The sequence below is a fragment of the Porites lutea genome, chromosome 2 (assembly GCF_958299795.1).
Source record: "Porites lutea chromosome 2, jaPorLute2.1, whole genome shotgun sequence".
In the NCBI taxonomy this organism is placed as follows: domain Eukaryota; kingdom Metazoa; phylum Cnidaria; class Anthozoa; order Scleractinia; family Poritidae; genus Porites; species Porites lutea.
Genome location: NC_133202.1, coordinates 7,275,731 through 7,401,606, shown reverse-complemented (window position 1 = coordinate 7,401,606; position 125,876 = coordinate 7,275,731). Strand labels below are relative to the sequence as shown.

Here is a 125,876-nt window from a genome sequence, read left to right as displayed (position 1 = left end):
CAACCATTTGCAATCATGCACAACATAACAATAAAAAATTATCTTGCACCAAAGAGAATAACAACAAAATACTTACGCTTAAGCTCCCTTTGCAGGCTTGCTTCCATCTGAGCTGCACAAGATCATGTTCCAAATCCCATTATCACAGGCGACTGTAAGATTGGCATGATCGGTTGCCTTTTATTTACCTTTTTGACAACAGCATTAAGCCGTGTATGAATCTATTTTCACGTCAATTTTGAATCTTGTAAACAGCAAAAAACGATGAAAAAGAAGAACTCCTTCGAAAATGGCGGGTGAATGGCGCCCTTGTATTTTGTACCCAGATCCCCATTGCCGGCTGAGCCTCGTTTCAGTGCATTTTAGGAACCGCTGAGTTTTCGTGGGCGCGTCAATCATCCCACAAGTCAATGCGATCCTATATAGTTTATTGTTGTTTGACGAAAGGGTTGTGGGTCTGTACAATCAGAGCATATCAAATGTGTTTGGATATTTTCCCTCAAGTTGATTTAAATGCCGCTACAGAAATCAATTGGAATTTACCCGGCGAGTGACCTGTAGTTTACAGCTTCTTTTTTTATCTCAAGTACAGTTTTCCAGGAGGAGCGCAAGGGTATATTATATAACTCTCTTTCTCCTTCTGCGTGTTGCTGTTTCTGTTTCTTTCGTCTCATCGTTTTCAAAATGGCGTCCGTTTTCCGTAAGCTCGTCAGACGCGACACACGCAATGGAGATGGGTCCGACAAGAATGGATGTAAGGCTAAGGGAGACTCAGATCACAAGAATGAAAGGAAAGACGAGGACTTCAGCAATCAAGCAAACCAGAGTAATGATGAAACCAGACACTTGAATAATTCAAATCCGGCTAAATCTCAAGGGAGCAATGGCTTGAAAGGCAATACTGACGTTAGCGAAATGACTTCTTCTCACGCTCAAAGGGTCCGTTCAAAACGTTTAATGAAAGAGTTTCACGACGTGACCATGAGATGTGATAACAAACTGTTTTCAGCCGAACTTGTTGAGGATAATTTGTTCGAATGGAACGTGAAATTATACAAAATTGATACGGATAGTTTACTTTACAGAGACATGGTCGAGACCGGAACCAAGTTTATTTTGTTGAATATTACGTTTCCTGATAATTTTCCCTTCGCACCTCCTTTTATGAGAGTCTCAGCGCCGCGAATTGAAGGGGGTTTTGTTCTTGACGGTGGAGCTATCTGCATGGAACTTTTAACTCCTAAGGGATGGAGCAGCGCATACACTGTAGAAGCCATTGTGTTACAATTTTCTGCTGCCGTGGTGAAGGGACAAGGACGAATCGACAGATCAACAAAAAAGGCCTTTTCCAAAAAGGAAGCCGAATCCGCTTATAAACGATTGGTTAAAACGCATGAGAAATACGGCTGGGTTACACCGCCAAAATCTGAAGGCTAGTTAGATTAAAAGGAACTGTGGTCATGTATTAATATTTCTTTGTAGATACAATCCAGTGGCGATTCACAAATTCTAGTTGACAAAAAATGTATTTTATTGTTCACATTCGCAATTTTTCCATGCTTTAAGATCATTCTTTAAAGCTGTTGTTTTAAAAGTGACCCAGAAAAATTGATTGCCATTTGGAATATTTAGGGATTTTTCATATTTATGTTTCTGAATGTTGTTTTTAATACTCAGCTTTCACTGGAAAATTTTGAGGGTCTATGTAAATTTTACACCACCTGTTAAATCATTATTACTCTAAAAGCCACAAGAAAAAAGGTACAGTCAATGTGTAACGTTAACAACTTTCCAAGGCTTATTCACTCACTGTAAACAATATTAGAGTGGGCTCCTACAGTTTCCTGGCCATCTAGAAAACATGAAAGGAAGTCACTGTACAGTACATAGTATCAGATATGCTATTCCCATGCTAATGTTTATGACTGAAATATGTCAGATTTACGTATACTAGAAATATTGTAAATTGGCAACCCAAAGAAAAAAGAACAAGTATATTGCTTTTTTTGTATGAGAGAGATATCAATGTGTTTTGTGGTTACATTGACTGTGTCTTTTACTGTGAGACAAAAAAAAATTGTAAATTCCACCTCTGTTGAAAGTCACAGAAAAAAAATTTTACACTGATAGTGCCAAATTTTATAACTTTGGTTTCAGCTGTATTTTTGAGAGTAGGGATGCATTAATTAGGGAATGTAAATTGTCTTGTTCCATTCTGCCGTGTTGGCAAAGCCATAAGTGTAGTTTCTTCTTTAGAGTAAACTTGCTTGTGGGTTTTGAGATTTAAATTTCAAGAAGAAAATCATAGGGACCTGATTTTATTGTGTTTTTAGCTTACAAGTGATGTAAGTTTTATTCTTATATGGAAGAAGACAGAAATTTCCCTGCACCAGTAAGGTTTACAAATAATATTATAATTTTCAGTTGTGGTTTGAAAACTGTTACTGTTAATGAGTATTTTGATAGAGTCCTCATGTGAACTGACTAATTACATCATTAATTATTAACAATCAAAAATCAGAAGCCTAGTTCGAAGAATACTGTTTGTCTGGGTCAATGCAAGCATTTTCTCAAATTACTTCTCAGTGATTTGATATACTTGAATAATAACAATTTATTCCTTCACACCTGTTTACTAAAAGAGCACATTTTTTTGTTCCAAGAGAAAAAGAAAGAAAAGCAAACTCTATTGGACTTTCATGTATTCACGCTTCTTTTGTACATGCTCATTAGAGGGATAACAGAATTAGTTTGACCAGATAATGTTAATGAAAATTTTACTAGGAGCTCTTATTGTCTACAGTAACACAATACATGTCACAATAGAGTCTGAACAAAAGTATTGTTTAAAGCTTTCATGAGTGTTTTTTTTACTTACAGAATCTTTTCACTCCCAAGAGTTCTAAATGACAAAATTAAATAACCCTGAAATTTCTGGTTATAAAATAAGTGAGACCGCACTGCATTAAGTGCTGCCAAAGTCATTTTATTTGAATGTTAACACTATTGTTTTTTTTTTGTCCACGGCTTCAAAAACCACACACTCAATACACATACCACAATTATTCGATTAACCGCACTGGGCGCTTATTAAATTTTTAATTTTGGACCTTGTAACGGATTATTTGTCAGTGGAACTTGGATTCTGGATTTTACTTGTTAGTGTGATTCACATTCCTTGAACTGTATTCTGGACTCCAATTACTAGGATTCTGGATTCCACAAGAAGAATTTTTCCCTTATCCCAGAGGCCCACACTTAAGGCAATTCTGTTTCATAAGTTACGTCTCTTTGATATTTAGATACTTACTGATGCTTGAAATATTGCGATCAGGTAACATTTTTGTTCCTTTTATTTATCCAGGTCATCTTTAACCTTATAATGAGGTACTGCTACAGCATCTTCATTCTCCTTTGTCCCTGACTCAACATTATCTCTTTCTTTACTAAATTTATTGATTTTCTGTGGAAAGACATTAAAACAATCTGGATCACCCTGCCTCTTTTGGAAAAATGACACCACAAAGCTGCTTGGTGAAATTTTGGCTGGGAGTTAGAACAAAGCTTTGATGTAACTATCAATGGCTGGTTTTCGTCCCTCTGCAAGGGCTAAATCGTTTTACTAAAATCCAACTAGTGGTCTATTATCAATGCTATGTTCTGATTGGTTGAGCTACTACTACTAGGCTATATGTTTATAGCCCGCTAGTAGCGAAAAGCGCGGCTTTTTCACGGCAAAAAGGATTAAAGTCTAGCTTTAATTAGCTTAAAGTTTTTTATTCTCGATATTTTTTACCAACTAGTTGGATTTTACTAAAACAATATGGCCTCTGAGTCAATAGCCCATTCGGCCTTCGGCCTCATGAGCTATTGACTCGGTGCCCTTTCGGGCTCGAGGAATACAAATTATTATTAGTTAAATCACTCCCAAATAAATACAATAGTCTACTGAATTTTGCACTTTTCAAGCCACACCCACAAAATGAGATTCTGAGGGTGTTTTCCAGATTTTCTTACTAGCAAACCAATAGGCTATTTCAGAGTTCCAAAAACTCTCACTTTCGAGACAAGGCTAAGTGAAAAATCTTTCTTGTGAAAATAAGTTTTATTCGCATCGTTTTTTCAAGGCTGAGCCTCGATGGAAGCCACACCCCCTCTCCCCAGAAAGCTTGCACACGCCTGCTATGTTCGCGCGCGTTTAATATCTCGCGAAAATGTGAAATTTTGATGATACCAGGCAAATAAGGTATAATCCTATCAAATCCCCTTACGGATCCGGCTTCCTTGGGGTAAGAGTCCAAAAGGTGACATTGAAATTCAAAGAAGTCTGTGGAACTTCACCACACGACACTCGAGAGTCGTCCGACCACCGGACGTTCAAAACAAACACGTATCGGTTTCTTTCTGTTTTTTTTTTGTGCTGACTCAGCGTTCCCTAATTGAGTTCTCTCCCGCAGCAGCTACATAAATCAAAACAATTCTGTCTTCCTGTATCTCGGAAAGCTATTCATTAACGTTAAAATGACTTCTCTTAAGCCTCAGCTGAGTGTCATCGGTCGTCATCGCTTGCGTAATTTTGCGCTGTTTATTTGATAAATGCCACTCGCGTAACGCAAGTCATGGCAGTCACGCCCCATTGGTCACGCAGAAAGTGGAAATCGTACTTCCGGTATAGAGCTAACTTTCACCTTTCACCCCCAACTTCCCTTGCGTAATCCGTTTTTGTTAATTGAATGATATTCACATCTGTTTTATTGGATTATCATAAAGAGATATTCACATATAGCAATTATCAGGAGGACTCTGGTTTGACGTAGCTGCCGGCGTTGAAAGCATGTGAAAGGCAACTAAAGCTAACTGACTGTGAAAATGACGGTAGCTTCTGGGAATCATTTATACTTTTGAATGACATTTTAAATCCTTTTTGTCTATAGAAAAATAAAGCGTTATTAAATTACTTTGATATTCACATCGGAGCAGGTTTCGATAAAAATTCGATAGATTTTGTAGTCAGACGTCCAGGAGCCTGCAATTTCTAGAGATCCCGAATTTTCAGTTAAATAATTTTCTTGAAATACTTACGGAATTAGAAATCCATTGTTGCCTGAACATTAAAAGAATTCCGTGAAGAGGCAAGGCCCACTTTCCTTAGAATTTCTAGCTTCCAATCAAACCGGAAGTCAGGAATCGGTCTCGCCTTCGTCCCACGCTCCATATATGGTATACGATAATGAATTTTCCTTGGCTCGCCTCTAAAATACAAAATTTGCATAAACTTAATTTGCCAGACAACAAACTCTTTGGGTCGAGTTGTTTCGTTGTCAGATTCATCCTAGCCAGGCTGATTGACGAGAAAAATGGTTGGTTGATTGAAACACCACTGTAAATCTACCTCCAAGAGGAGGTTAGCTTGTTCTCGCACGCGCTTAAACATGGCGGATCACTTGGAACTTGTTGCTGAAATTCCGAAGGTGGAGAAGTTGTCAGTTCAAGATCGCCTAGAACTCGCAAGAAAGCGCCGATCTCAGCAACTTAAACGATGGGATAGAGATAAAGATAAAGAAATTGGTCCTCCACCGCCGAAAAAGAAACCTATGCGAGCAAGGCCAGTGAAATTCGAACCAAGGATAATTCTCCTCGAGGCAGCTTCGCGAGGAGACGTCGACGAAGGTTAGTTCGACTTAGTTTAAAGTTGTATTCCGTGGAGTTTTAATTGTTTGAAGGTAGTTATGTGTGGAGATTTTTTATTAATTTCCAAAGTTTAAATTATTGATGTTTCTTATACAGTAAAAACCATGCTCGATTATGGAGTAGACCCAAACTTGGCCAACGACGATGGACTAACCGCTCTTCACCAAGTAAGACTAAGATTTATTTAGTTGTTTATGGTACGTATTTTATTTTTACTCAGGGAGAACGCATTAAGATGTGATATTTGTGAACTATTTTCCAAACTGCTCTATGTTTATTTAGGCTTATTAATCAAAGCAAATTTTGTTTGTTTTACTTTTGAGACAAATCGCTTTATCAAGTAAAATTTCATCGCAAAAAATTAATTAATACTTGGAATTTTCTTTTGTTTATAAGCCCATATCCTTTTTTCACAATATTGTACTATTCAAACAAAGTCTAAATCTCTGTGTAGTGAGAATATGGTTAGATTAGATAAATATGATGCTTAAATAATTTGGTAGAGCTAAGAAAAAGATAAAGTGCGTCCTTCGAGCACAGTTCACTCTGTAAAGACCGAATCAACTTTCCGTGATTTGAAGATATGAAACCGTTTTCTGGCTGCTAACTTATATATGTGGTGGTTTTTCCGCTCGAACGCCTTTCTGTCTTATTGTAAATTTATTTCTTTGTGTTTGACAGTTTAGGTTAGATGTAACCACAGACTTCTTGAACTATGATTGTTCAGACTAAAACGCGACCTTTGGTCATTAAAACACACAATTAACGAAAAAAGTTGATTTATTTATGGCAAATGCTGATTGATGCGAAATTGTTCAGCTGAGCACTCACTATACCCTGGATGCAACTTTTTACATGGCTTATTTTGGTGTAGTGATGGTGGCTTTTAAAGAGTAATTTGAGACTTTTTCATCACGTTTTGTGACTCTCTCTGTCCGTTACGTAAACGAAAAGTATGGGGTTCGTTTACTCCGTGCTAAATTTGTGGCAATGTCATTGTTTTTATTATTAATAGTAGTATTATCAGCAGAAATATAGGGTTTTCCCTTGGGAAACAATGTCAAGTCTCGACCCAACCACCTAACTTTCCCAACATGATTCTCACAATCCCTCCGAGTTTTAAGAGCCATCAGATATGAAACAGTTGCAGCGGCCCTGTTAGGGGGTTACCTGTGTCACCAGTCTGAATTTCAAAACCTGTCATTTCCCACATTTAGGAGGAAGCTATGTCTCTGTTGGTATTTTACTATTGTATTTTTGCTTAATTTTCTCTGGCCCTTTCGCCTGACTTTGTGTCGTTTGTCACCAATTTTGGATTTTACCCTTACAGCGCCTTGTTACATTTCTGTAAGTGCTCAGCTAGATAAGTATCTTTTTGTTTTGTAGTAGAATAGGCCATTTTACAGTTATGGATAGAAGCGAGGCTGAGGGTGACCTTGTTTTGATACAAACCTTCTTTGCTTTGTTATGGAAATTGTTCTTGAAAAATAATAGTTAGCATAAGAATAACTTGATTTACATAATAAAGCAGAAAGGTTTGTATCAAAACAAGGTCACCCTCAGTCTCGCTTCCATACACAACTGTAAAATGGCCTATTCATTTCTTTAGTATCCAGCAACATTATAGAATGGCTCCTCAAAGAGCTGTCCTGTGACTTACTTGAAGGTATTTTTGCTATCTGAAAAAGTCCATAGATATGCCTAATACTCGAATGTCGAGATTGCTTTTACTCACATGGTTAGGAGCTATGGTGTTTTTTTTATGCTGGAATGCATCGTCTTCTATAACATTTACGAGAATGTGGGTATTTTTCATCGCTCTCTTGTCAACAGTCAGTGATCTGACCAATCAGACAGATCATGATACCAGAATCTGGTATCATGGATGGGCGACATCAAAACAAAGACTATAGGCTGCCCCATCTATTTTTCTCCCCAGGCCACACTCTTCTTGCTTTCCTCGCCAATGTTTTTTCACTCTGCTCCACTTGGCTATCTTAAAACAAAAGAAAGTTTTCTCTTGAAAGAAGAGTTCAATTCCCGTGGGATTGTTTTGGTACATCGAAATCAACACTGTTTCATTTTTTTAGTATACCAATGAGGCCACCTTGACTGAAAATAGCCAAGTGGCTTACAGTAAATTTACATATATCATAATTTTTTCTGTTAATTATTCATTGCTCAGAGACCATTTAGTTCACCGCTTGTGTGTTCATATGACATAATGTGACTGCACGATGCGGTGGTTATGTCAGCCCACAAATGACCTGCTCATCACTAGAGTTCTTAGTAGCTCAGTTGGTAGAGCATCCAACCAGAGTCTGGAAGGTTGTGGGTTCAACTCCTACCTCGAACTCAGAAATTTTTTCTGCGTTCTTTTCTCCACACATATCACTTTGTCTGTAACTTATCATAATTTAATTTTTGTAATTTCAAAAGGCCTGTATTGATGAGTGTGACGACATTGCTGAACTTCTGGTGGATTACGGTGCTAACATTGATGCTGAAGACAGAGAGTTGTGGACACCCCTGCATGCCTCTGCGGCATGTGGAAATGCTCCAATGGTTGAATACTTGGTGGAACGTGGGGCCAATGTTGTTGCTCTCAATTTGGATGGAAACTTGCCTGTTGATTTAGTGGAAGATGATGAGGATCTTAAGAACTACTTGTTCAAAGAAATGGATAAGCATGGTAAGGTGATTTGTCATATTCCGAAAGTAATGCCTCTTCTGGAGGATAAACCTTGGTTTCCCTTATTGGATTACTGCAAATGGGCAGGATGAAGCAAACCCTTTGTTTTTGCTGGCTACTTGAGCAACAAATAGTAGACTTATCTTCAGGGCTCGAAAAAAACTTGAATTCAAACTTGTCCTCTGGGCCATTAGCTCTTTGTTTGCCTGTGGCAACTTCTTACTTGTCTTAGGTTATGATTTTATTAGAGGATGACTTGCACGGGGCAAGTAACGTTTAAAAGCCAGAAAATCTTCTCATCCCAGACTATCGGACAGGTCTTTTTTCCAGCCCTGTACATGCCGCCTGTTCAGGATTGCTTGATTTTTCAACCCTCCACAGGCAACCACCTCCCTAACATGTCAGCAACCACCTTCCATAATTATTAAGTGACCACCTCTTCAAAACACAGGGATCGAAATTGTGGCTGATACAGTCACCAATGTCACAGCCATTTTTTTCCTTGGTGACTAAAATTCTGGCTTAGTTTACATTATACAAACTTGTGTCTAAAAAATTCGACTCTGGCGACTATGTTTCTCCAGTCAGTCGCCAAAAGGCGACCTGAGGAGTTTTTTTAATTTTGAGCCCTGAAAACACCAAAATTTTTCCAAGTCAATGCCTTCATTGAAGACTCTCTTGTAAACAACTACCAGCACCTCCAGGGTGCAAAGAAAGTCATTTTTAAAGCTTACATTTGGGCAAGCTTAAGCTAGCATATACTAGCCCAAACATAATTTCAACTAGCCCCAAATACATCTTGATGAGCAGAATTGATTTCACAGTTCTTCTGTAATTTGAATTCCTAAAAAAACTTCACTTGCCCGTCGGGCAAGTTAATAACAGAATTCACTAGCTTAATACCAAAATCCACTAGCCCCGGGCTATCGGACACTACTTTCTAGCCTGCATGTGGGCTATTTATTTTTTAATTTCATCCCTCTTGAGGTGTCAAGATACTATCCAACAGGAGCAAAGCATTATTAATGTAAGCAAAAAATCTGACAGGAAGTTTCAGGTGGAGTTTTTGTGTGAAACTGCATCAGAGGTCAAATCCAGTCAGAAAAAAAAACCTTAGAAACTAATATGCGTGAAACAGACCACCATCATCTCAACAAGCTGCAAAAATAACATTTGCTAAAAGTCAAAATTAAAAATTCTCCATAACATTATCTGCCTGTTAGAAACAAGCAGCTTTTAGACATGATTTAAAAGTCATGCTAGCGTACTGACACTTTTATGACTATGGAGATGTTGATGTACAAGCTCAGCCAGACAGAACTGCATTTGCTTATTCCAATTTAAGAATCCTTCATAGCATAATAATTGTGCCTGCTGGAAAGAAAATTATTGGACCAAGTAACAATTTCACCATTTTCATATGAGGCAAAAGTCATGCAGGCCTACCGATGCTTTTTATCATTAAGTTTGAGATGTGAACGTTTATGCCCGGTGTCCTGCTTCTGTCATGATATAACCTGTTGAAGCCTGTCACTTTTAACAATTAAATCACTGCATTCATCAGTGAATGTAGAGAATTCAAAAATTAGTAGCCCATCTGCAGACTTACTTTATCTGAAGTGCTGACAGCTCTGCCACCAAATTTTTTCCTAAACTCACACATGTGAGCTTGCTGGCAGGCTATGTCAGGACCTCACCTTGGAAGAGACACCCTGTGGTTCGATACTTGTAATGACCACCTCCTGTAATATTATTGTTACTGATATTGTCCAATCCTTCAGGCTTTGATGAAAGCAAAGTTGATGAGCTAGCTTTATTGAGAGAAAAACAGATGCTTGAAGACATAAAAGATGCAATTGAAAAGAAGAGGGATTTAGAAGTTAAAGATATGGAGGGTGCAACAGCAGTAAGTTTTCTTGATATGAAGTGTTTAGACAGCCGTTTACCTGTATGTCAATAACCTTTTTCTGAGTTTTGAATTGTGGAAGGACGTAATGTTGTTTATAACCTACATAGCCATGTTGAGGTTCAATCAAGCTCTGGTTCATCTGATATCGATAGTTTAGTTTCCTTTGTCAAAATACAGTAACACTGAAAAACTAGCTCAAAATAAGATTTTAAGCAGGTATAAAATTGAACCACAATGAACAATGCCATAGACATTTTACATTTTGGGACAGCTTTTCCAACGTCAACATTTGCCATGTTAGATTATGGAATGCAGGAATAGATTTAACTATTTATGTTTTTCATTGTAAGCTGCATATTGCTGCTGCCAATGCATATGAGGAAGTGCTGGAGTTCTTGCTGGAGAATGAAGCTGATGTTGATGTTGAGGACAAGGATGGATGGAAGCCTATCCATGCTGCTGCTTGTTGGGGAAATGTGAGATTTATTAATTCTGTTATGCTTGTTGCTTAATCTCTGTTCCTTGTCAAAACTCTTTTATTTGGATATCAATGTAGTAAATATTTGAAAATAACAGTCACTCCAGGTCAACTAAACTCCTATAAAGTCATCAAATTGAAATCTGTGTTCCTGCATACATGCGTAATGAGCAGTGAACTTTTGGCTACAACTTCTCAGTGTTCAGTCAGGTGAAAACATTTTTGAATGGATTAAATTACCATGGATACGTTTATTTCAAATTCAAGAAAACTAAGCTCTCAGAAATTCCAGAACTACCTCACGTGTGAATTTGTTACCAATGCAGAAATACAGAGATGAATCTGAAATCAATCAAGCCTAGCTTCCACATTATGCAAGTTGAAAATGTGTCTGTGTTGCCCTCAGGCATAGTTTTTAACCTTTTTGACCTAATATCTGGAATCTTGGACAAAATAGACAGAACAATAATATTATTATTGAGACTCCCTTCAAATCAAGAAAAGGGAAGTGGTGCATTTTGTCCTTCGCCCAACTTCATCTTTTTTCTTGGCAAAGCAGGGTTTCCTCTTCTTTTTTGTTTTGTCTAAAATTGTGGGTAATGGTTTGTGCTGTCACCTTATTTAACTTCGTATTGAGCATGTTTTGTTGTCTTTTTATGTCAAACAGGAGAAAGCAATTGAGTTACTTGTGCAGCATGGAGCTGATCTGGACAGTCGAACACCTTATGGTGAATCTCCACTAGGTATGGGATGACTGTGCTACCTTATGACACCTTGAAAACCATGTGGCTAGTTTAGGAAAATGGTGACAAACTGTTTGGTTTCAAATTATGTCCATCCATTTATTGAGTAAAATGCTTCAAAAATTGATTTTAACAAAAGGGTAATTTTAAATTCTACTATCAAATTACAAAAACCATGAACTCCTTAAATGTGTCTGGATGTGTTTTTTGTCATTTGGCAAAGGTAATGTAAATCAGGTGTTTGCTGGTCACATGATCTGCCAATACCATTTGCCCCATAATATGGCATTGTTCATGAGGTCTTTTTGAGTTGCTGTACTAAATGAGTTTCCCCATGTTCAAGTTTCCTTAGTTTTATTTAAAATACACAACATTAATTATAATTAGTGTGCAATGTGTTTGTGTGTATTTATCTCCATTATGATTGGTCATAATATACTCAGGACTGTCTAAGTCGTGGGGCTAAATGTTTAACTCTTTAAGCCCCAATAGTGACCAATATCAATCTCTCCTAACAATACCAATACATACTCAAGAGAAAAGGTTATGAGAAATAATAAATGATCACAAAAGGGAGAATGCTTTGATCTTTTAACAAGTTCTCTCAACTCATTCCACAAGAAATCTACAGAGGGCAGTCTGGAGAATTTGCAAGTGGATATGCTGGGGCTTAAAGGGGCAAGCAGTCCCTCTATTGTTGTATGAAAAGGATTAAACTGTATTACATTTTGAGTTAATGTTTTTTACTCTTTTCTTTTATGTTAGACTTATGTGAAGATGCTGATACAAGACAATTTATCATGGACTTAAGAAGTAAAGTGAAGACAAACAAATTTAAAGTAAAGAACATTCGGCGAAAGAGGAACAGTTCAAGATCGTAAGTTATTATTTCTTTTTCTTCCCTTTGTTATCTACATAATTTTAACTCACTTTTAAAAGATAATTCTGAAACTCAACTATTCAGGCAACAATATTTTCACAATGTTTGGAAAAATATGAAATAAAATTATGTTCATAATCGATTCACCAGCACACCACTAAAATAAAGAAGCACAATTAAACCTTGAACTTAACTGTTTAAAATTTTTTTGTAAGCGCTCTAAAAACTGTCTATGCTCAAGGAAAAGTCATCAAGAAAAATAGGTGATACATTATAAATTTCTGTGATGCTGAACTTGGTTCAAATGACAGATTGTGTGGGGTCGTAGTGCATTATATTGTCATTAATAACTTGCGTGTCAGTCTTAGCCATTTCAACAGAGAGCTTAAGTAACCACGATGGCAATGGCAGCAAAAGTTTTACTTTGAAAGTGAATTTGTGCTGTTTCATACTACATTACTCTCATCCCATTTCATTCCATTTGTCAAATGGTGAGGAATTTTTCTGGAGTTCATCCTAAAGGGTTGTATCTAAGTTCAGAAAAAGAAAAAGAAAATTGTTGTCTTGTGTTCATGTCCTCCAGAAAACAAAACTAGGAAGTCTCAAGTTGTAGTCGTGTAACAACGGTAAAGCAATATACAAAAAAGCATGATGCACGTGCAGAGTTGTTGTTTTGCCATTCTAACCCTATTGCTTTTTCGCTGCTTTCATTGCCATTGCCATCATTTTTGCTTAAGCCCTGTTGTTGCTCTTGAGACTGGATTGGTGTACTGTGGTGTCAAGAAGGCCAGTTTCTAGGTATTAAAATTCATGGTCAGAGGGGTACAAAACAAATGAAAGCATGTTGAGTTTCAGCGAGGAATAGTGAATTTGTTTTGGTTTATTCCCCTCAGCCCCAGAGACGAGTGAATTTTGAAAATTGCAAACTGACCTATCGAACTTAGGGACTGTTCTGGGGGCCCAATTTTGACCTACTTTTTTTTGCGACTTACCCAATGACAGCCTCAAAACAGTCCCATTGTCCAATTCAACACAACACTGGCCCAGTCTTGCGCTTAAAATCAAAATCGCCCATGTGTTGAAATTTTTTTGACATGTTTACCTGACACTACTTTTCTTTTCATTTATGTTTAGGCTGTCTGTCAAGCGTTCAAGCCTCAAGGACAAGATATCAATTTCTCAGAATGAAGCCAAGGCAGAGGCAATCCTGCGACAGCATCCCGAGCTGGCCTTCCTGATCAAGGTAATGCAGCTTAGTCTGGTGTCAAACTGCATCTGCCTCTCCAAACGAGTCAGTTATGCTGTATCATGTCTGTTGCTCACCATTTGCACCCTTGCTCAACCTGTATATGAGTCGTACAAGCCTGGTCTTACCAGTAAATAGACTCCCTTACTACAATTTCACTCACATTCTGAGTGACAAAGCAATAATGAACACTTGAGGATGACCCTAAAGGAAACAGCAAGTTTTGTTTGGGTGACAAAGCTCACTGTTTCTCATGGGACCTCTCGTGAAGTGTTTTGTTATAACCTCCCAAATTTAAAACGGCAAATAAATAATTACTGGTTGCGGCTGTCCCAAATTTTAAGTTACATGACCTGGTCATGAGCGGGTTTAGAGTTCCCTAGGGACATGATTGTTGGCTTTTGTTCGCCTTGCTTTGATGCATGGCATGTGATACGTTCTCTTCCAGTCGAGAAAAGCGCTTGAGTTTGGAGGTATGACAATTTGTCTCGTTGCCCTCAAACGATGTAAGTTTACTGCTTAAACCAATCGTACAATTGATTATTATTCTTTCAATATTCGTATGATTTAAACCACTTAAATCTAACTTTCACGTCTGGTAATAAAAGGAAGTAAGATAGTGTTTTCTTCATTTCATGTAGAAGGAAAAGAAAGTAGCCAACGAGGAACCAAGGGCAATGGACGTGAGTGAAGAAGACAACAAAAGAAAATCTATAGACGAGTCAAGAATAAAACCTAAAGAACAGTCACCTGTACCAGGGAGAAGACAAGGAGAGGAGAAACGACCACTAGCGGGTAACGATACAACGATGGTAGAAATTTCTATGACAAGAAAATATGAAAGAACATTGAATGGTGAAACCAAAGTAGTCGGTATTACAGGTCATGAAAAGGAGACTAACACAGTGGCTGATGTAACAAACAATTTATCAAAAGATGCAAAACCTAGTGAAACTGTAACAAAAGGAAAGGATGTTGCGGGAAGAAAGGAAGAAGGTTTAACAGAAAATGTTCAATACAAAAGCAGGACTGTTACGACAGCGCAGGTTGTACAAGAGAAAACTACATCTAAAATATCTTGTCCGCCTCCTCGCTCTCCAGCGCAAGGTCGCCGTCAGCTGCCAGCTGATCCCTCCCTTAGGTTTCCACAAACAACGAAAGAAAATATCGTGATTAAAAGTAGTCACAGCAAACAAGAAGTTGTGGAAAGAAATGAACAAAGAACTCCGTCAGCTAAACCTTTATCGGAGCTTAATGTCCACTCTAACACAGCGCAACAGTCTGTTACAGGAATACCTAAATTAACAAAAACACATGCTACACCGCCAGTACCAATGCCTCGATCTTCTGGAAGCAGTAGTGCACCAAATCAGCGGTTATCTGGTACTGCAGGCGCACCTGTAGCCATGCCACGATCGTCTGGAAGCACGGGGGGAAGGCATCAGTCTCAGCAACCTGACACTTCAGGCTACCCTGATGCTTTCAATAAGAGAAAGTCTAGAGAGTCACGGGAAATTTCGGATGCTGCATTGCATCAGTTAGGTAAGTTTCTTGTAGTCCGTGTATCTCCAGCTTCGAGTCCTTGTCAGTTTGGCGAGAATCTTAGCACCTATAAACCACCCCTTTTGTAAGATGACTTTTGCGCTCTATTGCAGGTTTTTTCGGTATTTACACACTGAAATTTTAGATCGTTGATTCAACTGGTATGTTTATCGTTGGGGAACTAATGTTAAATCCGTTTTGTGCTTCAATTGTGCATTGAATCTTAGGGCAGCCACAGAATACAGGGCCTCAGAGGTCCACCTTGTCGGAAGGCTTTGAAGAACAAGTCGTGCAACGTTATAAGTTTGTATTATTTAATGATGTGTTATTACTGGCCCTGTGAAAATAGGTAGTTTCATGCAGAATAATTATTTTGGACAGTTTCTGTCTGCTTGAGAGATTGTGATTTTGAATCGGCCGTTTGACGTTTACCGTGACCGTGATTCTAAATCCCTTCTGTAACGAAATGTCCAATGTAAACTCACAAGCTTGTTATCGTAAAACCTTAGCCAAAGACATCAAGAGTTCGAAGGCAGTATCACCAGAAGATGTAAAGCTCTCTTCGCAAGCTGTGACAGCAAAATACGAACCCAAACCCACCACACCTCCATCTGCAATCAAGCACGACAGTGCACCTGCGACTATTGACGTCACATCTGAGGCAAGTCAAGCAAAACAAACATCAGAAGCTAACAATAAAAACAGCAATGTGAATGACACGTGGGAAGAGCCAAAGAAAACTTTTAGGCAGCCAAATGATGTCACAGTGGAACGAGAAAAGAAAACGTGTTGTGTTCTGATGTGATAAAGAGACAATGACATCAGTAATTCAGAGAGACTGCAAGATGGACATGTTCGTTTGGTTTTCATTGACAGGAAATGATAGGCCGGCAAAATGGTGGAAAGTCTTATACGTGAAGCAATCAGAGGCTGGGTGTGATTGAACAGATCACAGTTAAGATAAAGATTCAGATAGAAGCATTTCAGCATTTGAAAGCTTCAAAACTGATTTAGCAAGGTTAAGCAAAGTTGTTCTTGAATTAAGATGGTTTTTAGTGATCCCGATTCACTTGTAAACAAATGTCCTCGCTGAAACGTATATGGAAATAAATTCGAGACCAAGAAGAGGTTTACACTTGATGGGATTTAAAGTTTCCCGAACTATAAAACCCTGGGATTTTATTCGTTAATCCTGACTACAAAGGTCACGAGGAATGTTGTTGGAGTACTGGTTAGGCCAAAGGGAAATTTTAAGTTGACATTTTGAGACTCGTTGGGTGCTGTTCGCAGTAAAAGTGAATAATTCTGGACTAGAATTTTCTTAACTTGTAAATATATATTTTTTTTAGTTTTTAAATATTAAACGGTTAAGTTTGTAGTCTCTTAACTTCTGGATGACGTAGAACAGAGAAATTGTAAAAAGTTAAAAACTTTTATGGAAACTTCGCGCTGGAACAAATTATTAAATTAGCTACTATATTTAGGACCAATGGTATCCCAAAAATCGTTTTATTTTTCTGATTTATTTTATAATTATTACGAAACCAAGACCTTAAACGTTAATTCAAGATAAGTTGAATAAAGAGCGTTTTCACTGATTCAAGGCATGGCTTAAGAAAGCAGATCAAGCTTTTCCCAGCGTTGGAAATATGCAGGTTTTCAAAACAGACTGCTTTTGATTTTATCAGTGTAACGCTAGGAAAACCAACGAAATGTGGAATTAAAACACGAGGTATCATCAAGTTTTCTGTAACCGACCGTGGAACCTCGATATAACGAACCTCCATATAAGGAAGTCCTCGGTATAACGAACGTATTTGCCAGTGCCTTTGGCCTTTTTTATATCGATATCGAGGTTCCACTGGAGGTTTTCAATAAATGTTGGAAGGTTTTGACAAACCGTAAAATTCCGAAAATAAGCCCCTCCATATATACAGCCTCCGAAACCTCGTAACGCAAAAAACCCTCCGTTAAATCGCCTGTCCAAATATAAGCCCCCGGGGACTTGTACTTGGAAATTGCCCTCAAATTCAAAATAAAACAAAGCAAAAATTGTACAGTAACACACAAGTTTTTGCATTGGCCAAAGAACTATGACGTGTGCCAAATGATTGCAGTCAAAAATGTCACAGTATATTGCTGTCTGAGAAGTTCCCCCTTAACTCTTGGCTTGGTTTTCCTCGTTCCATACAGAGAAAGTACTTGTATGGCTGTGTGGCTGAGTTTAGTAAGATCTACGTCCTCAAGGCGAGTTTTAAGGGAAACTTTCTGCAAATGGCTGACATAAATTTCCTTGCAACTATAAGCTAGCCCAGTCGATTTTGAGACGTAAATTCCCTCGGAGTATAAGCCTAGCCGATTTTCCTCCGTACTCAGGCCCCTCCAAAAATAAGTCCCTCAAAAAGGGCCTTTGGAAAATATAAGCCCCGGGACTAATTTTAAGAATTTTACGGTATTTTTGTAATACTTTAATCATTCCTTGAGGAACATCGCCACTCAATTTTCAGTAATTTGGATCTGATATCCACACTTCTTGTCGAGATGATTCTTTCTCTTTTTTAGAAAGAAATGTCTTGGAATTAATTATTGCTCTTTAATGGCCCGTCAATCGCTGAAATACATATTTTGAGCCCGTAGATAAAATCTCTTACTATGAACAATCAAATGACATCTACTGAGCTGGTTTTTCAGTAAGTCTGATTGAATACTTCGTTTGTTTGTATATTGCTTTCTTAACTCGTGAGCTCCGGCAACTCTAGAATGTTGGGAGTCGGTTCTCCACAGCACCAAGACTATGGCGGAGTCAATCGATTTTTCACTTGTTTCTTTGTCCAAATAAAGAGAAAATATGATTATTAATTGCCTCAATTCTTTTTTTTCCAATGAAATGTCACGTTAGTTGTATTTTGAGAGCCCACAAGGATACGGATGCGGGTCCAAAGGAAAGCCCAACCTCGTTCCCAGGTTCTCTCTCGCTCCGTAGGGACGGGTAGGAGAGAACCCTGGGAACGAGTTTGAGGAAAGCCACCTAGCTGAACTTCCGGTTATGACGATCTTACCATGTTATGGCGCCTAGCTAGAACCTCATGGCTTACGTTTTACCGTGTTCTGCTTGTTTTTGAGAGATTTAAGCCCAGTTCAGACGTGGAACTTTCCATGTACCGAACCTAATTCCTTCAATTAATTCAGTACATGAAAACATCGACGTTTTATTCAGTTAAGGGGCTTTCCACACTTGGTGCTCGGGAACCAGTCCCTGGGTACTGGCATAAAATGGTGTTGTGTTCACACTTTGAGTACCCGATATGTGTCTGCGTACATAGTTACTCCATTTCGCCCACTCAGTAGTCTGCTACACAGCCGTTTTAAGTGTTGTCACGCAACCCTCCTGTGGGGTGGAACGTTGCGTGACGACACTAAAAACAGCTATGTAGCAGACTACCCAGTCAGACACCATACGGAACTTACAATAAGTGTGACATATCTAATATGGCTCGACCCATGAATTAAGTTCAAGTGGCCTATATGGGAAATTTGACTGTGGGTTGTCTTTGTTTCAAACGTCGAACTTTTCATGTTCCGAATATAACCCATCAATCACTATAATTTATTTTGACTGGTAAGAAAATAGGTGCGTGAAAAGTTCGACGCTTGAACCGGTCGTTAGAACCACGTTAACAGCAAATGGCAAACTTTGGTTAGTGCAGACTTATTTTCTTATTTTGATCAAGCCGCAAGTTGAAAATTTCTCAGCCTAGGGAATGAGCAGACCAACTGTCCAAAAAAATTCTTTTGCACGAACTTGGTATGATGATATAATGAAAAGCAAATGGTATTTACAGGGCAAACTTCGTCACGTATAAATTTTCGTTTGCCGTACTGAACTTTATTCTAAAGCGCTCTAATATCAGAGCAAAATCTTGATTTATTTTCAGCTAAGCAATGAAGTTTCACAATTGATAACTTATTGTTTTTTTACGGATATATTTCGCACGAGGAATATAGATCCAGGTACACAGACTCGTGCCACTTTGAAAATACTTGAAGTTTTTTCAATAGCTCATCACTATACTCCCGGTAGCTCAATTTACGTTGTACAAATGGCTTATTTTATGTGTGAAAATTTTACGTAGATCTGTGGCTTGGGAAAATTAGATTCGTTTCAGAGGTGAATGACACGTATGTCTGTGTAAGGCTGGTTATCACGTACGCGGAAGCATAAGCGTACAACTGAGCGTAGGGTCGAGAGAAGGAAAACATTCCTTATCCTTGCGTCGCACGTAGTTTCCTAAAGGCCTATTTAGACGGTATATACGATTTTTCCTTACGACCATCGTGCGCGACTAGCATACATCATGACTTCACGACAGATCGAGTCGTGTAAATTAACACACGACATTTGTACGACACATGTGGATGTCGTTAGTGAAAATTGTGCGCGTGTGGATGATCGAAAGTCATGCTTGACGTCAGGGCCGTAGCCAGGAAGAAACTACAACCGAGGCGAACACACGGTCCGTTGTACGAAATCAGCCGTATGAAATCTTCTAATATTATCAGTCTGATAAAAAAAATAAAAATCGACAGTATTTGGTAAAATTTTACCGAGGCGAGTGCCCCGGTTCGCCTCATACTGGCTACGGCGGTGGACGTATGCTAGTCGCGCACGATAGTCGTAAGCAAAAATCGTATGTCAAGTAAACCAACAACGTGGTTTCCAGGGTCTCTCCTCTATCCGTACCCTCTGGGGTGGGAAACTGGGATACCAGCCTTTAATCCTTTTACCCTTAAAGTTGGGTCTAAAATGCGCGCAGATGGCCTCATTAACTGATCAAAGCTACAAGCAATGAGACCTTGCAGAAAAGCATTGCAAACGTTGTTTCCTCAATTGCGCGGTGGCGTTTATTTTAAACTTCGTTTGGAAGACTGAAATTGCAGTTTATGTATGTAAGAATTATGTTCACACTAGTCTGTTCAGTTTTATAAGAGCACAAAGGGCTTGCGGTCAACACGAGAGTATTCTGCAACTGCCTACAGAAGTGTTAAGTACGTCACATAACAAACAGTAGCCTGTGCCAGGATCTCGGTCAGTGTGGACGAGCGAACAAAGCGAGAGAGCAGGCAGCGAAAAAGCGAAAGAGCTCTCACGCGCCTTTTTTGCACTTATTTCTCGATCCGTTCTCCCCACCACCTTAGAGCAGGGAACAGGCTAAACAAACGGCGTTCTGCTAAGTTAGCATTTTAATTGATCCTAGGCTCTTGGTCTAAGAGTTCAGCACAGTGATACTTTACAGGCTCGAAAGCGTTTGCGTGTTCAACTGCTTGGCTGAATTTACATTGTGATGAGTAACTCCTACAATAAAAAAAATGTATAAACATATCTAAATAGAATATGAGATTAATCTTATTAAGTTTTTTTTTACACCGCTTTTTGGTGTCGGGCGTCATTATCTTATTTTGCCCTTCCAGATACCAACTTAGGGCCTGTTTACATGGAGTGGGGGACCCCGGTCTAGTGGGGTTGGTTTCTTTTGTTTTCACGCTCTGGGGGACACAAAACAAAAGAAACCTACCCCACTGGACCGGGGTCCCCCCCTCCATGTAAACAGGGTCTTAGTGAATCTTCGCGAATAAGAGAATGAGACAATATTCATTTATTATTCAAGCATAACCTCAACGACACAAAAATTCTACCTGACCGTCAGTGTTGTACTTTCGTTTCTTACTGGCTCCTATCTTTCAGTGCAAGAGAAATAAACGATAATAGAATAGGGAGTTTAACCAACGACGACCCAATGGCAATGAAAACAGCTAAAAACATATTGGCAAAACAACAACTTTGCACGTGCACGTGCAGCACACTTTTTTGTACATTTCTTCACCGTCGTTGCACGACTACGACGTGAAACATCCTAATTATGGAGGACGTTTTGCTAAACTTAGATATGGTCCTTTAGAATTCAACTCCAAAAAGTTTGAAACAGCGCGATTTCACTATTGAAGTGACTTTTTAGCTGCCTTCAACGTCGTTGGTTACATCAGCTCCCAAATGAATATATAAGTGACCACTGGCAAACGACTTCACTAGTTTCTATTCTCTATTGAAGGGTCAACTGTCGCTTCTCCAAGTTACTTCAACTTCATCCGTTCTAAACCTGCGGGAAAAAATTATTTTCACAACGTTCAACAAAAAGGAGCCTCTATAACCGCTATCAAAGCTCTTACATTAAACAACTGTTCGATCAGGACAGGCAAAAATCAATAACGTGATTTATCACCGAGTGGCAAACATATAGTGGAGGCTGGGGCAAATTATTGATCGCTTTTTAGGTATGCACTTACAAGTATGACAGTGATTTCAGGGCGGAAAAACGTACTGAGCATGCGTGAACTTTTTTGCCCAGATCCCCTGGTCGGGTTTGAAAAAATGGCGGGATTTCAAATATTTTATTGCCTAAAAATCAAATGTTTTCACTCATAATCTGGAAAGACCAGGCAATTTGTCTTCAAAAGTTGCAAGCTGTGGTTATAACCTTGTCGTTACTTAATTTTCTCGAAGAATACCTCATGGTTAAACGGACTTTAACGACATTAACTTCTTTGCGTTGTACTGGAAATGTGCGTGAGTAGGTCCGATTTTTTTCAAGATGCATTCACAAAATGTGTTCATATAAGGAAGTTCCTGGATATATAAGATCCGGAGCTCCACTGTGGACACAAAAACAACATATCTTTGGACAGTGATTTGCCCAAAAAAAATAACGCTTGCCCATAGTGTATTTGAAGTCACTGAACTTTGTCGCACTCGAGCTGATATTTTAAAACCCTCGCTCGATCGGACACTCGTAGTTTCACAGATCACTAAAATATAAACAAAATCCTCAATGTAGAAGTTATTGCGTTGATATGTGGGCAGAAAAAAGGTCAACCTTTATTTAGTAAAATCTTCCCAAAAATCGGTTTAAAAGCAACTATAGTTTTTTAAACTTGCTCGTTTCGCGCAGATATATAAATTTTGCTTTGTGTTGTCAAGTTGAACACGCATAACATCTATCAAAAACCTACGCGTAAATAGGATTTCCTTCAAACAAAGTTAAAGTTACACTATTTCAAAAACTTTTTGCTGACAATGAAGAAATGAATTTTCTGTACGAAAAGAACCTACCTTAAGATCTTGAAAGCAAAAGATCAGTTGCAACTTGGCAGCCAAGCCATGATTCACCATGTAGCTATTTTCAATAAGCTTGACTGGTCCATGCGAGGGTCTTCGTTTAAGCAAATTAAACTCAGCCGATCATTAGAAAATAAAGAAAATTGCACATACGGGTTTGTTTTGCTCGCCTTAGTCAAATCAAGCTGCAGCAATTGTTTACGGGAAAAGAGTCAATTGTTTTGAAGTCACTGCCCGCAGTTGTCGTTCTCTACTTCACAGCGAGTGAAAAGGACAAATTGCGTACAGAAAGTTATACTTATAAAGAACAGACTGTGACTTTCACAGTGCACTGGAAGACAAAACTATGTAATGAAAAATGAAAAAAATTCTGACTATTATTACTTAAGCAACAGAAAAATGATCTTGAGTAAGCTTCCTGGCCTTCTATTTCCGAGAAAGTTTAATAAGCGCACAAGTTTGTTTAGTCTGATGCGTTATAACAGCAATCTGATTCTTTGACTGAAGACAAAGATAAAGCTGGTTCTGCAAAGGTAAAAAATCTGGGCATGTAAAAAAAGTAACCGTGACTACTAATAACAGAATTCAAACGGGTTTTAATTGAACCCGGCGAAATCAACTCACAAATTAATCAGATGCACAATCAGAAAAATACTCGCCTCTTAAGATTAGTTCAAAACCTTTTATTCCACCTCAGACTGACGGAATGATCCGTTTTTCCTTTAACACTGGTTGTTCTGAATCCAAAGTAATTTTCATGCGACGAATAAAAAGCAAACATGTCAAACAAAAATGCTTTACAGGGAGCAAACGTTCGCACCTCGTACATTTCACTCAGAACTCCAGCAACAAACAAACACAGTCAACACACAGAAAAGCCCGCCTTGAGCCTGCGATAAGGGATGCGCAGAAGCTTGCGCAGAACGTTTTTCCGCCCTGAAGACAGTGATGTGGTTGATAATAATAGAGTATTTTCACATGACGTCACGGCGGCCATATTGGTGTCCCAACAATGAAACGGCGGCCATGTTGTCGTCCCAAACCAGTCCCCTGGGAGTTGAACTCTTTTCTTATGCAAACGCTTTCTTTTGTTACAATAAATTTGCAGATATGCTGGCCACGTGAGTGAAAACGCCCTATAAACAGAAACACTTATAAACTACACGACTATCACGCTTGTAAGTAAATACCTAAAGAGCAACAAAAAACCCAGATCATCGTGCAGTGTCACAAAACATTTTACAGCAATATCAATTACAGCTGTTTGAAGCTCGACTAAGTACAACTAGTAGAAGCAGAACTTTGCTTGCCGTGCTCTGAATGATATTGACGCATGCTGCTATAATCACACAGTCCGAGTTGCTTGAGAAAAGATCAGCTAAGCTAACTCAATGATTTATAAACATTTCTTCTGAACATACCTCTGTGTACATGTAGATTCCTCTAGTGGAGTTACATGTCCTGCTCGGAACATTTCCCAGCCTGCTTGAGCTATCATTGCGCCATTGTCTATGCAAAACCTGAGAATGATCGACAGGAAGGTAAGCTACAGACCAATTTTGTTTATTGTCAAAATAAATCGCGCCAAGTAAGGTGATCGTCATTCAGGAATCTTACAAATTCTTGCATGATGAACTTGGAATCTGTAATCTGGGAAATTTTCCCTTGTGAAATACGGGACACCAGGCCTTGAAATCTGGAATCCAGCTCAAGGAATCTGGAATTCCGGAATTAAAGTTCTATTGACAAAGAATCTTGAATCCAATAACTGGAATCTAAAATCCAGAATCCAAAACTGTTTTTGGATTACATTACATGGCGCAAAAGTGTCAGAATCACACAAGGCGATTATTAGTCATTGGAAACATTATGGTGCTGGTAAGGATTTTTTTTACAAATTAAAAAAAAAAAACGTTTCACCTTTCATCTGTAGCGTAAAGTTTGGCTCCTCTCTCCTTAGCCATGATACCTGAGGCAACAAGAAAAAAGGCCATGAAAGGTTAATGCCACTGAAGAAAAGTTTCGATAACAAATAAATCCTCATCTGAAAGTGGATCATTCAATGTCTAGTATTGACTAGTTTGTCTCTAAAGGAAAGAAAAAGAAAAATCAAACCTCCAACTGCAGATCTGGTTATAGAAAAAAACATTCTGAGAATATGCTTACTTCTCACTTAGAGCAAAATGTTGGCTTAGGGGAGGGGTAGGTGGGCAGTTTCCCAGAAACGTATAATGATTTAAGCAGAGCTGGATCCAGACCATAATGTGAGTGGTTTGCAAAATATCAAGGCTGTACTCTAAAAAAATGAAGGGAGTTTAGTGCTTCAGGGTGTCCAGTGTATAATTTACAAGATTTCCTAGGGCACTCTCCACTCAACAAAAATTTGGGTTTGAAATTTTGGAAATTCCACGCGCCAGATGGAACGGTACATTCTGATTGGTTATTGTTCTTGTAAGCGGGACAAAAAAGAGCGGCACTGGGGACAACAATTTTCTCAAATGGAAAGGGACATTTCGGTGTGGCCGACCGAAAAGACCAGAGTGGTCAAAGTGGACCACTTTCAAAGCTGGTCCCGAATATTCTGGTCGGACTAAACTGAAGTGGTCTGTCCATTTGACGTACCAACCAAAATTTCCGGACTTTTGGGTTGAATGGAAAGTGGCCCTAGTTAGTGGCCCTGATAGAGCACAGCTCTTAATATCTGGGCCCTACTGGCCTTGCTTTTGATTAAAATAACGCCCCCCCCCCCCCCCCCCGCCCTCTCACTTAGATCTGCTACTGCAAAGAGCAAGGTCATGACAGTGTGCTACAACTGTTAAAAGTCAAGTGATGCATCGCGCGTCGTGATCTAATGTGCTATAACAGGTATAAAAATAAATGAATCCAGCCTTAACTTAGCTTACCCATCATTTCTTGTAATCTCTTGTTGCCTATCAGTAACAGAATATAAATACATAAATGCCACATGTTGACCCTGACTTGAAGGATAATTTTCTGGGTTCATGTTTGGGAACGAAATGGATAATTTCACGAATATACTCTAAATGAATTTATGATGCGACATTAAGGAATGTGGTAAGGTCATCGCAGGTCTAAAATGGCAGTAACGATGTTACAGAAAAGCAGGCACAACACTAAGAACATCACAAAAGTTCAATTATGCCCTTTTCACAAAACAAGATAGTGAGCCTATTATTGCTCGCCTTCAATCGGAAGAAGAATTTAAAAATATATTTTTGCAAGTAGTGGAAAGAAATTCGTAGTAAATGTAGTATATAAACCAAATAAAAAATCTTTGTAAAAGGCTTTTACACCTTCAAATTAAAATTTGAATGGGACGCACTATGGAAATTTATCCACAGGAATCAATTATTACATGTCTCTCTTTTGGACTTTTGTAGTAAAAGTGATAGTAAAAGTAGTCTAGCCTACAAAATAACTTAAAAATTACTCACATCCCACTCCACCAACAATAAGGACCTCACTGGATCCACAATGAGCCATTGCTCTTTCTGAAAATGAGGCAAACAGAAGTAAACAAAGCAAAAAGTAATTCCAGGGATCTGACTTGGAGTTTAGAGTCTCCTTTTCCCACCACCAACCTCACTCACCCTGGTCAAGAGCTGGATCACATGCTATTAAGCCTCAGCTACAGAAAAACTAGCTTAAACAGTAGAGCACTTTTCTGTGGGGAACCTCACACTGTTAAAGGACAAACATACATGTACATACAAATATGGTATGTTACCTGTGGTTTCCACCAACATGGCAAAAACTGTTTCCTGAAAAAAAGGAAACAAACCTTTCAACTTCAAAACAAACACTTTTGTCTTGTAATAACACAAATTTTTCTAACCTTGTTTAATCTATGTCCAGTATTTTAGTAGCCTGATTTGTTATTTTAATTTCTGATTGCTGACTACGTACCTTACGTTGCTCAAACTTTTAAGTCGGTGAAGCAAATCCTTTGTACAACCACACAATTTTAAAATTCTACATTCTGATTCTTGAAACTAACTATGTATTTAAATATTTCTCCATCTCTGATTAGCTTTAATAATGCAGCTTATTCCTCATAATATGCTGAAGCTGACCAAAGTTTTCTTTGGAAGAGGTTTCTTTTTATTCCCTCACTTACATCAGTCACTGAACTCAAAGAGGGAATAACAGCAAATTGTGCACAATTGACATCATGTAATAATGGCAAACGTATTCCTGAGTCTTCTATCTTCCTCCCTTTTGAGGCACATGAGAAGATCCAGAGAGCAGAAATAGATGAAAATTTTGAATATGCTTTTTGAATTTAGTAACTCAAGTTGTTATGACAGCGCATTGTATCACAGAACTCAAAATTAAGCACATTTTGTCAACTTTAGACCTCTGAAAGTATTATTTTTGAATTTGGCTTTTTTGCAAGACATGAACAATTTTGTTATATGAGATTTGAAGTTGTTATCCACCTTGGTCTACAGCCTTGATAACACTGCCTTCATCATAATAATTCTTCATAATTATCATACTCAGCCTCAACCAATAATATTGTTAACCCTTCATGTCCCAATAGTGACCAACAGCAATTTTCTCCTAATGATAGCCATACGTTGTCACGAGATGCGGTTATGTGAATTAATAAAATGATCACCAAAGAGAAAATACTTTGATCTTTTATCAAATTCTCTCAACTAACTCTTAAAGGAAATGTATAGAGATCAGTTTGGAGAATTTGTATGTGGATATTGGGGCTTAAAGGGCTAAATATTCTTGTTACCTGAAGGGAAAAACATAAGTCTTCTGGTGTACAATCACCTGATTCAAGCAGTTTAGGTGCCATACTCTGATATAATAAATAATATTAAAATAACATCAATATCAATAATGATAAGAAACTGCAAAAACAGATCTTGTTTTGGACCAGTTGCCCGAGTATATGTTGTGGTTCAATTTTATCCTTGGTTTAAATTTTATTTTCTTTGTTTGCGGGCATGGTAATGTATGGTAGTGCTTTTGAAACAAAAGAAAATAAACGTTAAACCAAGAATAAAACTGAACCACAACATATATATTCAACGTTTGTACAACAATAGATCTTACTTCAATGTAAGACAGAATTCCTGAAAATGACACATCCATTCCTTTTACAGTGTACGGCAAATCTATAAGTTTCTTTCCTCTGAAAAATGGAAAACACAAATAAAACAAAATTTCCATTCAAAACTTATGATAATCTCTTTTGAGCACAACATACTGGCAAAAGAAAAAACATTCAAAGAATGCATGTATGGGTACCTTTTTGCCATCTGCTCTATGTTGTAACCAGGACTTGGATCATTTGATAACTATTGAATATCAAGATGACATTATTAATGTTTTGCACATTATTGCTGTTTATGTAAATCAATATGATTGTCCAGAAAGTCGTCTAATCTATTGAAATAATTATGTTTTGGTAAGAAACTCTCAGTCTCAATTAAAGATATTTATGTATCAGCGAGTCGGTGCAGTCAAGTTCCTCCTGCAAGACTCTAAAATCAAGGTTTAACCATCTTCAGGACAATACATTAATTTACGGGTAAAATCAAAACTTCACATCCCACCTTCAACACCCTAGCGAATCTATCCAGGCAGTTGCCAACAGCAATGTCAATAGTCTCTCCAAATATTCGATAGCGTCGCTCCAAGTAAGCTATGACTTGAGTGTTACCACCACTGACATACAGAACAGCGGGATTAACAGCACCTGTCACAAGTCGCCCCATCTCTATGTGTCCTATGCAATGATTGACAGCTACCAGTGGTTTCTTCCATAGCTGGGCAACTGTCCTGGCAACTATTGCAACTGACATCAGAGGAGCTCCCATACCAGGGCCTAAAATTTAGATTTAATGGTTTAATATTGATAATGCAAACCCTGATAATAACATTAATACTGGTAACAAGAATCACTTCGTGAATTTTACCGGGGCCACTTTTGTCTTGGCAACCCACATGGAAGGGTCGTTTTCATCAACAAGTTTGTCGGGCGACATGAAAATCTTTTTTATTGCAAATATTCTTTAGAGATGAAAACAAGGTGTAATGAATAATGTGAAAAGACAAAATGTTAGGGAATCCCGCATTTTGAACAGTTGAGAATTTGTGCATCTCGCTAACGTAAATATTGCGTGACAAAGGTTATTTGAAAATATTTTGTTTTGTTGCTTCATAAGTCAAAGCAGCGATAGACTTCCTCCTAATGAGTTTTAATTGTTTTTCGGAAAATATTTGACGAAGTTTCCTGCAGGGAGTGCGAATTGTAAGGTATTGAGACGCATAAATAAAGCTTGGCGCATGCAAGTTCAATAAGTTAAGATTTTTGCTTTGTCGTAGTGTACACAGTTCTTCGTCGACCAAGCTTTGTCATCGCTAGGATGAATACTGTAACAATATTTTGCAATAGACAGGGATCTCATTTATTGATAAGTGGTAAATATAGTCGCATTAAACGATTCCGTGTGCAAACTAATCGAATTAATATTTACATGGTTACAGTTGTTGCTCCCTACTTCAAATTTCTCAACCAGCGATACATCTCAGCGAACACTCCCAAAAGTAACGAGCCAGCGATATATCTCAGTCAGCGATATATCCCTAACAATGTAACTTTGAAAACACAGAAACGCGTTGCATTTTATGACCGGTGCCAGCCTTCGGCTAGGCCCCGGTAATAATAAACTGATTTCATTATATTAGTACTCAAACTGTGTCCATATACTTTGTATGGTACTATCGAAGAAAGCTTGCTTAAAACCTAAAACATTTATTATTATCTTTGGCAAACCACTTCTTAACCTATCTGCCTACTTCACCTCTTCGTGTTCTGTTACATTAATATTTTAAGGCCTCCACACTTCTCCTGCTATTTTGAAAAGTGTGTCTGGTTTCAGTAATGATATTTTTTTAGGCGGATGGGACATTAACTCATCACCCAATCTGCAGCCTGGAGGGCCAGGCATTGCAGTTCATCCGGCATCGCACCCAAAAACCTGCCCAGCAGGTTTGAACCCACCAGAGACAAAGGTCACAACTGAAGGTCATCTAGGCACACAAACCTACTCTATGTTAAACCGCAACACTTGGGGAGGCATTTCATTTACCAGTAATTAGTTATGCTTGCATCTTGTAATGCTTATATTTGATTTATATCAGAACTGCTAAGGCTTAAAACCAGACATGACTGTCTACTTGTTATAACATATTTCCATAAAAATTTTAAACTTGTATGAACCAACTGCCTTCCTTAAGTGGAAGGACGGTGCCTGGGATACCCAGGGGCTTCACTGTGGTCAGCCAACCCCTAGATAGAATACTGCCACCATGGCTGGCAAATCCCCGCAACCCAGCCATGAGTCCCCATTCCATGCACCCATCACACTGATGAATTAGTGGAAGGAAGAAAAATGAGGGATGGGAGGGGGGAGGAAGACGTTCAAGCAACTGCTCCACAGACCACTGCACAAAGATCCAGCAGAGTACAAAGCTACCATGCATCATGTGAGCCTGCACTTATGGCATTGACCGCTGGATGCCCGCTACGCTCGTAGACCGCTTGACCACTAAGCTCGTGGACCGCTTAACCACTAAGCTCGTGAACTGCTGGACTGCTATGCTTGTGAATGGCTTGACCGCTAAGCTCATGAGCCGCTTGACCACTAAGCCCATGAACTGCTTGACTGCTAAGCTTGTGGTGGTTAACTTAGTTAAATTACACTTAATCAAATTTGCTGCCTTCCTAAATTATCTTCTGACTGTCACTGACTCTGTCTCAATCTCTTCTTTTTACCTTTAGTGTAGCAGATGCAGTCAATCTCTTGAGGTGTGACATTTGCCTCTTTTAAAGATCTGAAAGGAAAATGTACAGTTATGCCTTAAAGCAAAAATTGTTTAAATATATAAGAAGCTACAATCAGATCTTAAGCAAAGAGCTGAGGCAAATAATTGATCTGTGAGACAGTGACAAATCACAATGTTTTGTGATAACTGAGTTCAACAACTGTTTTATCAATTATCACTGAGTTTATTTATTAATAATTAATATCCCTGGGAAGCGAAGTGATTTGCCATTTTCACGCAAGAGTGATTGCTAGAAGGAAAAAAGTGTGGTTTCTTTTATGCATGAACAGAATATTATTTGTACCCAAACACGTTAAGACGACATTGCAAGTGAGCAGGCCATTATTTTTTGTAGGCAGTTATTTGCAGGCCCGGGGGGGGGGGGGGGGAGGGTACTCCCATACATTACCTATACGGGTATGTGCCGCCCAACGGGGTCTTCATTTTGAAGCTCCCATTTCAGAGGCATTTCCTAGAACGGGGTATAATACTTCGAATGCACGAAAGCTCCAGTTTTGTAAGCAGCCATTTGAAACTATTCAAGGACAGATTACTTTTAAAAATACGGTTCAATGCATTAACAAGCAAACTGTTATACTCTTGTTGCACCCTAGAACGGAGTATAAAAAATTGGCCCATTTCTAGAACGGGGCATCAGTTTTAGGGCGAATTCTAGAACGGGGTATAAAAAATTGGCCCATTTCTAGAACGGGATATCAATTTTAGGGAAAATCTTTTTTAGAACAGGGTGCCAATTTGGAGTCCCGGGCGGCACATACCCACCCAAAAAATACCTAAGTGCCCCCCCCCCCCCCCAGGTTTGCAGGTCACATGGTGGACTCTTGGCCAACGAAAAGAAAGAAAAATTTACTTCAAATGATAAAGTTTGTTAATGTCTAGACAATGATAAGGAAATCTAAAATCTTCTTTCATACACCCCCCCCCCCCAAAAAAAATATCCTCAGGGAAGGGGTATTTGACACCAGTGTATTCCCCCTGGGAAATTATAAAGCATTTTCACACGATGTCACGTCTGCCATGTTGGTGTCCAAAAACAATAAAACAGCGGCCATGTTGGTGTTCCAAACCGGTCCCGTGGAGATTGAACTCTTTTCTTATTTAAAAACGTTCTTTTGTTCCAATAATTTTACACAGCTGCTGGCCACGTGTAACGGCAATCCCCCTGGGTATGCCCAGCCCCCCTATCCTGGGGCTTAACATTGACTGGTGCATTATTGTTTTGAGCTCCCCTACACCAGTTCCACCCAGACACAACTCACCTTTTTAAGATATCAATAATATTTTCACGGTGGTGTTTCGCAGTATCCCTCGGTAAGAACCCTAAAGCAAAAATATTTGTATAGTTATCCTTTACACACCTGTAACTTACATTAATATAGCACTTTCGGTGAGATTTCCGTACACCCCCTATGCATACAAAAAGCTCATACTATTTACACAAATAGTTTATATGAACAGAGTCGAAACATGTATGCGTAATACATGTATGGGGCTGTAAGGAAATCTATTTCTTTAACTCAAGTCTCGCCATAATGGAATGATATATGCTTAAAGCGAAGCTTGTTTTGTTCACGTGCTGCATCAGATACCTTCTCCTGGAGGAGTGATGTATGTTGTACGGGCATTGGAAAGAACGACTCCATCTTTGATGATACCAATACCCAGCTTATTTGCACTGCCTTCAAATCCAATGGCAATTGTCATGCTGAACGAACTTAAGTAAAAGACACCACAGTATTAAAAACTTCACAGGGGATTAACCTATCGACAGATCGCCATTTTGTATTCTAACTAGAGCCCAGTCTTTGTTCAGCCAATGCGCAGGGCTATATGGGTAATGTGTTATGAGGCGTGGCTTTGGGCACAGTGCTACAGTGCAAGCCAGGGCGGGTGCAAGCCTCCTGTGACCCGTGCACCACATGGTCACCAGGATCTGGAGCCAATTTTGTCATAACTAACCGCACTACCAAAAACATATCAGATTTCTAATAACCCCTCACCCTCAACCCCACCCAAATCCCCACAAAATGCCTTTTTTCATCAATCCCTATTCACTCTTTCGGAAGACCGTCTTCAAGACTGCTTCCTTTTTTGGCAGTCAACTGACACCTACATTCAGAGTTAAAGAGAAGGGGCTATTGGCAAAACCTGGATCAGATCAACTGGCTGTGACTTGCTTAATGTTAGGGAAAGTATTACAGGGATTGATCCGATCCAGTCTGTTTCTATCTACTATGTAGAGGTGTGCAACCGAGGCCCAGCACCCACCCTTCACAACCTGATCCTGATGAAGACAAAAATAATTTTGCAACCTCGTTTAAGAGATGAGACCTTATTTCATGACCCTGATTCATTTCATTTGGCGCACACTCTTTTTTTCTATAAGAATATATTTTATAAGAATATTGAGACTAAAATTAATGAAATTTTAAGAATATTTTAAGAATAAACCCAAGGCTGAGAAGTTGAAAAGGACCCAATTTTGTGTTTGAAAATCTGTAAATATAGTACAATTTATTTATACCACATTTGCGCATAAGCTAAAATTCATGATTAAAAATACTTTAAGAATATTTTCATACTAAAATCAACAAAAAAAAATAAGAATATTCAGCCTGCCGTGGGCCGCAAAAACAAAATTCTTATATAAAAAGAAGAGAGTACAAAATTAAAACTAACATCATGGAATAACTTTGAAAAAAAAAAACCGTTGGTACCCTTATCACCAACCTTCACACTTCCAGTCGACCTCCAGTCCTTAAAGCCCCCTTTTCCATGATGCTAAAATGGTGAGTCTTTTTGCCCTGTTTAAAAATCAAAACCCTTAAAACCATACCCTATTCAGCAGAACATACCTGTTTAGGTTAAATAAGGGGGTACCCCCTCCAGACACCAAGGCTTATGGTGTGCCTTCTTTATAGCTGCGGAAGACCAGTTAAAGATAATTCTTTGGAAATTACTAAAATTTTAGGCAAAAATAGAGGGCCTGGTGGAGGCTGTCCCCAAACGGGGTGATGGGGGGGAGGGGGGGGAGTACTTCCTTATACATGTATAAGCCATAAGGGTACGTGCCGCTCCAAAGGGTAGGGTTTTTGCGCCATTTTGATCTGAAAACGGGTATAGATTTTGCCCATTTTGGTGTGGAATTGAGTATGGTTTACAAAGGAACTAAGGTTGTGTATCAATGTGTTTGTCATTTCAATTCCAAATGAATCAGAAAGAACGTGTAATACGCAAATTTGAAATGGATTTTAACAAACCTCTTTGTTGCGTTTTTAACTTCAGCAATGATTACATAATTTTTGTTTTATGTAAACATGTAATGTTGAGTTTTGCGACCACCTCCTGGTCTGAAAACGGGTGTGGAAAATGACATTTTTTGGTCTGAAATAGGGTCAGGATTTGGATAGCCTGCGTAGCTGGTGGTATTGTGTAGTAGTCAAGTGAGATTTGGCGGCGGAGCCGTTATAACATAGTCAAGTGAGATTTGACAACTGCCTCGTCCCTACTCCCTTTTTTTGGAACACAGCTCCGCCGCCAAAACTTCAATCTTGCACCCACACAATACCGCCAGCTACGCAGTCTAGGATTTGGAGAACTGGGTGGCACACCCCACCAAGAATTCCCAGGAGTATCCCCCAGGGCTGCCCCATCAGCCCTGGTAAATCCAATAGTGAAATTATGGCAGAAAACTTAATACTTGCAACTTTGGATGAAGGAAGGGTATATAAGGAAGAATCATTGACAACAAAACAAAGAGACCGGCCACCAAGATCCTACAGTTTGCTTCTTCCCACCAAAGTGAAAATGTTTGTTTGAAATGTTTGTTTTGTTTCAAACCACCAATTATCAAGCATTCTTTCTGTACAAATCTTTAATAGGACTGTCACCATTAAAAAATAAACAATCATTTTTTTCCCATATTATTCAATATGTCCATACAGTTCTAGTTGTTGTTATACACATAATCTTTCACTGTGCAACCGCTTGTGGCGCTACAAAGTAATGTACATTATGTCTATACTAAAGCCAACAAAAAAGTTGTTTGATTGAGAGGAAGGACATACTGCAAATCTCCTCCATTTCACTTTTTTTTCACTTCTCCCTTCACAGTAACAATGCCCACTGTTGTCTAGACTGAGATGGTTTACTATCCTTTCACATTGTACAAAAATGGTCCTGAATGATCCAGGATGCAGCTCAAAGATGGATCAATGAATGCTTATGTTCGCAAAATAAATGCACGCACAAGATGGCTCGATATGATGATGATGGCGGCTTCACCTTACTGGTGGTTCATATAGGTTCTTTCCAATGATGGCCCCATGATAGCTCTATGATGGCCTATGCTGGTGTGATGTTGCTGGAGAGACATTGGCAGTCACCAAAGAATCTGAGTTCTTCAGCTAACTTGCGTATAGCTTAGAATTTTTCTGCTACAAGAGAAAACCAATTTTCTCTTTGTTTAAACTTGACTTAGACTCCTCTTTCTTGAGAACTTTTAAGAGCTCTTTGTTCAGCTTTTTTCCAACCGAATCAGCGGTCTAAAAACAAGAGGAAATCCCAAAATTGTGAAACATCCAGAAAAAGAAAAAACCGTGTGAAGTGAATGCTTAAAAGGTATCATTAAAATTAATGAACATGACAAGGAATTTAAGCTGCAAACAAACTACATAAAGGACAAAACAGTTCACTCTAGATCTTTTTCTCAACAGTATAGAACTTCCTTAAAGGCAATTCTAGAAATTGTTAATAAATGATGTTGATGAGTTGCAAGATATACAGTGTGATAAGTAAATACATCAGCATGTTTAATACAACCATCAACTTAATATCCCTCACGTCTGACCGCCACCAAGACATGTAAAGTCTTGTTGGTTTGAAAAATGAGGTTAACACCCTAAATAATTCCTTGCATGTGCAGGGTTAATAATTTTTTCAGACTTTGCACATGGCATGGTTTACACAAGGTCTTTCAAAACATGTACTTTCAGGTTCACAACTGTGTGCAAAAGAGCATGCCAGCCATCTAAGGACATTGAAGGTCAACCTATACACGCAGGGCTCCTTAGCTGGGCAAAGCAAAAGAAAAACAACAACAACATTTTGCTAAGCGCCAATAGGCCATAAACCAGATGTTATAATTTAATCAAAAGTACTTTCTTGCCTCAATCATCTCAAATATAGAGTCAGCATCCAGAGCTCCTTGGCCAACCTTCTGCATGGCACAGATGTTGTTTTCTCCATTTACTGACACCAGGAGCTGAACAAGACTACAGGCTTCCTCTTCAAGACTAGCGTCCACAACATGACGATGACCAATCTAAACAAAAATTGATGCTACAGTGAAAAATCCCAAAACCTTTCAACTACAGATACTGAAAATCATAAGGTCCAAGATTAGGGCTTGTTTTCCAGAGACTACATAATCTCTACAAGAAGAAGTGTTACTTAAACAATGTGGATGAGCTGCAGAATACACATTGTGATAAGTAAAATACAGTAATATTAGCTTGTTTACTAAATGAAGCCATCATGTTAATATCCCTCACGTCTGACCGCCAACAAGACAAGTAAATACTTGCTGGTTTGAAAAATGAGGTTAACACTCAAAATAAATACAGCTGACTATTGTAAATTAACTCCTAACAGTTAAGATCACAATTGCCAAAATAATAATAGACTGCCAGCAGTCTCTTTTTTTCTTTTGATTCACAGTAGACTGAGAGCACACATATAGGGTGATCGGGAGAAAAGAGGGTGGAAGCCCAAGCAAAGTAAAGCCCAATTTCCACCCCACTATCTTCTCCTTTTTACGATTAATTTGCATAATTTTACTTTTTTGCTTGCTGCACATGGCTCTGAGGAAAGAAGGACAAGTGCTTGTGATCAAAACAGTTATCATCATTCGAAGCAAATTTTTCTTTCTTTTCATGGCCGAGAGCCCACCACGTGACCTGCGAATAACTGTCTACAAATAATGGTCTGCCCATGCGTAATGCCGTCCAGCTGTGTTTGGCTGCAAAATAATAATATTCTGCACATGTGTAAAGGAAACCGTACTTTTCGCCTTCTTGTAATTGCTCTTGCATGAAAAGGGCAGATTGCTTCGCTTCCTGAGGATATTGATTAAAAAAACAAACTCGGTGATCGAATGATAAAACAATAATTATTGAACTCAGTTATCACAAAATATCGTGATTTTTCAGCACCTCGCAGATCAATTATTTGCCTCAGCCTTCACCTTCGGCAAACAATTGATCTGCTTGCCACAGACAAATCACGATATTTTGCTCAACCTAGTCCAATAATATTATTTTTAATTATTGATCACTTGAACAGATATAACAAACACTTCAAGAAGAGTTTCATGTGATGTTCAAACACCTCAAGTTCATGGTTCAACTATTTGAGTTGTAAACCATGTTATGGGGGCCAGATTATTTGTCTCTCCTGCTTCAAAATCCCGTGGTGTTGCCATTCAAATGAATTGAGGACTATCTTTTGCACAGAGATTATTAAACTACATGTATAACAGATTTGACCATAACAGATGGTTTTATTCAAATCAATTACCTTGCTCATTGTCACTGTTAAAGGAATTGAAGAAACATCCAACCTTGTACAGTCATGTGGATCATCTGATATTTCAAGTTCCACCTCTCCTTCTTCTGTCGACACAGCCACATTTGGAATTCTATGTAAAATAATAACAAAATATTGTAGTGAATTCAAGATAGTTTGCTAACAAATGTCTAAATGTCACCATGATGCAACAAACAAAATGCCAATAACAAATAATTATATTTTATTTATAAATTTAAAGGATAACATCATTTTTATACCTGGTATTATAAAGGGCTGCTTTCACTGCCATGGACAGGGAATCAAACAAGTTTCCTCCGCATTCCAACACCTAGAACATATAAAAACACTTGAATAAGCAAGCCATACATGAAGACGACAAGTCTTGCAATTTGTGAGAAAAATCTTAATTTACTTTAGTGTCAGTAAGTAAACAAAAAAATTATTTACTTGGTTTAATTGTCAATGTGGTGGAATAACTTAAAAGTACAATGTGATAACATAGTTCTTCAAAAGACGGAGAATTCCTAAAATAAGGAGTGAGCGAGACAGGCCATGTGCAGTGGAACGAGGTGGATGTGAGTGCCATGCAATGACAATCAAATCCCACTGAACGTAGATCATTCTGAGGCAAAATTGGTGTGTTTAGACACTTAAGAAGACAGCCGGCATTTTGTGATGCCACCACTGGTTTTCCTGCGAAATGGCATCAGAGAAAAGAGTGCAGAAATTCCATACTGATGATGCCAGATCTGGGTAGTGACACATCATAAGTATGGAATTTCTGTGCTCGTTTCTCACACGTCATTTTGCGAGGAAATCAGTGGTGGCTTTGTGAAAAGTTGGCTGTTTCCTCACGCTTGGCACTTCGAAGGTCAATTAACTTGCATGTATAGGACTGTGTTACCATGGAAACAGTAAAGAAATAATTATACTTTTAAACAAGTGGCATCTATTTACTAACATTTCTTAATCACGGCATTAATCATAACATATTATACAATTATTGTCAATTAACAGGCTTGTTTACCAAAGCATCGATATACAAAACCCAACACTGTTTTCCAGGAAGAATACACAGTGAATGCAGATCAATGGCTGATTTATGATTGTATGCTCTCTCTAAAGTTTTTGCGAGCATTGCTCCAAGCTCATCACCTCCTCTTCCTTCAAATTCAGGGGAAGCATTTGCAGAACTTAAGGAGAAAAAGCAACAAGTCAGTACGGAAGCAGAAGCACAGAAGAATGTAAGATCAGTGGGTGGGCTTTACTTTGAAAAGATGAAACTTTTTAAAAACATTATTCTGCATGTAAATCTGACCGATTTTTTGAAAACCAACCTACCAAAATTTGCAGTCATTTAAGTGAAAAGGCGTCGAAAGGCAGGTTTCTTAAGCCCAAGAACGGCTCCAAAATCACGGTAACAAAGGAAAAGGAAAGGAGAAAAAGAATGAGCGAGGAGAAGAAAAAAAAAGCAATGGTTGCACTCTTAGTTTTTATAATGGCTACTTTGGAAATAGTTTGGCCGAAAAAACTGTTGAACGCAAATTTAGGGTCATTTGGTAGTAATGTTATCAAAAATCCAGCTAGAAATATATTCTACATTAATTTTACCTAATAATATTAGAGAATGTTTCATGATTTTAGAGTCTTTATGGGCAGGAATTTTCTCAGCTATAGGTCAGTTTAACATGGTAACAACCACTTCTCATAACCACTCTCTGAAAATCTTAATGGGACTAGAAAAAAGAACTTGTATCCAAATGACGATAAACATAGAAATAAAAAACACCTCACCAATCAACAAAAAACTCAACATAGCCCTGGTCAGGTTTCTGTATGCGAGGTTCTCCAATTTCTGCTTTAACTCCAACCAAAACATCAGTTTTAGACTATAACAAAGCAAAGTATTGGACTCCAGACAGACTGCATGTGTGACTTCAATGAAACAAAATTAAAGAGAACTAAGAAAATGTGTGTCTTTTTTTTTAAAGAAAACAAGGCCCCAAGGGTATGTTATGGCTCAGTCAATTCCAAGCGTGCCCATCGTCCCCGGCAGTTGTCATCTTGCAGGTCCTAGTGGAGGGGATATGTCAGAAAACCTCCGCCCTTGGGTGGGGCATTTGTCAATTCTTTTAAAAGCGGTTAAGATTGTTCCTTTTTCAAAATTTCACTTTAAAAAAATATACCTATTTAGATAGCTTTATAAAGAATATTTTTAATACCTATGCTTTAAAAAGATAGGCGTGGTTTTCGCTCCATCACTTCCCTATCCCACAGTATTTTTGCATCCGTCTACGAAATTGGTGGGGGTGGGGGGTACATTGAATCCTGCATTTGTTTTTAATGTACCTGTTTGCTGTAAGTGCTACCTGCATCCACCCTTCTTTTTTAAGGATTTGGACGAACCTAAGTGTCCATAAATCCATAAGTATATACCATAGAGAAAGGGGTTAAATGACTTTTGGTCTCTCTGGGGTCAAGAGATTGCCCACAACAAAGAGATGTCTGGTATCGTAATTGACTATGCTGTGTAAATCCTTAAAGTTATGCATGAAATTAAGCTTAAGTTTGGAACGGGCACCATACGCATTTTTGCCTGTCGAACTCCCGGGTCGAACTTAGCAAGGTAAAAAAAAACAGTTACCAATCGAAGTCTCGCAGATCCACTTGTGTTGGAAACAATGCCAGTTTCTACCTCAAAATGTCTGTAATCCTGACAAGACCTTCCATCTGAACGGAAATCTTGTTCAATTCCACAAACAATGTAAGCCCGTTCAAACGTGGACACCGTGGTATCCGCCATGTTGAAGATGCAACCTACATGACGTGGTAACCGGGCACTCTATGTAGCCGCTGTTCACTATTTTTAAGAGAATGTAAACTGACAGAAACGATGTGAAGACAGAAACTTACAAGGAAGTTTGTGAAAAAGACTGAAGAAAGGTTTGATCTTCTGCAAGCTTGCAATCTGGAAACCTAAGCTTTCCGCTCCTTTAGAGACGAGTATGGCAACAGGCGGTTATGGTTCCCGTTCAGACGGTACAGACGAAGATTTCTCCTGCCCTGTTTGTCTGGAAATTCTGGAAAACCCTATCTCGATACCCTGCGGTCACACGTAAGTGTCAGCCATCGAAATCTTGTTGTTTTAACGAAATGAACATAGTTTAACTTAAAATTTAGCATTCGTTCTTTACTGTTATTGAAAAAGTAGCAACTTTGACCCAAGGCAACAAACGGCCCAATGTTGAACTTCCGTCATGCATCGATGTCGAAAGAAACCGGAAGTAACGATCGCCATCATTGTTTAACCTTAGAATAATTTGGAAAACAAAACCCCGAATAAAACTAAAGAAAAAAACAATCATTCGACATGAAAATAACATGAACTTTAAAAACTGCAGTTCCTAAATGCCCAAAATGAAATTAGCTAGTGTATTTGGAAGTAATTTCCTTTTTTCTGTTGAAACTGATATATTTTCTCTCTTTCAAATTCAGATTCTGCCGTGACTGTTTGTCCTCTTGTGAAAGTGCGTCTGGACCATCCACCTGTCCTGTATGTCGAACTAGCTTCAATGCCCGTCAGAAGTTTAATGCTAGAGATATTGAACAGCAGATATATCAAAGCCGTGGTTACTGTTCTGGATGCAACAGACGGGTAACACTGTGTTATGCACCTATCAATGTTAATCTGGATGGGGCTTGGAAGGCCAGGCAAAGGACGGGGATTTGAACGCGAAGCAATTTTTGGCGTCAAATGCCTTACCCTGGGCCATCATACTTGGTCAAAAGAGAACAAATTCGCTACCCCTCCAACTAAAACTAGAGGCCAAATCGGTCAGTGTAAAACGCAGACTGGGGACTGCAGACTGCAGACTGCGGACCAGGGGTAAAATGCAGACTGCGTGTAAAATGCAGACTGCAGACTCAGAGTAAAACGCAGGTTGGGGTAAAATGCAGACCGAGCATAAACTGTCGTCGCGGAAGGGTTTAAGGGAAAAACAATCCCTCAAATACATGTAAACAACACCACTTACACTTACTTGACATCTTCTTTCACAAATCCATTCTCCCTCGCTCTGGAACGTCGCCGACGATGCGAAAACATAGTAGTAATTGCAATCTTTAACCTTTTTTCCGTTCGAGAGACCTCACGCTTCAACTTTCGATACAGGTGACCGTGAACTGGTACAACACAACCATGTTTACGCTTAAATAAAAGCTGCTGACCGAAAATAATGTACAGAAAGAATTCAAAAGAATTATGGTGATAAAAAAGGGAGTAAATCATTCCAACAACAAAGGAAGATGTTCTGCAGGAAATTTCGATGACCTTCTATGAAAGGATTGAAAATCAAGGTAAGCAGACTTTAGCTGTTTGGATGTTCATTGAACTTTTGGCGAGAATGTGTAATGTACTTCGACTAGGAAGCGAGGTGTTTTACTGATTACCAGCTAGCTATTTGAAGAAGAAGGAGTACAGTCTTCATTCTGCATTTTGCACCCAGCCTGCGTTTTACTCTCAGTCTGCAGTCTGCATTTTACACTCTCTCTGCATTTTACCCCTGGTCGGCAGTCTGCAGTCTGCAGTCTGCAGTCCGCAGTCTGCAGTCCGCAGTCTGCGTTTTACACTGACCGGAGGCCAAATGTGTTTCATTGAAAGGAGCAACATACCAACTTTTTGAGAAAGCTGTATCTATTTATTTTAACAAGTGTTGTTAAAATGCTCTGGTGAAATGCCAGCATCAGGAAGGAATGTTTTCTACCTACACAGTTTAACGAATTTGCAGCTGATAAACAAGCAAATTTACTTGCTTTCAAACGTGGGCAAAACATTTGTATCATGCAGTGGTACTGAATAAGAGCCTAACTTCCTAAAACAGTTAAGTATATGAATGGATGTATTCATTTAGGTAAGAGTAGAGAGGATACCATGTCACACTCTCCTTGGCTGCCATCTTGCACGTGTCCATGAAAAAATACCCACAGATCCTTGCAGGAACAATGGCCACCAATCCCCCTGGTAAAGTAACTGTTAACCAAATGGTGACCAGGTCTTTTACAGATTCCAATCCAAAATGGCATCTGTAATTGGATGAAATTCAAAAGTCACCACTCCAGGGACTTGGCAATAATCAAAAGTCCCCACCAAGGTCCGACTTCCTCCGTCAAATCCTTGGTCTTTACCCTGCCTTCCCCCACTCCTCCAGATTAACATTCATTCTTGATAGGTGCATTACTTGTCTAAAGTACCCTTGCTTTGTAATGGGCTATTGTATTTAATATCCATCCCCCCCCCCCTCTGTTGAGGACTTGCCTCTTCTTCTTACCCCTGAAGATTAAATAAAATAATTATTGCATTCACCCCAGAGGACTTCCACAAAATAGGGGTCTACCCCTTGATGAGTATGGGTCTACCCCTGATGAATTTCATGAAAATTATAGCTTTGCTCTTTCACTAAAGAAATCCTCAATTTTTATAGTTGGTACAGATATTAGGCTGATTTAGCAACAGAATGGGAACGTCATTTAACGACAGGGAAGCGCACGGAAAGGCTAAATTCGACTTCCAAAGTCCAATTTGCCACTCTGCCATTGGCCAAGCCAGTTGTTTGATTTGCGCGTGCCGTTGTCAACTGACGTTCCTGTTCTGTTGCTAAAACAGCCTATTAAAAATGCAATAGCCCAGTTATTTCAACGTAACCCAACAGTAAAGTCACTCAGTTTGGGAAAGTTAGTGTTCTTTTTACAAGTTTATGACAAAAATGATGAAATCTGAGTTCCTAACAAGGAATGGTATTACACCTTCATAGTTATTCATTCCAAATATTTCTCCAACCCTGATTGGCTCAAATTCCCTGGCTAATTCTTCATATTCAGGTAACCATTGATCAAATTTTAAAGGAGTTTGTGATATCAAATGAAACAACGTCAGTAGTACAGGATATCACCAGAAAAAAACCAATGCAATGGAAAAGCTCAGGGGACAAGGTTGTGTTGGCCCTGCTGTTTTGGTAGAGCTGGAGAAAATGAAAATAAAAGTCCTCATGTTTTGCATAAAAGAAAAAACATAGCAAGAATAGCAAAACTACAACTTGGTGGCTGATGGCAACTGGTATTTGAAAAATATCTGCTAGACTAAATATCTCTGTAATATTCTGATTTTGCCGCTGGAGGGGGTTGTTCAGCCTTGGTGCAAAACTCACTCCTCGATCTGCATAATTCTTCAGTTCATGTCATGTTTCGTTATTTCAGTTTCCCATGTCCAGATTAAGAGCTCACAGATCTTCATGTTCCAGTTTATCTACTTTACCTGTTGCAGCCACTCGTCAGCCTTTTCCAGGGTAAGGTGCCAAAATATTCACTAATGAGCTGATCAGGTTGCTTTTCTGTACTTTTGTTTCTTCTGTACTTTCTAAACTCCTGTAAGCAGACACACTTGTACGTACCAAGAGCAGTTTCCATAACTAGGAATGTCTCATAGCTTACAGTTATTATCCTTGAACCAGGGTTGTCAAAAGTAGCTGGCTGCTGGCGAAAATCGCCACCTACTTGATTAGTATCGGCCGCCTACTCTGCGTGGCATTTCTTTACAGATGGCGTTTTTTAAATAAAATATCCCTGGACTGGCCGCTTACTTTGACAACTCAGCCGCCTATTTCAAACCCTGCTGACAACCCTGCTTGAACACGAGGTTAGCAGTATAAAAAATAGATGGCTATGCTTTACATTTTTAAGGCAGGGAAAAATACCACTGTTAGTACTAAAATTACCATTTTTTTGTCCTATGTACTATCAAGACAGAAAAAGCATTGTACCGTAGGACAATGTTTCTTCTGCTCTTTCTGCTCAAGAGAGCTCAGAAACTGAAAAAGACTAAGGCTATTTTCCCACTTTATTGGATAGCTCTTGTGCAGACACAAAAACCACACAAGATAGGGCTCATATCTGTTCACACATGAGATTGGTGATTTTGGTGTGATATCTGTAACTTAGTGGAGCTGTACTTACTGCAGTCTCGAAAGCACATTGTCACATATCGAAGTAGCCTGCGTAGCAAGTGTTTCTGTTTGGTTTCGCAGCAAAGAAAGACCAAGAAACAGGATTTTTGGTTTTGGCCATGCAAGAAATGAAACGAGAGCCAAAAAATGAAAGAAGGGGGAGGGGAGGCCAAACATTTTATTGGTCAATTATGACAGCATCAAATGTCGGTGCACGAACTCAGGCATGACAGGCCAAGTGGGGGGTTTTTAAAATCCCGGGGTTTGTCTGCAAGCATTTCCTTCCTTTCTTCCCCATCTCCTTTCCGCTCTTACATTTTTTACGTGGTCTTTGACTCTCGTTCCTCATTCTTTGCTCCTAAACCGCATGGAAATGCTGGCTACGCGGGCTAATATCGAAGAGGTTTGCCACTCTTTGACACAGTGTCAGCATGTATTCAGATCATAATGGAAGTAAATGAGTGGGAAGGAGGATGGGAAACAATTGACCCTGAAGTGAAAATTCAAAAGTGAGGATTGGGTCTCACAGCAGCAAACCCTCGGCGACTTTGAACTTTGATACAGTTCTGTAGAATTCAACTCAAAAAAAATTTACAACATTTAACGAATTGAATGAGATGGAGTAAGTGCAATAAAGTTTGAGGCAGCGCGGATTTACTTTTTAAGTGATGTTTTCGTAACCGACGCCATTGTCGTTGCTATTTAAAGCTCCCTATTTTTTTCCAATTCTGTGCTATTTCCACTCATACTGTACGAGATAGCTTTTTATGTTGGCACAAAAAGCTATGGTATAGTATAGATGTAACCTAAATCATACCCTTGATACGTGTCTATCTGCAGAGTTTATATATTAGATGTTGAGGTAGGGTTTTTTAAAGGGCCCATAGATAGAGCTGTCCACTCATTTTCAACCTCTTTTTTGATTATTTATTTTTCAGGGTTGTAAACCGATCAACATTCACCTGCCCCTACTGCTACCAGTCAAATTTAGATAACAAAGGATTATTACAACATGTAAACAACAATCACAAAAGTGAACAGCAATCTGTGGTGAGTGACCTCTTTGACATGTTTGGTGTATGAGAAGAAATGAAGATACAGTGTTGTTTGAAAATCGCAAAGAAATTTTCTAAACATTATCCCTCATTTTTCAGGTTTGTCCAATCTGTGCCAACATGCCATGGGGGAATCCCCATCAAAAAAGTGGTGACTTTGTCCAACATCTTAATTTACGTCACAAATTTGAATATGACACATACGTGGTAAGACAACTTTGATCTAGCATTTAGCACCAGTTTAGAGTAATTGAGTTTATGTTAGCTCCTGATCTCAATGGGATGTCCTGGGACTCTGAATGCATTGGTTTTGGGTGGGAATTCTAGGACTCTGAAACTTTTTGCCTGAGACATTGGACTGTGTTCATGTCTTACCAAAGAGTATTGATATTTTAGTAAAATCGAACTTACTAGTGGTCTATTATCAATGCTGCATTCTGATTGGTTGGGCTACTACTAGGCTATATGTTATAGCCCACTAGTAGCGCAAAGGGCCGGCTTTTTGGCAGCACAGCTTAAACTAGCTAAAGTTGTTTTGTCTCAATATTTTTGACCAACTAGTTGGATTTTACTAAAACAATAATATTATTCCTCTTGCCCTCATGGCCTTTAAGTCAATAGTCCATTTGGCCTTCCGCGTCATGGGTTATTGACTAAGAGCCCATTCGGGCTCAAGGAAATAATTGTTAATAACTAGACAATCTAATAATCATACCACCTGATACATGGTGAATTCAGAAGGTTTCAAAGTAAAAGTTTAAAGTTTGGAAGTGAAGAGTTGGAAACACAAAGTGTTTGGGCAAGGCTCTCTGAGGCCACCTGAAACGTGTCCATGTACAGTGGAAGCCCACCTTACAGCCACCTCAGTACTACGGTCCCCTCGTTAGTAATATATATAGCCGTACCCCCACCCAGGGGTCTGATATGTCTGTGATTTGCTGGTCTGATTACTGAAGGAATGTCATAATGTTTGATTTTTTCCTCTCACAGGATTTCAGTAGTGATGAAGATGCTGTTCTTCAGCAAGTTCTGGCTCAATCTTTACACGATAATTGAGTGAACATGCTTTAATCTAGACAGTAGTTTCTTGGTGTTGCAGATGGTTGTGATCACCAAATGATGTAATACAAAAAATTGAAAAAACATGGAACGGTACCCATGAACATCACAAAACAAAAGTGAACCAACAACAGTTTCGGCAACACCAAGAAAAACCCATTCAAACGGTTGAGCAAATCATCATAAAATTTATTTATCTTAGTTAAATTTTTTGCACAGTTTCAGTCTTCAAGTTAAGCCTTCGTAGTTGGTGAAGATAAATTTCAGCAGTATTTATAATAAATCAAATACAGAAACAACAGTCACTGATAGAAAAATTTGGGAATTATAAACCATTCACAACACTAAATATTATGGATAACTTATTATTTTTTGGCTGGATTGTAATTGCTTAAATAAGGGCTATTTGTTTGGCAAACTAGAAATCAAAACATACATTTCCAAATAAAATATTTAAACAGAAAAATTGGTGTCCCTTATTTGGTTTTACGTTCCATTTTTTACTGAGCTGTACAAAATTTCAGAGATCATTCTAGATAACCTACTACTTTTAAAAAGTTTTGCTTAAGTGTTACAATACATTTTGAGATTAAAGTTTTTACTATTTGAATTCTCTGGCCTGTGATCTTGTTCTCTTCCTCTGGTGTTGTTTTGGTGTTGTGGCAGTAATTTTTGGGAAGGGCATCCCAGACTGTGAACAGAGCTTCTTCAGAGCTTTTTCATAGGCAGTGTTCAATCTAGCTGCCTGCTGAAGAGCGTACTTTAAATCCTCTATCTCCTCAAAGAATCCCTGTACAATGCAAAAAACATCAGCCTTAGACTGTGTGTAGATACAGTCAACTCCCGATAATTCGAACCTTCAAGGGAAAGAGAAAACAGTTCGAGTTACCCAGAGTTCGAGTTATCGAGGGTAAAATTATATAGAAAGCGATTTGAAGGGAAATGTAAATTGCTTCGAGTTATTGGAAGGTTCGAGTTAGAGAGGGTTCGAGTTACCGGGATTCAACTGTATTTAGTCCTGTTTCCTTTAGACTGTGCATCAGCTGACACCAAGGAAGTAGACACACCAGAACATTTCCATGTTGATATTTGGGCACAGGTTCTAAGGTCAAATATTTTGACTGTCTATTCTTAATGCTAGTCTCCTTTGCAGCTGTTATTAGGGTTTTCAAGCAATACTCCTCCTCACTAGCACTGCGAGATGACCCTAATAATGGCTGCGAAGGAGGCTATCTTAACTCTTACCCTATCTAGCATCTTGAGCTCATCTGTAAAGAAAACAATAAACAGATCCATATTAATCAAGGATTTTACTGGTATGAACTTCAATGAAGGCTAACTCTCCAGACTAATTTTTACTGTGGAAAATGTGTTAAGATCTGAGAAGTGTTTTCCTGTGTCAATCCTACCTACAATGAGAAGTTTTTGTTGTATTGAAGTACCTTTGAACTTCTTCCTTTCTTTTGCAAGTCTGTCTCTTTCTTTTGAAACCTTGTGGAGATCAGCCATTAGATCTTGATAGATTGAAATTCAGAAAAAAAGCTTTATGAGAATAATATGTTATAAGTTCATTGCCTTTTCACTGTGGAGGCTTTGTTGTTTGGCTGTTCCCTTAAACTAGAAACTCTGCTTCATATTCATTTGTCTTTCTCCAACCCGGGATATAAATGGTCTTACAGAAATACTACTGGTAGGCATAACTGAGTGACCCTATAATTGTGGAGCATTCCATCATGGGAAATTATCACTTTAGTAAATAAACTACTGCATGCTAATGCTCCATGTTCCTAAAACTGGGAAAAGGTCTGGTAAATTGGGCAATATGGGCTTGTAATGACATATACCTCTTATTTTCTTTACCTTCTTCAGGTAGGTGTCAGATGTGTGTATTGTAACCATCAGGGGCCACTTAAGGTGCAAAAATTCTCATTTTGGACATAGCAGATTATGTCTGCCAGTCAGCCCTGTCAAACTCTTTTAACAAAATTGTATATATATTTTAGATTTTCCATTTCTTGGCAGAGTTATTGCAACAGGGCATGAGCCAGTTACTGTACGTGGGCCCATTACATGATCAATCCCAATAACTGGGATTGATCATGATAATTATGTGAAGTGTTATATCCTTCAAAGGAGATATGCAACTAAAATATTGTTATGCATTTCCTACCTCTCTTAGAGGGAGTAAGTCTTTCTTTAATTCCCACTGCATTTATCCTTGTCTGGAGAGCCTCATTCTCTCCCTGTAGGCCTTCTATTGTTCTTTGTGCATTCTGGAGTTTCTTTTCCAAGTCTCTATTTTCAAGCTGTGTGTGCATGAAAATCCGATTCAATATTCTCATGTAGGATGTAAATGGTTATCATCAAATACATGTGTATCAGGTTTATTTGTCACTCACACTTAGAGTTGCAATTTGTTCCACTTGAGCTGTGTTTGTTTTTAGTTCTTTTTGGTACCTCTTCATCAGATTATTATGCATAGACAACATTCTGTTGGAATTATAAATTAAGAAATTAAAGATAAATTAAAACTGAGTGCCCTTTATGGTGTTTTTTATTGAAATTTATCAAAACTGTCATGATCTTGTCTGTTGTAGGGGCATTTTTTCATCTTTGTCTTGAAACTTGGATGTAATTTCCACTTTGAATCCTCACTTTCAGGACTGAGTCATTTTTGTAGCCTGTAATATGGGCAAATCTTTTGTTTGGGTGAGAACTCAGTATCAGCTGTGAATCAAGTTGCGGTTGAAGCAAACTTTTTTAGTCAAGCAAACCTCTTTAGTGTAGTTGTCATTGTATTCTTTTCCTTTTTCAAGGGCTTATACTTTCAACGGCTGGGAAAATCCCCCTCCCTCTAGTTTTAAGGATGATAACTGCACTTTGGATTTCCACCGTAATACTCATTTAGTTGCTTATTGAAGTTTACTTTGGGGGTGGATCCAGGATTTTTCTTACTTAGGAGTGGGTGCACTACTAAGGAACTACCATTTTAACTACAGTGAAAACTCTATTAAGTGGACCCCCAATTCAGCAGACACCCTCTATTAAGCGGACACTAAACCTGGTCCCGAAATTAACGTCTGATATATTTCCCTTTATAACAAACCCCTATTCAGCGGACACCTCTATTAAGCGGCACGGACCCTAGAAAAAGTTGTATTTGGCTAATTTCTATTGTTAAAAACCTCTATTAAGCGGACATTGGGCTGAATTGAAAATAGTTGTATTGGATCACGTCCTTGAAATACGTACTGAAGTCAGTTAATGTTTTTGCATTTAAAAACAAATTAAAGTTAGTAATGAAAGGTAATGAATTTGAACTCGGAATAGCTTCTTTAACAACATGCAACTTTATCACAGTACAGAGTAACTGTTGAATGTTGATCATTAACAAAAATTGCACAATTTTTACAACCTCTATTACATGTAAGCGGACACTTGGGAAGGTCCCGAAGGTGTCCACTTAATAGAGGTTTCATTGCAGTGTACCATGTTTATGGCATTTAGCATAAATTCTTCAACTTCGTCTCATGTGTTACTTCAACACCAATAAACCACATTTTTTTTTGCAGAATACCAATTGTATTAGAAAACCGCAGGTCATCTCAGGGAGGGGGGTGTGTGTGCACCCCCTACACCCTCCCCTAAATCCGCCCCTGTACTTAGTCATTTTATTTTATTGATTCAAACTAACTTGGCTGTACTTTCAAACTGTTCATCAACTGCTTTTCTTCCTCTGTTGCTGTTTGGATTCAGTTGCATGGCTGAACCAGACTGAACCCTCCTCACTATGCCAGCTGTTCTTGGGTGTCTGTCATCAGTTTGAACTTGAACACTTTGGAAAGAAAATGTCAGAATCTGTGCAGAAAACTTAAAATTTTATCAGAACAAATCCCTTACCCCTCCAATGTATACAAAAAACAACGTGATAAAAAGTATATTGCAAATTAAACGAAATGGCCTCCAACGTAGCTACAACGACTACTGGTATTTGTAATTTAAAAATAACCTCAAGTCAAGAAAAAGGGCCCGCTGTAATTGGCCACAGCTGTTGCGGTGTCCCTACCAACGTTCTTTCTGTTTGTCTGTTTGTTTGTTTGTTTTTTGGCGAGGCTAGTAAAATAAAATAAAATAAAATAAGTTACCTTCTTGTTAAAGTCTGCATGAATTCGTTGTTCCGAAATTGTTCTTTCAGTTCGTTTAGTTCCCTCTCTAACTGGCCATTACGCTTTGCAAGCTTCTTGTATTTCTTTTTGATGCGAACATTTTCCGAAGAGAGCTGAAAAAGAACTGTCTAGCTACAGCCCATAAATGTCGAACTCTTTTGATCACAGCTGTTTATTAGCTAGCAGAAGCATTTTATAATTAATTATTATATAAAATAAAAATTGGCTAATTAGATAAAATAAACCAACACTATGAGAATAACATTATACTTACATATAAGCAGTTATGAATATCAGGCATTGACATAGTGTTTAAACTTAAAAAATCTCCACAAACATTTCCTCAAGAAAATTTAAAATTGGCCGCCATTATTGTTTTTGTTCGGAAAACCGCTGGCTATTATAGGTGAAAGGAAGTCATATGCGCCCGCGATTAACATTGATCTGCAGTTACCCAATCCTATTTTATCGATGTTTTATCTGTTGTTCTCATGTTTCTGTACCTGATTACAGTATGATTTTGCACGTTTTAAAAACAGGATTCGGAAAAGGGACTGTTTTAAGCCACCCCTGTTATCAAGATAATTTTTTTGCCCGACCTCACCGTCTCTTACAAGCTCTTGACGTAAATTAATATTTCATCATAAATATCACGCAAGGGACTTACGTCTCGGAATTACACGTACGTGTTAAAAATGCGTGGAGATATCGTTCTTTCTGCCTATTTTCTGTCACTTTCTATTATTTTTGGAAATTCCATGACAGAGGATGAAATCGAAAAATACAGGTACGTATGAAATAAATCTACTGATCACTCCATTAGCGCGCCTCCTGTTTGATCAAGTTCTATTTAAAAAGTCTCCTAATGGGTAAAAATAATATTTGAACAATTATGAACTACTAACTAAAAATTACATTGTCGCTTTTTGACGTTTTTTAAAACCTCTTAATAGACATTCGTTGCGGGAAAAATGGATCGAGAATGTATCTTAGTTCCACAAAGGGGAACAGCTGTTTTGCTTTATACAAGAAAATACAATAATGTATGTTGAGTTTGAGGTAAATACCCAGCTACAAGCAGCCTTAACAAGAACAATAAAGCATAAGTATATACCACTCAGGTGTACTGTGCTCTTTGCGCCGTAATTGTTCAGCTGGGAGGTGAAAATAATTTTTTGTTCACTCCTGAGCAACCATTCCCCCCTAGTGCAAAGAAGCATCACACAAGATTTGGGTCATTTGTATGGAATTACCAGAGAGGGATGTAAGGTTGAATCTGCATGGTGCAGCCAGCACCTCATAAGCAACCTACTACCTAAGCAACCTGGAATTTTTAGATGGGATTAATTTGCATTTGTCTACAGGTGTAAGTGGGTAAATAGTTTAGGGTGAGGGTTCAAGGCTGTGCTCTTAGGAAAATTTCAGGTAGCCCTTGCGCTCCCAAGCATTTTAGCTAAGGTACCCTGACCTCAAAGTTGGTCACCCGAGTACATCTGATGAAGAAATGTTTTGTACGCACACTCATTTTACTGCTTGCTGAGCACAGAACTCAGTAATTCTAGCTTTTGGGTGTGACAAAAACCGTCATGCTGTCCTATGAAACCCATTAAAGTTTTAATGCCATTCAGATTTAAAACGAGAAACGTGAGCGATACTGCCGAATTGTTCAGGTTTCAAAGAGGGAGAAGTAAAGATTTCAGCAGACTCATGTAATTTTCATAAAGATGTCTGGGTCAAACAAAGGAAAACTGTGCTTTTTACCAGTAATACTGAAGTTGAAAATGAATTTCAAAAAGTGAATCAATGTGGCGAGAGTGCCAGGCCGGGCGACCAGGAATTTTTTCACTCACCTGAAGCTAAATGTTATTTGCCTCAGGCAACCAGGTGCCGTTAGAGCACAGCCTTGCCTGGTTCAAGTTACGAGACCTTTAGACACCTGTGCAAAAATTGAAAATTTTAAATACCTCTGACCTTGGTATTTAGCTTCCACCTTATTGGGCCAATAGTCATGCAAAAGCAAACGTATTAGGCAGCAGGGGCTACCACGCTCTTGTAAAGCACAGTCCTAGCATATACTGACATAAATTATAAACTTAGGATAACATTAAACCACAACCAGCAGTTGCCAATTCATATCTTTGAGTAGAAGAGGGGGACGAAATTTCACTAAGAGGTAGGACTGGCGTTAAAAATGCTTTTTCTTGGACCCAATCCCCTAGGTTCCCTACTAACCAATACTAAGAGTGTTGTTTTTCATTTTATTTAGACAGAAGACAAAAGCTATGTTTTATCATGGCTATGATAGTTATCTCCAATATGCCTACCCTTATGATGAATTAAAGCCGCTTTCTTGCAGTGGTCACGACACTTGGGGAAGGTAAGAAGTTTGGTCAACCTTATAAATGCACTAGTCGGCTAAAAACTCAATACCACCAAATCAAGGGAAAGGAGAGGATTACAACAGGTTTTCACTGCCTCGATTTTTGTGATGTTAACCACATTAGAATATTATTATTACAAAACATGAGCCCCTGCAGTACTCATTCTGAGATTTGGATTCATCTGACGCCATCAGGGTTCAGCGATAAGGCGCGTTAAGTGCCACAAATATTGATATAATTTGTCAGTGTTGGTATGTGTAGAGAAAATAAAAGGGGTCAAAACTGTGTTTCTTGAGGTCCCAAAAATACTGTTTGTATAACAGGTAATTAAAATGCTCTTTTACTGGTCTTGGTCGTGTACCCCTGTAACTATATCCTTTGGTACAAGGTATGGAGATTTCCAACCGCCCCTTTACTCATTTGGCCCAATTTTCTTGACTTAAAATGAATAAAACATCTTTTTTATGCTCTTTAGTTATTCCTTGACCTTGATAGATGCCCTGGACACCTTACTGGTAAGCATTGGTGGGGACATGCCAGTAATATTTTAATTTATTATTATTTCATGTGTGGCAATTTAAGGTTGCCTTGGCAGCATATAGCTAAGATTTCAATAAAAAATGTTTATTCTTTTTATTCAAATGCCACCTGTATTTGAATTTACGATCACGCCTCAAATTTGTCTTCTTTGCTTCATGGCTGAGTAATCTCAATGTTCTAAAGTAGCCGTTTACCAGTCACAGTTTCTGTTGTTGTGAACAGTGTCGTGTGTTTTCCTGGTAATTAGCACTAGTCTCGATACATTGGGTCACTTGGAGTTTAGTTGTAGAGGAAAATCTCTGACAGATCTTTACCTGCTCTTACTGCCTTGCATTGGCCTTCCTTGGTTTGGTTTTTCCAATAAACTAAATTGCTGTCATCAGGGTTGTGTTGTTGTTTTCTTTGTGGACTCATGCAGTCACACATAATGTTTTGATCTTGTGTAATATTTATTATTATTTTCTTGAAACAATAAATATATGAATTTCATATATTTGAACTGCAGGATGAAAAATAAATGCAAAGAGGATCATCACAATAATCTTTCCTGGGTATATTATGAACCAATTTCATGACCAGCTCCCAGTTGGCTTGCTAGCTTGAAAATTGGTTAGAGCTCTGCACCAGTATCGCAGAGGTTAGGGTTTGAATCCCGGCAGCCTGAATTTTTTCAGGCTTTCTTTTCAGAACTCCATTACGCTGCATATTTAACTGTGATGATATTGTCTGTCTTTATATAAAAATATTTTATTGTTATTTTAATTAAAATATCCAAGTAGCCTCACCTCTCAACTCCAATCTAAGCCTTCTTCTTCTGACAATCACAGTATGCCCAATAATAATTAGTAGGTAAAGTGATGGCCAAATGCAAAGAAATAAATTTTATTCAGCAGTAACCATGAAAACCATAAGAAACTTCTCTGGTCTCTTCATGTTCAGAGTTATTTTAAGATTTTTGCTTCACTTCTAACTTTTGAGTCTTATCAATGATGTATTTCCTTCTTTCAGATTCTTGGAAATGCATCTGAATTTCAAAGGGTTTCAAAGCTGTTAAGTGAAACCCTAAATTTCGACATGGACATAAATGTGTCAGTGTTTGAGACGAATATTAGAGGTAAGAAAATCTGCATGCTGAGATTGTAAGAAAATTTGAAATGAGGATGAAATCAAGTGTTTCCTTGTCGCCAGCCATTGTGTAAGAATTTTTATTGTTTCGTGCATGTTTGTTCCCATTACGTGTAAAATGTAAATGTGACCCCCTTTTTTATTTGTTTCATGTATTTTATTTTTTCAGTTGTTGGTGGCCTGTTATCAGCTCACTTACTTGCCCAAAGGGCAGGAGTGAAGGTGGAAGAAGGTTGGCCATGCCAGGGACCCCTCTTAAGGCTAGCTGTGGATGCCGCAGAAAGACTTCTCCCAGGTTAGTCAACTCTGTGTAAAGTTAAGTTAAGTAAAAACTTCAAGTTGCCTATGATTTTTATCTCGTACACTAAGAACCTTGTTATCACAATATGTCCTCTCACAACAAGATGATCCTTCAATATAAGGGATTAGTTGGTGAATTGTTTGCTCTAAGGGGTCTTCAGGTGTGCACCTTAATGAGAAATTAAAGGTGTAGATTGCCTTGTTTCTTGACACCTTCAGGATCTTACAACTTCACCACTATTCTTCTCCTTTCCGGGGGGGCGGTCATCTGAATGAATTTACCCGTGATGGGGAAGTGGGTGCTTGCTTGGCCAGAGCATTTTTGAGGTGTGTTAGTGTTAATGATATATGAAATAAATCATATATGAACTACGGAAATGAAATGAAAATGAGGAAATGATCGTCGCAGTGAATGCAATTTATGCAATTGCGTAAAGAAGCCTGAAAAAAATTCAGGACTTCAACAGGGTTTGAACTCGTGACCTCGCGATTACTGGTGCGTCAACCCACAATTTATTGACCTGCTCCCAATGCCAGTGGCTTCATAGCTCAGTTGGTAGAGCATCGCACCGGTAATTGCAAGGTCACGGGTTCGAAACCTGTTGAAGTCCTGAATTTTTTTCAGGCATCTTTACGCAATTGCATAAATTGCATTCACTGCGACGATCATTTCTTCATTTTCAAATGTGTTAGTGTTTCCCTTAGGGGATGGATTCTGCTTTGTATAAGGAATTCAAGGGAGATTTTTTATCTAAAAGGTCAGGCCTCAGTATGTGTTCTTTTGTAGAGGAGTATGGTGATGTACGTAGGAAATGCCTACTGCTGGAAATTGGAATCATTTTGAGAGAGTCAGGTGATCAGTTAGACTCTCAACAGTTGGGCATCTTGTTAGTTACCTGGGCCTGGTTCCTGGAAGACTGATTAGCACTAATCCACGATTAAGATTTTGTTCCACTTTTTGTATTTACCCTACAATGCATTCCTTAGACTAACATTTTGTGTTGTCATCTCTTTTTTTCCAAGTAAAGGCACAACAGAATTTATTCTTTTGTAAGCTCGAGTTACATGTTCTTAGACAAGAAAACCTTGCTTAAAATTTGGCGTAATCCTGGGTTAAACTTAACCATCTTTCGAGGAACTTGGCCCTGAGGGCTAAAATTAAAAAAGACTCTAACCTTACTCCATTTTGGGTGTGTATTTTATACTTACATTATTGCCGTTGTACTGTCTATAGCATTTAACACTCCAACTGGCATGCCTTATGGCACTGTGAACCTGCGTTATGGAGTCCCACCATCAGAGACTTCAATCACATGTACTGCTGGGTGTGGCACCTTTATCATAGAGTTTGGAACAATCAGTGCCCTTACAGGTACTTCAAATTCCTGAATAACTGAAGGACTCTATGTCCCCTGGCCGACTCATTTTCTTTTTGGAGGGGTATTGTTGCATGGAGCCCTTCAACACTACCCAGTCCCTTTAGTCTTTGTCGTGGACCTTATTGGTACTTAATGTGGCGGGTCTTTAATTTTACATTTTTGCAGTTGGGAAAAAATAGCCAAATGAAAGATCTGTGCATAAAAAATTATCCTCACAAAGTAATATTATTGTCCCATTACGGCTGTAGGTGATAAAAGGTTCATTAATGCTGCTTTTGGTGCTCTGGAAGGATTGTGGAAGAGTAGATCAAAACTTGGACTGGTAAGAACAAAGCTCTTTTCATACTTCAGAAACCTGCATACATACCAGACCTATATTTGGCTACTGCACCTTCAGTGCAATGTTTGTGAGTAAAAACCAAGTTTATGACCAGCTCCCAGTTTTGGCTTGCTAGCTCATTTGGTTAGAGTGCTGCACCTACATCTCAAGACAAAGTCAGGGTTCACTATGCCTGAATATTTTTCAGGACTTCTTTTTGCAACTGTGAGTGGCACCTTCAACTGCGATGATCTTCTTTACATTAAAATGATATTTTGTTACTTAAGGTGGGTAACCATATTGATGTGCTTAGCGGCAAATGGACAGCACAGGATGCAGGAATTGGAGCTGGTGTAGATTCTTACTTTGAGTATCTTCTCAAAGGAGGCATTCTGTTTGGTTTGCCAAAACTGGTTGACATGTTTAAAGGTATTATTACTCTGAGCATCCTGGGTTTAAATCACGAGGTTGGGTTATTAGAAACAGTACTGCGGTTAAATTAAACAATCCTCAGTGGAATATGTGATCAAGGGTAACAATGGTTAAGTCTGCATTGAAGTCAAGTGGCTCATTAGGCCAAAGCTTAACTGGATTCCTGAAGCATGTAGCAACCAGGAATATTTAAATCCCTTGGGCGTGATACACTTGGGTGGGGTGAGACTGTGAGAGTAAAATGTCATGCCCAATAGCACAACACAATGACTTTGGCAGCGCCCAAACATAGACCTCTTTATACAGCGTCCATTAAGTACTAACCACTGAGCGACTGCACTTCCTGAAATATTACTTCAAAATTTGTCATTTTATTTTATTTATTTATTTTTTTCCTTTCATTTCCTGACCAGAATTTTATGGCAAGGTTGAACAGTACTTGAAGATTAGTGACTGGTATGTTTGGGCCCACATGGAGAAAGGCCAAGTCACTATGCCAATATTTCAGTCCCTTGATGCCTATTGGCCAGGACTTCAGGTAAAAGATTCTAGAATGTGCTATTCTGTAATTTCCTCTTTCTATGAAGTATTCAATTTAAAAGGGGCCCAGGCCACGAAATTTTCGTACCAGTAAACTGTCTGGTTTCTAGATTGAACAGAATCTCAAAATAACCTTTGAAAAATAACATAAAGTCAAGAAATCCAAGAGGGTCAAAGTGATGAATGGTAATTTGAAAAATGTCACACAATTTGCTATTGGGTGAAAGGTTTTCTTTATCTTTTAGTTCATCATATGCTTGTTTCCTCGAATGTAGACTTTATGGGGAGACATTGGCCCAGCATCACGCACTCTTCAGAAGTACCACAGTGTCTGGCGGCATTTTGGTTTCATCCCTGAATTTTACCAAATTGCCTCTGGAGAGCCATACTCTGGTAGGGCAGGCTACCCTTTAAGGCCAGGTGAGATGAACAATACTAATATAACCCTTTGAGCCCCAGTGCCCACAAACAATTTCTCTAGATTTGATAAAACGATTTTCCCTTTGGTGATCATTTAACCAGCTCTCTTAAGTAAACCTTTTCCCTTGATTATGTACTGATATTGTTTTCTCACCCCCTCCTCCCGAACACCAAGGCTAAACCAAGCCAAGTTCACTGCACTACTTTTGCCCCAGGGGGTCCGAGTACCCTAAAAGGTACCAGAACTCGTTTTGTGGGCGTGGCTCAAATTCATTTTAACCCTTAATTTCTAAGAGGTACCCAGTATTAGCAAACACTTCTTTTGGCTCAATATCTTGAACGGCTCCCAAAGGCTATCATGGCAGCTTGGTGTTTTTTCTAGTTTTAAGCACCCTAAGTTATACCAATCCACAAATTTTGCACCTTAAAAGTTTGACCAGCATCCATCTCATTGTTCCTTAGGGTACCCTGGGTCTTGCTCCTCAATTATTACTACTAGAGCAAACTTTTTTTTTCTCAGTGTGGGTGTTCTGACATTATTGATTTAATTTGTTGTCTTTACTTACTGTAGAGTTGATTGAAAGCGCCATGTACTTGTACCGTGCAACTAAGGATCCTTATTTCCTTGAAGTAGGAAGAGATATGTTGCATTCCATAGAAAGTAGCGCTAGAACACCTTGTGGATATGCTACAGTGAGTACGACCATGAAAATTGTAATTGTCTTTGTGAAAGCCCTTTTCCCTTCCACGCTCCGCGTGATCCGGGTTGTTAAGTCTCCATTGCAGCCATTTTGTTGTCAAGCAATGCTTTTATTTGGGGAAACAATTGTTGCGTGACAACCCAAAAACCGAGACTGCCAGTTGTTCTAAAGGTGTATAGATTACTGCCCGATGGGTAAAGCAATGAGTTTCGTTACTGCTAAACTTGAAGTTGGTGATGTAGTGACCTGCGGTCAGGGGTTCCTCTTTTTCCGAAGGAACACGAAAGTTGGCGGACAGGCAAAGGGATTCCAAAAGGGAAAAGGAAGAAGAACCGCCTGATTGGCGGTTAGTGATTAGACCATCGTTTGAGCTACTGGATGCTAGAGCAGTAACTACTCAGAGCGAGATGTGCCAACTCTTTCAACAATAAAAGTGAAAAAAAAAAGTCTGTAAGTTTAGGGGTCCGTTATAGGGAATGATCAGCAAATCTCAACCTAAACCCACGCAGCTGCAGTCTTTGTTTAATGATTTTAAGACAATAAGCATTATGAAACTTTAAATGTTCTGCCCCTTCCACTAACAACTGTCACTGTACTCAGCTGTAACTCAGCTGATACCTCCGACCCCCTGCCTCGTACCCAGGCGCTTAAGGCGCTTCTTGGCGGAGGTCGCAGCGCAAGGAAGATCATGGGAAAGCGCAAAGGCAAATGGGAAGGCCAGGACTCCTTTGGACTCCTTGCGCCTCGGCCTCGATTACCGCTGAAAATCCTAAGAGTGCCTGGGAACTAGGGGTTCCTAACGGACCCACTGTAAAGAGATTCCTTCAAATCGCTATACAAACCCCTTCACGTGACGTCACGTCCGCCATGCTGGGTCCCAAAAAAGTCCGAAGGGAGTTGAACTCTTTTCATCTGTAAACGCCTTCTCTTTTTCCAATATATATGCATCATTGCTGGCCACATGAATTTAGTCGCTCTTAAACTATCCTTATTTGCAGATAAAAGATGTGAAAACACACGAAAAAGAAGATAGAATGGAGTCCTTTTTCTTAGCAGAGACGACCAAGTATTTGTATCTTCTGTTTGATGAACATAATTTCATTCACCAAAGAAATGAGTCAGAGCATCATCAAACGACTTCGTCTTTATCACTTTCTTGTACAACCGGCTCTGCGGGTTATGTATTCAATACAGAAGCTCATCCTATAGACGTTGGGGCGGTTCATTGTTGCCCATCTTCACGGCTCACGCATGTGCCAGAGGAGTTAAAATTTAGACATTTGTTTAACGTAAGGACTAAAGAACCGCTCACTGAAAACAGTGATACGGACGCAAAAACTTTTACCGGGGCTTATACTTGTAAAGCGAGGCCTTTTCATAAGAAATTGTCAGTGTTAGGGGCGTTTTTCGAAGGATCAAAAGAATTCTCTGGAGATCTTGAAGAACAAATTATAGATCCATAAATATGTTTATATTTTAATAGTACTATTTATTATTAAATAGGGGAAAAGAAAAGCAATTTTCTAAAATTTATGGAAGTAATTAAATAGTAAGAGTAATGGAACATGCATTCTTTTAAATGTTACGTTCGTCCTTTTAAGATTTAAAGAACGCTAAATAGTTAGACAATTAGATCAACTATGAAAATCGAACTGCAATTCAAATTCATATTTATTTAGCAAAAAATATATCAATATATTGCGGTTTGATAAATACATTGATGAGCTATAGTTTAATCAATCAGTCGTCGTTCCTGTTTATGTCCTAAAATTATATATTTTCCAGTATACAATAAAGTTAAAATAGATTTTCCATAACCAGTGGCACTGTTTGTGATAACTGGGTAAAAACTAATAAAGGCAACGTTAACTCCCTATTTTTGACGAGTGGGCAACCGCGTGAGAAATTGTACTGTCTGTACGAGAATGTAATATCGAATAACTTCCGTAAAACGGCTGTTCTGAAAAAAATATGAATTGTAAACTAAAGCTTCACTCCTAACGATTCTAATGAAAAAATACGAGGTCGTTATGTACAATTACATGCGCTAGAACCACTTTTTAAAATTTTCTATACATTTCCCTGTAAAACTTTCCCGCGGAAAATTGCAGACAAATATATGGAAAATCTAAACAAAGGGTCTGTAGAAATTTAAGCACTGTAACGGCCCCCAAAATTTGTTGGTATAATCCTTTGCTGTGTAGCTTTAGTTTACAGGTCATATTTTTTTCAGAACAGGCATTTCACGGAAATTATTCGACATCAGATTCCCATATAAACACTGTAATTTCTCACGCGTTTGCCTACTCGTCAAGATGGCGTCGAAAACCGTGACAAGGTCCATAGGGACCTTACGAAGCTAAAACAACGACGACAATAGAAACGTTTCAAATACATTAAGTTTAGGCCGTGTACACTCTAGTCTGCTACACAGCCGTTTTTAGTGTCGTCACGCAACGCTCCTCCCCACAAACGGCTGCTGAAAGTTTGTGGGGAGGAGCGTTGCGTGACGACTCTAAAAACGGCTGTGTAGCAGACTATGTACACTCCAGACTGGATAGCTCTTGTGCCGGCAAAAAAATCAAACCAGATTGGGCTTCTGTTCACGCATAGGAACGGCGATTTAGGCGCGATTTCTGTAACGGAGCGATATGTGACGTAGTCTCCCTCGCAGCCGTTTTTAGTATCGTCACGCAACGCGCCTGTGGGGAGGAGCGTTGCGTGACGATACTAAAAACGGCTGCGAGGGAGACTATATGTGACGCTGTGGCGCTCCACTTTCGAGATCGGCGCAGCGCAGCTTCGCTCCGTCACAGAATTCCCGCCACAACAACCATTCTTGTGTGTGAAAAGAAGCCGTATCCTGTATGATTCTCGTGGCGGCGCCAACGCTATTCGGTATCATGTTAACATAGCCGAAGTAAGCAAAACAACAACTCTGCACGTGCATCACTATTTTTTGTACATTTCTCTGTTGTCTCTATAAAACTGCCACGTGAATTGACCAAATTTTAAGTGTACTCAACGAGAGGAACTGCAAGGCGATGAATTTGACTATCTGTCAGAACTCGGATGCGTCCCTCCCCTCCCCCCCCCCCCCCTCTCTCTCAGACATAGTTTCCCTACTTTGTCGTAACTGGGCAACTTGGAAAAATCGAGAAAAAGTTTGAAAAGCCACGAATTCTATTTTTTTAGCGACGTTTTTATTAGCGTCCCTATTGCTATTACACTAACATCGTCAATGTAATTTTTGTTGTCAGTCTCTTGGTAAATCAATGCATTCCAAATGCTTAGAAGCCTTCTCAGCAATCTCCTGACTCCCAGCGGCTAACACACGACGAGCCATCAAATCTATTGGTCCTCCTAAAAAGAAAAACAGCCATGTATTGCATTACGTCATCTATTGAAATGTAGCCCTCCATTTAAAACAAGATGAGACTTTGAAGGCGGCCTTTTTGCACATCGAAAATTCGTCTGGTGCCCTGTGAAGGTAGGGAAACCGGTCGTTTCGATACGAGAACTCAAGCAGTAAAACTGCACAAAAATTTCGATCACTTCAAGAAAAGTTTGCAGTTGAACAGGAAAAACATTTTGGGTGAATATTCTTCGTTCTTTAAACCAAGTACGTGAAACTATTTACTCCTCGATGGGATTAACTTTTATCGAAACGGCTTTGCATCGAAACAACCGGTAACCGACCGTAGCCAAAAACATTGAGCCTTAAAGTCTTTGCTGTGATTTCGTGGCTATTTTAATTGAGATTTTCTAAACTTTATACAGCCGTTACCTTAGGAGTTCTCTAGGGGCGTACCTGATGTAAACATGGATAATAGAAAGACCCATGGTCCAAAAGAGAGGTTTTTTGATAACTTTTGCGCTAGCTTGCGAGTAAGCTCTCCGGGGCGCCTTGGCGGCAGGGCGAAAAAAGAGGGGGTAGGGCGTGATGGAGGAAAGAGGGGAAGAGCCTACTTTTGCGCAAGTAAAGTCACTAACTAATGGCATCAAAATTGGAAGTTCGAAACAACGGAGCTAAAATGTAGATTCGTACCAGTCGTTTCCGTTTCTTTAAGCCAAGCGGGAGAAGCGCGAAAGACGCACAAGGACTTGGCACCTTTTAGCCCTCACGCGTCTTTCGCTCAGTCTTATACTGCTTACCCTGGGTACCAGAGGTTTTTCTCACGCGTGCGGCAGGAATTTTCGGTGTCGGCCGAAGGCCGACACATCTTCGGCCGTAGTCTGAAGCCACGAGCAGAAACCGGAAACCGTAAGGCAAACCGCGCTAGAAAAGTATCTGGCACCCAGGGTATATACTGCTTGGCTAAAAGCAAACAGAGACGACTGCTACAAAGACTACAACGAATCGAAATGTTGAAAGCATAATATGTGCACGGTATGTCGCCTGGCTGTGTAAAATGGGGCTTTACATACCAGAAGGATCTAAAAGAACTCCTCCAGCTTCTTCAACTATTAAACCAGCAGCAGCGATATCCCAAACATGAATTCCAAACTCATAATACAGGTCAGCACTACCCTCGGCTATGGAGCACAAATTAAGTGCAGCTGATCCTAACATTCTGATGCTACACAGAATAAGAGAAAGCAAAAAATAACTACAATCACTTTATGCAAATAGCAAGGAAACTTCTTGTTACTAACTAGACCGCAAAACAGTCCGTATTTTTGTGTATTCAGGTACGCATGAACAGTCAAACTATTAAAAGGTCTGGAGCGAGGCTGAAAATGCAGAACAAGACTGGAAAGAGGGACACGCTGGACGTGTGAGGCTTGCGCGCTTTGCGCGCGTGAGACTCTTACGCTACTCTTACACTACGCTAAACCGATTTTGATAAAAAACCAAACTGTTTTGCAGTCTAGTTACTAACCTTTGTACAGACTCTCCCTCCCCTTAAAAAATCTTTTGGGGGAAGGGGGCTTCTGTACACAGGCTAGTCGTTAAAATTCAAAAAAACCAGAAGTCAAGCCCGGCACCTGGCTCCTTAATGGAAAAGAAAAAAAGGCGAATGACAGGGCAAATGGGAAGAAAGAGGCAAGTCAGTTGGCAGGAGAACTGTGGGGAAGGAGCTGTCACTTTTCTCCTCCCCAATCTCCAACTGTTACCCCCATTATTTAGCGTTTTCCCCACCAAGGAACCTGGTTCACAGACTGGGTCAATGACTGAGAAAATTTCACGATTTCAGATCTGAGAGGGTTTGCACCTTTGATGAACACTACAGCTCAGTTTCTTACCCATGAACTCGAATTGGTGGCTCTGCTACAGTCCTAAAATTCTTATTCACAACTTCCATGTTTGCAAGTTCCCTAGAAGCACCCAACTCGGTGATGACAAGAGCTTTGCTTATATCTGTCAAAGAGAGTAATAAAGGTGGATGTTAGGTGATAACATAAACTTTGCACATTGTCCTTCAGTAGAATAATATTGCTAAGATTAATAAGATTCCCCCTCATGCAGACCATGTGAAGATTTTAGAGATATTTAGAGCCACGTTTATGGAAAACAAATGCAAATTTGTACCACGTGGCCAATTACTCCCTGTTCTTGTTGATTTCTGTTCCGTTTTAACTACTGTACACAGAAATCAGAAGATTTATGCCAGTTTTCTCCAAAGGAACTGTTTCATAAATCAAGCTGTTTTTATTTGTTCATTTTCTGTTGTGAGAATTTCTCAACTTGAATCTGACATTAACATTTGCTGTAAACGTGACTCTGAATCTGCTATGTCCCTTAGAAAATGACTAAGATTAAAAACCCCCTCCCTTTTTGCAAGAAAAACTTGAAAGATGAGATTTGCAATAGAGCCATTACAATAAAAGACAAACCTTAGATAATAACCTCAACCACGATTCCCAAATCCATACAAAGAGACCCCTATCACAACCTTGTTTTTACAAACCACAGGTCACTGCAACAAGGTTCAGGTCCTGGAAATGGGGCACACTTCCTTACTTGGCCTAGATGGATATGTGCTGCTAAACATAGCCTGGGACAAGGCTCCACTGTGCGGGAAAATGGCAAAAAATGGAGTGAAACAGCCTAAAAAAATTGGCAAGACCCTTTCCTCTCCCGAGACTGCTACTCGGCTTGTTTCGCTCACCAATTTTTTTTTTCACCTTTTTCCACAACTGCGGTGCCTGGCCCCAAACTATGCTAAGCAGGTTATGATCTTCAGGGGTCTTGAGTCTTAAACATGGTATTTCAATATCTAGTGACTTGAACAGGGTGTCTTTTTGGACTAGAAGAGGTTGAAGGTTGGCGATGAGCGGTCAAAAATTTTTATCTTAAACATGCTCAGGGATTGAAGACCTCAGTTGCACAAGTGTACCTTAACTTCCCTTGAGTGACCCTTCCCCCCACCTCCAGTTCTGGTCTTGCTATCTAGGGTCTTCTGTATTCTAATAGACCTGGTTTTGTTCTTTTGACGGCTACCTGTAAGACCAGAACAGTGAATTTGCTTTCCATTACGAAATGCTCCAGAGCCTCTCCTGGCAGTGTATAGCTCATCTCTAATACAACTGTATATGACCCCAATTACTACCTAGTTAAAAATGACAAACATGAGAAGAGAAAATTAGTCTTACTTTTTATGCAGGCCATTTGTCACTTTTTTGCACAATTAGGGGACTATGAATGAGTTACCAAAATTTATTCATGCATGTTCAGCTTGTCAACCAAGGCAATGGGTTGGTAGATGAAGTACAACTTTCAGAAGTCAGCTCTGAAAATTGGTATGGATTTTAAAAGCAAGGTCTAAAAACAAAGATGGAAAATGACATGTATTGGTCTGAAATCTAGGATCATCAGGATTTGGATAACACATTCCCACCAAAGAATTCCTCGTATTACCACCCATGCATACGTCTCCAAGTTACAGTGATTTTACTTGAACCGTGAAATAGGTAGAGGAATACCACGCACTATTATGCACTAATTCTATTGTCTTCTTTTGTTTACCTCTCCCTATTTTGCACTATTTGTTAATATCTGTTTCACGGTTCAAGTAAAATCACTCTAACTGTTTAAGGTATAAGAGTAATCTAAATTTGCTGAATTACTAGTAGCAAAAGCAGTACACTGTAAAAAATTAATAATTCCTCCATCACATGTGCTAAAAAGAATTTTTGTTGAGTCACCATTAACCTTGAAGCTGTTATCTTAGATTATGTTGAGAGCAAAACTACTCTGGGTACCAAGAAAGGATGTGGAGAAAAAACAAAAACTATTATTCTATTGATGTCTGCCCACCCCACCTGTGAAACCTAGAATAGAGCAGAGGGATTGTTATACCTGTCCAGTTTCTTTTTAGAAACACTTTCTGATCAGTTAATTTATTACACAGCTTAATTGCACAAAGGTTATCTAGCTTCTTATGATTATTTATTTAGGGATGGGCAGTCTTTCTAAACAGCTAACAAAATATGGGTTTAAAATAGACTAAATTTTCACCTTTTTGTTGATTGCCAAGCCAATACACACCGCCACATAAGGAAATCTAAGATGAACAATTTTTAAGGAGTATTTAGGAGCATTCCAGTCAAAACATAGGAAAAGCCCAATTCTTCCATTGTAGAGTACCACTCAAAAGTAAGTTGACAGTCACTTGCATATTGATTCTTGGAACTTTCAAGAATCAATTCTTGAGTCTTGAGAATCAATTCTCGCGTTTTGAGAATTGAGAGTCAAGTCAAGAAATATAATGAGCTTGTCGCTTGACTGATCTCTCAAAATTCATCAAACAGACGGCTTTCTGTTTTTAGAATCGTGTAGTATGCGCTGTGGACTGAGACAAACTGCTTTTAGAATCCTCGCTTACTTCTGTGATAAAACAAAATTTGCACTTTTGAGACATATTCACACACAAAGGACGAATCGAACGGCTGGTAAAATTCCCCACTCGTTTTGTGCTTTTAAAAGGAAAATGTAAACTTTCATCATTTGCCCCTAGCCAAAAATTATCACTGATCAATGAAAAGTAATGCACTAGTCAGTGGAAAGCCCCGCACACCCATACCGGGGGAATGCGGGACATTAGCAGGGGATTTTAGCAGTTTTTAGTGGTCATCTTTGCCCCAGTGTGCGGGGTGTTCGACAACATTAGACACAAATAACAGCGACCAGGCACCGTTAGCGGGGCTTTGGTGGGGATTTCGCTTTTGAAGCAATTTTGAATAGGCCTGCAAAGAACACTGGGAAAGCGTATGATCTCAAAATGGCAGCTGCCAAAAAGAAGGGTATGTATGATTTAAAATCCATTCTTTTCATGCCTGTAATGGGCCATCGATTAAATTCTGTGTTCAATCTCTCAATATTATCATGTCTTGTAGTGAAATTAGACAAAGTTGGGTATTGTTTATGCCCTCGTCATGCTTGATTAGCGATTTATTTAGAGCGTTGACCTTTTGTCTTTTGGCACTTGTTTCATTTCCGTAGCAACTGTGCAAACCGAGCCAATGGGCGTATTTTATTTGTCGTTTTAAATAACTGTATTTGTTTTTTCATTGAAATATGTTTCTATAATGTGCTCAGCGTGTCAATTTACTTTTAAGTCTTGTGTTGTGTCACATCTTTTAGTTATAAACATCACTTCAGTATATTTATTCAGACGGTGTAACTGTCTTAATGGAATAATACAGTATATTTTAGCTTTTAGGCGCTCCATTGTGTAGACCTCAGTCATTCATCTGGTGTGAATGTTTAGTAATAAAGCAAATACAAAATTAATAGGTATGGCCACATGTGTATATGAATATAAGCTTATATTTGCTAGTCATTAATCGATTTTGATCTTAAAGCTTATTGAAGGCTTTAACCTTGTGTTTTAAGTGGCAATGAAATTTTTGTTTTTCAAAGGTTTTATTTCAATATAAGGACAGCAGGTGGGCAGTGGACATTTGTGAAACTGAGAGTGTCATTATGAAATTCAAGGATTATTACAAACTCAGCAGCACTGCTGCTGTGGTTTTACAGAAATATTCAGAGACTTGTGATTTTTCAAGTATTGCCCCGGGGGCGGAGTTTAAAAATGAGGTTTTGACATAAGAAATTGCCCCGCATAGCTGGGAATTTGCTTCATTTAGTTGGGACGCCTGGTCTAATGCCCCGCTATTCCCCGGGTATGGGGGTGCGGGGCTTTCCACTGACTAGTGCATAAACAAACAAGTACAAATGTCTTGTAATGTAATTCCGCTGCAGTACTTACCTGTGAACAAAGTTGGTTGTACCATCAATGGGATCAATTATCCATGTCGGATTGTTTGTGAGATTACAGCTTCCACCAGCACTTACTGACTCCTCACCAATGAAACTGCGAACATAAATAAATAGGATAATCACCTGTTACAATAAAACTGGCACACTTATTGACAACCAGGGGACGGAAGAGGGAAGAAATGGGTAAAAATAAAAAAAAAACATAAGGAAAACAAGAAAAATATAAAGATGTCATGACTTTTAAGTCATTTTCTTAAAAGATAATTTACCTGTGAGAAGGAAATTCCTTCTTTAGGGATCCAATGATTAACTCCTCAACTTGTTTATCTGTTTCTGTTACTAGATCTGTTCCGCAAGACTTTGTGTCAATGTTCTTTTCCTTGTGAAAAGCTACCCGCACAACCTAATGATAGTACATTGGCGTTGAATTTGACAGTTTGTTTTCGCTGTTGTCAATTCGATTTAAACTTGGCAACTTCACGTTAAATAGCCTGAATTTCAGACATATCTTTGGGTCGCATCCTGAAACTCAGGCTACACGTGACAAGCACTCGACAAATTAACCGGCAAAAAAAACTTGTCGAAGTCGTCGGCGCCAAATTTTCAAGTTCCCAACAAACTTTGGAACTCGTCCGTCCATATTTACCTAATACCTTCAATGATGTAATTACCTCTCCTGCGTTACGTGCTATGCGCACGGCAGTGTCAAAACAGCGTTGAATTTCCTGATCGTCGACTTGAACAAGATCCTCCGCCATCTTGAAAAACAATCTGTTCTCGTACCCAGATCCTCTAGGCCAAAGAAAAAGGTCGAAATGACCGCCCAAAGAAAACCTTCGTTTAAACCCTGCGTCATTGTTCATGGAGGGGCAGGAACAATTTCATCGGCGAGAAGAATATCATCCCTATCTGCGGTGAAAGAAGCGGTTAAAGCGGGATATAACGTGTTGTTAGAGGTACGCAGTAGTTTTAATACAGCTCACCAGAGAATAATGACTTCACGGCGGCCATATTGGTGTCACAAAACAATGAAACGGCGGCCATGTTGGTGTCCCAAACCAATCCTGTGGGAGTTGGACTCTTTTATTATGCAAAAATATTCCTTTGTTCCAATAAATTTGCATAGATGATGGCCACGTGAGTGAAAACGCTCTATACTTATTAAATATTTGTGAGAGCCCATAAATTTTTTTTGTATGTTTTACCAAACAGGGCATAGACAAAACGTGGACCCTCCCATCTGCACCCCCCTTTTGGACCCCTTTTGGACCCCCTTCTGGACCCCTTTCTGGACCCCTCTTTTTTTTAATTAAAAAATAAATAAAACATAAATAAATATATATATTTAAAAACGCAAGCAAACAAATAATAAAGTCCCCTACCATCACTCCGTCTTGCACATTTTACCATGAAGCTCAAAAGGTAACTGGATAAAGTGCTTCCAAGATACAAATAAAATTTCTATGCTTGTACTATAAAGGCTGACAAATGGATATATAATTTATACCCCAGAGGCCCCACTCACATATTTTAATGACGGGGGGGTCCGAAGGATTTTTTTGGGTCTGACATTTTGGCCAAAAGGGATTTTTTTGGGTCTATGAAAGACGCCGGGATTTTTTTGGGTCGCGAAAACAACACAGGGATTTTTTGGGGTATTGTATTTTTCATCAGCTCAAATCAACAATAACATAAGCGCAATTTATAGTTTTGTTTTTGACCAAAACCAAAGTTGAAGTTGGCATGTTTTAGCTTTCCAGAAGATATATAATAAAATTTGCTGATGCAAAAACACTGAGGGATTTTTTGGGGTAGACAAATTCTGAAGTTGGGATTTTTTTGGGTATAAAATATGAACCTCTGTCGGACCCCCCCGTCATTAAAATATGTGAGTGGGGCCCCTGGGATTTATACCTGCCAACTCTCACGCCTTAGGCGTGAGTCTCATGCCTGTGTGTTGAAAACTTCGTTCTCACGCCGGTTCACGTTTGCGGGACAATTTCTCACGCCTGATTGAAAAATGTGAGTTGTTGCCGTCTTGCTTGACACATTTCCAAAAATATGCTAACTCAGACCCATGTAAGGAACGAAAACCATGTGTAAAATGAATAAATGACAATACCTTCCTTGCGATTGAACTATAGCGCTGATGTTATCAACTAAAGTCGGTCCTTGTGGATAAGCATTTTCTCGATAGCTTCGCATTCGGCAGACTTCAGACATCTTCAGAAGACTTCAGACTTCTTTGGGAATCTTCGGAAATGATCCTGTCGTCTTCAAAAATCCCAGCACTCCCAGGATAAAAATCTCACACTTATATCTCAGAAAAAGTTGGCAGGTATAATATATTGCCAGTATCTGCAAAACTTTGCGTGCTGCTAAACAAGACGACTGCTCGCGCCTATTACAGCCATGTGAACAACAAACCCCTGCCATTTTCTTCTGCCATCTTGGTTTTACCACTGCCCGATACCAATGGGGTCACATAGCCCGAGTGTCGCAGATTGCACGACACTCAGGCTATGTCACCCCGTTGGTTGAAGTTAAATGAGAGCATGGTGGCGAAGATGGTATCCTGTGTCTCCTACCTTATATATTATAATAAATTGTATATAAAGTGAATTTGAACAAATTATCACAAAACTTCGTTGGAGCATTAAGGACAACAACAACTAACTGCAGGGTAAGTTTCATTGACTTATGTTTAGTATTTCCTACAAATTTTAGTATCATATTTTTACCCCTTACAAATACTGTGAAGTTACTAGAACCGTACTGTGGTACTATCACAGAGCCTGGGTTACCTGTGCTTTATCCGGTTTCCTTTCGAGCTTCGTGGTAAAATGTGCATGACGGAGTGATGGTAGGGGACTTTATTATTTGTTTGCTCATGTTTTTAATATATTAATTTATTCATTATTTATTTATTCTTTATTTCAAAAAAAAAGGTGCCCAGAAAGGGGTCCAGAAGGGGGTCCAAAAAGGGGTTCAAAAGGGGGGTCCAGAAAGGAGGGTCCACGTTTTGCCTACTCTATTCTTTCCCATGAACTGAAACCTGACGTGAAAGCAACCTGATCTAAGAAGTAGCAACAGAATATATGAAAAGAAATCGCAAGAAAATCTGGACATCCTTTTAATTTCCCTAAACAATTAATTTGACAAAAACTCCAACATATTGAGCGATTTTAAGGGAGGGATCGTTTATTACATCCCAGAGGCGGCAGGGGTTTTCAGAAAAATGTTATGTACCAAGACCTTACCCGCCCCCCCCCCCCCCAAAAAAAAAGAAATTATAATAATAATAATAATTTCATTTGAAAATTGTACCCTGCCCCATGCCATGGCAATAATAATTTTTAAAATAATGCACCCCAGTCCCCCAACACTCCTAGACCAAGTTTTTAGATAATCTGTTTTACTCTCCCTCCTTCCTTGGATATTGACTAATTAATGAGCTATGGCATACTGTAGTCTTGTAGAAGTAGATCACAGGTCGTAGGGCAAGCTAAGTTGCATGAAAAGAGGTCCCAGGCTCATACTCCCTATAATGAGCTATACAGGGACTCTCCACTTGGAAGGGGTACCTTTTTTCAGGCTTCAGATATATGAAAGGGATTTCAATAGTTGAAGTATTTGAAAGGGAAGAGAAATCAGTCATTTTTGTATGTAAAAATGGACTCAAAAGGGCCAACGGATGTATTTTATCGCTGTAAAGAAGTTGGGAAAACACTCTGACCACGTTCTGGTCTTGCAATTATTCATATTTTAAATTAAGACAGTGCATTTACAGGGACCCATATTGGCTTTTGTCTTGAACATTCAAAGTGAGACCAAATCTGCAAAATTACCGCTAGGTGAACTGACAAACATCTTTGTGCCATGAATATGGAAGTCTCCCCTGCCACCCACTAGAAATAAGAGAAGTTATTTATTATTTATTAAAATATTAAAGGGAGGAAGCTCACTCGATGCCGTGGAAATAGCTACAAGAAAAATGGAACTCTGTGGGGTATTAAATGCAGGTTGTGGGGCTTATCTAACAGAAAAAGGAACTGTAGAACTTGATGCCGCAATCATGGATGGTCAAACCTTAAACACTGGTAAGTAAATATCATGTTTATTAATTTTATTCATTGCGTCCAATGGGCTCTGTCCTAACTGCTTTTGTTATCAAACTATTCTTTTACATTTTCTGTTTCCACTACACTTAAGCTGCCCTTGCATAATTTTTAAAGGTTCTTTCCCTCTGTCACGAACCAAAATCTATTTTGTACTGCCTCACTTTGAAGTTTGCCCCATCACTGACCCTTCCCAGTCAGACACACTCTTAATTTGCAACTAAATTCCAAAAGCCTATGCCATTCAGCTAATGTATTGTTGTTTTGCTTAAGGGGCAAGAGGTTTAATGGGGTATTTTATTATTTTATTTAATTTTTTTTTGAGAGGGGAGGGGGTATTTTAGGAGTTGAGATCCTGGTCCAGTTATTAAATAACTTTGAATTTTGAAGACCAAGAACTAGGCTAGGGTTAGCACAAAGTTCTAAGCTGGGGTTAAATTTTTTTCCTGGTTTCTTTTCCTTTAATAGTTCAAAAGCATTTTCTCTGATAAGTTTTTCTAAATTCTCTTTTGAGCATCCAATCATCAAATTGTAGACAAAAAAAATCAAACTGAATTGGGTTTTTTTGCTTTCATATCTGAATTCAATTTTGCACTAACCCTGTGTTATCTTAACTCAGCTTTGAAAAACCTGCCACAGGATGATAATAAATTAACATTTTGGTACATCCCTGACTCTTCAAGAAGGAAGGAAGGTAGATGGGAATTTCCTGAGGGGTAGGTGAAAGCTAAAAGTAAGTCTTGCAATAGGGGAGGTTGTCGGTATTTAATCCTACAAAGTACATCATTCTCTCTGTTGTTGTCTGTAGGAGCAGTAGTCTGTGTTCAAAGTATCTCAAATCCTGTGTCCTTAGCACGTAAAGTTATGACAGAGACATCACATTGTATGCTGGCTGGAGATGGTGCCCTTAAGTTTGCAAGAAACATAGGTTTTCCCATTGTGGAGGATCCAAGTGTGTTAATAAGTGATCTTTCATATCAAATGTACATGAAAGAAAAGTTGAGACATGAAAATCATAACAAGCATGTGAACCATGGAAGTGTGGCCACTCATGTCACGCAGGAGAACAGGGACACCAACCTTGAGGGACATGACACAGTGGGAGCAGTTGCCATAGATATCAATGGACACATTGCTGCGACCTCTTCAACAGGTAACACTCAAACATTTGCTTAAAAATTCCAATATGTCTAAAAGAAAAGGAAAAACAATGCAAATTTTGCATCTTCTTGATTACATGGGAGAATTCCAGCTTTGATAAGTGTGGTGTCCAGGATGAAATCCAGATAAACGTCAGACTCCACCCACTTGTTGAATGAAGTATAAGTACAAGTCAAGTAGATGCATGTTCCCAAATTCATGAGAATGCTAACACAAATTATACTTTGCATGCTTCAGTCATATCAGCCTGTGGGCAGATGTCACCTATTTCCTTTGTTGCAAGCAAAAGAAATATAAAACCTCTGCATGCAGGCTACAATATTCACATAAACTTACAGTGCAAAGAAAGGATGCAAAGCAATTACCACAGGTATCTCTTCTTGTACCCCTGGTGATGTTTTATTTTCTACTTCTTTAAAGGGGGTACACCTCACAAGATGTGTGGTAGGGTTGGAGACTCACCCCTGGTGGGGTCAGGATTATATGCTAATCAGTGGGCAGGTGCTTCATGTACTGGGCACGGTGAATCGTTACTTAAGGTCGTTCTATCCAGAGGGGTTGTGAACTTCATTGAAAAGGGTGACTCGCCCACTGAGGCTTGCGCAAGAACCATCAGTAAAATGTCTGAACTGACTGGTGGTTATGGCGGTGTTATATGCTTGGACAAGTTTGGTGAGATCGGTTTGGCGTTCAACACAAAGCATATGGTGTGGGCGTCAATGAAGAATGGTCTCTTAAAATATGGCATTGATCCTGGGAAAGAAATCGAAGAAGTCTTCAAGGAGTAACTTTAGAGACCATGGAGTTTAGCATCAACATCATGAAAGCTTGGTTTTTACTTAGACCACTTTTGAGGGGAAGAAGCGACTGTTTGGCAATCTAACAATCACAGATGATGTTATGCTATTAAAGTTCCTAAGATTGGGCGATCCTGTGAACGTTTTTTCTCCAAAATAGTGCAGTCTACTTGGAGACTCTTATCAGGTCCATGGGAGGTAACTTTGGATGTAATCTTTCAGGTCTTCGAATGTCTTTGGGTTAACATAGCTTGTCTGAAAACTTTGCGATGAAGGGCAATGAATCTTATCTTGCCTTGATGTTTAGGCTGCCTTGTAGCTCCTTGTGACAGAAAATGTTCAATCACAGGGACGTTAAGTTTCTGTGACACGTTATGATGACACACGTTGAAGAAAGTGCCGCAATGGCCCTTTTCAAAGGTTCGAGTCAAAAAATATAAAAATGATCGCGAGAGACGAATGAGTGATAATGTACACGAAACAGAACATTAAAAAAGTCCAAAAAATAAAGTAAAGAGATAATGATCAAAGAATATATTTAACTTACACAACTACTCAAAAGGTTAATAGAAAATAGTATTCATTGTGCGTATTTTGAGTCATATAACGTTTGAAGTTGTACTGAAGTTGCAAAATTTACACCTGCTTCTCCTTAATTAGGAAGTTTCCTTCGGCTATAGATAGGTTTTCGTGGCAACAAGAGAAGCTATCTGGTATCGGCCTGGGGCGGCACACGTACGCTTGCCGGCCGGCGTGGTTGTCTGGGAATTGTCTGGGAGGGTTTGGTGCACTAAATTCCAGTCCTCCGGAATATTTACTTCCGTCTCAGTGGGTTCCAGTTCTCGCTCCTACTTATTTACTTCCGCGAAGGTCCGAATGGTGTTCAAACTGCACCAAAGTATGGCACATAACCTGTCCGATATGTCACGCTACTTCGAGACCGGCGAGGCGCAGTTTCGCTCCGTCACAGAAATCGCGCCGAAATCACCGTTCTTGAGTGTCCACGGAAGCCCCACCCGGTATGACTCTCGTGGCGGCGCAAAAGCCATCCAGTTTGGTGTGAACTAGTCTGCTACACAGCCGTTTTTAGTGTCGTCACGCAACGCTCCTCCCCACTAGGGAGGAGCGTTGCGTGGCGACACTAAAAACGGCTATGTAGCAGACTAGGTGTGAACATGACCTTAGGGAAATTTAGCAGACAAAGAATTTGGCTTTTACAAGCTGTATTTGCTTGCAGTCTAATGATTAAGTGGTAAAAATGCGATTTTTGAGGACTTGGGCTGTCACACCTTTACAAAAACTTCAATCGTTGCTTATCGTGCCGTTAAAAAATCTAGAATACGGGAAATATCGTCCTGTGTTATTCGGAAAATAGCAGAATATAGTAACCGTACCAATATTTTCAGCAGCAATATGCATATAATTGTCATGCAAACTTAAACAATGTTTATTCAGTTGTTGTATATATTTTAATTAATTTACATTTCCCCATTCAAGTTCCCTTAAAAAAAAAGGTTCAAATAACTTTTATCGCGGAGCAAGTGGTCCCATCAAATTCACTCAAATCCCATACTGGTGAGTTTTTCAATCCATGTGTCTTGTGTATAAGAGATGTAGTGTAAAACGATTACATATCTGTAGTTAAATTCTAGAGCACACCCAAAATCGATCGTATCCTCGGTGATGGGATTTGACTGGAAATATCGTAAGCAGTTTGAGCCGCCTTGAAAAACTGTTATGTTAGTATATAGTTTTCATCTTACGCTTTGGCAGAGTTTCGCGATCTTTTACCACATATAAAAATTCCGCGTCAAATAGAAATGCCGGGATAAGGGAGCTACGTAAACAGTTTTGGGTGGGTTCGTTATTAACTGAAAGATCAGAAAATATCAAGCTATCTTAGGTGTGAAATATGCACTATAGAGCTAACTTCAATGATATAGAACTCACCATTGAGTATGACGTTAGTCGATTGCTAAATTTTTTATTAGTTATCCTAGTTCTGTCAAAACGTTTGAAGCTTTAGTCATTTACAACTGTATTATAAGTTTTTTTTTCTCGTTTCTAGTACTTCCTCTCTGATATGGGTTAGGTAATAATAGAAGATTGCTATGAACTTGTTTTAAAATTCGTCTTCCCTGTTGGCACTGATCGAGGAATGCTATGCCATAAACAGTTTGAAATCTAGCCAATTCGTTAAGATTCAATTTTAAATTGATAACTGACATGACGATTTGGCTAAAGACCTGAACGCCTATTGATAAATATTGTAATTCTTTTATGAATAAGGATTAATTCCTCACACTTCATGTCTGCAAACCGAATTGACTTTGCCTGGTATTGGAACTGACTAGTGAAGCAAACAGAGAATTTTTAAAGGCTTTTTTGCATACTTAAGAGGGTTTTCGTAATACGATCGTATTCAGTTGGATTTTGAACCTGTTTATGGCTAGCCGCCAGAGCACCTCGGACTCCGGAGATCGAGAGCTTGCTCGCAGGCTAGTTTATGGCTCAATAAACTCCACATGGATATCTCCCTGGGAATATGCTCCCACGGTAAGGATTTTGTTATCAAAGTTCTTCCCGGGGCCGGTGGGGAATTTATTTTGTCACATACCGTAAAATTCCGAAAATAAGCCACTCCATGTATAAGCCCCTCCGAATATAAGCCCCCCAAACTCGTAGCACAAAAAATCCTCCCTGAAATCGCCCCTCCAAATATAAGCCCCCCGAGGGCTTGTACTCGGAAAATTACCCTCAAATACAAAGTAAAACAAAGCAAAAACGGTAAATTTCCTTCGGACTATAAGCTAGCCCAATCGATTTTGAAAAGCAAACTTCCCTCCGTACATAAGCCCCACCGAATATAAGTCCCTTCAAAAATAAGCCCCTCAAAAAGGGCCTTTGAAAAAAAATAAGCCCCGGGGCTTATTTTCGAAATTTTGCGTGTTTGTAAATTTGCTGACTTGTTTTCCAGCGTCTTCCGATCGCTGCAGCCTGCGGCGTATTCTGCAATCTGAGCCAATCTCGCCGACGTTGGCTAGCGTAAAAACAAATCAGGAAATATGATATTCACGAGCAAAAAAACTACCCAAATGAAGCTATTCAGGTCCCAGGCATTTCTGAGAAAACCAAAGAAACTAACAAATATAAGGTTATTTAGCAGCAATAAAAAGCTTAAGGCTTAAAGGGAGGAAAAGGAATACCATTTAATTGTAAATTGCATTTGCGATAAAATCCTGACAGGAAACATCTACAGAAACATAAACCACAGGACCTTATCACTAAATATGCTTAGAACAGACCAGCTTCAATGCTCTAAAAATGAGACATCGAGCGACAAAAATATGATTTGCTCAGTTAAATTTCCTCAAATATACCCCATGCTCTGCAAAATCTTCACTAAAGAGAGAAAGCGAGGAAAACATCTGTCTAAGGTAACGTTCACACTTCATGTATCACGAGCTCAAATTCTCTCAAATTCTCTCTTGTCTCGAGCTGAGACGTGTTTGGCGCGTCAACACTTAATTTCAAATCGGACCAATCACAAACTGCGTAAGAAACTAGCCAATCAAAAACGCCTACTCCTTGCGACTCTGCGGGATTCGAATTGAACACGATATTGTGCACTAATTCGCAGACGCTCTATACAGAAGGTTTAGAGGGTCTGCGACGCAGGCTAACGACGTCTCCGACATCTCTTTGTCACTGGATTTGTCAAAAACACTCTTACTGCGGTGTTTAACATAAGCAGAATCACATTCACGGCCCTGACATTTAGAGTTATTGTCAAAGAGGTTCTCCACAAGGTCTTGCCTCAATTCAGAGGAAGCAATGATGACAAAAATTGAATTTATTCATCTCTTACGCGTGCGTGTCACACGAGATGGCACAATTTGTGCTAAAAATAGCACATTTGGCTATTTTGATGGAACCAACCCCATTAATTGAAAAGGTACTAGTTGCGGTATCCTACCCCGATTATGGCTCCTGAATACAATTAAATGGCTCCTGTCACAATGCATTGTACCCAGGCTCCTGTAATGATTAATTACAGTAAGTTGTGTGCTATTTTTCAAGGAAAATCTAATCTAATTTTATGTAAACTGAGCAAAAGTGAAATTTTAAGGTTGTATTCAGTCTTTGATGTTGCCATGGAAACTGCGAAAAGGTCAAATCTTACCTGTCAATCAAAATCTGTGATCAGTATATTTTTCACTTGCCAAGTTTCAACCTGTGAGCTGCAATCTTTCTTTTGCCATGATTTGGCAAATGACATACACTCACAAACTGCTAAAACTGTGTCCATGTACAGCCACCTTAAATTTCAGGGTATGCTCGTCTTCGGAGCATTAGATTAGATCATTCTGGGCGTGGCTCAGAAGTTTATTTGACCATCATAAATGGGGAGCTTGCTCGCAGACTACGTGGAAGACTATATTTGACCCCTACTACACATCGACACAGTAAGACGGCAATTACTCTTTTATATAGACATATCTATAAAGCGATTTTTATGGGTATTGCAAAACATTGACTATCCAGAATTTGGCTGTCGTCATTATATTCAAAAAGCTGCAATTTCTACCCTATTTAGCGTATTTTAAATAAATTGGGGCCGGTTCAACACCTTCAGAGTCGCAGTTAGCCTACGAATTCAGCCAGCTGTCTCCGGCCACAAAACTTCCCTAGCTGGGACACCCGGTGCAAAAACCATATAGCGACAAAAAGGTTTTGTCCTCTTTCCCTTCCAGTGTTGAATTTTTTGCTTCTGTGATGCCAACTTGCACAAACCAACATTGGGAGGGTAGAAAACATCCCAACTGCCCCAACTAATGAGACGAGGATTGTGGCTGTATTCACAGGCTAGAGTCCCAGCCCGGCGGAAAAACGGAAACAAAAGCGACTATCTCACTAGCTTATCACGTGCGATACATGCGCTTCATATGTTCTTCTTGCAACTCTCCCCACCCTCTGTTTTCTTGACGAGACCTAGAACAAGAGATACACTTTCCTGAAGTCACGCACGTACAATTCGACTTTGTATACTGCGTCGTTGCGTCGATTGTTCAAAAAGGTAAACGGTGAACAATAATCTAAAGAACTTGTGCCTTACAAAGACAGGTTTTGGGGACGTATTTTGAAAAAACTGTAAGTATTACATCGGCCGCATAGGGTTTGCTGTAAGTGGAAAGATTTTCACCGTTTTCTGTGCCGCCAGCTCTCCCATCTCCAAGTTGAGATCTTGCCTGCAGGCTATCAAACAACGAAATTTTTAAACCTGATATATTCATTAGACTTGTTTTGCGGATCTGTTCTCCTTTGCGGTCAGGAAAACAATACTTAACTTGCACGTACTCTGTTTTTTCAGTGTCCGCGGGATCTCTGTCACTTCCTGTCTGGTTGAATATTCGATCATGGATAACGCAGTCAACGAAGGCTAGCAAGCGTTTAGGATTTTTCCACTGTTAGTTAGTCATCTTCCATCTCTCGCGTTAAATATCAAAGAACATTGAGAGCCCCCTAGCGTATTTTAAATGGTCTGATCACCATGATTCCGGATTTCTTCTGTCGTGGGTGGAATGCCGTTCGAGTTAGATTCTGGAGTATTGGTTACAAGAAACGCATCGTACTTCAAGGCGGTATTATCATTTGCATCGCGCTGGCGTTATTTTTGGTTTGGACTTCACTATTCGCGGATTTAGCCGACCTGGACATAACACAAAAACTGGAGGGAAATGGTAGCACAATTTGGGATAAATGGGTTGAGGAGAAAGGTCTAAAATCCATCGGAGATATCTGGGATGGCTGTGGTGAGCATTTTAATATAATTTCATACCCCTTTGACCTTGTAGAATTATCGCGAAAGGACACACAGAAAAAATATTGGAAATCCCCGCTTGAGAAGAAAGAAAACTTAAAAGTTGCTGATTCTCGTGCAGCAGGGAAACTATTTTGTTTCATTTGATTGATCACCGTTTAGGATTTTATCTATGCTATTGTAGGTTATACAATCCGTTTCATCCAAACCCTTCCCAATTAATTAACTGTTGAAATTTTGTTAATTCGGAGGAAAAAAAAACAGATGTTGGTCTTTTCTGTGAGTCGAAAGGATTTTAAAGAAACCTTTTGGTTGGAAGACTATACAATTAAATATAGATGTAAAAATGTTTACGGTCACAGCATGTGAGTGTTCTTCCTTTCATCATTGTTTCATTTTTTTGCTCGACAACAACAACAAAATCAAAACGCGAGGAAAAAGGAACTTCTGTATTAAATGCAGCTATTAGTAGGGCCTTACCTGTTTATTGATTAATATTCTTCGCAGATCTCGGAAGTTTCATTTTTATGGTTTTCAACTCTAGACTCGACTCGCGGTGGAATTTATTATAAAATAAAACACCCGTGACATGAACAACCTTTGCCCTTCAAAACTTTAGGTTGAGTGTTGGCGTGAAAAGTATCACCCGGTGCATTTCCTGTACACACGCGATTTGTTTTAACTGAAAAATCCATTGAACAGGTTATACCTTTGGTTATCTCTATGTTCTTGTTTAAGTGCTAGAAACCTGTGATTTCTTCCCTGAAGAATAATTTCCTGTTTTGCTGTCAACTGTACAAAAAGGTCAATGTCAGATTATGGGTGGTTAAAATTTAACAATAATGATGAAGAAAAAACAGCATGCATTCTACAGAGCAAACTTAGATAGAGTTTCGTCACGCAATCGTCAGTCTCCTCCAGATACAACCATTAGCACAGCTCATGTAATCAGTGGTGGATCCACGGGAGGGCCTGAGCCCCCCTTATTTTCTGACGAAACTGAGGCCCGAACGGCTCTGAAAAAATTTTTAAGACCGGACTCCCCCCACCCTCCTTATCTTAGGGTCTGGATGACCGGGCCCCCCTATCTGAAGGTCTAGATCCGCCGCTGTAGGTTGAGCTCATTTTAAATTAAAGAGGCAGTGGAGCGGTTTTTTTTTCATGAAAAAAGCCATGATGATTGTCAGGAGCGGCTCCCGTGATTGTCAGGAGCCGTGATTGTATAAAACTTGAAGGATTCTTCCTAGCGTGGGTAGACTGCAAAACAGTCAGCGCGAACAGTCAAACTAAAGGTCTTGAGCGAGGCTGAAAATGGGCAGACACTTTTTTCTCCCGCTTTAATGGGCGTGTGAGGCTCGAACGCTTTGCGCGCGTGAGACTCTTAGGCTACTCTTACGCTGCCTAATAGCTGATTTTAAGAAAAAAAAATAACGACTGTTTTGCAGCACAGCCAAAGACGTGATGCGTAAGCTCTCTTTTGTAAAAGCTGTAATGTATTGAGACGTGTTGACAATATTTAAACTAATTAAATTTAAACTAGTTTACTTTGACTTGCAGATCCCAGTAAACCAAGAAAAAAGATAGGAAAAGTGGTGATTCATTATGACTCAAAACTGAAGCGTGTAATCGCGACAGCCGTATCAAATTTTACAGCAAGTAAGTAGTTATCCTGTGCCAGGCTCTCAGATAGTATAGTGGAGACGTATTTGAAACGAGCACAGCGAAAATTAGACCCGCGAGATCTGGGAAAGGGGGCGGCAGCGGGTTTTTGGCATCTCTTTTTACTGAACGACTTCACCATTATCTTGGAGTATGATTCGTTTGCTCGTTTCAAATACGTCCCCACAATATTATCTGAGAGCCTGGCTCAGGCTAGTAAGTCGAGTTCATCCCCTTCCAATTTCTTCACCCCTTTTTAATCCATTATTCAATTAGCGTGTGTGCAGACGTCTCCTAATGATATATTTTGTTGCACGCAGAATTTGGGCTTGCGGGGATTCGATTCCTGACCTCTATGACACCGGTTCAGCGCTCGATAACCAATTGAACCAGCAAGCCAGCCGGGAGCTGGTCATTAACTTGGCTCCCAGTTTGCTTGCTAGCATAGGTTGTGCATTCAAACTCCGGTTTAAGGACACACGCTTAGTACGGACACCTCATTATTACGGACAGTTTTCCTTGTCCCTGGTGAAAGTAAGCCCTTACATTTTCTCTAAATTCGACCCGCTTAATACGGACACCTCATTATTGCGGACAGTTTTCTTTGTCCCTGGGGAAAGAAAGCCCTTACATTTTCTTTAAATTCAACCCACTTAATACGGACACCTCATTATTGCGGACAGTTTTCTTTGTCCCTGGGGAAAGAATGCCCTTACATTTTCTTTAAATTCGACCCGCTTAATACGGACACCTCATTATTGCGGACAGTTTTCTTTGTCCCTGGGGAAAGAAAACCCTTACATTTTCTTTAAATTCAACCCGATTAATACAGACACCCCGATGATACGGACACTTTCTATGGCCCCCTGGGAGTCCTTATTAACTGGGTTTGACTGTATAGAGCGCTGCACCGCTTCACCGCTGTATCGCAGAGTGCAGGGGTCGAATCCCCCAAAGCCTTTTTGCTTTCAAGCTTTCTTGTCGCAATTGACGTTGTGTCTTTAACTGAGACGATCTTATTTGCAATTGCATTCATGAACTTTTTTTTATAATTTCTCACAGAATTTTCACTTCATGGAGGAGCAGTACATATATTGGCCAAGTTCAGAGGCCATACTCTGTATGATGTTGAACACGACATATGTAAATTGAATGCAGACACATTTTCTTGTCCCATGCACAAAGGTAGATTTACTGTCTTGCCCTCAGTAATCCTTTTTGATCAACAGTAGAGACTCATATTAAGTAAGTAGAATGTGATCGTCCGTGTGAGTGAGTGACTAGAATGTGATCTTCCGTGTGAATAAGTGACAACCCCCAGATAGAAAGATAGCAAGCCATCAACAGTGGACGTCCATCACGCCTGTTTGTGCAAAACTCTTGTTTACCATTCACATGGACAAACTGGTCGGTTCACGGTTTGGTTAAATGGTGCGCAAAATTCAGGACTGGTAAATTTCGTCCCGGAATCGCGTTTGCCTTTTTACCTCCAGGCGAATTTAGCTGTAACCATTTGCATAAATCAGTTCCATTTACCGAAAAACAGCCGCCGGCCGCGAAAGCCTGAAAATGGTATTAAAAATGGCTTTGAAGAAATGGAACAGGAATTTCCGTTTGGAACATTTCAAACGGGAAAAAAGGACTAGTCTACCTTTTTAGACGTTCCGTTGCTCCTGGAAATTTTTCCACTGTAACGACCTGAAAAGTCGTGCTACATTTACTTTATAACTGGATTTTCTGGAAACTGTATGTAAATGATAAACGACCAACTTTTTGTCGTCTTTGCACGACTAGGACGTGAAACTAAACGCGACAATGTTTAAAAAAATAAAATGAATTCAATTATATTATTCAATGACTTTTTCTATAACGTCGCCGTCGTTGTTGCTGATAAAAAGCTTCCTACTATCTTTCTAAATATTCCGTTTTGGTCAGGAGGGAAACTTTCTGAAACTTTCATCCCTCGCTCTCGCAACCTCATCGATCAAAGAAGTCGACTTGTGTTCAAGTCCATTTGTGACGTATATGCGTATTTTAGCTGCTTAACCGACCTTACCCAGGTATAACAAAAAGCGTCAGTGTAAAATACCTCGAGAATGGCAAATGCTATCTCTATAAAATATTCGTTTTATGGCGAGGTCCTTCCTATAGATTCGTAAGGAGGTCTCCGGCGTAATTTTTTTTTTTTTTTTTTTTAAAAAAAGACATCACTGTAACTAGATGTTGAGAGTTGACAGTTTTAACAGTGTATAATAGAGGTATCTCACGATCAATGGTCTTTTTTTATTATTTCAGGTCAAAAGGTGTACGTACATGAAGCAATCAAACTTCCAAAAATGATTCCAAGGGTAACAAAACAATTATTTCATAGTATAAGGCCAATTTAAAGTTCATTTTAGACTGTGAAATGCAAAGGAAACGCAGTTTATACAGCAGAAAAATGTAACCAAACAAAAACAGATATATATTTGGCCATCCATTCTTCTTTGTTATTTATTTTTCTATTGAGTCGCTAACCTGAGAAAAAAGCCGACACGACACCACTGCTTTCCCCGCGAAATGACGTTTAAGGAACGATTGCAGAAGTTCCATCCTGATGAGGTGTCACTATCCAGGTCTGGGAATTGCTTCTGATTGGGTTGCAAATGCTTCAACCAAGAAGCACTACCCAGATCTAGCACGTACGTCATCAGTGTGGAATTTCTGCGCTTTTACCTTAGGCCCCTTAGGTCCACGCTTTCCCGGATATTTTTGAATCCGCAACTTTTTCTTTCCAGATACTAAAATCTCCGCGGCCACCCATATCCGGATATTTTTGAATCCGCAAATTTTCCTTTGCTCAAACTGTCTTAAATATTCACGGTAAAGAACTGGGCTCTATCTTATGACGTCAGTAGATACAAAAAATATCCGGATTTAGCGTCCATACATTCCCGGATACATAGCGCGGATTCAGAAATTTCTTCCACTCTGGAGAGGGATTTAAAAAGTTGCGGATCGATTCGTCCGCCGGATACACCGGATACGTGTGGACGGTAACCGTATCCGGAAAGAAAAAGTTGCGTATTCAAAAATATCCGGATTAGACGAGAAGGAAACTGGACCGAGTTAACTTTCGCAAAGACTACTGGGACGGTTACCAGGGACAGGGGAAAAACATCGGCCAATAGCTGACCGGCGCGCCACCAGTGACCATCCCAGAAATAATTGCGGGCCGCATCTCGGTTCCAGTTCCCTGTTTGTTTTTAAAGTGGCGAGTTTCGAGGGGAAACCAGTGATGGCTTCACTAAATTTCGGCCGTTTTCTCAGGCCCGTCAGGCGTTAAACTAATGGATGATTACTTCCTGCAGTTTTTTCATGTTGGTACATTTCTAAAATGGAATATTTCCTCAAAGGCTATAAAGTCGTTTTAAAAATACAGGATTGTTCTTTCCTTTTAGGGCGAATACTATGCTTCTGCCAAGCTGTTAAATGAGAAAGAGGAATGCCTTGGAATGACAGAATCCGACATCATACTATAATAAGAGTTAATGACAATATCATATTAATATTAATTTAATATTAGATTTGTATTCCAAAAGGTACATTCCTTGGATATAACTTAAAGCTTTTTTTTTAATGCAATTCAAGTACGTTTATCTAATAGAGCGTTTTCATCTGACGTCACGGCGGCAATATTGGTGTTCCAAACCAATCCTGTGGGAGTTGAACTCTTTTCTTATGTAACTTTCTTTTGTTGCAATAAATTTACAAAAATCCTGGCCAAGTGAGTGATAACGCTCTTCTCTATAGAGAGAAGTGTGACGTCACGTTACCATGGTAGCAAAACGGCAGAAAAGCAATGGTTTTAGATTAGCAAAACAACGACTTTGCTCGTACATCACGCCTTTTTGTACATTTCATTGCCCTCTTTATGGAGTAAGTGAACACAAGACAAAAATTTTCTTTTTCTTAACTTAGGTACGGTCCTTTCTGTTTCAACTCCAGAAAATTTCGCTAACATTTGACAAATTCAATCAAATTGAGTAAGGTCCATGAAGATAATATTGGTGTTCCTGGACAATGAAACGGCGGCCATATTGGGGTCCCTGTGGGCCTTTTTCTTACTTGCTTAGCTGCTGGCAACGTTAGTGAAAACGCTCTAAAGTAAGAGGCTTACCTAGCCTGTTCTAGGATGTTAAGATAGAAGGAAGGGCAAGAAGAGGTGAGTCAGGGTCGGCCAGAGGGTAATGGTATACCAATATACCTTCTAGAAATTGGCCTAAATACTTATTGCCAAATGTTATTTCTTTTAATAATATACCTTAAGCTGAAAGAAGGCTGACATATTCCATACGTAGAATTATTAATAATTTCAACCAAAGGAAAACATACACTTCATGAAAAGAGAACCCTGTATACAATATAACCAAACACAATGGCTGACCTCAGGCAAGTAAAATACAGTTAGGGAACTGAAGACTGCCTTAGGTTGTTTGCTACCATGGAGCTTTAAGACATTACTCATAGAAATTATTGTGGTAGCCTGTTCCAGGCTCTCAGTTAGTAGAGATGACGCGTAATTAAAAGGCACGTGAAAAAACGTTAAAACGTGAAAACCTGATCTGGGAAAAGGGGGTGCCGCCTTTCCTCTCCCCACTTTCTTCCCGTCATATTTTCGTGTTCGCACGGACCCGACTATCTCGGAGCCTGGAAGAAGCTAACATTGTAGGCTCTTGTAATTGTGTGTAGTTTGAGTGAGCAGCCGGCAACATATTGACTGTTTTTCGAATCCCTTATAATACACTCTCTTTGCCCCCCATGTTTTGCATAAGTTATTGTCTTCAAATGCTCTTGGGAAAATTCAGTTCTCCTAGGAGTATTTGAAAAACAATGGTTTATGCAAAATTTGAGGGGCAGACACAGTGTCTTATTAGAGAATTAAAGGAGCTGTGTCACGTTATCAATCAAAATTCAAACAGTTGGAACCACCACCAAACTGGATGAAACATAAAAGAAACTGCTCAAAACATGAAACGAAGGTATAAATAACATGGCAAATACAAAAGGAAAAAAGGATGAGCAGTCTTGAAGAAGATTGGAACGGATGACAATTGCGGTTTTTGAACCTTGTTAGCCTAACAAGTTTTCAAAGTTCATTTTTGTGGCTGGCAACCTCTGATATAATGCTTGGAAGACATATTCCAGTGGCGGATCCCGGGGAGGGCCCGTCCCCACTTAATTGTAGACCAAACTGAGGCCCGAAGGGCCGAAAAAATTTTTTTGGGAGACCGGGCCCCCGCTTATCTAAGGGTCTGGATGACCCCCCGCTCCTTATCTCAAGGTCTGCATCCGGCACTTATGTTTGACACGAAGCAGAAAGTAATATTGCTCAAGTTCAATCGCAAATAAGGACGAGGGATTGATATTATTGACAAAACAAAGTCGACAACCGTGACTCAGCCCATTAGAATGCGTATATGTGGACAGTAAAAAAAGTATTTAATTTGGATCTACATTAACCAAGGAACATGTGCTGAAAAGTAGGTAAAGAACACCCTGGTGTTACAATGTTTTTGACACTTTGCTTGCTTGCAAAGATAATTTAACATTCAGTTAATTTTTTATTTTTTTGAGACAACAGAGGATCTCTTGGTCCAGATAATGCCAGATTTTTTTGGTGTGCTAAATTGCAGCATCGCATTTATATTGAAAGCCGGAAATGGGATTTTGTCCACTGACTCAACAGTTTAATCTCTTGCTTTGACACTAGGAAGGAGAGTGCCACTGAACACATCCTCGGAGACCCAGGGGCAGTTAGTCGGGACCATGGAATGTTCGTGGCTAAAGTTTATTATAAGATCGATCTTATAGTAAACTTCCGCCACGAACATTCTATCTTCCCGACTAACTGCCCCTGGATCTCCAAGGATGCGCTGAACAAAGTAGATTGACTACAGGCACACCACGCTCTGTTCGTGTGGCTGTTATTGAAATCGAGGGATCAATCTAGAAAAGAAAACAGATGAACATTTGCTCCAGGAAACAGATTTCATTGTACCAGTAGATGGTCCAATAAAATTTCAAACAGAGTGTTTTAACACTCCCAATCACTCATTTAAAAACGAGCGATTGGGCATTTTTTTTACCATCCTGAGATAAGCAAGTCTTTGTTTTTGCAACATCATTTCTTCGGAGCAATGGCCACAAAAGTTACCCGTATTTGTATCTTCTCTAGACTGACGTAACCTTCAAACGGCAGACGTTTCTCCTCGCTCACCGCCGCTGACGAACGTCCCTCAGCGGCGATGAGCGAGGAGAAACGTTTGGCGCTCGCAGGCTAAGACTGATGTTCTGTTTGCGGTAACAACCACACAAACAGTGGGTATTTTGCACATGGGTGGCTATGTGGTTACGCATTTTTCTTCACAGTTCAAACACAAATCATACCACAAAACAATTTCTAAAAATACTTTATTTTTAAGAGTTAAGATAGCGTGGCAACGTCGAATCATATCAAACCAATTTTAGCAATTATTGACACACTTCTATCACGATATTTATGACTTTTAACTACTGTTCTCTTGACTAATGGTCTACTTAAACTATAATTTAATAAGAAAAAAATCTCATTTTAGACAGTTAAGGTTCTCCTTAAATCCAAAACTATTCAATAAAGTAAAATGAGGTTGACTGAGATGGTTATCAATTCAATATTTTTTTCAAATAGCTTTGGCAAAACAAATGTACTTACTACAATGTGGAAGTCACAATGTCCATGCCAATTTTAACTTGACTTCAGCAAGACAGAAAATAATTTGGATGAAAATGTATATTAAGTACAACACACAAAAGAATCATAACTGTACCTAATGGATTTTATTTAATATTTTAAGGAAGTGAGTTTAAATCACCCTTGAAAGTACTCAGAGGGGTATAAAATTAATGTACATGACCTGGTGAGGCCCAACGCTTTCTCTCAACACACAACAGAGCAATTATTGTATGACCTTGTTCGTTATTTGTTTTATCACCCAATGGATGAAAAGATCAAAACATGGCCTCTTCGTTTTCCCGCCAAAGAAACCCTAATATTGAGAAGGCATTGTTCAATTAGCCAATCGTGTTGCAGTATGACGTCAACGCGAAGTATTGGTTGAGTTCTAGAAAGTTTTTTCCGCGAGCGTTCGCTCAACCAACCAAAAGCCACGCGCGTTTGTATCCGTTTGATAGACCAATGAAATCGCTCTATTTCTGTTCGTTTGTTGTTTCTGTTTTGTTCTCGCGTTTTCATTTCAAGGTCATACGAAAATCGCTGTAATATCAAGGAAAAATCTTGCACTGTATGTCTAAGTTGCAAAATAATAAAATGTAACATTTTTTGGCCTGTGTGCCGACACCTCTATTTCTTTGGTGTCCCTTCTCCGCGTGCAACGAAGGAATAGGGCACTTCCGAGTTCCAAAAACCCTCACTTTCAAAATAAGGCAAGCTGCACAACCTTCCTTGTGAAAATGAGTTTTCGGCATGAGAATGGAAACTCATTTGCATATCAAAGGCTGAGCACTTAACCTCATTTTGATACAGACGCCCAGGGAAACTCGGAAATGGTCTATTAGGAGACATCTGCATGTAGGCTAGTAATTTTATTGAAATTAAGCATATTTTTATATGATGCAAGATCACAGTCCCATTAAATTCAATGAACAATAATTTACAATCAATATAACGACTACAAATATAAAATGTAATATCTACTTACTTATGTCTTACGATAAAAATACCATCTGAAGTCAATCTGTCTATCCTGTCATTATTATTGTGGAAATATCTTTACAAAGAACAAAATCTTTCCTTGCAAAACCTTGCAAATGACAACTTCTTAATATCAAAATCCAATGTATAAAATTCCAAGAATGCTCCTTGTAAATTTCCAGCACTTCAACAAGCTTTTTAAACTGACTTTTAAACTAGTTTTTGTGAATGATAAAGTGGTTAGGGATGCAAAAGATTGAAAAGTAAACTTATTAGGTTTAGCTTTTCATGATGACTTTCAGCTATTTTTTACCAAGTAAGCAAATAATAAAGCCAAACCAACAGGGCGGCTTTAACCAGGGGGGGGCATTTACAAACTTTTTGGGGAAATGTTTTGTTTTATTTTCGTATTACATGTGGGTTTTAATTTGCTAGCTTGAGAGTCAAGAATGATTTTGAATTGTTTTCATGGTAAAAAAGGAAATCTTCACTGAAGAAGATGCTCGATTTTTTGGGAGGGTTAAATACCTTCAGACCACCTCGGGGCAGAGCCATCTAAGCTTTGGCATTACTATTGAAATCACTAAACTGTTAGCATCCCCCAAAAACCAATCATACAATTTGAATTTTTTAACAGCTCACATGACAATTCCATTGGCAAGTGCCATGTTGGTCACGTGGCATTCCTTCCTTTTTACAAAAGCAATAATGATGGTTCATGGTTTGAATGCCCTTGTTTTTAACTGCTACAGTAGAATTCTCCAGAAACATCTCCACCTTCTCTCTACTCAAAATATCATCAATAATCAGTTACCTTGCATCTTGTCCAATTTATTGATTTGCCATGCAAAAAAGTGCTACCTAAAGCATTCATAGTCATTTCAACTGCAAAACATTTGAGTCACTGAAATTGCCTTCCTTAATTGGGGAAAGTGTCATGACAGATGGTCATGTGAGCTATTAGAATATGCAAGTGCAAACAACCAATTTTTTCACAGTGCTAACAGTTTATTGATTTCGGTAGTGCTTGCGGTCTGTCAATTTCCAAGAAATAAAAATTCCACAACAACAACACCAGTCAGCAGTGGGGAATCAGTAAGTTATACCTGAGATGACTAAATGGATAAGGGGCAGGGGGGGGGGGAGGGTCCTCCCTTTAATGGCCTTAACAAGGGGGCTCTGTCCATAAGGCGTACCTTTTTCAGGCTTCAGCTTTATAAAGGTGATGCTACACAGGACTATTTGCAACAGCAATTTTTAGGGCAACACAGCATTGCAATACTGAAGCAATGTTGTAACCATTCCAAACAATGTCACAACAATGTCACTGTGTTGCACTAAAAATTGTGGTTGTGAATTGTCTTGTTTAACATCACCTTAAAAGGGTAAAGATTTCAATGGCTGATGTATATGAAAGGGTAGGGAGATCTGTCGTTTTGGTCTGTCAAAGGACCTAAGAAGGATGTCAAAAAATGGTATACAAAAGGGTGAGGAGTTGAGGACCTCAGGGAAGAACCTCCCTGTATGAAACTCTGTTGAGTAGCCCCCCACCCCCCCCCCCCCCCCAACTTCTCCATCGATCCTGGGGAAACATCAGGGTTCTATTACATTATAATAAGCAATAAGATAAAAAGATAACTTAATGCTAATTGGAAGCACTAATAAAATTGTTATTAAGAGTACAAGGATGAAACATTAGCCATAGTATTGTTCTCACTGTGCCACTCAAGCGAAGAGACCAAGGCGAGTTGTTTTTGCTGACAAGAAAGTGTGCATAACAAACACTACTGGTTTGGGGCAGCCATGAAGATCCAACTCTAGATCCAATTCCTGTAGAGAAAGACATTTTGTGAGATTAAATTCAGGAAGGATGATTCTTGGGAGAGAAACAGCAAGAGTCATACAGAAATATCGCAGACTGTAATGAGTAGCAGAGAACTCATAGTTTATTACGCCCTGAAATTTGTAAAATATGTAGTATGCTTATCCCTGGGATTGCTGCTCTTAAAAACAAAAAAATCCATGACTTTTAAGTGACATCAAAACCATTTTATTGAGCTAAAATTTCATTTTTGCTCGTTAGTACCTTTTCCAGGCTAGGAATAATCTTTTCATCATTTTATTCTTTTTTTTTTTTCACATGCCTTGGAAATGATTAGTAATACTGTAGCTAAAACAACTGTCATCAGCTACATTGTACTTCATTACCTGGTCTGACTCATCAGCTCCAAATTCTAACCACAGCATTCTTTGTCCGTCATCAGCTGAGCGTTTCAGTTTTTCAAATGGGAAGTACCACAAGACCTGTGATCGCCCATTGCCTTCATTACGAGCATCAGTCAGAGTGAATCCATTTTCATAGTGAACAGTAAGACGAGCATCTTGGTCTCTCCAAGTTACAGCTGTTGACAAAAAAAATCCAACTATAAAATGTCCAAATTGCTTTTTTTAAATATCAGCATCTTCTCTCTCTTCAGTAAACCTTTTAGGTCCCAAGAGTGACCAACGTCAATTTTCTCCTGACAACATCAGTTTACAAAAACAAGATAAAAGGTTATAAAAAATTATTAAAACTATCAACGAAGGGAAAACATTTTAATCTTTTGTCAAATCTTCTCACCTAATTCTTTGAGAAAATGTATGGAGATCAGTTTGGAGAATTTGTATGTGGATATTACGGCTTTAAGGGTTAATGGACTAGACAGGCTGTTCATCAGGCATCGGAGATCAGAGAATTCTCTGTTAACCATGCAAAATTCTCCAGCAAATCTTCAGTAGCCTATGACTATCTTAAATTCAGACATGAAGCCTCTTTCAAAATATTCTCCTGTAACGTTACACCTTTCTCCTGCTACTAGAATTCTTAGTGAAAACCCTGACTAGACATGGTCTCTGTCATTCTTCATTATTTTCTTTGACTCTTGATAAGGCAAACACCTTTCTTAGATGGACACAATTGATTGTTCAAAGGTTGTGCTCTTGGGAAGGTTGTAAGGGAGCCAAGAAGCACTGAACATAACAAGTTTAGGGTGCTTGGAACCTAAGTTTTGTGCAAAAATAAGACTTCCTTGGTGTCAAAAGACAAAAAAAAGTCAACAGAGGCCACCAGGTTTTGCTGAGTCACAGCCTTGCTGCACATTTTTATGTACTATTACTGTCATATTTTTAACAAAAAAAGGCACCAGTGCCAGAGCTGTTGTTAAGGTTCATAACCTGTAACACCAGTTATTAGTGGTAAAGCTCTTACCACAGTTTATTTCTTTAATCAGTGTAGCAGCATCATGGGCTCCCTGCACCAAACTGCGTGACCAGTTAGCTAACTCTCTTGGAGTTTCCACTCTAAACATATGCGCCTCTACTCCTTTTCTTGTACCAGTACGAGTTCCAAATGTCAGGTCCTCTTGATGAATGTGAGTACTGCCTTGCCCAGAATGAACAAGTCTGCAAAAGTAAAATTTTGATATGACAGTTTGTCTAGATGTAAGTGTTTTAATTGAGAAAAAAAAAATGGAAAAAGTTTGCCACTCACACTAGTTTGAAAATAGTCATTATGGCCAACTTAAATGTGTTGTAGCTCGAAATAAACACGGTTCTCAACAGAAGCCAGCATCTGCCTACTTTAGAATTTGAAGCCGCTTACTTTGCACTCTTTTTGCTGCTTTTCCTTCCCTAGTCTATAGCCCCTCTGTTTGTCACAACTGCCTACTTAAGGTTTGGCAGATGCATACTTTAAATCCTATGAAGAACCCTGATAAAAATCAGGTTATAATTTGTTAACATGGGTTGATTCTCAATTTCCTTTTCCTAGTCATAGTTATTCATGAATTAGGACTAGGAGACAAAGGAAATTGAGAAGCAACACATGTTAACAAATTCAACCAGAACTTAATTTTGACCAGCTATTACATTTCATATTATTAAATCTTTAAGGTTTGAGCAGGCAGCAAAATTGGTGGCTGCTGGCTCATTGTGACTGGGCTGCACTTATTTAACTCAGAGCCTATACTCTAGCTCAGGAGGAAAGGAATACACTAGTGATTAAATATTCCACCATGGCAGTCAAAGAAAACAATTGAATGTTTTGCGCCATCAGGCATGGTTGTTTTGACTAAAATTTCACCTATATTTCACCATATAATTATGCTGTCTCATTTTCAGTAACCTAACAGATAATATTCATAATTTATAACCATAATTCTTATATATGTAACAATCTATTAAAATGAAACAAGAGATGTTGAATTTTGAGCTTGTTGAATGGGAATTGCAAGCTTGCCATGAGCATGGGGCAAGGAAAATATCTTGTGTCCCGACAGGATTCAAACGTGCAACCTCTCAAGCACCATTAAAGAAAGACTCCTAGAGAGCACGTCTATATTCTAAGTTAATATTTGACATGCATGCTGCATGCTGCATGCTGCATACTGCTAGGTTCAGCATTGCTGAGAGCATTCTACATGAAATAAAGAAAATTGGTGAATTTTTTTTACATCCTGTCGAGAAATCAAGATTTTTTCTTTGACCCATGCTAGTGACATGCTGATTATCTCATTTTCCCAATCCATTATAATATCTTTATCACTGCACTTTAGTGTACAATTGTAACTCACCTTGTTGCTAACAAGGGATGGCTAGTAACAGGAGCACTCCAGTCGTCGCGTGACCATGGAGCTGCCACATACAACAGCATGTCTTTCTCAGTAAGAGCAAGAAATACAGGTTTCCAGTCTGTGTGCGAGCTGTCTCCACCAAGATGAACTTGTTCACTAAGCCATCCCATGGCCTGTACTTCACGATAACCAGAATCTGAACTAAGCATGTCATTAACTTCTTCAATGGCTAGAAGCAAAAATAATAAAAGAGTTATGACACAGACAATAATTCCAGAAAAGTTCTAAAAATTCATTTTACAGAAAACAAATTACATAAACTTAAAAAACCAAAGTTAATTTCATCTCTCAATGTTATTAATCCTTTAAGTCCCACGAGAGACCAACATCAAACTTATTCTAACAACATCAATACGTCATCAAAGGAATTAAAGGTTGTGAGAATTATAAATTATGTCAATTATAATGTCAGGTCATGGTTTGAGATTTGTGATGGGTGGATTTCGATCCATTTTTTTGTATTTCAAGGTTCGCTTCTTTGAACTTCAACGTTTTGTCGCGTGTTTTTGAAAAGCGCAGTAAGTTTTACCTTTATAGCTCTAAGTTTTTCATCTTCTTATACACTGTCAAAACATGGCAAGTTTCAAGTGTTCCTATAGAGCTTGCAAATCCAAGTGAAACACAGATATGGAAGGGTGAAAACGAATTGGTACATCACCACTAACAAATTTTTTTGTCAGCTTCTGTTCGTTATTGCTGTTATTGCTCGTTATTACAGTGGATGCTACGGTAACAGTTTGCTGGATGTTGCAGAAAAACTCAAAATCCTGAAACGTTTTTTGACAATAATTTGTACGAAGGTCACATGTTATCTAAAAAAAAACAGCTCTAAGGTGGTTCTGTGTGAACAGAGCATCATAAGGAACAAATTTTCAGCCGGTTAAAACTTATTCCAGTGCTGGCTATGTGATTTTAGTAAAATCCAACTAGTGGTCTACTATCAATGCTGTGTTCTGATTGGTTAAGCTAATACTAGGCTATATGTTATAGCCCACTAGTAGTGAAAAGCGCCGGATTTTTGGCGGCAAAAAAGAGTTAAAGTCTAGATTTAACTAGCTAAAGTTGTTTTGTCTCAATATTTTTGACCAACTGGTTGGATTTTACTATAACAGTTATTCCTCTTGCCCTCATGGCCTCTGAGTCAAAAGCCCATTAATAATAAATAGCCTCAGTGAAAAGCCCTCTTCTCAAATGTCCTTTCAGTGGAGACTATGGTAAAACTGAGAATTTATTCTTTACGCCACAAAAGGACCTTAAAGTCATGTACCAGCAATTTATATCCGAGTTTCACTATATGCTACTTCATGTTCATTGATTTCTTAAAGAAATGCTATTGTTGATTTATTAAATATCAGTTTTAATCTTCTGAATAATGAATGCTAGGGCAAATTATTCAGCTCGAAGAAAAGTCTTGCTGCAAACTGTACATTAATAAATATTGAACCAAGAAAACTAAACTTTGATACAGGCTTGGATATCCACATACAGAGAGAAAAACAGATACTTTGTTTTATAGGAAAAATTTTGAACATTTCCATTTTGTAAGCTAGAATCCGAAATGTATTTCGACTACTTCAACAAGTTTTCGTTTCTTGAAAATACGGGTCATATTTTTTGAAGAGATAAGCATGAAATATTAAATACAGCTAAAACAGAGCGCTTGACAAAATATATCATCTTAATTTTTTGTCTTTGTTCAGTAAACAAGCCATTAACACTGACAGGAATGTTTTGACTGTCTATGAATCACAGGAACAGTAAACAGGAAGGTGCGAACAATGCTCTCCACTCAAAAGTGCCACAATAATTGAATTTCCAAAAAATTCTCCCAGCTGTTCGCCCGAACTTTATTTACAAAGAAAGAAGGGTTATTGAAAAACGCTTGTTAAAACCCTCGATTTATTTTTTCAAGTAACAAGCACTTAACAGATCAGGAATATAAAAAATAAGCCGCGTTAAGGGAAAATTTAGTAAGTGTTTTTAAGAGTTCTCAATTTCAAGCATGCAGATGCAAAATAACACGATTCGCCATAACTGCTGAATAAAAACTACGAATTAGTTAATTCACCCCGCCTCTGGAAGATAAGTGAAGAGTTAAGCCCTAAATCCGATGATCGAGAAGATTGAGATCGTTTGTAAAAAAAATCGCGAATGATATTTCCGACTTCGACGCCCAATTTTATGGCGCAAATTGTTGAGTCGTGAAATCGCATGATACGATACACAACATACCTGGCGTAATCAACCGTGTGATATTTGTATGAATATCAATAAACCATTGATTGGCCGACGATCCATCTTTTCCTCGCAAAATACATGCCGATCTGCCATCAGGATTATAAAGCTCGAAAGTTCTTCCAGCACTTTCCACCTTCGGCGAAACGTGTTTAGTAACGAAGCACAACTTGAGAGGAATTTTCTTCACTTCGATACAATTCGCTTTGCTTCCTCCTTGATCACTGTTAGCACTCCCATTTGCAGCACCACTTGCGTTTGATTCAGCTGTACGATGGAAATAAGGCGTAACTTCTTTAACGTATTTCACAGTCAAATCGACCTCTTTGCCGGCGCGTTTCAGCGCCCTGACGGCTTCGTCGTGAGTAGCATTGCGAAGGTCTTCGCCATTTACTGCCAAAATAGCATCTCCTATGTACAAACTCTCCGTTTGATCTGCAGCTAGCCCTTTGAAAATCTTAGAAATGAGTATAGGCATCTTGTTCTCCTTGCCACCTTTGATACTGATACCTAAACCACCAACTTCTTGCTTTATCACACGCACGGTACGTATTTGGTCCGCGATAGTTTGTGGCGGTTCCACATGGTCGTTCGCTTCTGGTGAACGCGGCGGGCTAGGGGAAGCCGGCTGGCCATTCACTGCAGAGTTATCTTCTACATTAAGAGTTAAAACATCGTCATCAAGGGTGGCCAGTACTCGTTTCCACCCATCTTTTGTGAAAATTTCTAACATTCCCGAGCGTGATGTGGCCGCCATTATGGCCTTACATTCCCCTTATGCGAGTAACCGCGGGGTAACAGAGAAGTAGAAAAGACTGGTAAAGAGTTGATTTTGATCGCAAGAGGATATGCACTATATTATATTTTTTCTTTTCTTTTTTCTTTTTTTTTTCCTCTTGGAGAAGAAAAAAATAAACAGCAATGTATCCCCCCGTGATTTTTTAACAACAATTTCCGACTTCTAATTTTGCCTTTGTAATAGTCGGTGCGATTGTTGCGCACTTTTTTAGACTTTTTATGTTCCCCGGCCTTGGGCTCGCTGATTAGGTAATCGGCGGCCAGCTCCTTAGGCGGAATAGCCCGCCCTGTGCTTAATGATCGCTGGTCAACATTAGTGGTGAAAGTTTATCGTTTTTAACAGGGTCATTAAGGGACTATTCTGACACTATTCTATGCGCTTGAATTTTCTTTTATTTTAAGGTTTTTTTGAAAACGGTTTACATTCGCCAAACAAATAGTAGTGATAAGTATTGTATTCAAGTTCTTAATCTCTCAGTCTATTGTCCTACTATCATAAAAGAATTAAATAGTGTATTTTACGGGCCAATGAAGTATTAGGATAAAAACGAGATATTACGAGAAACAAGTTGGGAAAGTAAACTTTGACCCTCGGTTCGCACGTGCGACGTAATACACCCCTGTAATAGTATACTTGACTTAATTGACTTTGAGTTTTAGGGAAATCACTGCTCTTCGGGGGACGTGCGCGTTTTTTATCCCAAAGTCTAAATTTCAAGGTACCTTTTCTTCAAACGAGTCTTTACTTAAATAAGATACCGCCGAGATACAGTATTTCAACCAAGGGGCGCGTTTCTCAGTTCTTTGGAACACAGAAAAAGTCAAAACAGGCATAAACTTTGTAGACCGTAGTGTATTCGAAGCATAGAACTAGACTGCTTGAGGATATCAGCTGGCATATTCTATAACTGAGAATCAACCGCTCTACTCAAAGCGTTAAACTTTGTCACGAAGATTAACGATTATTTTTGTTTTTCTTACTTTAAAGCGAATCTGCAAAAATGAGATTTTGTTTCGTGATCGGTTGGCTTGCGGTAGTGTGCATAATTCCACACTTGACGTTTTCCGCCAATCAGTCGGTAAGTGACAGTACATGTACATTTTAACGTTCTACTGTGCAGCGAATGAATGCGAATAATGCGAAAGTTAAAGCTGTTTTCCTTTTTTTGCCTACATTTCTCTCGCTCAACAATGTTGAACAGACTTTCAGCAAAGTAGTCTAATCATATTTGACAAGAAATGGTTAATAGTGTCAGTAAAAAGAAACTTTCACTAAAAGAACTATTTTCCTTAGTTCTAGCTTCCTTGCAGTTTTTATTTGTTTTTACGAGTTTCTACGTAGTCCCGTTTTGACCAGAGGAAGTATTACACTGTAATTCATACTGCTTGAAGCACTGATAAAGTTAAAGAGTTCTGCTCTTGGTTTCAAGTATATAGATCACTTTGACTTTTATTGCCGGGGTCTTGTGATAGTTGTGGGAAAAGGACTACAAGGAAGTCCTACAATCACGGGTTCTTCGAAAGTGATTTGGATCTTTATTGGCCAATTTAAAGTCATACGAAAATAATCTGAAACTGCGCACGCCACAATGTGCGAAACCAGTCCTGGCGAGACCACAGGAAACCCAATAAAATCGTAAGTGACTTAATTGTATGTATATAAATTGCTTTGAAGACACAGCATCCAAGCCACATGTGCTGTGGAGTACCAGGGGTCCCAGGTGTTCCCGGTCTCAATGGAAGAGATGGGGCTAGAGGAGAGAAAGGATATGTGGGAGCACCTGGAAAAAAGGGTCCCATAGGACCTCCAGGGAAGGCTGGAGAAAAAGGACCTCAGGGGGACAAAGGCGATCAGGGAAAGCAAGGACCTGTGGGAACCCCTGGAAAGAATGGTCTCAAGGGGCCTCCTGGTACGACTGGAGTAAAAGGCTCTCAAGGAGATAAAGGCGATCAAGGCCCCTCTGGTATTGTTCCTCAAAGAAACTGGAAACAGTGCTCGTGGAAACCTTTGAATGAAGGGAGGGACAGTGGCTTGATAAAGGTAAAAGCTAACCTTAGGTAGGCTACTATACTGTCAAATTGACTGCATCCAAGAAATTTTTCTCTCTAATCTGTATGATAATAATTATAATTTATATTTCACGGCGGATAACTGCTACACATTCCTTTCGCCGCTACTCTTTTTCAGTAACATTTAGAAAAGTAAAATAAATAAACCAAGAACGTGTATGCCATCAATAAATACGGAGAATCGTGTCTGGACGGTGGTTAAAAAATTGCTGTTAACCCAGGCCGCTAGCTACAATCATCATCACCAAACCATCATCAACCCATTGAATCGTTACATTTTATCTAAATCTTTAAAACGGCGAAAATTACAACTTTCATAATAAACACGGTCATAAAATCTGATAACATTTCTCATATTCAGCATCCTAATTTTTCTTGTTATTCTTAAAGGACTGCCATTTTGTCAAGAAGGCCAGTAATACAGCTTTGAAGGTCGAGTTTGATGGCGATTTCAGGATTTGTTGCTGCGTGGGCTGTTGTAAGCGTTGGTTTTTCACTTTCAATGGTGCTGAATGTTCCAAACCAAACACAATCGATGCAGTTGATGTTATTGCTCGACACCTCAGCAACAGTGATATCAACATTCACAAGCACAGTCAGATTGGAGGATACTGTGAGGGGATTGGCAAAGGAACCGTGCGAGTTGGTTTGGCGGTGGGAGACTGCGGTCATGGTTACAAGAGCGGTTCTGATGCCTACGCTGGGTACATCTCCACCAGCCGCATCCTCATTGAGGAGGTACCACCACCCCAGTAGCTACAGAACCACGTGGTGTCTCCATAAAGCAGCTAACCATGAAGAAGACATAGAATGCAGTGAAGAATTTGGATGCCTTAGCTTAGTTTGCTTCTTGCTTGCTGATTAAAACCTGACAGGGAAAGTTAAATAAAATGCATTAAAATGGAAAACAGTGCGTATCTGAATGTCTATAAGTCTTAGATGAGTTTGGACTCGGTTTGTTTGTACTCGGGTCGTCAATAAGCGTTAAACGGCCAAAATTGTCAAAGGAACTGAGCCGGAATTAGAGTATCATTAGCAAGCTTATGATGTCACTCCCTTCTACAGAAAGCGTCAAAATTATACTATTCAACCTTTTTGTTATGAAGGGAAACTGGGATGTTGCATCGTTGAGACTGTAAAACCGAAAAATTTGAACTAATCGCTGGAAAGCCAGTCGACTTTTAGAGCGATACCCTTTCTCACAGCGAATATAACTGACAGTTTCGACAAACAAAGAACACACACGCCACTTTATATAGTTTTAGGGGCGGATCTAGGAATTCAAATTTTTATTAGAGGGGTCCAAACTTTTGCTAACACTTAGCACCTCAAGGAAGGCGGTTTGTTTTTCCTCTTGTCTAGACGCGTCCTTTCATGTCCTATGACTTTCGCTCAGGAAACATCTTGATTATCTGGAGGCCAAAATATCAATGCTGTCAATGCTTCACGCTTGACAAGAATTTAGAAATATAGACACTATATTAATAATTTATTTCTTACATTGGAGACCTTTAGATTCGAGGACGAGGACGGCTACGAGTACGAGATTTGACTTAAAGTTTTTTCGCGTATTCTCAAAATATAGACTCCCCGGAAAGCTTTATTTTACCATTTTTCACTAGAAAAGTTAGCATTGTTATCTTTAGTTAAGGAGGTTATACGCGCTCTCCCGATCGCAAAATAATAAAACTTCTAACATTTGATATCTTGTTTTCGCCACCACGACATTCGCGCGAAAACTCGTAGTAGAATAACGACGGCTACCACGTTTTCCCGCCAAAATGACGCTGGTTCACGCGCGTACACTACTTAGTATTGAGAAAATCTCGTACTCGTAGTCGTACTCGTCCTGGAATCTAAAGGTCTCTATTCATGTATTTTTTCGCGTCTCGTATGTCGGTTTTTTCAATATGTGGCTTGCTTTGTATTTTTTTTTCAATGAAAATGCTTCAAGGGAAAATTGCCTCCCATCCTACTACTAATACTACAACCACCACCACCACTACCACTGCTCAGCTGACTGCTATGCTACTTCTACTACTACTGCTACAGCTGCTGCTGCTGCTACTACTACCACTACTTCTAATAATAATGATAATAATAATAATAATAATAATAATAATGATAATAATAATAACAATAATAATAATAATAAAATTGAGTTAATATATGCAGTATACTAGCTAGGTACATATATTTATAAACTACAGAAGGAAGTCGTAAACTATATTCAATAGCTGAATGACGTCCAAGTCCACCTTGGCCTGAGATAGAGAAATAAGTGCTTTTGCATTTCCATTTGAATGGACTGTACCTTTTTTAACGCCTCTGGCAGATTATTGAAAAGTTTGGCAGCAAAGTCTTGGTGGTGAGGCACCTGACAAGATTAACTTCCTTGGAGGATAGTAGAATACGTTGTGGTGCGCTGCGCACCTCGGTCGAGTCCTAGGCCATGACGGCCATTTGCAGCCGTGAATGATATAGCAGCTAACATTCTATTATCTTGTAACTAAAAGGCAACCGTCCGATCGCGAGTCTCAAATGACTTAGTGTCTAACATCAGCTGTAACATAGCTTACAAAGTGTTTCACTAGACGCCGCAAGATAAGCTAAGTCGGTAATGCGCTTTCCTGCAGAGCGGGAGGTCGAAGGTTCGATCACCGGGCCGGACCAATACTCTGGGTCTTAAATTAACTAGGGTGTGATGGTACAACGGCGGTACATTCGGCTTGGATCGCTCGAATGGTGGTCCCGACTCCAGACTTAAAAACTGTGGTTAATTCGTGCTATAAACAAATTGATCCTCAACTAACGAGAGTTTTTAAAACATATTTTGAAGCCGATTTACCACAAAGCTTGTAGTGGCAAGTTTAACCCGAAGCAAATTTAACGATCGATAAGACAATTAAGAATTTGGTGTTAAGGCGTAGGTGCAAGGAGGAACTAATACCTAATACTTTCAAGACGTAAAATGTAATTGTTTTAATTTAGAGTTCCACGATCGAGCTAGACCACGAGCAGTATCTCTTTTTCTTGGTCCATCGAGCAAAACGCGCGAGACACGAAAATGACCACGCGCGTGACTGAAGGCGCGAGACTGGAGAGGCAAAAAAAAAAGAGAGACTCTATTTTTTCTTCTCGGGCTGCCGCCCTCGTGTCTCGCGTCTCTCGACGCCTGCGAGCGCGTGCACTCCCCTCACTAAATCTTAAGAAAAAGAGACTGCTGGCAGGCTACGATCGAGCTTTCCTTGTACCTAGCAGGTTTTCAGGTTTATGGCATCCACAGTAAGATTCATTGGATTATTTTCAAGTCCATGAACAGGAACTATCTGTTAAGCACCTTGTAAAACAGGCTCCTCTTCGCAAAAAAACAGTTAAAACCCCAAAATTAACTTTTGACCAAATGATCATCGTACCAAGTAAGCCTAAAGATTCGTATGAGGAGACCACAATAGTAATAAAGCCTTCAGCACGTTAACTCTTATTTTGAGTACCAGATCAGCTGACGAAAAGTTTCGCCTTCTTGACAGCTTTGACCTCTTGGCCTAATTGGCCTCATGGCTTGAGGCAAACATCTCAAAGGTTAGAAGTTTTTGTGCAAAGTTTAAAAGACAGTCCAATGGATAGATCAAGAAATAATGATTGTTCTAACAGGAGCTAGTTAAGGTAGAAGAGAACGCGGGTAGAATTTGATCCGAACAGTTTTTGAAACTAGAAAGCGGGAAAAGGGCCAAGACACGCAAGTCACGTCTTAAACCTGAAGACATCTGAATCGCATTCATGGTGTTATTTGAAGCTTTTTGAGAATAACGGATAAAAAAAGGCTTTTCGACCGATCTTCGGTCATTTTCAAGTAAGTAGAAAAACTTGAGTTAAAAGAATTAACATATATATGTGTAAGATGTAAAAATATGTTAAGAACTATAAAAAAATGTTTGAAAATTATAAAAGAATGAAATAAAGCATGCAGAAAAAAAACAATGGAATCTAATTAAAAGAGTTATTTAAAAACTTTCGCACGAATTGAGTCTGATTATACATGAAGACTAGCTCTCAGTTCATTAATAAAAAGTATTTCAAACAGCACGCAGTCAAATTTGCTTTTACAGTTCTTTAAAATGCTAAAATTTTTCTCAAGATCTTTAGGAAATGAAAAATGTTTAACACGGAAGTGCTGGCCGATGGATGAACTTGCGCCTTTGAGTTCCTCAATTCGCTGGTGTAAGCGGCGAGATGTGTACCCAACATAACCTGCATCGCACAGGTCACATTCAAATTTGTAAACAAGACATTGCTGGTTATCATTTTCAAACATTTTTTATACTTCTTAACGTATTTTTACACCTTACTCATATATATGCTAATTCTTTTTACTTTTTTTTACATACTTGAAAATGACCGAAGATCCGGTCGAAACGTCGTTTTTTATCCGTGAGTTTTACCGTGTTAAGTTTGAGAAAACCCTTACTTATAAGAGTTTTTGAGAATAATAATTTGTTTTCCCACGGTTCCTGACAATTTTTTAAACAGACGAATGTTTTACCAGTACAACCTATTTACACGGAATCGAGCGTGCAATTCTGTTTCAGATTGCAGCACTGTCACGCCATTAAAAGCTTTCATGGTTCCGAGGGCTCCGTGTCAAAGAAGGGCTGATATCCGTGCAAGTTTTTGTCGATCCGTTCTAAAATTTCTCCGCACCCGCGTAAACGTGGTCTCAGCAAAAAAGCTAAATATATCCACTGGAATTTAGCCTGTTGGTTTTGTTACTAAAATTGGCGTTGCCAACAATTATTACGTTTTTTGGTTCCGGATAAAATAGTGATAAATAATTAAAACCGACATAAGCTCTCTGATGACAAAAGCTTCTGTTCAGATGCCAAAAACTTTGGCATATTGTTTCGAAATTGCTGTTGCTGGTTTTATTAAATGCAGCACCATCAAGAGACTAATCATAAATCATCTTAGCTTCGCACTTATCGGAGCAGGCCTCGAAGGTAAGAAAAATTTGTCTTTCTTCCTTGTTGTTGTTGTTTTTTTGTACTTTCTTCTTATTCGCTTGCTTTGGCAGGGGCACCCAACGACGGTTTCCTCCCAAATACGTTGAGAACACTTTTTAGGCTATCCAGAGTGTTTTTAGATCTCTACTGGGAAATGCATTCTAAGCGGCGCTACAGAATTATTATCTGTTCGGTCATCCTAGGGGAACTTAAGTCTTTTCGAAATTACAAGGGCTACCGTATTATTTTTCGGAAAAAATTTAGGTGCAATTCAACGTTTTATCAAAGTGAGAATTTTTTTTCCTCCCTCCACCACATTTCAAAATCCGAAAATTTAAGGTTTCCATTTTCTGCAAAAAATAGTGTAACTTGGTTAGTAAAATATGAAAAATTAAACTTAAGAAACTTCGTAAGGAATGTATTAGATAAGCTTGGAAAATTGTACATGGATGGAACGTTCATCTACAAATTTTTAGCCGTCCTCAAGCAAAAGAAAGTTCTAGGCAATATTTGCTTCTTCGAACAGCTATTTTACCGAAAACAGTAGTTGCGTGCTCCTGCGTTGGAAGGGCTTATTCCAACTTATTTAAAGAGTGAATTTTCCTGCAACTACTCATTTTAGGTGCCAGTAGAAAGAGTATTTGATATAAATAATGTCTTAACTTGAAGACATTCGTACAGTACAAAGACTGCTCAGTACATCATTTAATACACCTCACACACATAAAGGAAAAAACACGTTTACTTTAATAAGATGCGGTTCTCAAGTTCTTGCAAATGGAGATGGAAAAAGTCGTTTACGTTCATTCACAACCTATAGCACTTAAAATCTTCACGCGCTTCAGAACGACTGTTAATTTGAGTGTGCTGGGTATCAGTAACGACCTGCCCAAATATGTTGTAGATTTTGGCAATCCTCCTGAGCCCGACCCTGCCTGCTTAAGGTTATGATAAAATCGATTCTGAGAGGAAATAATAATTATAACTGTCAGTAACAAGACAATTGTTCTGATCTTTTTCTTTTGCACAAAGACCGGTTTTATTTATCAGGGTAGATGCGGCTGTTGTTAATTTTTTGCTTCTTATTAGCTCCTAAAAATTTCCAAATGGACCCAACTACGAAGTAAGAATTGCAGACATAGAGGCACGCAAAAAAGGGCGTTACCCGCAAAAAATTAAAAAGCGAACTCGGTTCAACAAACCATTGTAACTACATTATGCTAATCCTGGTGACTCTATCAAATGTTGGACTTGAAGAGCTGTGTCACGAAATTTATCAAAATTCAAACAATGGGAACTGTCACCAAATTGAGTGAAACATAAAAACGATCGCTCAAAACCTTACAAGAAGGTACAAATAACTCAGCAAATACAAAGTTAAGGGAAGCGCGAATGGAGAAAGTTGAGCAGATTGAAACGGATTTCAATTGCGGTTTTTGTAAACTTGTCAGCCTAACAGTTTTTAAAAGTGTATTTTTTGTGACACGAAGCTGTAATTTTGTCATTCAGAGGTAATTTCTCACTCCTCATAGCGAATAAGGGCGTGTAATAGTAATCTGACTCCCTGTAGACGCTCGCTTAACCCTTTCACTGCCAAATGTAGCCAAAGGCAAATTTCGACCAAATTTGCAAATTTCATTTTCTAAAATTTTGAGAAACAAATAGCATCGTGTGAAAGTACAGGCAGAGAGCTTTCATTTGAATGGTCACATCATAGGATTTTGTCCATAGACTCAAAAGTTAGTCGAGTCACCTCACAAAACTCCATCAAACACCCTGGCAGTGAAAGGGTTAATAAAGACCTGGAGACTCGAGAGATGAGTTACGGAACATGCGAGTCCGCGAAGGCGATAGAGCTGGACCGAGATAAGATATTAAATGGGAGGGAGGGGAGGAGGGAGAGGGAGGGTCAAGGAAACGAACCACGAAGCAAAACGGGTGTAGACCATCCCCACCGCCCAACCCCACAAGGGGCTTCGATGGCGCATGAATCGAATCCTCCCGCCCTTGCAGCCGATCTGGACAAAGTTGCTTGCACATGTGTTTATTTATACACAAAAAGCCATTCTCGAGGGATAAACCCACCCACACGCCTGAAACAGAACTCTCGCTAGTAATTGGTCATAATTACGGCCAGTGTTACGCGAGCGAGCACTGGGAATAGGGTTATCAGGATACGCTTAATTATATGGGAATACACATTGATATATTTGCGTAAATTATGCCAATGGACCATTGTTTGAATGAAAAATTGCCACGTAACACTAGAGATTTGTACGAAATGTGGGTAGATTTCGCAAATATAACTAACGGATTAAGAGTACAAACGACACACAGGCACCAAAGAAAAACTGTTTTAAATTGTTTTAGTCAAATTATACATTATATTGTATATCCGTCACTGATCCGTCGCTGTAAATTTCATAAAAATTTCTTTTTACTTGTAAGACAGATTGTCAGCTTTTAATTGAGACTTGCCAATATGAGGTTGTACGGATGATTCTTTTTCCGAAGACCGAATCGCATAACTTGACTGTCATTGTCGACTAATATAGGTTAAACTTTGCCAAAAGTTTGTCGTGTATTGAGTGTTCAGCATGAAGTTTTGCCAATTGTGTAACAATATTTTTCTAGCTAAAAAATGTCGGTTTCACAAACTTTACTGAGTCGCTTGTATTTAGCGAATTGTGCTGTTCTTTTCGAATAGTTTGTTCCAGCAGTCACGTTCTTGCCTCATATGAATGATACACAGTAGAAACCTTTGCCAATAACGACCAAATCCACACAGCAGCCACTACTATTTTTCCTTTTTCTTCAGAAGACAATCCCTGCGTCTACAGCTTATAATATTTTCAAGACTCAGTCATCGCCTTAGAGATTTTGTCCATCGCACGGAGGGTTAGACTCATTGCGACTTCTTCCGGTCCAATCCGTTGCCGAACCTCGACCAACGTTTTTCTGGGGCGCACGTCAAATAAAAAGTAAGTAATATCTATCACGAGGATTTTAAATGAGTATGTGAAAGCATGTGGAACAAGAGTGATCCACATTTAACATACTCCTGGGGAAGTGGTCTAGAGAACTAACAGTGCTTAGTTAGCTTTAGTTATCGCTGAAATTAGATTGCTCGGCTGCACACCCCTGCCAAAAAGATTCTTTTACTGCCTGCCCCGGGCATTTAGTTCTTGACACTAAAAAACGAAAACGCTTGTATTTCATTGATTTGTGAACTTAGTTATAAACTATTTATAGATGTTCCAAACATAAAATATATCTTAATTTGTAAAAGATAATTTGCCGGGTATCCTTTTTCGTAGCTACTCTCTTGACATGATTGAAAAAATAAACTTCAGTCATCAAGTTTACATTGACCAAATATCAGATCTGTTGTTTCCGGAACCTATATTGGATACCTACAAAACAATTCTCACTTCAGAGCCAGAAATGCCCCTTGATTTGTGGAAAGGGGGAAAAGGTATGAGTCATGTACACTTCGGAGAGGAGCAAGTAACGGCATCATATTGAGCTTTAATACGAGGATTTTGCCTTCATCCTTTTTTTTAGGGATTTTAACCAGCATCAAGCTCAAACTTGTCCGAAATGGAAAAGACGTGGTTGGACACAAATTCTGACCTTAAGAGCAGTATTTTGTATAAAAGGACCAGCGACCGATTGCTTTCGTCTTCCTCTGGCGACATGACAATGCAGCATATTTCTGACGCCAAAGAATTCCTTGATGAATTTGAGCAGATGTATCGAAGGCACAAGGAGGAGTTAGAACGCATCAAGAGCGAACATGCGATCGAGGTAGGGTCATGTTCTTACCCTGTTTTTCTTCCGTTTTCAGCCTTAACATCATCAAATGGTAGATGTTTGTTTTAATATCAGGACACACCTCTCCACATAGGGGTTATATTTACCGAACAAAGAGCAAGCCTAATAAAGGCCGCAGTTTCATTTGAAGATATATAAACCCTTCAGGAAAAACAGTTTCTTTTGTTCTTTTTTTTGTCTTCAAAAAGCAGATAAACCCAAGTTCTCTTGAACTGAGAAAGTCTCCAGCTTGATAACTGGGCGATTTGAAAATGGTCAGCATTGTCATGGAAGAGATTAAGGTCGATGAAAAGATTTTTTGTGTTCCTTAATTAGTTGAGAATGCAAACAGGCCTAGAAAACTCACCCCAATTTTCCAATAGTAAATGTATTTATTTATTAATCCACCACAAGATTACAAATGGGAACAATTAAGGAATAAAGAAAAAAGGGCAAACATAGTAGAATTGGAAAAATAAAAGAGACAACACAGTGAGCAAATAAAATACAACTAGTTAAAACACACACACATGTAAACAATTTATTAAATATAAATTAAAGTACGTACTACCGAAAACGGTGGACCGCGAATTCAGAGATATGTGTGACAGATGATTTTGTCACCAAACGTTAATAACGACTTGGGTCACGTGGCTTTGTTTGTCAAACCAAAAAGGTGAACTCATGTGGTCACATTCCTGAGCATTTCGTAGACCAAGTCGAACAATGGGGTTGTCTGCCATCCAAAAACGAAAGTCATGATCAATTGATGAAAGTTCTTTTGGTTGTAAGCCTTCTAGCGCTTTATAGCGCTAATGGCCAAACACCAAAACCACCAACGAGAAAAAAGGTGAGTACGTGAGATCAACTTTTCGATTTGACAAACAAAGCCACATAACTCAAGTAGTTAACGCCTGGCACCGAAGCCAACTGTCACCCGTATCTTTGAATTCGCAGTGTACCTGTTTCGGTAGTATGAGCAAGGGAAGCAACTAGATCAGTCTGGCATTTTAATGTCGTGATAGATATTCGCCAATTGTATTTGTCAATCTGTCTACAAAGGTTCAGCAGCTAAGAGTGGAAATTGAAACCTTGAAGGGCCAGAAGCAACGTGTCGAGGAACAGCTTGAGGAGACAAAGATCGACAAGAATCGACTCAACGAAGATCTTGAGATCATAAAAAAACAGCTTTTTATGCGCGAGTCTGAATTGTCATCCCTTCAACGTGAGTTGTCCTCAAAAAATAGCACCATACAATCTCTGAAGGCCGACAAGGTGTCACTGCAGAATGAACTGGACACATTTAAGTCCGAAATGGTTATCAGCCAGTCGACTGCTATAGTGCAGGAATCGTTTGAAAACGAAGGTGAGCTTTTCAGCACCCATGAATCAGAGTACGAAGTGGCGATAAAAACCGTCGTAGACGAAAAGGAAGGATTACAAGCTGAGATTCACAACTTGCAGACGAGGCTATCCCAAATGCAGACCGATTACGACCGCGCTATACGAGATTTGAATGCCACGAAGAGAGAGTGTGACCTTAGAGTAAGGAAAACTGAAGTCTCACTTGAAAATTCCCAAAAGAAGATCGAGCAACTTAAGCAAAGTCTGGAGAAGTTGAATGACGATCTCAAGAGGAACAAAGAAGCGTTTTCGAACGCTCAAACTGAGATAGTGTACAACAAGCGTGAGGCCAACAAACTGCGCCATGAAACAGAAGGAAAAAACAGGCAGATTCTCAGTTTGGAGGAGAAGAACGGCTCTTTGGAAGGACAGCTCGATCAGGTTAAGCATGAGCTATGGCAAAGTGGAATGCGTGTCGAAAGGGAGACGAAACGCATTGTAGATCTAGAAAACGAACTTCGTTCGTCCGAACGGAAAATCGCTGAACAGATAGCTCTGATCGACAGCCTTCGAGAAACTAATGGTGATCTCCAACGTGAGCTTCTAACAGCCAAAAGTAAGGTGTCCACACATGAAAACCAGAGTTCGAAGATGACTAAGCGAATAAGAGACCTGGAAAACGAACTGACCAGTTGTCGCACACGTATATATGACATAGAGAATGAGTTCGAGAGTATCAACAATCAGTACGCTCAGCTCCGGTCAACCCATGATTCCAACATGAGTGAAGTTGATGGGTTGCGGTCTAAAATTGAAGGTCATCAAAACAAGTCCAGCGAGTGGGAATCCCGTCATGCCATCACCACCAAAGAGAGAGACGACCTGAAGCTACGTGTCGAGCCCCTGGAGAAAAAGTTGGCAGAACTGCAGTTGACCATGGAAATGACGCAAAGTGCACGTGACGAATTTGAGCTGGAATTAAATGCACAGAAAGCAAAGAGCTCTAATCTGGAAGCTCAGCTTGGTGTCGCCAACGATGGTAAAGCGCAGCTGAGGGGAGAATTAAACGCTGAAAAGGAAAAGAACTCTCAGATGAGGAAAGAAATTTTCTCGCTGCAGTCAAGGATCACGGAAGCAAACCGAAATCTTGAAAGGATAAAAAATGACAGCGTAAAAAAGCAAAATGATATCAATGACCTGAGAGATTCTATTCGTCGTCTTGAAGGAGATATCTATGAGAAAGAACAGGAGTTGGAGCAACACAATATTCAGATCAACATGCTTGAGGATGAAAAGAATGAGCTAAAGGACGAAGTTGCTGATGGAAACAAAAAAGTGGCGGACCTGGAGGAGGATCTTAGGCAAGTGCAGGACGAGAAAGAGACCGCTGAACGTGATCTGATAGACGCTCGAAGTGAGAAATATGAGCTGGAAAACGCCTTGGAAAACGCCCAAAAAGAAAAGAGAGACATGGAAGGAGAAGTCCTGAGCTTGAAACAAAGTCTCGCTCGTGTGGAGGGTGAACTTCGTGAGGCGTTGAAAGAGAAAGAAATACTTGAGGAAGATGCTAAGGAACATAGTGATGTTGTTAGCAGGTTTAACGCCGAGAAGGAACAGCTCAAAGGACAAATTGCTGAACTACAACGTCTGATTGATAATTACCGCAGAGACGTAGACAGCAAAGATGCTACAATGGCAGCGCTTAGATCTGAGTTAAGCGATCTCGAGAATGAAACCGATGATATAAAGACAGAGCTTTCCAAAACTAAAGCAAAGTTAGCAGCTGAAGAAGAGGAGGGAAGGAAGCTAAAAACTGAGCTAAACTCCAAGACCGAGGAGATTAATCGATTATCTGTAGAACTCGACAATAATGTAAGACGAATCGATGAGCTGAAAAGTGAGAACTCTGTCATTGTTGAAAAAGTCAATGTGGTTGAAAGCAGTTACCATACTTCAATAAATTTGGCTGACGAAAAGGACAATCAACTGAGTGAGGAGAAAGAAAAGAATTCCCAACTCGAGAAGGAGATCAGAAACCTTAAAATGAAGATCAGAACACTCGAAGACAAAGACCTATCGAAAGAAATTGATGAGCTAAAGGCGAAAGTGGACATGGCAAACGAAGAGAAAGAAAGCTTGGACGAACTTCTTCAACAGCTTGAGAAGGAGAAAGCTAATCTCGACCGCGACATTTTAGATGCCAAAAGTGACCTCATGCAGAAGGAGAACGATTTAGAAGCTGCCGAAAAAGACAAAGAAAAAGCAGAAGATGAATTGTACATTGCGAAAGAAAAGATAGAGAAACTGGAAAGCCAACTGGCGGTCGCACGTAAGCAAAACGTGCAGCTCAGGGATAACTTGCAAGATTCCAACAGCAAGAATGTGAGTGCAAAGGCTGCAAATCTAGATCTCCGGGCAAAGGTAAACCAGCAGGAGAAAATGAACGAAGTATTGAAAACAGTGAATACAAAAAAGGAAAAGGTGATTGAAGAGCTGAATGACAAAATCAAGAAAATACAAAACGAACTGGCTGATGTTAAGAGGGACGTCATCGCTGGAAATATAACTCTGGAGGGTGTGAAGTCGGAAAAGGCGAAATTAGAGCGAAAGCTCGCAGAAAGAGAAAAAAGTTTCGGTCTACTCGAGAACGAGATAAAAGATCTGAAATCTCAGAGAAACTCTTTAGAGACTGATCTAAGTAACAAAACGCACAAGTTGGCTATAGTTGAATCCGAGGTTAACAGATTTAAAAAGGAACGAGAAAACTTGAAAGAGCAGCTCAAAAACCTGAACGAGCGATTAAAGAAGGTCAAGGATGAAAACCTGTCATTGCAGACTGACTTACGGCACCTGGAGAAAGATCTTGAAGCGCGGGTCAAAGATATTCAGAGTAAGAACTCGGTCATAGAACGACTCAAAATCACGAAGGTCGCTGCTGAAGAGGAGGCCCAGAGCTTGAAGAAAGAATTGTTGACCTCCCAAAATGCTCATGAATCTGCCCAGAAAAAAGTCAAATCATTGGAAAACAGCCTCAAGCAAACCAATGTAACTATGACAAAGCTGGAACTAAACATTCAAAATTTGAATAAGGAACGAGAGGAGGGAGACTGGGGGAGTGCAAGCCATGATAGCAAATACATTGAAATAGAGACCCTCTACAAGGCCAGTCAGGACCGCGAAAGCAGCTATAAACAGGAAGTGCAAACGCTAAAATCTCGATTGGAGAAGCTGGAGGCAGACTATCGCAAATTCCAACAAGAGAACGTTGATCTTCGAGTGAAAAGCAATGGATTGAATAGTAAGATACGAGAGTTGCAGTCAGCTTGCGATCGCAGTGAAAAGGAGAAACAAGCTTTCAGAAACTCCCTGGAATCTGTTAACAACAAGTTAGCGGACCTTGAAGTAGCTTGGGACAATGAAGTCAAAGAGAAAGAATCGTTAAAAAAAGAAGTGGAAGATGTTTTACAGATACTGGAGAAGGTAAGGAAGCAGAATATGGAACTAGAACAAACCATTGTGGAAATCAAAATACAACTCGAAGAGGCTCAGAAGGAAGTGACAGAAAAAGACAACGAGATCAAAACCTTAAAAGCCAGCAACGAATTCTTCGAAGACCAACTCGATGCTGCTAAGCGTCGATTAGAAGACAGGGAAGAGGAAAATGAAAACCTTAAAGCGGAAGATGTACGTAAACAGAATGAAATCCTAGAACTGCATAACAAGATCAACGAACTTGAGACAGATGCGGTCAAAATGCTGGGCGAAAGAGACAGAGCGGTTGAGGAGAGCAAAATCAACGAGGAGAAAATCAACAACCTGGATGATCAGGTCAATGATCTGATGAACGAGAAAAATTCTCTGTACGAAAAGATAGAAGAACTGAAAATGGAAATAAATAGCCTTCGCGAAGAAAAGATGGACGTTGACAAGCAGCTAACCGAACTGGAAGGAAATGTCACCTTTTTGAAAAGGGAGATTGAGAACCGAGAGGAAATTATTACTGAGTTAAGAAACAAAATAGACGACCAAGATAAAGAGAACGATGAACTGAGGAAGAACTTGCGAGTCTTGGAGAGCGATCATGAATCTACCTTTCAAAAGATGCAGGAACTGGAAAAATCCTACCAGTCAACAAACGAGAAAATCATTCTGATTGAAAGTAAGAGCGAAAGTAGCCTTGACAGGGTTAAGCGTCTGGACGAGGAGAATAAATCATTAAAACAGAAGATTGCTGAACTCAACATCCACATAAATATAAATGAAGAGAAATGCCAAGAGCAACAGGACCAACTGTTTCAAGCCAAAGAGCGCATTGCCCACTTGGAGTCCTCACAACAAATAGAAGCTTCGATCGTTGTGGAAACGGAAAGCCGACTGGAATCTACAGAAGATGAAACTGAAGTTGACCTTCTCAAAAAAGATCTGGAAGATCTCAGAGCCAGAATTTCACAGCTCGAGAGGCAGTTACGATACGCGGTCAATTCAAAAGAGCAGCTGCAAACTCAAGTAAATCACCTGGATAAAAAGTTGAAGGGAAAAGACGAGGTTATTTTGGAACTGGAAAAACACGCTCAAGAGCTTACTATTCGTCTTCAGAAAGCGGAAGAACAGGCTGATGCCTCAGGAGTTGTTGCCTCTTTACGCGCCCAGAAAGACTCCTTGGAACGCGATAACCAGATGCTGCGGAGGGAGTCAGAGGAAACCAAAGCTGCCTTGGTTGAAGCACAGAAGCGTCGTTCAGACGTCGAGAACCAGCTTTTCCAGGTGAAGAGAAAACTGAACGAAAGTGAGCTCAAACTAAATTTGTCAAAGACACACGTCGAGAACCTCCATCAAGAGCTGCTCAAAGCGCAAGAAAAGAATCATGCTTTAGATAATGAACGAAATCGAGCTTTGCAAGGACAAGCTAAAATTAATGGAGAGTTAGTTGAAGTACAAGATCGTTTGCACAGGACGCGACGTGAGCTTGATTCCACCAAAATGGAAGTACGCGACCTTAATGGGGACATCTATACACTAAAGCGAGAATTAGAAGAGAGTCAGAATAGAATTAACTTGCACGAGAACAACGAACTTCGGTTCAAGGAGGAGATCAGCTCGCTGAAGAACAAGTTGTACGAAAGTGAGGAATCCAACGAAAAGCTAGAGGAAACGGTCATCAACTTAAATTCACAAATTCAAGAAAGGGAGGCAAAGATTTTAGACCTTGAGCAGAATTCCACCCTACTTCGAGAGGAGCTAGGGAATTTGCGCAAAGAAGTGGCCTCCCACAGTGCAAATGCATCTGATTTCAAAAAGAAGTACTTGAATGCTTTGAACGACATTGAGAGAATACAGAACGAGCTCAACATGAAGATACATTCTATGCGAAGCTTAGATTTTCGTTCTAAGGCCTTGGAAGCGGCCAACAAGCGTATTAGGGACGAAATTAGTGTCTTTAAGAAGACCATCTCCGACCAGAAATCGCAGCTTGAGACCATTCGACTGGAAAAACAGGAAATTGTTGTGGAGACGAGACCTGAAGTTATGACGGCTCCAGACGTAACATTCTTCCCCGATGATCTTGTTTCCTCAAGTAAGTACAATGATCTGGAATTCTCTTACAAGAAGATTTTGAGAGAAAAAGGTGAAAGGGATAAAGATTTCGCGATATTGCAAAGCAGGTTAGGGAAGTTAGAGATTGAACTTTCTGATTTGGGTAGGGCCAAGAATTTCTTAGAGGGTGAATCCATGTGGAAGACAAAGAGGATTGAAACTCTGGAGAAAGAGCTCAATGATCTCCAATCCAAGGACATGGTTAATTCTGATGAAGTTATCGGGTGGAAGCACAAAATCACCCAGTTACAGCAAGACTTGGATGTCGCTAAAAGCAAAATCTTCCGTACAGAGGCCACGAACGAGACCTATGTGGAAAAAGTAAAGGAAATAAGCGATGATTTGATCAAGGCAAGGCAGAGAGCGTCCCAGCTTGAAACTAAAGCAGAGGAGGACCAGGAGAAGATCGAACAGCAGCGAAAGGAAATGTTGGAGGCTTACAAAAAGACAGCAGACTTTGAGGCAGCCATAAAAGTCTGCAACAACACTAAGAATGAATTGAACATCGTGATTCAGTCCCTGCGAAACAAGATCCAGTCACTGGAAGATGAGCTACAAAGGGAAGCCAAACAACATGCTCAGGTCAGAGGAACCCTAAATCAAGTGAAGCTAAAAAATGATGACTTGAATCAAGAAAATGTAAAGCTGCAGAAGAAATTGCGAGAATTACGACAGCAGTACGACTCTCAGGTAAGTCACAGTTGCATTATTTGACCTTCTCCATTAACGGCGTGTTTAAGCAGAGAATTGACCCCTTTGCCCCAGCGCACAGCGCTCACGCATCCTCTGATTGCGTCGCCTTTATCCGCTTAAAATGGAAGACGTCAGCCGCCTTAGTTAAATTTTCCAGCTTATGTGGTTTCTTTACAAGGAGGAGGATTACAAAAAAAGAAAACGACCGCCTCTTAACATATAAGTATGCATTTTTTGATTTTGATATATTGGACCTGTCACAAAATGAACATTGGTGTACGGGAAATTATATTAATAGAACGGCTGTCAGCCGCAATACCGGTAGCCTGCGTAACAGGCACCTTGAAGTAATGCGGGCAAGAGAGAACGGGGCGCGCGAAAGACAAACGAAGGGATAGTGCGCGCTCTGTTCGTCCTCACATATTACCTCCAAACGCCTGCTACGCAGGATACGATACCTGTTATAACTGTAACTTTAATAAGCCATGCCCTTCGTGCATGACATGGCTTTGCATTGTGTGGGCAATTAGGATTATCGGGAACAATAAGCCCGAACTTGCTAATGCAATCCTTAATCAACAGCTCTTAACCAAACTCTGTATTTGACGGTCAGCGACTAACGTATTACGCATAAAGCCACTCGGGTCGGAGCCCAGGGGGTGAAGCTATTTTGAGATAAGCAAAGGAATATCATATTATTTCCTAGGTACGCGATTGGTCAGAGCTGAAATACGTCATTGATGGCCTAGAGAGAGAAATCGCCGAGTTAACGGCTCAGTTAGAGAAAGTCAAGGGGGAGCTGGCCAACTACAGAAATGAATACAATAACATGGCCACAGAGAAATACAACATTCAAAATGACTTAACCGAACTACAGCCGAAGGTGGATGACCTTGAAAATCGTCTTCAGGGATCGCTGGAGGAGAGAAATAGGCTTCAGGCGGAATTAGAAAAAGTGAAGAAAGCTTTCGAAGAGCACCGACGTGAGTCCGAGGAAATGATCAAAGAGGTGACCGTTGAGGATGGCAGTTTGGAAGCAGGTGTGGACATGGGAAATGAAATAGAGGCTGGAATAAACGAGCGCGAGGGCATCGACATAGATATTGCCTCCTGGCAGAGCAAGTACAACATGTTACAGACCAATTACGACAACTTAAACACTGACAAGAAGCGACTTGAGGAAAAACTGGATAACATGCAAAGCACGGTCATTAATTTAGATTATCAAAACCAGACCCTTAACTCTGACAAGAGCAAGCTTAATTTTGAACTCGAAGCAGCCAAACGAAAGATCAATGACTTGTTGTCTGACCTGGATGCGGAGAAAAACGAAAAGGAATCCCTTAAATTGGAGTACGAATCATTGGAGAGGAAATGCTCGAAGATCGAAGCCGAGTATGAGATCCACACAAGCACTCGCCAGGAAAATGAAGAAACCGGAGCATACATCAAATTGCAAGAAGCCTATAAACGCAGCCATGAACGAGAAAATGAATTGCAGGCGGAGCTGCTGAATTGTTACAAGGTGATCGGCGAGCTTAAACATCAAACTCAAGATGCCAACGAGACCATTGAAAGGCTAACCATCAACTACAACACTGAGACCGTCAGAAGCGCAACTCTGCGCGACGAAGTTGTTAGTTACCAGAGAAGACTTTCTGAACTGGAAGAGAGGTATGATATCAGTCAGAAAGCCAAGGAAGATACAGAACAAGAACTTAAGTTACTGCAACAGAGAGTAGACGAACTTAGTCGAGAGAACAGATCAATTCAAGAATCCAAAGCTCTGATCATGGCAGAAGTCACCAACCAGCGCAACAAGATCACCCGCCTTGAGCAACAGCTTGAAGATGCCGAGTTTGACAAAGAAAGTCTGAGGCTTTATTTGTCTGCTTGGCAAAGCAAAAAGGAAGGCGATTTGCATGAGATTAGCAGGCAGATCTCAAGTCTGTCTGAACGAAGACAGAGCCAACGGCGTGATAAAGAAGGCTTCAATAATCAATTGATATCGATGAGGCGAAGAATGAATAAGCTGCAACGTGAAAACGAAGCTCTACGATCAGAGGGGTATTATGCGACCACTAAAAAAGAAACCGATGACGGTGATGCGGAACAAGATAAAGGTGAAGAAGATAGGAAAGAAAGAAGGAGGAGGAGGAGAGAAAGAAGGAGAGAAAGAAGAAGACGAAAAGCAGAAATGGAGGGAAGGGAAGATATTATAGAAGATGGTGAAAACCTGCGCAACAGTTCTGAATCCAGCGATTCAGATGACAAAAGTTCGAGTGATGAAGAACAGTCCTGAAAATCAAAATCCTAATCAACAATGGCACGAAACTTCATCAAAATCTTTCCCTTTTTTTCTTAACAGGAGCAAAGTAATCTTTCCTTTCGCTAAGCGATCTTCAAGATTTGATTCCATATTTTTGGAAAACGGATGTCTCCACCGCAGCCAATTTTGTAGAGGTCATTAAGCTTTCCTTTACCAGAATACAACGAATCCGAAAAGCTAATGATCTCCATTGTTAGCTGAGTCTATTGATATCAGGCTTGGTGAAACGTAAAGGGTGTAGATCAGAAGGCTTCTTCTCCCATTGTTTGTAACGGTTGTTTAGTATTTAGGATAAAAGCCATATTAATTTTAGTTTAACATAGATTACACTAAGCGGTTTAATACATGCAGTTTGACAGTAAAAATCTGTTCAAATGCGATCGGATATACCGCCAACTCTCTACTTCAGAACCATTCCCTTAGCCTGCGAGCAAGTTCTCCCGTAGCCCCGGGAGAGCTTGCTCGTAGGCTACCATACGTTAGTCACTGCTAAGAGTCCATTTTGAGGCTTTCGCGTTTTAGAGAGTGAGGAAACCAACTTTACCCTGGGGAGGGGGGGGGGGGGGGGGTTACTGCGGATGGTGACGGGGATAATCAACGGATCTTTTTGGGCTTGAGTAGTTTGAGGTAGGAACATTTTGCAAGTATTTTTTTGGGTGTCTTTTTTTAAGTAGGTAATTTTGTTTGGGTATTCAAAACAATCAGAAGATTCGTGATAGTGCCCACGTATCTCGGTCGCGTAGTTCTGCGACTTTAGTACAGCCAACCTTTTTTTTTGAGGATTTTTTAATATTTAATGCTTTCTGGATATCTTTATGGCTCATTTATTCGGCATCGGATTTTTTGGGTTTACTTTTTGGTCCAGGATTTTTTTTTGGAGGTTTTGTTAGGAGCCTTAGGGATTTTTTTGGGTTTTGATTTTTGCCAGCCATCTGATCATCCCTGTCACTTGAAATCCGGAATACCTCAGCAGGGTAACTTAAGGTGTCCTTTGTATAGACATGTCTGAGAGAGTTAGCTGTACTCCACTTGTACGTTTGGCCACAGCGAGGACTAGTATGCAGAGCCAGCAAAACAATCTTTTACGTGCAAGCGTGCCCCCCCCCCAAAAAAAAATCGTTTTGATAAAGTACTAAAAAACAATTGTTTGATTAGGATGTCACATTGCACGAGTTTATTCCAAGAGCTCAAAATTTATAACCTCCATATGTGTAGCATAATACACCGAGTGCCACAACAAAGGGTCACAACAAAGAATTCTCCACGAGGCTAGGAAGTCAGATCGAGCCACCTTGTAGAAATTTATAAACTGTACAATACGAAAGCACTTCTAAATTGCTTCAATTAATATGGTCACAGACTCAACCACCGACTGAAGAGTTAGAATCACCTTTTAAAGCATAATAAGTAAACGGGATCAAAGAAAAGTACTGCTCAGTGGCTTTCATTTGAAAGGTCACACTGTAGGATTTCATCCAGAGACTCATAAGTCGTAGAACGTGAAGGGCATAATAAACAGTAACACTCAAGTGCTGCTCAGGACTAGCTTTCATTCGAGTATTTGGATGAATCTAAAGACCCGCATGAGAAGCTGAATCTACATTACATTTCTCCATAATTTATTTATCCTGGGAGTAAAAGGGTTTATCTACGAATGTATCTAGAGTGGTTTTTAGTCATTACAAGGAAGGGTCTGTGTACCTGCCTAACGCTTCGCTCTCACCAAAGGGTTTGTTAAACAGGTTTTATAAAAAATAATTTTTTTCAATAAACTCTCATGATGTTCGGAGAGACATCTGTCTCAGTTTAGAGAAAATTAAGATTCAATTAATGAAATTAATTAAAAAATTAATTAAGCGTTGTTGTAAACTGGGCATTGGAGATACTAAGTCCTTGCTGGCCATTAAGGCCTCAGAATTGTACAAATCGTTAAGCTTATTAGCCTTCTTTAGAAATACTTAATCTGGATCAAGGCATCAGTTTGAACGACGCGTAAGGGATGCAGCTAAAAAAAAGTGGAAAGTACTAAGCAGTATTTAGATATTAAATAAAACAAGTTTGTCAGTTGTATTGACGGGGGATTGAAAAGATAATGCCAATTTAGAGCGATCACAAACTCGAAGGCCGATTTTATTATATTAGTTAACTGCGTTTTCTGTGAAATGGTACCTGTAAGAGAAAAAGGATTGGCTTTTGGCCGCATGTTGGCATCAGGCAAGAGGTTTAACCAAAGTAAAGTAGTACTCTATGATAGTGTTAGTTTTAAGGATGGGAAGTTAGCGACCGAGTAGGCTGCGGATAATTTGCATTAAAAAAGGAGTTCGTTCTTTTCGCTAACTAAAGAGAGAAGATGAAAATGTGTTTATTATACTTGTTCAGAGATTAACATTAAAAGCATGGGTATTCAAGCTATAGTAAAAACGATTGTTATGTGAGTCAACTAGTAATTCAAGTACGTTAAGCAGGAGTGCGCGCGAAACGGAATCACAGAGTTTTTAAAAATGTGTCCTATCGTTCGGTGGGAACAGGCATTAGTATACATGTATGAGGTAAACTGATAACACACCAATTTAATGCTTTGCTGAACCTTCTTTTACACTTTCCCTACTTTCTGCCCTCTTGGACCAAAACCGGAGGTGAGCACAGGTGAGGGTAGCGGGGCGACCACACTCAGACGTTCACCTTTCCAGATTACATAATAGAGGCGCTTGGATATAATTGGCAGTACAGTTCTGGTGCGAACTGAGGCACTGTTCTACGCTCGTAAAGGAGCTACATAATGAATCAAAAAAAGGAAAAACTAGCATTAACGAACAGAACATATTTCAGTACGTGAGAAGAACTAGCTTAAAGGTGAACGCCCGAGCGAATCACCCCGAAATACCCCGGGGCGGGTTCTCCTACGAATTCTTGGTGGGGGTGGGCCGACCGGTTCTTCAAATCATGACCTGACTTCAGACCAAAAATTGGAATTTTCTACACCCGTTTTCAGACTAGACCTCTAAAATCTATACCCACCAAAACGAAGGACGTCTCAGTTAACTCCCAAGAGAAACTGAAGACAATGCTTATGCAAAATTTTGGGGTGACAAACAAAGAACATTATGGTATATATGTTATGGTATTTCTGGAGTGGTCAATTTGTGTTGAGGGTTTAGGGTTATTGTTTGACAGTGTTATTATCCTATTGTTTTCACAGCCAATCGTGTGGGCCGTGGGTATGCCGCGTATTCCCCTGGACCACGCTGAGAATTTTAGGAAGTGCATTGATGTTAAATTAAGGGCCTGTTTACATGGAGATGGGGTACCCCAGGTAGGAGAGGTAACCCGTTTAGGTGGGGTAACCCGCCTGTCCATATAATCTCTCATTTTACTTGGATCAAGTTTACATGCTAGGTAAGGTGACCCGCCGAGGCGGGTAGTGCGGTCTGCCAGACCGGGTAACCCCTCTAAGCCGGGGTCAAATTTTGCCATGTAAACGTTTCAAGGTGGGGTAACCCGCCTAGCCGGGGTCGGATTCGGAATACATCAAATTCGAGCAAAATCCATTTTGGCGGTGGCTTTGCATCATTATTAAAGGTAGCAATAGAAAGCCACAGCACTGAAGGTTGCAGCAAGAGCAGCACGTGAGTGTAGAAGAGCATTAATCGCCAAAACACGAGGTTTGCCAGCATTTTTCTTGTTTACGTGCTTAGCGATCATTCAATAATCTTGAAAATGTGCACTCCGGGGTGGCGGGTTGTAAGATTACATGTAAAGGAGGGTTATTTTTTTACCCCACCTAAGCGGGCTACCTCACCTACCTGAGGTCCCCCACTTCCATGTAAACAGGCCCTAAGGTGATGTTACACAGGACGATTCGCAGCGACGATTTTAGAGCAACACAGGGATCAAATATTGGAACAATATTGCAGTCATTCGAAACCATGTAATAACAATGTTGTAAGGCTGGGTTGCGCTAAAAATCGTCCTTGCGAATCGTCCCGTGTAACATCACCTTTAGGATTTTGTGCGTGTTTTCCCTGTTGAGAATAGTCATTGAAGTGTACATAACTCATGAGATGTCTCTATTCTCATTAAGAAAAACACGTACAAAAGCTTAATTTAGCATCAATGAACTTCCTAAAATTCTCAGCGTGGCCCAGCGGAATACGCGGCATACCCACAGACTTTGCCCCTCGGTTTTAAGAGCAGTCTGCTTGATTATTCAGCCAGTTCTAGTAACGTTTATGTCTCGCCACCCTCCATAGCAGTTCTTGCCCCACCCTCCTCCCTGCAACGATGGGGCATACCTCGTATTCTCTCCTGGTTCACCGACTCTCAAAGCCTCGGGCCGATTCTCCCATATCTTATGTATTTGGCTTTGTGTGCAGGTCTTTCGGGTGAGAATATATTACTGTTTACGTGTATTTTTAAACCATTTTCTTGAACTTACGATAAATTCCCATACAGATTTAATCCATTCACCATTTTTTTACATAGACAACTTGTTTACTCTCTAAAATTTTGCATATCCTTCGTTTCCAATTGCTCCTAGCAAGACCTCTTGCTCCTGGGTATTAGAGTCGTCACAAGAGAAATCGAAGATAATAGCTATGTGTGACAGGGTCACTAGACCTAGAATTTCACTACTTTTCATTATATCAAGAAATATATTACTTTTCTATTATTTTGCTCCAAATATTTTTGCGCTGAGGAATTTCCCGGTTTGATTTAGCAAGCTTGTGTATCGCTTAGGAATAATAGTACGTGTGCCCACAAACCCACATAAATAAATGCCGTAGCGGATATTAGCTTTTCGTGGTTTTTCTTTTCGGTAGATTATTTTAATCATTGACCTTATCTTTTGAAGTTAGTGGGATTAACCTAAGGAAAACCTGGCGTTCTGTTTTACTGTGGTTTGGCAACACACCTTTTACTGTTTTGCCGCGTGCAAAATTATTTAACACTTTGGTATAAGTAGAGGCACGTTTTAGCCGTAATTCAGTTGAGTTTGGACGTCACTGAAGAAACTACAGCAGCTGTAAAGTTAACAAGCGAACTTGCTTCTTGCAAGGTACGATAGTTTAGTTTGTTTATCATTTAGCTTAAGTACTTGACCTTGTTAATTACCGAATAATTTAGTCTTAAGTTTGGTCTTTTCTTAGTTATGATTCTGTTTAGTGATTTAAGTAATTCTATGTAACTTCTTTATTCGTTATAATTTCGCTATTTCAATTGCAATTAGTAGGAACTAGGCCAGTTTGTTCTGTTATTCATCGAATTTCTCGTTTTGTTTTCGCTGCTGTTATTCGCTTTATTTTTGTAATCGGAGACGCATATTCTTCGTAGCGTCGCTAAATATTCTCTTCGTTTCGTTATTACACACCTTCTGTAGTAAATTCATTTTGCTTATTGCAGATCTCTCTTTCTGTTTACAACTGTTAATTGGCTAGTTTTGTTCTTCTATCATATATCCTAGTCTTTTGAATTAGTTTGTCTTTGTTTTAATTACACATAGGTCGTGCTGTTAGGTCAGAATTATCTGTTCGCAAATTAGTTCTTTTCCGTTCCAGTTAATTACTTTTGTTTCGTTCTAACCTTGTATCTTGAACAGGGCGGATAAAGGTTGGGCGGTGAAACGAGCGCTCCGCTCTTCATTTAATGTGTGATGCGGAGTAGGACTGGCACGAGCGCTCTTTCCGCGCTTCCGGTGCGCTTGAAGGCCGGCGAAATTTTCCTTTTTGCAAACCGGAAATCCTATTTTCTTTCTGTAATTTCAGGCTACAATGTTAAATAGATAAATCCGTTTCATAACAATATCAATAAACAGTTTCATATGTTTGTGTCTGTACGTCTGTAAGTCAAACTTGTTGGTCGTATAATGCCAAAATTTGAGTTTAATTTGAAAGTGTTAAATACCTCCTCCTTCCACTAAATATCACCTAATCGTCTTTCGCCGTTTCGTTTGCAAAAGCTTAACACTTCTTAACCTCAATTTTTACATATGTTAAAGGGGGATAAATTTTGTATAACATAACAAAAAATTAGATTGATATATATTGATATAGTGGCGTTGTACTTCTTCAAACTTTACTTCTCGGGTGCAACGCGCCATGGCGATTCGCGCAATGCGTTGCAAATCCGGCAACCGCATGTAAACAAAATTTATCGAGGTTAGTTGTAAGGTTTTTTTCTCAGATTTTCTCTCTAAAACACAACAAGGTAAACAGTAAAAACTGAGGGGAAACTAATTTTGAAGTTTCGAAGAAACAGAAAGACGTATGAGATGTTTTTTTCAAAATTAAAAAGAAGGATGATGGTGATTGAAATTAGCATAATTTCACCTTGCACGAGCTGCACGCATTTATAAAATACACGTCATGTAATATATCAAACATGAGATGCAGTGTTTCATCACCAGATGAAACACCGAGAAGAGAGTTGAAAATACGACGCGCAGCGGAGTATTTTTGACGAACTTCGAGGTGTTTCATCTGGTGATGAAACACTGTGTCGAATGTTTGATATTTCTTCTCAAACAAAATCATTTTTGAAGGAGAAATTAAGGATGCAAATACTAAGCAGTGTTTCATCCGATTTCCAAACACTCATTAAACATTAATTTCCTTTGTATTTTCTTAATGAATTGTTAATGAGTTTGAGAACTAGTTATGAAACACGATCTGCTGTCTTTTAGTTTTGCCATGGATGACATGGATGAGACTTTCCTTCGTGTTTTAGACAGTACTTAGTTGTTTTTGTTTTGGAATAATATCGACATTGGCGAGTAGCAGAACGAAAATATAATTCAGTGGTAGAGTCATGGAAGTAATAAAAGAAACCCTTTGAAAGAGATGTTTGTCTACTCCAACTAAACCTCCCGCAAAAAATAGCAACATTTGCCTCTCGGAGACAGCGTACCAGCACAAAGGAACGAGGAAGAAGTGCAAGAAAACAATTCAAGCCGCCATAATTCAGTGACAGCGGCAGTGTCTAATGTACAAAGCACATCCCAAGGCCTGACCGAAGTCGAAAACAAGCGACATTTCTAAGCAGAGTCCCAGTCCACTGCATCACACCTTTTTGCTCGGACGCGCTCGTTTCACCGCCCAACCTTTATCCGCCCTGATCTTGAATGTAGAATCCCGTTGTTTGTCATGTTATAGCCGTTGGATACCATTTCCTTCACTGTAAAATTTGCCATTACATTCACTAGTTATTTTAACGCTCACGCGTATCGCTTGTGCAACTCGCGTCAAGTATTCTGTCACGGGTTTTCAAATTTAATTTGCATGACACTTACGTCACTTCCGTTCTATTTTTGTCTTCAAAATATAGTTTTTCTGTTTTGTATTTTTATCTTTTTCTGGTGTTAGTTTTAACATATTTGGTAGTTGTTTACACTTTCAACTACAGATCATTGTGTTCTATTTGCAACAGAATATCTTCGTTTTCTTTTTATGAATTCTACAATAACTTAGTTTACAGTTTAGAATATGTTTTCTTGGTTTTCGATATTCTTCTGTAGTCCTTAGTCTATTGCATTGTATTCTGCATTATTTTTTTGCACGCAAACATTTAGTTTACTTTGTATTCTTTTCCTAGGTTTAATCTTTCAGTAGTTCCCGTTTATTTTATTTTGGTTCATTTTATTGTTGCTGTATTGCTGATGGATTTGAGTTTCGAATAAATTGCTTTGGAAAATCCTCGAATTCTTCTCGTTCCTGCCGCTGACCGCCCCTTCCTGTTACATATGCAAAATTTGAGGGGTAAACAAGGTGCATTGTGGTCGATTCGAAAATGGTTAATACAAATCAGACTATTTTGAGCCGGCGCTCCCTGTGGCTGACACAGGAATCCCAGTCTTAGCGTCCACTGCTGGGCGTATTACATTCCAAAGTTCCTCTCTGACCATAGCTGAAGCTCTGTCAATCTTATCATGAAAGGTTGATTCGTCTGGATACAAGATAAAATATAGCAAGCTTTAACTTCCGGTTGACATTGTTTCGCGTAATATAGCCTAACAGACGACAGATTCTTTCGTTGGTTTTCTTGTTTCCGGCTTGAGTAAGTATTCAAGTAACTTAAACTCCACGCTACGATCAACCATACAGTATGTACTGCAACTTTATAATAACGTTTTATACCCGGTGCTGTACTGGTATTATATACACTGCCTTGATCGACAAATAGTGGCCGAGGGGAATATAACCCGGCCGGTAACTCTTCACCTTTGCAGTATGTTTATCAAAATTGTCAAATAATTCGCGGTGCAAACAATGTTCGTGCTATAATTCTTTGGATCCGTTCTAGTCATGTGGAAGCTGCTGTATCACGGTACTACGGTTTACTCGTTTTTAATCCAATGAAAAAGCAGTCAAACAACTCTTGAACTCAATTTTGTTTACTCATTTCAATTTCTGAAGTTCTCCATGATATCAAAGATCAAACTACGCTGGATTTCGAATGGCGTTCGAGGATACTAAGACAATAATCCTAATAGTTCATAATCATAATACAATGGAACCCCGATACAACGATATGCTAAGGGAGCAGTGGAATTAGATCGTTATATCGAGGTATCGTTA

General features: G+C 39.4%; 14 protein-coding genes across 14 annotated transcripts in view; 8 read left to right on the top strand and 6 right to left on the bottom strand.

Annotated features, from left to right (window-relative positions):
* The window catches only part of LOC140927588 (tonsoku-like protein), a 22,787-nt gene extending 22,514 nt beyond the window's left edge, over positions 1–273 (bottom strand). The window contains exon 1 of the mRNA XM_073377264.1: positions 77–273. Within this exon, the coding sequence (XP_073233365.1) occupies positions 77–107 (31 nt within the window). The 5' untranslated portion in view covers positions 108–273. The remainder of the gene's footprint in view (positions 1–76) is intronic.
* A 158-nt stretch (positions 274–431) lies between these two features.
* LOC140927584 (ubiquitin-conjugating enzyme E2Q-like protein 1) lies at positions 432–2,700 on the top strand. The gene has a single exon (XM_073377260.1). The coding sequence runs from the start codon at positions 685–687 to the stop codon at positions 1,435–1,437; it is 753 nt and encodes a 250-aa protein (XP_073233361.1). The 5' UTR covers positions 432–684; the 3' UTR covers positions 1,438–2,700.
* Positions 2,701–5,235: 2,535 nt separating this feature from the next.
* Positions 5,236–16,667, top strand: LOC140927583 (uncharacterized). The gene is made up of 10 exons (XM_073377259.1): positions 5,236–5,670; positions 5,788–5,858; positions 8,131–8,383; positions 10,165–10,289; positions 10,643–10,768; positions 11,438–11,513; positions 12,279–12,390; positions 13,528–13,636; positions 14,281–15,181; positions 15,691–16,667. The coding sequence occupies exons 1-10, from the start codon at positions 5,433–5,435 to the stop codon at positions 15,984–15,986; spliced, it is 2,307 nt and encodes a 768-aa protein (XP_073233360.1). The 5' UTR covers positions 5,236–5,432; the 3' UTR covers positions 15,987–16,667.
* Positions 16,668–21,186: 4,519 nt separating this feature from the next.
* Positions 21,187–31,971, bottom strand: LOC140926553 (probable tRNA N6-adenosine threonylcarbamoyltransferase). Its single transcript, XM_073376281.1, has 13 exons — positions 31,832–31,971; positions 31,502–31,562; positions 30,172–30,230; positions 27,947–28,218; positions 27,639–27,688; positions 27,444–27,522; positions 27,121–27,186; positions 26,101–26,134; positions 25,808–25,864; positions 25,256–25,282; positions 24,273–24,321; positions 23,774–23,872; positions 21,187–21,336 (listed from the first exon to the last, which is right to left on the bottom strand). Exons 1-13 carry the CDS (start codon positions 31,944–31,946, stop codon positions 21,291–21,293), a joined length of 1,014 nt encoding a protein of 337 aa, XP_073232382.1. The 5' UTR covers positions 31,947–31,971; the 3' UTR covers positions 21,187–21,290.
* Positions 31,972–34,219: 2,248 nt separating this feature from the next.
* On the bottom strand, positions 34,220–39,669 carry LOC140927582 (exosome complex component RRP42-like). Its single transcript, XM_073377258.1, has 7 exons — positions 39,475–39,669; positions 38,625–38,719; positions 37,858–38,023; positions 37,088–37,158; positions 36,819–36,939; positions 35,410–35,565; positions 34,220–34,786 (listed from the first exon to the last, which is right to left on the bottom strand). The coding sequence occupies exons 1-7, from the start codon at positions 39,631–39,633 to the stop codon at positions 34,679–34,681; spliced, it is 876 nt and encodes a 291-aa protein (XP_073233359.1). The 5' UTR covers positions 39,634–39,669; the 3' UTR covers positions 34,220–34,678.
* Positions 39,670–39,784: 115 nt separating this feature from the next.
* LOC140927581 (E3 ubiquitin-protein ligase RNF166-like) lies at positions 39,785–46,188 on the top strand. The gene is made up of 6 exons (XM_073377257.1): positions 39,785–39,945; positions 40,326–40,485; positions 43,083–43,171; positions 44,767–44,878; positions 44,983–45,090; positions 45,874–46,188. The coding sequence occupies exons 1-6, from the start codon at positions 39,836–39,838 to the stop codon at positions 45,937–45,939; spliced, it is 645 nt and encodes a 214-aa protein (XP_073233358.1). The 5' UTR covers positions 39,785–39,835; the 3' UTR covers positions 45,940–46,188.
* A 103-nt stretch (positions 46,189–46,291) lies between these two features.
* On the bottom strand, positions 46,292–50,489 carry LOC140927580 (uncharacterized). Its single transcript, XM_073377256.1, has 8 exons — positions 50,383–50,489; positions 50,088–50,221; positions 49,637–49,777; positions 48,342–48,432; positions 48,113–48,248; positions 47,385–47,456; positions 47,188–47,210; positions 46,292–46,732 (listed from the first exon to the last, which is right to left on the bottom strand). Exons 1-8 carry the CDS (start codon positions 50,413–50,415, stop codon positions 46,544–46,546), a joined length of 819 nt encoding a protein of 272 aa, XP_073233357.1. The 5' UTR covers positions 50,416–50,489; the 3' UTR covers positions 46,292–46,543.
* A 139-nt stretch (positions 50,490–50,628) lies between these two features.
* On the top strand, positions 50,629–59,915 carry LOC140927577 (ER degradation-enhancing alpha-mannosidase-like protein 2). Its single transcript, XM_073377253.1, has 12 exons — positions 50,629–50,895; positions 52,375–52,485; positions 52,965–53,004; positions 54,038–54,143; positions 54,324–54,449; positions 55,689–55,826; positions 56,082–56,155; positions 56,440–56,581; positions 56,998–57,122; positions 57,400–57,544; positions 58,116–58,237; positions 59,244–59,915. Exons 1-12 carry the CDS (start codon positions 50,804–50,806, stop codon positions 59,706–59,708), a joined length of 1,686 nt encoding a protein of 561 aa, XP_073233354.1. The 5' UTR covers positions 50,629–50,803; the 3' UTR covers positions 59,709–59,915.
* Positions 59,916–61,349: 1,434 nt separating this feature from the next.
* On the bottom strand, positions 61,350–68,271 carry LOC140927579 (inositol monophosphatase 1-like). The gene is made up of 8 exons (XM_073377255.1): positions 68,143–68,271; positions 67,741–67,874; positions 67,461–67,565; positions 65,708–65,753; positions 64,691–64,799; positions 63,493–63,607; positions 62,674–62,825; positions 61,350–61,608 (listed from the first exon to the last, which is right to left on the bottom strand). Exons 1-8 carry the CDS (start codon positions 68,227–68,229, stop codon positions 61,502–61,504), a joined length of 855 nt encoding a protein of 284 aa, XP_073233356.1. The 5' UTR covers positions 68,230–68,271; the 3' UTR covers positions 61,350–61,501.
* Positions 68,272–68,282: 11 nt separating this feature from the next.
* On the top strand, positions 68,283–73,967 carry LOC140927578 (isoaspartyl peptidase/L-asparaginase-like). Its single transcript, XM_073377254.1, has 4 exons — positions 68,283–68,427; positions 71,424–71,571; positions 72,398–72,742; positions 73,171–73,967. Exons 1-4 carry the CDS (start codon positions 68,287–68,289, stop codon positions 73,536–73,538), a joined length of 1,002 nt encoding a protein of 333 aa, XP_073233355.1. The 5' UTR covers positions 68,283–68,286; the 3' UTR covers positions 73,539–73,967.
* Positions 73,968–78,993: 5,026 nt separating this feature from the next.
* On the top strand, positions 78,994–84,886 carry LOC140927586 (putative phosphatidylglycerol/phosphatidylinositol transfer protein 2). The gene is made up of 5 exons (XM_073377262.1): positions 78,994–79,360; positions 80,926–81,024; positions 82,090–82,212; positions 83,323–83,375; positions 84,468–84,886. Exons 1-5 carry the CDS (start codon positions 79,099–79,101, stop codon positions 84,546–84,548), a joined length of 618 nt encoding a protein of 205 aa, XP_073233363.1. The 5' UTR covers positions 78,994–79,098; the 3' UTR covers positions 84,549–84,886.
* Positions 84,887–90,359: 5,473 nt separating this feature from the next.
* On the bottom strand, positions 90,360–96,450 carry LOC140927576 (beta-1-syntrophin-like). Its single transcript, XM_073377252.1, has 5 exons — positions 95,662–96,450; positions 93,370–93,598; positions 92,007–92,200; positions 90,968–91,161; positions 90,360–90,589 (listed from the first exon to the last, which is right to left on the bottom strand). Exons 1-5 carry the CDS (start codon positions 96,419–96,421, stop codon positions 90,485–90,487), a joined length of 1,482 nt encoding a protein of 493 aa, XP_073233353.1. The 5' UTR covers positions 96,422–96,450; the 3' UTR covers positions 90,360–90,484.
* Positions 96,451–97,086: 636 nt separating this feature from the next.
* On the top strand, positions 97,087–99,455 carry LOC140927575 (collagen triple helix repeat-containing protein 1-like). Its single transcript, XM_073377251.1, has 4 exons — positions 97,087–97,181; positions 97,451–97,541; positions 98,138–98,503; positions 98,923–99,455. Exons 2-4 carry the CDS (start codon positions 97,464–97,466, stop codon positions 99,286–99,288), a joined length of 810 nt encoding a protein of 269 aa, XP_073233352.1. The 5' UTR covers positions 97,087–97,181; positions 97,451–97,463; the 3' UTR covers positions 99,289–99,455.
* Positions 99,456–108,475: 9,020 nt separating this feature from the next.
* Positions 108,476–118,298, top strand: LOC140927574 (uncharacterized). Its single transcript, XM_073377250.1, has 2 exons — positions 108,476–114,974; positions 115,684–118,298. Exons 1-2 carry the CDS (start codon positions 108,540–108,542, stop codon positions 117,277–117,279), a joined length of 8,031 nt encoding a protein of 2,676 aa, XP_073233351.1. The 5' UTR covers positions 108,476–108,539; the 3' UTR covers positions 117,280–118,298.
* The last annotated feature ends 7,578 nt before the right edge of the window (positions 118,299–125,876 follow it).

What these genes read in the sequence shown, in the direction of transcription:
- LOC140927584 (XM_073377260.1), top strand. Translation starts at nt 685, where the DNA reads ATGGCGTCCGTTTTCCGTAAGCTCGTCAGACGCGACACACGCAATGGA.
- LOC140927583 (XM_073377259.1), top strand. Translation starts at nt 5,433, where the DNA reads ATGGCGGATCACTTGGAACTTGTTGCTGAAATTCCGAAGGTGGAGAAG. An exon ending in GCGAGGAGACGTCGACGAAG is followed by an intron (nt 5,671 to 5,787) that starts GTTAGTTCGACT and finishes TTTCTTATACAG; the next exon opens with TAAAAACCATGCTCGATTAT. An exon ending in AAGAGGAACAGTTCAAGATC is followed by an intron (nt 12,391 to 13,527) that starts GTAAGTTATTAT and finishes ATTTATGTTTAG; the next exon opens with GCTGTCTGTCAAGCGTTCAA.
- LOC140926553 (XM_073376281.1), bottom strand. Translation starts at nt 31,946, where the DNA reads ATGACAATTGCCATTGGATTTGAAGGCAGTGCAAATAAGCTGGGTATT. An exon ending in ACTTATGTTTTTCCCTTCAG is followed by an intron (nt 26,135 to 27,120) that starts GTAACAAGAATA and finishes CCTTTTTTTCAG; the next exon opens with GAAACAGTTTTTGCCATGTT. An exon ending in CATGTTGGTGGAAACCACAG is followed by an intron (nt 25,865 to 26,100) that starts GTAACATACCAT and finishes CCTCATTTTCAG; the next exon opens with AAAGAGCAATGGCTCATTGT.
- LOC140927582 (XM_073377258.1), bottom strand. Translation starts at nt 39,633, where the DNA reads ATGGCGGATACCACGGTGTCCACGTTTGAACGGGCTTACATTGTTTGT. An exon ending in GCAGCCCTTTATAATACCAG is followed by an intron (nt 36,940 to 37,087) that starts GTATAAAAATGA and finishes TATTTTACATAG; the next exon opens with AATTCCAAATGTGGCTGTGT. An exon ending in TAACAGTGACAATGAGCAAG is followed by an intron (nt 35,566 to 36,818) that starts GTAATTGATTTG and finishes ATTTTTGTTTAG; the next exon opens with ATTGGTCATCGTCATGTTGT.
- LOC140927581 (XM_073377257.1), top strand. Translation starts at nt 39,836, where the DNA reads ATGGCAACAGGCGGTTATGGTTCCCGTTCAGACGGTACAGACGAAGAT. An exon ending in GTTCTGGATGCAACAGACGG is followed by an intron (nt 40,486 to 43,082) that starts GTAACACTGTGT and finishes TCGTTATTTCAG; the next exon opens with TTTCCCATGTCCAGATTAAG. An exon ending in AAAGTGAACAGCAATCTGTG is followed by an intron (nt 44,879 to 44,982) that starts GTGAGTGACCTC and finishes CTCATTTTTCAG; the next exon opens with GTTTGTCCAATCTGTGCCAA.
- LOC140927580 (XM_073377256.1), bottom strand. Translation starts at nt 50,415, where the DNA reads ATGTCAATGCCTGATATTCATAACTGCTTATAT. An exon ending in AGAAAGGAAGAAGTTCAAAG is followed by an intron (nt 47,211 to 47,384) that starts GTACTTCAATAC and finishes TTTTCTTTACAG; the next exon opens with ATGAGCTCAAGATGCTAGAT. An exon ending in AGCTCAAGATGCTAGATAGG is followed by an intron (nt 46,733 to 47,187) that starts GTAAGAGTTAAG and finishes TGCATTGTACAG; the next exon opens with GGATTCTTTGAGGAGATAGA.
- LOC140927577 (XM_073377253.1), top strand. Translation starts at nt 50,804, where the DNA reads ATGCGTGGAGATATCGTTCTTTCTGCCTATTTTCTGTCACTTTCTATT. An exon ending in GATGAAATCGAAAAATACAG is followed by an intron (nt 50,896 to 52,374) that starts GTACGTATGAAA and finishes CATTTTATTTAG; the next exon opens with ACAGAAGACAAAAGCTATGT. An exon ending in AACAATCAGTGCCCTTACAG is followed by an intron (nt 55,827 to 56,081) that starts GTACTTCAAATT and finishes TTACGGCTGTAG; the next exon opens with GTGATAAAAGGTTCATTAAT.
- LOC140927579 (XM_073377255.1), bottom strand. Translation starts at nt 68,229, where the DNA reads ATGGCGGAGGATCTTGTTCAAGTCGACGATCAGGAAATTCAACGCTGT. An exon ending in TAGCACGTAACGCAGGAGAG is followed by an intron (nt 67,875 to 68,142) that starts GTAATTACATCA and finishes TACTATCATTAG; the next exon opens with GTTGTGCGGGTAGCTTTTCA. An exon ending in TCACTGTTCTGGTCTTACAG is followed by an intron (nt 63,608 to 64,690) that starts GTAGCCGTCAAA and finishes TCTCTTTGACAG; the next exon opens with ATATAAGCAAAGCTCTTGTC.
- LOC140927578 (XM_073377254.1), top strand. Translation starts at nt 68,287, where the DNA reads ATGACCGCCCAAAGAAAACCTTCGTTTAAACCCTGCGTCATTGTTCAT. An exon ending in TGGTCAAACCTTAAACACTG is followed by an intron (nt 71,572 to 72,397) that starts GTAAGTAAATAT and finishes TGTTGTCTGTAG; the next exon opens with GAGCAGTAGTCTGTGTTCAA. An exon ending in TGCTGCGACCTCTTCAACAG is followed by an intron (nt 72,743 to 73,170) that starts GTAACACTCAAA and finishes ACTTCTTTAAAG; the next exon opens with GGGGTACACCTCACAAGATG.
- LOC140927586 (XM_073377262.1), top strand. Translation starts at nt 79,099, where the DNA reads ATGATTCCGGATTTCTTCTGTCGTGGGTGGAATGCCGTTCGAGTTAGA. An exon ending in AGATATCTGGGATGGCTGTG is followed by an intron (nt 79,361 to 80,925) that starts GTGAGCATTTTA and finishes TTTGACTTGCAG; the next exon opens with ATCCCAGTAAACCAAGAAAA. An exon ending in TTCTTGTCCCATGCACAAAG is followed by an intron (nt 82,213 to 83,322) that starts GTAGATTTACTG and finishes TTATTATTTCAG; the next exon opens with GTCAAAAGGTGTACGTACAT.
- LOC140927576 (XM_073377252.1), bottom strand. Translation starts at nt 96,421, where the DNA reads ATGGCGGCCACATCACGCTCGGGAATGTTAGAAATTTTCACAAAAGAT. An exon ending in CACACGGTTGATTACGCCAG is followed by an intron (nt 93,599 to 95,661) that starts GTATGTTGTGTA and finishes TTTTGCTTCTAG; the next exon opens with CCATTGAAGAAGTTAATGAC. An exon ending in CATCCCTTGTTAGCAACAAG is followed by an intron (nt 92,201 to 93,369) that starts GTGAGTTACAAT and finishes TTACTTTTGCAG; the next exon opens with ACTTGTTCATTCTGGGCAAG.
- LOC140927575 (XM_073377251.1), top strand. Translation starts at nt 97,464, where the DNA reads ATGAGATTTTGTTTCGTGATCGGTTGGCTTGCGGTAGTGTGCATAATT. An exon ending in CGTTTTCCGCCAATCAGTCG is followed by an intron (nt 97,542 to 98,137) that starts GTAAGTGACAGT and finishes ATTGCTTTGAAG; the next exon opens with ACACAGCATCCAAGCCACAT. An exon ending in GGGACAGTGGCTTGATAAAG is followed by an intron (nt 98,504 to 98,922) that starts GTAAAAGCTAAC and finishes TTATTCTTAAAG; the next exon opens with GACTGCCATTTTGTCAAGAA.
- LOC140927574 (XM_073377250.1), top strand. Translation starts at nt 108,540, where the DNA reads ATGCGCGAGTCTGAATTGTCATCCCTTCAACGTGAGTTGTCCTCAAAA. An exon ending in GACAGCAGTACGACTCTCAG is followed by an intron (nt 114,975 to 115,683) that starts GTAAGTCACAGT and finishes ATTATTTCCTAG; the next exon opens with GTACGCGATTGGTCAGAGCT.